Source organism: Hylobates moloch, unplaced genomic scaffold (assembly GCF_009828535.3).
Source record: "Hylobates moloch isolate HMO894 unplaced genomic scaffold, HMol_V3 SCAFFOLD_1, whole genome shotgun sequence".
Classification (NCBI taxonomy): Eukaryota; Metazoa; Chordata; class Mammalia; order Primates; family Hylobatidae; genus Hylobates; species Hylobates moloch.
The window spans coordinates 125,305,686-125,449,864 of record NW_026652276.1 but is presented as its reverse complement, the minus strand read 5'-3'; the positions used below and the strand labels follow the sequence as shown (position 1 = coordinate 125,449,864).

General features: G+C 43.1%; 2 protein-coding genes across 9 annotated transcripts in view; one reads left to right on the top strand and one right to left on the bottom strand.

The window, feature by feature from the left end:
- The window catches only part of LOC116812506 (cytochrome c oxidase assembly factor 1 homolog), a 94,896-nt gene extending 54,575 nt beyond the window's left edge, over positions 1-40,321 (bottom strand). For 2 of the 7 annotated variants that reach the window (XM_032758249.2, XM_058445426.1), the window contains exons 1-2: positions 40,065-40,141; positions 1,633-1,780 (exon numbers count right to left, since the gene is read on the bottom strand). Coding sequence is in view for 2 of the 7 variants with exons in the window: in XM_058445417.1 (XP_058301400.1) it covers positions 21,987-22,020 (34 nt within the window). In the remaining 5 variants the exon portion in view is untranslated. Of the gene's footprint in view, positions 1-1,632; positions 1,781-21,986; positions 22,040-40,064; positions 40,160-40,239 lie in introns of those variants that run through there. The other 5 variants (XM_032758247.2, XM_032758246.2, XM_058445430.1 and 2 more) reach the window with 4 other exon arrangements.
- Positions 40,322-69,409: 29,088 nt separating this feature from the next.
- On the top strand, positions 69,410-111,364 carry BLVRA (biliverdin reductase A). 2 transcript variants are annotated; one of them, XM_058445413.1, is made up of 9 exons: positions 69,617-69,672; positions 73,600-73,717; positions 81,341-81,373; positions 91,906-92,027; positions 95,241-95,360; positions 96,703-96,800; positions 104,431-104,538; positions 107,640-107,811; positions 110,978-111,364. In XM_058445413.1, the coding sequence occupies exons 3-9, from the start codon at positions 81,362-81,364 to the stop codon at positions 111,234-111,236; spliced, it is 891 nt and encodes a 296-aa protein (XP_058301396.1). In that variant the 5' UTR covers positions 69,617-69,672; positions 73,600-73,717; positions 81,341-81,361; the 3' UTR covers positions 111,237-111,364. The 2 variants fall into 2 exon arrangements, with proteins under 2 accessions (XP_032614134.1, XP_058301396.1); XM_032758243.2 differs by lacking the exon at positions 73,600-73,717 and having other exon boundaries at positions 69,410-69,672.
- The last annotated feature ends 32,815 nt before the right edge of the window (positions 111,365-144,179 follow it).

The following is a 144,179-nucleotide window of genomic DNA, read 5'->3' as shown; positions in this document are numbered from 1 at the left end:
GGGTTGAAAATTCTTTTCTTTAAGAATGTTGAATATCGGCCCCCACTCTCTTCTGGCTTGTAGAGTTTCTGCTGAGAGATCAGCTGTTAGTCTGATGGGCTTCCCTTTGTGGGTAACCCGACCTTTCTCTCTGGCTGCCCTTAACATTTTTTCCTTCATTTCACCTTTGGTGAATCTGACAATTATGTGTCTTGGAGTTGCTCTTCTCGAGGAGTATCTTTGTGGCATTCTCTGTATTTCCTGAATCTGAATGTTGGCCTGCCTTGCTAGATTGGGGAAGTTCTCCTGGATAATATCTTGCAGAGTGTTTTCCAACTTGGTTCCATTCTCCCCGTCATTTTCAGTTACACTAATCAGACGTAGGTTTGGTCGTTTCACGTAGTCCCAAATTTCTTGGAGGCTTTGTTCATTTCTTTTTATTCTTTTTTTCTCTAGACTTCCCTTCTCGCTTCATTTCATTCATTTCATCTTCCATCTGCGATACCCTTTCTTCCAGTTGATCGCATCTGCTACTGAGGCTTCTGCAATCTTCACGTAGTTCTCGAAACTTGGCTTTCAGCTCCTCCATCTCCTTTAAGCCCTTCTCTGAAGCCTTCTTCTCTCAACTCGTCAAAGTCATCCTCCATCCAGCTTTGTTCCATTGCTGGTGAGGAACTGCGTTCCTTTGGAGGAGGAGAGGTGCTCTGCTCTGTTTTTTCCCCATCTTTGCGGTTTTATCTACTTTTGGGCTTTGATGATGGTGATGTACAGATGGGTTTTTGGTGTGGATGTCCTTTCTGTTTGTTAGTTTTCCTTCTACCAGACAGGACCCTCAGCTGCAGGTCTGTTGGAGTTTACTAGAGGTCCACTCCAGACCCTGTTTGGCTGGGTGTCAGCAGCGGTGGCTGCAGAACAGCGGATTTTCGTGAGACCACCAATTCAGCTGTCTGATAGTTCCTCTGGAAGTTTTGTCTCAGAGGAGTACCTGGCCCAGTGAGGTGTCAGTCTTTCCCTTCTTGGGGGGTGCCTCCCAGTTAGGCTGCTCAGGGGTGAGGGACCCACTTTAGGAGGCAGTCTGTCCGTTCTCAGATCTCCAGCTGCGTGCTGGGAGAACCACTACTCTCTTCAAAGCTGTCAGACAGGGACGTTTAAGTCTCTGGAGATTCCTGCTTTTTGTTTGTCTGTGCCCTGCCCCCAGAGGTGGAGCCTACAGAGGCAGACAGGCCTCCTTGAGCAGTGGTGGGCTCCACCCAGTTCGAGCTTCCTGGCTGCTTTGTTTACCTAAGCAAGCCTGGGTAATGGTGGGCGCCCCTCCCCCAGCCTCGCTGCCGCCTTGCAGCTTGATCTCAGACTGCTGTGCTAGCAATCAGCGAGACTCCGTGGGCATAGGACCCTCCGAGCCAGGTGCGGGACACAATCTCCTAGTGTGCCGTTTTCCAGGCCCGTTGGGAAAGCGCAGTATGAGGGTGGGACTGACCCGATTTTCCAGGTGCCGTCTGTTACCCCTTTCTTTGACTAGGAAAGGGAACTCCCTGACCCCTTGCGCTTCCCGAGTGAGGCAGTGCCTCGCCCTGCTTCGGCTCGCGCACAGTGCGCTTCACCGACTGTCCTGCACCCACTGTTTGGCACTCCCTAGTGAGATGAAACCGGTACCTCAAGCAGAAATGCAGAAATCACCAGTCTTCTGTGTCGCTCGGGCTGGGAGCTGGAGACCGGAGCTGTTCCTATTCGGCCATCTTGGCTCCCCACCATCCTCTTCCCTATAACTGGAAAATTAATGGACAGTGCAAGAAGGAGGGCCCTACAAAAGAATCAAGAAATTCATCATCAGGCCAGGGATGGTGGCTCACACCTGTAATCTTAGTTCTTTGGGAAGCCAAGGCAGGAGAATCACTTGAGGCCAGGAGTTAAAGACCAGCCTGGGCAATATAGCAAGACCTCATCTCTACAAAAAAAAACAAAAAAAAAAAAAAAAAGAAAAGAAAATTGGCCAGGCGCGACAGTACATGCCTATATATAGTCCAGCTACTCTGGAGGCTGCAGTGGAAGGATTGCTCCCTGAGGCCAGGAGTTTGGGGCTGCAGTGAGCTATAATCGTGCCACTGCATTCCAGCCTGGGTGACAAAACAAGACCTTGACAGAAAAGAAAAGAAAAGAAAAGAAAGAAACTATCATCAATATAACATTTTCCTGTCCAGAAGTAAACAAATGCAGAAAGTCAGAATCATAAATTCTACCTTTCTAGTAGCTCTAACATATAGTCTGCTGAGGAGACAAACTTTGGGTGAATTTAAGCCTCCCAGTCACATAAAAAATTACACTAGGACCTCAGCAAGATGGCAGAATAAGAGGACACCTGCTCTATCCTCTGACAACAAGAATTCTGCACCCAACCACAGAAAAAAGTCTCTCTGTGAGAGCCTCAGGATTCAGGTAGGCAGTTATGAAACCAAGGTAGAGCCCAAGACCTAGGAAGGCTATTCTGAAACTGTAAGTCAGCACTCAGGTAGCAGACCTGCTGATTGTGCTCCCAGGTTCAAACTCAGAAACAGCCCCATTCCAAACGGTTTGACTACAGCCTTTTGGTCCAGAGCCTGCAACCAAAATCACCTGCCCAGGTGTCCAGGAGGAATCGCACCCACTTGTGCCTCAGCAAAGGCTCATCTGCGTACCAACATCAGTCTCGGCAATGGACCTGGAAGTTACCCTGTAACTTGGTTTAAGCTCCCCTCAGCTGTGGCCCCCAGCTTAGCATGGCTCACACAAAGACTCAGAGAGAGATATCACCCATATCTCACAGCCTGGGAATTATCCAACCATCTAATCCTCTGTGATGGGCCTGCCAGCCTCTGTCTCACATTCGATCCTGAGAGAAACTGATAATCACCAAGTTAATAAAAGTTTCTTTTAAAAATCAAACTTTCCTAGGCCAGACGCAGTGGCTCATGCCTATAATCCCAACACTTTAGGAGGCCGAGGCACGCAGATCACTTAAGACCAGGAGTTCAAGACCAGCCTAGGCAACATGGTGAAACCCTGTATCTACAAAAAATACAAATCTTAGCCAGGCACGATGGCAGCACCTGTGGTCTCAGCTACTTGGGAGGCTGAGCTGGGAGGATCGATTCAGCCCAGGAGGTCAAGGCTACAGCAAGCCATGATCGCGTCACTGCACTACAGCCTAGGCAACACAGCGAGACCCTGTCTTAAAAAACAAAACAATAACAACAACAACAAAAAAAACACCATCCCCAGCAGAAGGGACAGTGGACAGAAAGGGGCACAAGTGCAACTTCTGGCTATTAGAAATGTTCTCATTTCATGGTGTACAGATGTGTATTTTTCAGTATTCACGTAATACTTCAATAAAAAGCTCAAACCAAAATAAACAACAAATCAAACATTTACCAACAGAAAAAAGAGTCATGAGTATGACTAGGCAATTCACAAGATAGGAAATCCAAAGGACCAATAAACTTTGTAAAGATGCCCCACCCCTCTCAAACCCCTTTCCCTATACCCTCAGAAATGCATGTCCATCATTCCCAACTACTCAACCTCTTCTCTGAAGGTTCCTGCTTGGGATACAACCCTGACTTAAATGTAATGGCATATTATAATCACCTGGCAGTTTTTTAAAAATAAATTATCTATGTCCAAGCTCCACCTCAGACTGAGTCAGAATGTCCAGGGGCTAGGACCAGGAAATAGTATGTTTACAAGCCCTCCCCTGCAATTTTAATGTACAACCAGGGCTGAGAGCCACTTCCAACTGAAACCTGGCTCTCCACTGCAGCCTTATTTAGTCACAGCTGTCTTCTCTCTTACATCCCTCTTCCCAGCAGGCCTGGAGACAGGGCAGGTGTTCTCCTTTCTCACTGCCATTTCCAAATCACTATCTCATCTACCTCCCTAAGATCCCAGCTTCAAGTCTTATATTATCACTGCACCCATCCCTAATCCACCTTGTTGCAGGATTAGGATACCCCCAACCTTAATCCTTAAAGATTTTAGCTCCTGGCTATGACACTCTCTCCAACATTGTTCTTGTCAAATGCATAATGATTTTAGTATCTGTAGAGATCATCCTTGACCACATCCTCTCCTCCCATAATCCAGTACTCCACTTGATCTCGGCGGTTCATTCCCACAATCATACCCCAGAACTTGTCATTACCAATAGCTGACACTCTCCACAATCTCAATTTCTAGCATCCCACTCTCCTGCCATCCCTTATCTTTTCAATTTCCCTCCTCAAATATCATCACTCCAACATTTTTAAAGTCCATAATTTTTAAAGTTCCATAATCCACTGATCCTACCATCTTTTCACCGTCCTTCACCCAGCTTAGAGTCTAGATCCACCGTTAAGACTCAGTTTCCCTCCTTCGAATATACCCTCAACTATCATACCTCATCTTCCTCTATCATTATCACCAGGAACCCCAATCCTGGATAAATCCTACTCTCTACCTAATCCACACAAGTGAATTTAGCTGGAGGAAAAAAACAAACATAACTCTACTGACTGACCTTGCTAGACACTTATGACAGCTGACTCCAAGTGGACCTTGGTACAGCCTTGTAATCACACACCATTTTAGTCTCCTGGTTGACTAGGTCACAACTTTTCCTCTTCTTACCTCTACAGCTCCTCTGCTTTCCTTAGGCTCAGCAGATGATCTTGCTTCCTAATTCACTAAGATAAAATAACAGCAACAAGGATCTACCAGTTCACCTGCCAAAGTACTCTTTCCCTTTGCCTCTATGGATGCATGCTCTGTGCTCCTACTAAGACCAACCCCGCCATTGTACACTAGATCCCAGTTCCTTTCATCTCCTCAGCCACATTCCAGCAATTCTCCCATCTCATGAATCATCAATTTCCCCCTCTGCTATATTATTCACATCACCATCAAAAACACTATAACAGCTCCCATCTTTAAAAAAAAAAAAAAAGGCACTCTTAATCCCATATCTTCCTCCAACAATGGTCCCATTTCTCTACTCCTCTTTGGAAAGAAACTCTTAAAAAATGCCATCTCCAATTCCTGTTTTCCCATTTTCTCTGAGAATACACCAACTTAACTTTTAGTTCCTCACCGCTCCACCAAAACAACTCCTGTGAAAGTCTTTAATGACCTCCATATTGTTAAAACCAAAGGTCAATTCTCAGCGCTCATTTTACTCAATCTATTAAAGCATTCCATACAGCTGAGCAGTCCTTTCTTTGAAACAGCATCTATACTAGGTTTCCATGACACACCACTCACTCTTGGTTCTCCTCCTTATTGAGCAATTCTTTTCAATCTCTGTTATTGGTAAGCCTTATCCTCCCAACTCTAAACACTGGAATAGCCCAGGGCTCACTCTGGACTTTCTCTTCTCTCTCTACACTCACTCATTCATCCCATCTCATGGCTTTAAGCCACTCCTCTATACTGACATTTATTCCTCTGAGGCCTCTTTGTACTCCAGGCTCATGTTATCACCTGCGTAGTCCACATCTCAACCTGAATGCTGAGCAGGCACCTGGAACTTGCTTGTTCAAGATTAAACCCAGGCTTCTCCCTCTTCCTCAAACCTGCTTCTGCCACAGATCCCTTTCAATGAATGGCAACTCCAGACTTCTATCTGCCAGGCCAAAAACCTTGTACTTTTTCTCACACTTCCCAGCTATACATCAGCTTATTTTGTTGATTCTACTTTCAAAATATATCTAGATCTAGACTGACCACTTTTCGCCACCTTCATTGTCCACACTTAGACTAAGTTACCATCATCTCTTCCCTGGATCGTAACAGCAGCGTCCTAATAAACTTCCTGCTTCCTCCCTTAGAGTCCCCTCTCAACAGAGCAACTAGTGTGATCCTTTTAAAGCCTAAATAAGACTGTTTCCTCTGCTGAAAACCCACAAATTTCAGATGGAATCACATTCAAGGTAAAAGACAAAGTCTTCACTATGGCCTCTCTATTGTCTCCCCTCATCTCCTTCTTCTTACCTCCTTACTCCCTCTAATCCAGTCACACTGATCTCCTTGCAGTTCTATGAGCATGTCACACATGAGGGTCTTATTTGGTATTCTCTCTGCTAGGAATGTTCTTCCTCCAGTTATCCACATGGCACATGCTCTCTTCTCTCTCTATCCACAGCATTTATTACCATCTAAGATACTATGCATTTTCACATCTATTCATTTTCCATTTCCCTTCACTAGAATGTATGCAAATGGGACTTGGCCTGTCACTGGGCAGTCCTCAATTCATCTGTTGAATGAATGGTGCTTACACTCATTAATGCCAAGGCAAATACAAATTAGAGAAATATAAAAAGTCATTACATACCAATCATATGCCAAAAATTTAAGTCTGATAAAACCAAGAGTGACCAACATCTGGAACACAGTTTTATATACCACTGCTGGGAATGTAAATTAATCCAAATACTTTACAGAAAAATTTGGCAGTACTAGTAAAACTGAAAATGCATATACCCCTCAGCCTAGCAATTGCAGTTCTGCATATATATCCTAGACCCCAGGGCCTACAGCAACTCCCTTACAAATACGAAAGGAAACTTGTGCAAGAATATTGTATTAGTCCATTTTCACGCTGCTGATAAAGACATACCCGAGGACTGGGCAAATTTACAAAAGAAAGAGGTTTAATCGACATACAGTTCCACAGGACTGGGGAAGCCTCACAATCACGGCGGAAGACAAGGAAGAGCAAGTCACATCTCACATGGAAGCCTGCCTTGGCTTCCCAGAGTGCTGGGATTAAGGTATGAGCCACCGCACCCGGCCAGAAACTTACTTGATTAAAATTTCTTTCCAAACTTCATAAATAACAATCGCCAGTTTCTTCTAATTGAAATGAACGGTAAAGAGGCAAAGAGAGAATGAACCAGCAGGGGAAATGCCAGATGCTTATAAAACCATCAGATCTTGTGAGAACTCACACTATCACGAGAACAGTACGGGGGGAACCGCCCCCATGATTCAATTATCTCCACCTGGCCCTGCCATTGACATATGGGGAATATTGTAATTCAAGGTGAGATTTGGGTGGGGACACAGAACCAAACCATATCAGATAATCACTGCCATTGTCTATAAAAGCAAATTAACCAGAAACTTGACTATCATCAGGAAATGTATAAACTATAATAGAAGCATACAATGGAATACTACACAGCAGCTAAAATGAATGACCAAACTGCAAATATCAACATGACTATAGTTCAAAATCACAAGGCTAAACTAATAAAAAGCAAACTGTAGAATGATATGTAAGGTATGATGGTGTGTGTGTAGGCTACATCCATATATAATAAAATAAAAATAAAAATGTTTATATATACATATATATGTGTGTATATATATGTATATATATAGACAGTGGTTATTTCTGAGCAGGAAGGAAGACAGAAAAAGAGAATCAGGGAAGATTACACAGGGTGCTTCAACTGTATCCATTCTGTTTTCTTTCTTTACAAAAAAGAAAAGCCTGGCCGGGCACAGTGGCTCACACCTGTAATCCCAGCACTTTGTGAAGCTGAGGCGGGCAGATTACAAGGTCAAGAAATCGAGACCATCCTGGCCAAAATGGTGAAACCCCATCTCTACTAAAAATACAAAAATTAACTCGGCGTGGTGGCGCGCGCCTATAGTCCCAGCTACTCGGCAGGCTGAGGCAGGAGAATCACTTGAACCTGGGAGGTGGAGGCTGCAGTGAATGGAGATCATGCCACTGCACTCCAGCCTGGCGACAGGGTGAGACTCCATCTCAAAAAACAAAAAACAAAACAAAACAAAAAAAAGCCTGGCAAATATGGAAAAATATAAGAATCTGATATCAGTAAATGATAGGTACGTGGGTATTTGTTATGTTATTCTCTAAATTCTTCTGTATGCTTAACATATTCATAATTTTAATTAAGCATATTACATCACATGGAAACTTATTTTTGAGACAGAATCTCACTATGTGGCCCAGGCTGGAGTGCAGTGGCACGATCTCGGCTCACTGCAACCTCTGCCTCCCTGGTTCAAGTGATTCTCCTGTCTCAGCCTCCCGAGTAGCTGGGACTACAGGGGCACGTGTCACCACGCCCAGCTAATTTTTGTATTAGGGTTTCGTCATGTTGGCCAGGCTGGTCTCAAACTCCTGACCTCAAGTGATCCGCCTGCCTCGGCTTCCCAAAGTGCTGGATTAAGGTATGAGCCACCGTACCCAGCTGGAAACTTATTTGATTAAAATTTCTTTCCAAACTTCATAAATGACAATTGCCAGCTTCTTCTAATTGAAATGAATGGTAAAGCTGTCAGGGCTTTCCTGAAAATTCTGGAATTCCACAAGAAAAGATCTGGCTGCCCTCACACTCAGTATTCCATCTCAGCTTCTTTTCCTTAAAAAGTCCTTCCATGGCACATTTCTATTTAAATATTAATCATCTGTAAACATTCCCACATAAATGCACTACCCTACAAAAGGGCTGTGAAATGGAAATGCAATCTGAAGCAGACACACCACAGCAAAAGGCACCAAGACTCATGTGACCATCTAAAATCACCAGTTGCCACAGATGACTAATACAAAGGTAGATAGTGGCTCTTTCATTTAGGGAAGTGAGTTTCCAAATCACAGCAAGAGAAGGATAATCTCTTCTGCATTCTCAGACATTTTACCAAAACCAGAAAGCACCTATGTTAGCTCAAATCAGTAGAAAAACTACCAAGATCACTTATTAATTAGATTAATACAGGATGAAAGTCCAGAAATATTAAAGCATAATCTGTAGAAAAATTGACTTTGCAAAGTCAAAACACATTTATGGCATCACAGACAATACGAAAAACAAACGTTTAGCCAGTAGGTAAATCAGAAAGGTTAATTTCAGTAATAATTAATTTCAGTAATGTCAATACAACCAACTTAAACTCTTTTTTTTCCAGGAACTCACTGCTTGCTAACCAACTTGTTCTTACAGGCAAGACTACCTTTTTAAATCTCAAATGTGAAAACTGATACACAATTTACAGATGCAGAGGTATAAACCCGGCTCATTGGTATAAATGACAAACCTCTCAATGCCATGGTTTCCTTGTTGTAATTCAAGGTTTCCTTGTTATAATTCAATACAGATATTGAAAACTTGTCACCCACTAATATTTATATAATACCTTTGAGACTCATAGGACAAAAGGCAATGCAAAGCCTCCTATACATAACCATAGTAAAGGTTTGGAGTTGATGCAGTAGGCTGCCATGGGCCAACAATGACGCCAGCCAACTAGCTACGACAACTTTATTATGCTAATCATTTGTATAAATTGTTAGTGGCTGTGAGATGTGAATCATAAATAGCATACCATACTTACACATGATCTTTGGTTCCCGGTTTTAAAGGACACTAAGCTAACCTAGAGTATGTTTTAAAAGTCCATTATCAGTTCTCACTGATTAAATCATTTAGCAATTAGATATGGCTTGAAGGTTACACCATCAAGCACACATTTTTCCACCACACAAATTATCCATCTGCATAAAGGCTGATAAATCCATTCTGAAAAAACATTTGAAAATCACAAGCCCTCACTGCCACCACCTTATATTAGCATAAATATTCTTGCAATTGTCAACCAGAAAGTTTTACATTTCTCAGTACTTTATTTTAGCACTGAGTGACATCTAGGGCTTGGGAAAACTCAGAACAGTGTGGGTTAGGAAAGCTACAATTATATCTTGACTGCCTTCACCAAATTACAGGAGTGGGAGGTAAAGACATTAATTGAGACACTCACAAAAGAACACACTCTTAAAAGTGAACCCTGCACTCCAATACACTTTTTCTGGATTAAATCCAGAAAAAAAACACATATACCCTTCACTTAGTGAATTTTACAGAGAGCACAGCAACAAGAAGTACCTAGTTCATAACTCCTTGAGAGGAGAAATTCATGCATCTTTCTGGCTGTAACCAAGGTAGTTATTATGATTTAATTAGAAGTTCTTATTCACTTTATTAATTACAGTTAATTATGTCTGTTTAAAGTGAACTGTGGGATTTGCAGAGCCAACCTACTATTTTTTTTTAAAAAAGAGTGAAGATGTTTTAAGTACTAATTAGCAAGGGTATGTTTTATATTTGCTCCTAGTAGTTTCCAGTCTTGAAAGATTAGATTTCCACTTGACTCTCTAACACAGACAGCAAAACTGTCACATAGACATGAGCAGCAAATGTAAAACAATTGTGATAGAGAATGTTTTGTTTCAATATGTCCTACACAGAAGCTTATTTGATGGCTTCAAAGTGACACTAAGCATATTTAGAATGCTGTCAACATCCCAATACCTGATTAGCATATTATAAACAGTATCATTTCAGAACTAGAGCTATCTTAGAAGTTATGGCCAAAGGCACTTGAGAAATATGTGGAAAGAGAAATTAAGCAGAAGGTGCGGAATTCTTGAGGCATGATTAGAGTCAGTCTTACAAAAAAAGAGTCAGATACACAAATGCAAGGGCTTGGGATTATTTTAGGTATGATTTTGGTTTGTCCTTTGACTTTTCATCTAGTAGCTATTAAGTATATATATATATATATCTTTATCATCGCTTTGTAAGCACTCTAAGGACAAGTGAAGACTTAACTTCAACCTCTTTAGTGTCCTCATTAAAAAATAAAAACATGAAGTCCAAGTATACTTACGGCAAAAAAACAAAAATCAAGACCGTACCATCAAACCCAGGATGCTCAATGGCTTTAATGGAGCTTGTCCAAATTGGCCTCTGAATATTTAGCACCATCTAGTGGCAAATCTATTTTTTAAGTTGGAGAAAAAATATGGACCACAATCATAAGTATTGAAAAACCTTGATCAGTAATAATATTTCAACATCAGTACAAATTAACGCTTTCGATAGCTGTTGAATACAGATGATAGCTAACATGGGTATCCACTACCTAACAGGCTCTTTAAATCTGTATATACATAAAGTTTTCTATAACAAAAGAACAAAAAAAGAAAGCCTCTGAAAGTAGTCTGATTTGTCTCATAGAAAATTCTTCTAGACCCATATTATGACTCATTCTGGCCTGAGATTTCAAATATGTTACCATCACAGAAAAAAACTGACAAAGATGCCCTAATCAGCTTTTATAAAAATGTAGGCAGATATATATATATACACATATATATGTACACATATATCTAGATATGTATTAAATATGTATATATATATTACACATATATATATATATGTATTAGAGTAAGGCACCTAAATAGCTACTTTAATATTTAATGCTCACACTAACCTTTCTGCATTTTCTTACAATAGTCCTATTTTAAAGAAAAAACAAACTGGCAAATGTTATTTATAGTTTACAAGTGTAGTGAGTTAAGAAAATGAAGCCATAGCAACACTGGCCACGGCATCCAAAACAAACACCTCCCTACTAGGTTGCTCTGTAAAGAAGTAGGTACATCTCAGGCTGTTACTGGATGCACAGAAGACCTCCCTCAACTCACAGCAATGATGCCACAAACAAAGCATTTTGCCAACAGTAGTAATAAGCTTACGCTGGTAAATCCTGCCTATCTCACCTGCTTTCCCTCCTACAAAAGCAAGCAAGCTATAAACAAAACCAAAAAGTTTACACAGACTTACAACAATATATTTTGAAGATTCTTTTTCATAACAAAGTTGAAATACCTCCTTGTCACAAAATTATCTTTTTTACTTTTTAAAATCTTTTTGAACTTTTTAGGTCTGTGGTATATGTGCAGATTTTTTACATGGGTATATTGCGTGTCACTGGGGTTTGGTGAACAAATGATTTCATTTCCCAGGTAGTAAGCATAGTACCCAATAGATAGTTTTTTCAACCCTCACCCTCCTCCCACTCTCCATCCTCAAATCCTTCATCAACAGCCCCAGTGTCTGTTGTTCTCCTCTGTGTCTTCATGCATTCACTGTTTAGCTCTCACTTATAAGTGAGAACGTGTGGTATTTGGTTTTCTATTCCTGTGTTAATTTGCTTAGGATAATGGCCTCCAGCTGCATCCATGTTGCTGTAAAGGACATGATTCTGGTCCTTTTTATGGCTGCACAGTATTCCATGGTGTATATGTACCAAATTTTATTTATCCAGTCCACCACTGATGGGCACCTGGGTGCCCATATCTTTGCTATTGTGAATAATGCTGCAATAAATGTACAAATGTATGTGTCTTCCTGGTAGAACAATTTACATTCCTTTGGGGTTCAGTAATGAGATTGGTAGTTCCGTTTTTAGTTGAGGAATCGTCACAACTGCTTTCCACAATGGTTGAACAAATTTAACTCCCACCAGCAGTGTATATGCATTCCCTTTTCTCTGCAACCTTGCCAGCATCTGTTATTGTCTGACTTGTTAATAGCCACTCTGACTGGTGTGAGATAGTATCTCATTGTAGTTTTCATTTGCATTTCTCTAATAATTAGTGATACTGAGCATTTTTTCATGTTTGTTGGCCATATATATGTCTTCTTTTAAAGTGTCTGTTCATGTCCTCTGCCCACTCTTTAATGAGGTTGTTTTCTGCTTTTAAGTTTGCTTAAGTTCCTTATAGATTCTGGATATTAGATCATTGTCAGATGAACAGTTTGCAAATATATTCTCCCACTCTGTAGGGTGTCTGTTTACTCTGTTGATAGTTTCTTTCACTGTGCAGAAGCTCCTTACTCTTAGGTCTCGCTTATCTATTTTTGTTTTGTTGCAATTGCTTTGGAAGACTGTCAAGAAATCTTTGCCAAGGCCTATGTCCAGAATGTTGGACCTATGACAAAACCTATGACATAACTGTCCTAGGTATTCTTCTAAAGTTTCTATAGTTTTAGATTTTACATTTAAGTCTTTAATCCTTCTCGAGTTAATTTTTGTATATGATGGAAGGCAGGGGTCCAGTTTCATTCCTCTGTATGTGGTAAGCCAGTTATTCCAGCACTATCTATTGAATAGGGGAGTCTTTTCTCCATTGCTTACTGTTGTCAACATTGTTGAAGATCAGATGATTGTAGGTATGCAGCTTTATTTCCAGGCTCTCTATTCTGTTCCATTGGTCTATGTGTCTGTCTTTCTACCGGTAGTATGCTGTTTTGGTTACTGTAGCCTTGTAGCATAGTTTGAAGTCGGATAGTATGATGCTTCCAACTTTGTTCTTGCTGCTTAGGATTGCTTTTGCCATTTTTGGGTTCAATCTTGGGGGGTTGTATGTTTCTAGAAATTTATCCATTTATTCTAGGTTTTCTAGTTTCTGTGCATAGGGGTGTTCATAATAGTCTCTGAGGGTTTTTGTATTTCTGCGGGGTTGGTGGTTGCATCACCTTTGTCATATCTGATTGTGTTTATTGGGATTTTCTCTTTATCAAACTAGCTAGTAATCTATCAATCTTATTTATTCTTTCAAAGAACCAACTTTTGGTTTCATTGATCTTTTGTATGGATTTTCATGTCTCAATCAGTTCGCTCTGATTTTGGTTATCGCTTTTCTTCTGCTAGTTTTGAGGTTGGTTTGCTCTTGTTTTTCTAGAGTTCCTCTAGGTGTGGTGTTGGGTCATTAATTTTAGATCTTTCTAAGTTCTTGATGTAGGCATTTAGCACTATAAACTTTCCTCTTAAACTTCTTTAGTTGTGTCCGAAGAATTCTAGTATGTTGTGTCTTTGTTTTCCTTAGTTTCAAATATTTGTTTTTCTGCCTTAATTTCATTCTTTACCGAAAAGTCATTCAGGAACAGGCTGTTTAATTTCCATGTAATTGTATGGTTTGGGGATCTTCTTGGTATTGATTTCTATTTTTATTGCACTGTGGTGTGACAGTGTGGTTGGCATGATTTTGGTTTTTGTCTGTTTTAGAATTGCTTTATGGCCAAGCATGCGGTCAATATTAGCATAGGTACCATGTATAAATTAGAAGAATGTATATTATGTTTTTGTTGGGTGAAGTATTCTGTAGATGTCTGTTAGGTCCATTTGGTCAAGTGTCAAGTTTAGGTCCCAAATATCTGTATTAGTTTTCTGCATCAATGCTCTAACACTGTCACCAGGGTATTGAAGTCTCCCACTATTGTTGTGTGGTCATCTAAGTTTCTTTGCAGGTCTCTAAGAACTTGTTATATGAATCTGGGTGCTCTAGTGTTGGCTGCATATATATTTTGGATCGTTAAGTCTTCTAGTTGAATTGAATCTTTTATCATCCACTATGTAATGCCCTTCTTTGTCCTTTTTGATTATTATTGTTGGTTTAAAGTCGGTTTTGTCTGAAATAAAAATAGCAATCCCTGCTCTGTTTTGTTAGTTGGTTTTCTGTTTGCTTACTTGACAGGTCTTTCTCCATCCCTTCACTTTGAGCCTATGGATGTCACTGCATTCAAGATGAGTCTTTTGAAAACAGCATATAGTTGGGTCTTGCTTCTTTATCCAATTAGCCACTCTTTTAAATAGGTTATTTACATTCAAGGTTAATATTGCTATGTGAGAATTTCATCCTGTCATGTTATTAGCTAGTTGTTACGTAGATAATATACTTGCTTTATTGTGTCAGTGGGCTATGTACTTAAGTGTGTTTTTGTGGTGGCAGGTACCAGTATTTAATTTCCATGTTTAGCACTCCCTTAAGGACCTCTTGTAAGTCTGGTGGTAACGAATTCTCTTAGCATTTGCTTGCCTGAAAAGGATTTTATTTTTCTTTCACTTATAAAGCTTAGTTTGGCCAGATATAAAATTCTTGGTTGGAATTTCTTTTCTTTAAGGATGCTGAATATAATCTCTTCTGGCATGTGAGGTTTCTGCCAAAAGGCCTCCTATTAGCTGGATGAGGCTACCTTAGTATGTGACCTGCATCTTCTATATAGCTGCCTTGAAGATATTTTCTTTCATGATGACTTTGGGCAATCTGGTGACTATGTGTCTTGGGGAAGGTCATCTTGTATAGTATGCAGGTATGGTACAGGGCTTCTCTGAACTTCCTAAATTTGCATGTCCCTCTATAGCAAGGTTGGGGAAATTTTCATGGACGATATCCTCAATTATGTTTTCCAAGTCACTGCTCTCCCTCCATCTCTTTCAGGAATGCCAATGGGTCATAGGTTTGGTCTCTTTACATAATCCCATATTTTTTGGAGGTTTTGTTCATTTTTTAACTCTTTTTTCATTTTTGTCTACCTGCATTGATTCAAAGGAGCAGTCTTCAAGTTCTGAGATTCCTTCCTCAGCTTGATCTATTCTGTTATTAACATTTCCAATTGTGTTCTGAAATTCCTGTAGTAAATTTTCATTTCCGAAGTTCAGTTTGGTTGCTTCTTAAAATGGCTTTGTGGTCTTTCAACTCTTGCACTCTTACTGTGTTCCCTGGATTGGGTTTCAACCTTCTCCTCTATGTCGACTAGCTTCCTTGCCATCCAGATTCTGAATTCTATGTCTGTCATTTCAGTCTTTTCAGCCTGGTTAAGAACCATTGCTGGGGAGCTAGTGCAGTCATTTGGAGGTTAAAAAAACACTGGCTTTTAGAGTTGCCAGAGTTCTTGCACTGGTTCTTTCTTACCTGTGGGGGCTGATACCCTGTAATCTTTGAAGTTGTTACTTTTTGCACGGGACTTCTTGCTTTTATATTCTTTGATGCTCCTGAAAGTTTGACTAATATTTGTTCGGTTTAGTCAATTGGCTTCACTGCGGATGCTTTCAGGAGGCCAAGGCTCAACAGAGCACTCCTGGGCTACATGCTCTAATCCTTGTGGTGCTGGGACCAGGCCTGTGGCTTTGTTTTCTGGCTCCTTGAGGTTAAGTACCTGCTGCTCTGAAGGAGCTGAGATGTTCCCAGTCCACTGGCAACAACACTCCGATGGCAGCTGCCAGCAAAAGAACTCTGGTGGGGCAGCAATAGGCTCCCACGCACATACATGCCTGCAGAGTGGCACGGGGAAGCTGTGGGCAAACGCACACTGGCAGAAGAAGGCTGCAGGTGGGCACATGCCAGCAGGGGAAGGCTACCAGCAGGTGCACATTGGCAGGGGTCTAGGTCCATTTGCAAAAGCACTCCAATGGATAGACACGGTCTTATGACAAAAAGCTATAGTGATGGCTGCTGGCAAGCTGAGGCTGTGCTGCAAGCAGGTACAGCCAGGCAGGGAGGGACCCTAGGAGAGGCCAGCAACAGGCAGTTGGGGGAGGTCCTCAGATCAGACTGGTCCCATTCCACAAGCAAGCCAGCCCTGTATTGTTCAGGTATGGCAGCCAACAAAGGCTAGAGCTGCCTAAAGGAGTATGGTGGGCCTTGGGTTACGGATATCCATAGCCGTGCTCCACTGCAACTGTTCCCACAACAAACCTTCTGGGCTCCACACAGACTGGAATTCCATCTCTGCCAACTCTCCAGGAAGTTCTTCCTGCCCTCTCAGATGTTCATGAGAATCATGGGGTCTCTCACAGGTAGGCTCCCAGGGTCTGTGGCAAGAGTGGGCCACTCCACATCTATTTCACTCACCCCATCCCTAGGAGCCACTCAGGGCCAGGGACAAACCGTGATGCTTGGCAACCCTGTGCAGGGTTTCCAGCTTCTTCCCCTTTCAGCCTGGCATCTGCATCCTCCCTCTGTCCACTCTCAATGCCTTCTTTCCAAAGATCTGTTCAGATTGTGCTGGCCTACTTGATGGCCTGGTCTCAGTGGGAGAGGCTCTTCCTAGCTGCCTCTAGTTAGCCATCTTGCTATTTGTCCAAAATTATTGTTAAAGAATAAAGTATGAAAACAATTTTCAGAACTTGAATAAAAATAAAGTTTTCATCTCCTAACTGCTGGAAAAAAAAAATCTCTTTTACACAAATACTTAAGAGTATTTTGATTCAAAAGCTAAAAAAGTATGTATTAATATTAGAATCCAAGCCAGGCGCAGTGGCTCATGCCTGTAATCGCAGTACTTTGGGAGGCTGAGGCAGGCAGATCACTTGAGCTCAATTCAACACCAGCCTGAGAAACATGGCAAAACCCCATCTCTACAAAAAAAAAAAAAAATACAAAAATTAACCAGACATGGTGGCGCACACCTGTGGTCCCAGCTACTCAGGAGGCTGAGATGGGAGAATCACTTGAGCCCAGGAGGCAGAGGCTGCAGTGAGCCGAGATCATGGCACTGCACTCCAGCCTGGGTAACAAAGCAAGAACACATCTTAAAAAAAAAAAAAAAAAAACCCAGCCAGGTGTAGTGACTCACATCTATAATCCCAGAACTTTAGGAGGGCAAGGTCAGCAGGTCACTTGAGCCCAGGAATTTAAAATCAGCCTGGACAACATAGTGAAAGCCTGTCTCCACAAAAAATAGAACAATTAGCTGGGCATGGTGGTGCACACCTGAGGTCCCAGCTACTTGAGAGGCTGAGATGGGAGGATTGCTTGAGTCTGGGAGGCTGAGGCTGCAGTGAGCTGTCATGGGACCACTGCACTCGAGCCTGGGCAACAGAGCAAGACCTTGTCTCAAAAAAAACTAGAAAAAAAAAAAAGAAAAAGAAAAAGCCAGGCATGGTGGCTCACACCTGTAATCCCAGCATTTTGGAAGGCTGAGGTGGGTGGATCACTTGAGATCGGGAGTTTGAGACCAGCCTGGCCAACATGGAGATGCCCATCTTTTCTAAAAATACAAAAATTAGCCAGGCATGGTGGCAGGCGCCTGTAATCCCAGCTAGCTACTCAGGAGGCTGAGGGAGGAGAATTTCTTGAACCCAGGAGGCTGAGGTTGCAGGAGGCTGAAGTTGCAGTGAGCCAAGATCACGCCACTGCACTCCAGCCTGAGTGAATTTTCAAGGGCAAAGCCTCTTTATGGGTGCTGGCTAAAACTGTCTCTAGTAATCTTTAAAGAGTTCAGTCAAATTAATAAATACAACATCAAGACTGAAACAGATTAATGGGCAAAAAGTATATGCAAATACTTACAAATTAGATGGAGGAGGAGGAAGATCTCACACTGAATATTTACTGGGTATTAAAAACTGAGTGGTTCTTTTTTTTAAAAGTCTATCACACAAAGAAAAGTGCACAAAACATAAATGTTCAGCCCCATGAATTAAAACAAAGCAAGCACCCATGTAACCACCAGAGTCCTAGAAATTGAGGACTGCCAGTAGCCCAACGGTTCCTTCCCACTTCTTTCCAATCATTAACCCCTCCCTCCTCTCCAAAGGTAACTATCATCTTGACTTGTAACATTCTAGTTTTGTACTGTCTGATTTTAAAATCTATTTAAATGGAATCATATACAGTAGTATGGATTCTTTTGTGTGTGGGTTTTCTTCAACATCATGTTTTTAAGGTTCATCCATATGGTGTAAACTGAGTTTGTTCATTTTCATTACAGTATAGTAGTCCATGTTTGAAATGTATAATAATTTACTTACCTACTATACTGTTGATGGAAATCTCCCCACACAACAATTTGGAGCTAGTACAAATAGTGGTGCTATAAACATTCTTATACACACTACTTTGATGCACATATGCCCACCATTTCTGTGGAAGTAAAATTACAAAGTCACAGAGCATGCATACATTCTGCTTCTACACTGCCAGGTTACCAAAGTGGTTATATCCAACAGTGTAAAAAAATTTCCTTGGGCATGGTGGCTCATGCCTATAATCCTAACACTTCCAGCCTGACCAACATGGTGAAACCCCATCTCCACTAAAAATACAAAAATTAACCAGGCATGCTGGCACGCGCCTGTAATCCCAGCTACTCAGGAGCCTGAGGCAGGAGAATTGCTTGAACCCGGGAGTCGGAGGTTGCAGTGAGCCAAGATCACACCACTGCACTTCAGCCTGGGCAACAGAGCAACACTCCATCTCAAAAAAAAAAAGGTCCTAACACTTTGGGAGGCTGAGGCGGAGGGATCACTTGAATTCCAGATGAATCTGGGCAACATAGTGAGAACTCATCTCTACAAAAAATAAACAAAGTTAGCAGGGTGTGGTGGCACATGCCTGTAGTCCCAACTGCTCAGGAGGCTGAAGTGAGAGGATTGCTTGAGCCTGGGAGGTCAAGACTGCAGTGAGCCGAGATCGTACCACTGCACTCCAGTCTGGGTAACAAAGCAAGACCTTCTCTAAAAAAAAAATTCCTTGCTCCATTGCTCCATATTCCCACAATCCCTCTGCATTATTAATCCTTCTATTTAGTATTCTGGCAGGTGTGTAACAGTTGTATGCCATTATGATTTTAATTTGCATTTCTCTAATGACTTGTGGTCTTTGGCACCTTTTCTTATTTTTACTGGCCACCTGGATATTCTTTTTGGTGAAGTGCCTGTTCAAGTCTCTTACCCATTATTCTATTGGCTTGTCTTTTTCTCTCTTACCCATTATTCTACTGGCTTTTCTTTTTCTCTCTTACCTTTTATTACCATTATTCTACTGGCCTTTTTCTCACTGATTTGTAGTCCTTCCCGTATCCTGTACATAATCCCTTTGTCACAGAGTTGCAACCATCTTTTCCTACTCTTTGGCTTGCCTTTCACTCTTAAACAAGATTTTTGATAAGCAGAAATTCTTGGTTTTAATAAATTCCAGTACATCATTTTTTATGGTTAATGCTTTTTTGTGTCCATTTAAGAAAACTGTTCATACTGTAAGGTCACATAGATATTTTCCTATATTATCTCCTATAATCTTTTTTTTTTTTTTTGAGACGGAGTCTCATTCTCTCTCCCAGTCTGGAGTGCAGTGGCACGATCTCGGCTCACTGCAAGCTCCGCCTCCCAGGTTCACGCAATTCTCCTGTCTTAGCCCCCCAAGTAACTGGGACTATAGGCACCCGCCACCACACCTGGCTAATTTTTTTAATAAAGATGGGGTTTCACTGTGTTAGCCAGGATGGTCTCCATCTCCTGACCTCGTGATCCACCTGCCTCGGCCTCCCAAAGTGCTGGGATTACAGGTGTGAGCCACCGTGCCCGGCCTATCTGCTATAATCCTTACTGTTTTGCCTTTCACAGGTAGATCCACAATCCACTGAGAATTCATTTGGGGTGTAATATGAGATACAGGTCTTGATTAACTTTGTTTTATTATATGTGTGTGTGTGTGGGTGTGTGTACACATGAACATGCATATATATAAAATGCTCCAGCACTATTTACTGAAATATAGTCACTGTTCTGCATGTTATCTTTATAATAAATTAAGTATCTACATATGCACATGTCTATTTCTGTATTCCTTATTCCGTCCCACCAATCTACTACACTAACCAAGACTGTTGTGTATCCCTGCACCAATATAACACTGTCTTTGTTAATCCAGTTTTATTTTTTTAATTTCATATCTGATAAAACAAATTGTTCCACTTTATTCTTGAAGAGTATCTTCGCTCTTCTTGGCCTTCTGCACTTTCATATAAATTTATCTTTTAATGATGTGATAGCCCGTAACTAAATCTTATTAACACACTTAAAAAATATCATAAAGCCAGCCTAGAAGGGGTACCTAACTTGCCTGAGGGCCTAAGACTGCAAAACTTAGATTTGAACCTAGAAGTGTCTCTGTGCAAAGTTCACACTTTTTCACTGTAACATCCTGCAGGGCTAAACTCACACATGAAAATGTTAAGCCTAAAAATAAAAACAAATGAAAGTAAAAATAACAAGCATTATTCCAACACCAACTCAAATTATTATGAGTTGCCAGATGCAGTGGCGCACGCCTGTAATCCCAGCACTTTGGGAGGCTGAGGCAGGCAGATCACTTGAGGTCAGGAGTTTGAGAGCAGCCTGGCTAACATGGCAAAACCCTGCCTCCAGTAAAAATACAAAAATCAGCCAGGCGTGGTGGCACATGCCTACAATCCCAGCTACTTGGGAGGCTGAGGCAGGAGAATTGCTTGAACCTGGGAGGAGGAGGTTGCAGTGAGCTGAGATCACACCACTGCATTCCAGCTTGGGTGAAAGAGCAAGACTCTGTCTCAAAAAAAAAAAAAAAAAATATATATATATATATAGATATATAAGATATGTCCTAAAGAGTTGATTTATTAATAGTTACTGCCTAAAGCCCAATGTTATAAAATATGGGTCATGTCTCATTCTCTTTCTAGAGCTACTAAGAAGATGAAATGGATAGCTCTTTGGTAGGCAAAGAATAGAAAAGATTTATGGATGATTCCCAGATGTCTGGCTTGAGTAAAGGATGTTTATAGAAGGAAAATAATATTTCTTTAACAACTAGGCAGTGTAGCAGGTGCTTGACATAAACTATCTCATTTTATTCTTCCAACTCCAGTAGGTATTATTGGTGACCCAAATTACAAACAATAGGATTCAGAAAGGTTAGGTAAACCTGTCCAAAGTGAAAAATAAATTACTGGATATCAGATCTTAACTGAAACCTCAGGTGCTAAGCCCTTTCCAAAACACCACAGTGCTGATATCTGTGATATTTGTTTCACAACTGAGCTGAAAACCTAGATTTTCCATCAGGGAATATAAAAGTGACACTTAAACAATAAGCAGCTGCCAGGGTTTCATTGTGATTAAATGTAGTAAGTCACATGGGAGCCTTTTGACATAACTGCTCCAACCAGCAATCTTTAAGAACAATACTGTATTTGTTGATGGGTTTTTTTCATTTTTGTAAAAAGATGTTGGATCCTTAATACATGTTAGAGCACATGTAATATCCCATCCCAGATTTTTTACAATTTCAGTGCAGTGACAGCAGAAATCTTGTGGTTTGGTTCTTAACATATTCTGAGAGAAATTAAAATGAAGGTATTAAAGGCTCATCAACAAATAAGGGATCACTAGCATAAACCTGGGTGTAACTAATCAGAGACCAACAATTTTCATATATACATATATAAGACAGCATGGTTAACTCAATGTAGGGAAATAATGTACCCACTTTATTATGTGCTCATCATACCACATCAGTAATACTAAGTAACACAGCAAGAACAACAGATCAACTACAGTAATATTCTTACCAAACAGTAAGACATAATGCAGATTCCTGACCATTATTTAGAAAATCTCTGGCTGGAGCAAGACTCTGTCAAAAGAAAGAAAGAGAGAAAGAGAGAGAGAGAGAGAGAAAATCTCTGATCCATTGAGTCAAAAGGTGGGAATCTGCTTTTTAAAAAGTTTGTATTTTCACATGTATCAAATAGTCATGTGTCACCTAACAATCAGGATACATTCTAAGAAATGTATAGTCAGGCAATTTCATCATTGTGCGAACATCATAGCATGTACTTACACAAACCTAGATGGTACAGCCTACAACACACCTAAGTGGTATGGTATGGCCTACTGCTTCTAGGCTATAAACAGGTGCAGCATGTCACTGTACTGAATACTGTAGGCAATTATAATACAATGATAAGCATTTGTGTATCTAAACACAGAAAAGGTGCAGTACAAATATAGTACTATAATCTTATGGGACCAGTGTCTTATATGCAGTTTACTGTTGACTGAAATGTCACTAAGTGGCACATGACTGCACATATAATATATAAAATATATATGTGAATACAAAGAGAAAGTAATAACAATAAACTCCCAAGTGTCCACTACCCCTATTAAAACACAGACTTTTACCAAGACATTAAAGACACCCTGATCCCATCCCCTTCCCTCCACCAAGGTAGCTATTATCCTGATTTAATCATTCCCTTGCTTTTCTTTTCTTTTTTTGTTTTTCTTCTATCCCTCCAGAGAAAAAGAAACTTTTTTTTTTTTTTTCTGAGACAGAGTCTCACTCTGTCGCCCAGGCTGGAGTACAATGACACAATCTCGGCTCACTGCAACCTCCACCTCCCAGGTTCAAGTGATTCTCCTGCCTCAGCCTCCGGAGTACCTGGGATTACAGGTGCCCGCCACCATGCCCAGCTAATTTTTGTATTTTTGGTACAGACGGGGTTTTACCATGTTGGCCAGGCTGGTCTCAAACTCCTGACCTCAGGTAACCCACCTGCCTCAGCCCCACAAAGTGCTGGGATTACAGGTGTGAGCCACTACACTCCTATTCCTCCAGAATTTTGAAGGCAGCATTGCTTCACTGCTTTCACACTTCCAGGGTGCTACACAGAAATCCAAAGCCATTCTGATTCCTGATCCTGTATATGTGATCTGGGTTTTCTTCACTCCAGAATCATCTCTTTACCACATGGTGTCTTGAAATTTCCTATGATGGGCCCCAGTGTGGGTATATTTATTAGGCTGGACACATGGCAGGCACATTCAATCTGCAAACTTCAATCTTCTACTGCTGGTCGTTTTCTTGAATTATTTTCACCTTTTCATTTCCCCCTATTTTATCTGCAACTCAATTATATAAATATTGAACCTCAGGAATAGTCAGCTAAGTGTCCTCTGTCTTTTTGCCTACTTCTTAGGAGATTTCCTGAACATTATCTTACAACCTTCCAAAGATTTTCATCTCCACTATCATGTTTTAAACTTCTTTCGTTTTCTAGCTGGACTTTTTTTTTTATTGACGCATTGTCATTACATATATTTGAGGGGTACAATTTGAGGTTTAAATACATATATATGGTTTTTTTGTTTTGTTTTCTTTTGCTATTTGAGACAGAGCCTCGTTCTGTCATCCAAGCTGGAGTGCAGTGGCGTGATCTCAGCTCACTGCAAACTTTGCCTCCTGGCTCAAGCAATTCTCCTGCCTCAGCCTCCCAAGCAGCTGAGATGACAGGATGCACCACCATGCCTGGCTAATTTTTGTATTTTTAGTGGAAATGGGGTTTGCCATGTTGCCCAGGCTGATCTCGAACTCCTGACCTCAAGTAATCTGCCCACCTTGGCCTCCCAAAGTGCTGGAGTTACAGGCATGACCCACCGTGCCCAGCCTCAATACATATATATGTTATATAATGATCAAATCAGAGTATTTAGCATGTCCATCATCTCACGCACTCATCACTTCCTTCTGGTAGGAACACTCAAAAGCCTCTCTTCTAGCAATTTTGCTACAATACCTTACTATTAACCATAATCACCCTTCTGTGGAATAGAATACCAGAACTTATTCCTCCTAACTGTAACTTTGCACTCATTTGAACGACCTCTCCCTACCTACCTTCCCCCTCTCCCTGCCCAAGTCTCTGGTAAGTTTTATGGCTAGTCCTTTATACAGCATCCTGTTTTTATTCATCTTCATCTCATCTCTCTGAATATATCTGTGAGTGGGGTAGGAGATGTTGGTAATTGTTTTTTCTTCCTGCAAAGTCTGTATTTCTTCCAAGTTGCTTTTTTGTTTTGCTTAATTCCCACCATCCACCTTTGATGCTGGATGCTTTCCTCAAATAACTGGTAATCCTTGGGTATTTGCTTATGATTAAGACTGGGGGGCTAGGGCTAGGTGCACTGGTCAGGCCTGTAATTCTAGCACTTTGGGAGGCCAAGGCGGGCAGATCATTTGAGATCAGGAGTTCGAGACCAGCCTGACCAACATGGTGAAAGCCTGTCTCTACTAAAAATACAAAAATTAGCCAGGCATGGTGGTGCACACCTAGAATCCCAGCTACTCGGGAAGCTGAGGCAGGAGAATTCCTTGAACCAAAGAGACAAAGGTTGCAGCGAGCCGAGATCACACCACTGCACTCTGTTTAAAAAATATATTAAAACACAGACGGCAGGAAAAAAAAATTAGCCAGGCATGGTGGTATGCACCGATAGTCCCAGCTACTCAGGAGGGAGGATCACTTGAGTCCGGGACTTCCAGGTTGCAATGAGGTAGGATCATGCCACCGCACTCCAGCCTGGGTGACAGAGCAAAACCATGTCTCTAAAAAAATTAAAAACAAAAATAGTGAATCATCTTTTTGTAATAGAGTTATACTAAAACTTTGAAAGATTTTCTGCTTAAAAAAATAAATATATAATTATAAACCTATGGCTTATTACTGGTATGAACCAATAATTATAAAATTATATAAACTATATATAACTATAAAAATTATATACTGAGGCCGGGCACCGTGGCTCATGCCTCTAATCCCAGAACTCTGGGAGGCCGAGGAGGGTGGACTGCCTGAGGTCAGGAGTTCAAAGCTAGCTTGGCCCACATGGTGAAACTCCATCTCTACTAAGAAATACAAAAATTAGCCGGGCATGGTGGTGCATGCCTGTAATCCCAGCTACTCGGGAGGCTGAGGCAGGAGAATTGCTTGAACCCAGGAGGCAGAGGTTGCAGTGAGCTGAGATAGTGCCATTGCACTCCAGCCTGGGCTACAAGAACGAAACTCCGTCTCAAAAAAATAAAAATTATATATTGAGAATATGTATAAAAATGATTTGTATCTGACACAGACACGGGATACTAGAAGAAATTAAAAAAGAAACAACAGGTTGGGTGCAGTGGCTCACATCTGTAATCCCAGCACTTTGGGAGACCAATGCAGATGGACCACTTGAAGCCAGGAGTTCGAGCCCAGCCTGGCCAACATAGTGAAATCTCGTCTCTACTAAAACCACAAAAAATTTAGTTGGACATGGTGGTGCACACCTATAATCTCAGCTACTCAGGTAGCTGAGGCACAATAATCACTTGAGCCCAGGAGGTAGCAGTAGCAGTAAGCCAAGATTGCACCACTGCACTCCAGCCTGGGCAAAAGGGCGAGCCTCTTTTCTCAAAAAAAAAAGGGAATATTTAATACAAAAATAAATGCCAAATAAAAATCGTTCTAAAAACTGAAAGATAATACTGTATTTAGAAGTTATCATTCTTAATATGAAAGCTTGAAACACACCGAGTATTACTTGCCTTTTCCAATAGTCTTGAGCTTTGTTTCATAATATTCCTGATACAGGAAAAAATTCATCCATTTAACATTGACACTGATCAAATTAATCTGACTGCATCAAAAAGCATCTTCAAATTGAACATTAAGAATATGTTGCCTGGTGAAACTCTGTCTCTACTAAAAATACAAAAAATTAGCCGGGCGTGGTGGCGGGCGCCTGTAGTCCCAGCTACTCGGGAGGCTGAGGCAGGAGAATGGCGTGAACCCAGGAGGCAGAGCTTGCAGCGAGCAGAGATCATGCCACTGCACTCCAGCCTGGGCGACACAGCAAGACTCCATCTCAAAAAAAAAGAGTATGTTGTTTCATATAAGCTTGTTTACCTTCTTAATGATTAACTATTTTGTCTGCCTCCTCTTTGTTTTGCCTTTGAATATTGCTTTCACTAATTTTAGATCAAGTTCTCATTTCATGTTGAAGTATCCCACAAAAACACTCATATCTTTTTCTCTTGTAATTCCTCTCCTAAAGTACTTACAAAGGATGACAGTCTATAGTGAATATTTAAACCAAAAACACCAACAAACATTATGGGTAGTATTTAGATACACAACATAGCAAGAATAACACTACCTGATATGACTTGGCTCTGTGTCCCCACTCAAATCTCATCCTGAATTGTACTCCCATAATTCCCATGTGTTGTAGGAGGGACCCAGTGGGAGATAATTGAATCATGGGGGCAGTTTTCCCCATACTGTTCCCGTGGTAGTGAACAGTCTCAAGAGATCTGATGGTTTTTATCAGGGGTTTCTGCTTTTGCATCCTCCTCATTCTCTCTTTGCCTGCTGCCATCCATGTAAGATGGGACTTGCTCCTCCTTGCCTTCTGCCATGATTGTGAGGCTTCCCCAGCCACATGGAACTGTTAAGTCCAATTAAACCTCTTTCTTTTGTAAATTGCCCAGTCTCGGGTACGTCTTTATCAACAGCATGAAAACGGACTAATAAACTGGTACCAGGAGTGGGGTGTTATTGAAAAGATACCCAAAGATGTGGAAGTGACTTTGGAAGTGGGTAACAAGCAGAGGCTGGAAGAGTTTGGAGGGCTCAAAAGAAGACAGGAAAATGTGGGAAGGTTTGGAACTTCCTAGAGACTTGTTGAATGGATTTGACAAAAATGCTCATGGTGATATGAAGAGTAAGGTTCCAAGCTGAGGTGGTCTCAGATGGAGATGAGGAACTTGTTGGGAACTGGAGCAAAGGTGACTCTTCTTATGTTTTAGCAAGAGACTGGCAGCATTTTGCCCCACCCTAGAGATTTGTGGAACTTAGAACTTGAGAGAGATGATTTTTAGGGTATCTGGCAGAAGAAATTTCTAAGCAGCAAAGCACTCAAAAGGTAACTTGGGTGCTGTTAAAAGCATTCCATTTTAAAAGGGAAACAGGGCATAAAAGTTCAGAAAATTTGCAGCCTGACAATGTGATAGGAAAGAAAAGCCCATTTTATGAGGAGAAATTCAAGCCGGCTGCAGAAATTTGCAAAAGTAGCAAGGAGCCCAACGTTAATCGCCAACACCATGGGGAAAATGTATCCAGGCCATGTCAGAGACTTTCATGGCAGCCCCTCCCATCACAGGACCAGACGCCCAGGAGGAAAAAGTGGTTTTGTGGTCCAGGCCCAAGGTCCCCATGCTGTGTGCAGCCTAGGAACTTGGTGCCCTGTGTCCCAGCTGCTCCAGCTGTGGCTGAAAGGGGCCAATGTAGAGCTTGGGCTGTGGCTTCAGAGAGCGGAAGCCCCAACTTTGGCAGCTTCCACATGGTGGTGAGTCTACAGGCACACAAAAGCTAAGAACTGAGGTTTGGGAACCTCCGCCTAGATTTCAGAAGATGTATGGAAATGTATGGATGCCCAGGCAAAAGTCTGCTGCAGGGGCAGGGCCCTCATGGAGAACCTCTGCTAGGGCGGTGCAGAAGGAAAATGTGGGGTTGGAGCCCCCACACAGAGACCCTGCTGGGGCACCACCTAGTGAAGCTGTGAGAAGAGGGCCACCATCCTCCAGACCCCAGAATGGTAGATCCACTGACAGCTTGCACCGTGCACCTGGAAAAGTCGCAGATACTCAATGCCAGCCTGTGAAAGCAGCCTGGAGGGGGGCTGTGCCCTGCAAAGCCACAGGGGTGGAGCTACCCAAGACTGTAGGCAGCTCCATCAGCATGACCCAGATGTGAGACCTGGAGTCAAAGGAGATCATTTTGGAGCTTTAAAATCTGACTGCCCCGCTGGATTTCAGACTTGCATGGGCCCTGAAACCCCTTTGTTTTGGCCAATTTCTCCCATTTGGAACGACTGTATTTACCCAATACCTGTAACCCCATTGTATCTAGGGAGTAATTAGGTTGCGTTTGATTTTACAGGCTTATAGGCAGAAGGGACTTGCCTTGTCTCAGATGAAACTTTGGACTGTGAACTTCTGGGTTAATGCTGAAATGAGTTCAGATTGTGGGGGACTGTTGGGAAGGCATGATTGGTTTTGAAATGTGAGGACATGAGATTTGGCAGGGGCCAGGGGAGGAACAATATGGTTTGGCTCTGTGTCCCTACTCAAATCTCATCTTGAATTGTACTCCTGTAATTCCCATGTGTTGTGGGAGGGACCCAATGGGAGATAATTGAATCATGGGGGCGGTTTCCCCCATACTTTTCTTGTGGTAGTGAATAAGTCTCACAAGATCTGATGGTTTTATCAAGGGTTTCCACTTTGTATCTTTCTCATTCTCTCTTTGCCTGCTGCCATCCATGTAAGACAGGACTTGCTCTTCCTTGCCTTCCACCATGACTGTGAGGATTCCCCAGCCACATGAAACAGTAAGTCCAGTTAAACCTCTTTCTTTTGTAAATTGCCCAGTCTCAGGTATGTCTTTATCAGCAGTGTGAAAACGAACTAATATACTACCATACAGAATAATATATTGTGTTGCCAACTTTAGGACTTATTTTGCTTTCAAATTTTTGATTTCCTGAAACACCACTAATAGCATTTATATGAAGTGGACTATGCATACAAATGTATTATTATTTATTTGTAAGAATAACTGTTAGCAGCAGATAGAGTACAAAAACACATTTATTTCTAAGATGGCAACAGCTATGAGACTGGCTGTTTAGATCACAAGCTTATCTCCTAGATGCTCTTGTCTCAACTCCCAGAGATGTACACCTTAAATTAAGGTTTTAGTCGGTGTCAGCATGTCCTGCTCTTGCTTTCCACTTGACATCAGTGGAGCTCTAAGAGCTAATCATATCTAATACTATTGACTACTGATCTTTAATTCTCAGGAAAATGATTCTGTTTTCCCAATTTGGAATTACCAGTAAACTTCCTCAGGGTTTGGGATTTAAAATAACACAAACTTCCTGAGAAATTCTGGGAGTGACTTCCCATATGGAAACACAACTTTATCCAGAGATCATCTGCTCTGAACCTCCAGAATCTGTCCCAAGGTGAACAGCATGCATTGGGAGAGTTGTTTCTTAGCAACATTTATCCAATCTTCCTTATTTCATGTCTTTTGCACCCCAATTTTCAGAGACACTTGGCTTTGCTACTTCTTGAGCTTTATGAGGATTTAGAGGATAAATCTGATTGGTTCATAGTTTCTCCCTCTGCCAACTCAGGATTCATAAGTCTTGGGTGTCAGTTAATTTCTACTCATTCTTAGGCTTTTCAGTACTCTACAATGTGTTGATATTGTCTATTTTCCATGTCCATTGGGTTTTTACTGCGGTTTTAATGGGGTTTCAACAGGGAGCAAGATTAGAAGTAGATTCAGTCTACCAGGAATCTACATTTTTTTTTGTTTTTGAGATGGAGTCTCACTCTGTCGCCCAGGCTGGAGTGCAGTGGCGCGATCTCAGCTCACTGCAAGCTCCACCTCCCAGGTTCAAGCAATTCTCCTGCCTCAGCTTCCCAAGTAGCTGGGATAACATGTGCCACCACACCCAGCCAATTTTTGTATTTTTAGTAGAGACGAGGTTTCACCATGTTGGCCAGGCTGGTCTTCAACTCCTGACCTCAAGTGATCTGCCCAGCTCAGCCTCCCAAAGTGCTGGGATTACAGGCGTGAGCCACCGCACCTGGCCAAGAAGAGCTTAATAAATAAAACTCTCTCCAACAGGAATGAACTGCCTTGGGAAACAAGAAACTCAAGCACAGACTGCACAACTATCACTTATTAGGGATGCCACTAATAGCATCTAAGCCCCACATGGATGTATAGTCCAACTGGTTGGTGAGGCAAGGCTGTCACACAGAAAAAACAAAGTTAATAAATAATGAAATTCTAGAGGAATGAAATTACAAAAATAAAGTCAAACTAAGCGACAGCTACCAAATATAAAGGATAATCCACAACTAACAGTATTACAGGTAATTACAGTCAAGTTCTAAATTTCCTTTTCTATTAGAACATAACTTTCCCCACACACAGAATCTGTACTCCGATGTGCATTTATCCCTAGATTCAATCTGAGGAGTTGAAAAGGGACAAAGGGATGGATGGCTTCCTGACTACTATGAAAATGTCTCCTGACCCACATATTTCAATATACTATTAAGCCTTTTTTTCATTACCTGAAATGTATGTTTGCTTACAAACAGGTTTCCTTGAATCTATTCTCCCCACCTCCTCCAATCAAGGAGCAAAGAGAACACCAGAGAAGCACAGTGAACAAGGGGAAACTGGCATGAGATGAGACTGTAACAGAAAGAAGAGAGGCCAGATCACAGAACAGGGAGGAGGGAGGAATGTTGTGGGTCAAGTTAAATATTTGAGGTTTATTCTAAGTAAAATAAAAAGTAAAAGGCCGGGCATGGTGGCTCACACCTGTAATCCCAGCACTTTGGAAGGCCAAGGTGGGCGGGTCACTTGAGGTCAGCAGTTCAAGATCAACCTGGCCAACATGGTGAAACCCCATCTCTACTAAAAATATAAAAATTAGCCAGGCATGGTGGTAGGCACCTGTAATCCCAGCTACTAGGAAGGCTGAGGCAGGAGAATTGCTTGAAACCGGGAGGCAAGAATGCAGTGAGCCAAGATCGCACCACTGCACTCCAGTCTGGGCAACAAAGCAAAACTCTGTCAAAAAAAAAAAAAACAGGAAAAAAAGAGTTTCAGTGCTCAATATAATTTTGTGTTTTTACTGTAGGAAGCAGTAATGTTGCATCCCTGCCTTTCCTCTTTATTAAGGGTTTTATCTAAGTATGAAGGACTAGAAAGGATAAAATCAACATGGTCCCTTTTCTTTTTGTTTTGTTTTCAGAAACTTACAAACTTTCTAACAAACTTGTTTAGGAATAAAAATATGGGGAGTGACATGATCAGATTTTACATTTTTTAAAAATGGCTGTTGTGTGAAAAATAGGGGTAATAATATATCCTGGCAGATCAATTAAGAAGCAGTATATCTAGGTGAAAGATCATTCTTCTGTGCAACGAGAGAGATAGAGATGAAGTGGCCATATTTGAAAATACTTAGGAGGTAGAATTTAAAGAACACTGAGAGGTCTTAAAGTGACCCTGGATATTACTCAGGAGCATCTGGATGAATGGCAGCCCCAGTCCCTAGGGAAGTATATACTGCCAGACATTAAGCTGCTGGAAGTATAATGAAAAAGAGAATCCATTTTTTGGATGGGTTAGCTTTGAAAACCTATGAGTCACCTAAGTGCAAATGTCTCACAAGCTTCCTCTTCATCATTTCTCACTGAACATCTCCATTAAGGCTTCACAATCAGGATGCTGGCAATTAGAACCTGTATCTTTCTTCCATGGCTGCTCCATTTACCGATCAATGCCACCAACTACCAGAGATGTTATAAAGGGATTCCTACATGTCATAGAGAAGGCTGAAACATAAAACATCTGAAGTCGCACTGATAAGACTCCATAACTCACAGATTCATCCACAACACTGGACTTATCCCTGCAACAAAGGTTAACCCTGAGGAAAGAGTTAATTCATAATTCTGCAAACACATACAAATGTATTAAGGAATACTTTTATCCATAGACTGCTTTACTAGTAACATTACAAGAATAAGATGAATTTTGAAATAGACTTTAAAAAGTAATTTCATTAGTTAAATGTCAGTTCTTAATTAACCATCTTGATTTTCTGATGTATAAAATGTACAGCAATTATCATCCAGCTGACAAAAAGCCACAATCTTTATTAGTAAGTCCTATTGTATAGCACAACACTGCCACCTGTTGGAAGACATTACTAGCCAAATGTTTTTATACCTAAACACTAAATGCATGAGAAAGTTTATGAATTTCTGAAAAAAAATGAAGAGACTATGTTGACTTTATCCTTTCTAGCCCATCATGCTTAGATTAAATCCCTAATAAAGAGGAAAAGCAAGGATGCAATGTAACTGCTTCCCACAATAAAAACACAAAATGGCATTTACTTGTTGGTTTTGGTTACTTGGATAAGGGGAATATTTAACCATGAAGAGATAGCACTAGGGAGTTTTTGAGGTGAGGCAACTATTCTGCATCCTGACTACGGTGTTAGTTATACAAATCAGTACATGGGCTAAAATTTATAAAATAAAAAGTTTATTTTACTGTATGGTAATTTAAAAAAAAAACAAGGTAAGAGAATACAAATACTCAGAACCAAGGGAAAAATCATAAGTTATAATGTGAAAGTATTCACATAAATTTCAAAGTTTTGCTACTTATAGCTCCAAGGCTTGAGGCCCAAAAAACATTAGAAAGATTCTAATGTAATACCGCATGCTGACATGACATACTTAAATATGATGTAGCAGTGTTTCTAAAGACTACCATTGCACACCAGAAGTCAATCTTTGCCCCTAGCATAGAACATTCAATGAGAGGAACAATCTATAACCAAAAGTTAGGAACATTCACCTTTGATTCCAGTAACTTTTTTTTTTGAGACAGAGTCTCACTGTCACTCAGGCTTGAGTGCAGTGGCACCTCTGCAACTCACTGCAGCCTTGACCTCCCAGACTCAGGTGATCTTCCCACCTCAGCCTCCTGAGCAGCTGGGACCAAAGGTGTGCACCACCATGCCCAGCTAGTTCTTTTGTATTTTTGGTAGAGAGATGGGGTTTCGCCATTTTGCCCAAGCTGGTCTCAAACTCCTGGACTCAAGTGATCTGCCCACCTTGGCCTCCCAAAGTGCTGGGATTACAGGCATGAGCCATCACACCTGGCTAGGAAATGCTTTTCCCTACGACAAAACGAGAGTCTCGTTCTGTCGCCCAGGCTAGAGTGCAATGGCACAATCTCAGCTCCCTGCAACCTCTGCCTCCCAGTTTCAAGCGATTCTTGTGCCTCGTGCCTCAGCCCATGAGTAGCTAGGACTACAGGCACATGCCATCACGCCCAGCTAATTTTTGTATTTTTAGTAGAGACAGGGTTTCACCATGTTGGCCAGGCTGGTCTGGAACTCCTGACCTCAAGTGATCCGACTGCCTTGGCCTCCCAAAGTGCTGGGATTACAGGCATGAGCCACCACGCCCAGCTAGTACATTCTTTATGTGATCGTGTTTCATCTCCCTCAAAAAGCTGGTGCATAAACAGGGAAAGTTGGGTGCTTAGCATCTATGTAATCTTGGTATTTGCCAGATCACTTATGAACGCAAGTGACATCAAAGTTCCATGAGATCTGGAACATCTAAATCCATCTGGGGACCTTTCCAGTGCATTTGCAAATGCCAAATGTCATCAGGCACCAAGAGCCCACAAGATAACAGATCACCAGATCAGAGTCCAAATGACAGAGACCCAAACTAAGAGCAAAAGTCGCATTAAGACACCAGTTCCTCCCATCTCTCCTGATAATACACTTGCTGTTAATAAAATGATATGGGTTGTAACAGTAATAATGAAATATTAAACTGAGACCTTATGAAAGATGTTGCAATGGGAGGGAGAGGTTGGTAGAAAGGGTGTAACACATATAAATCCTCTACCCTTTATCCCTTAGGGCTGCCCTTAAGCCATCTTGTTCCCAGGATCTGGCAGCCACATGCAATCTTAGTTTTCTAAGTTTTGGTTGAGCCACACTGTTGTCTGTTTTTCTACATTTTCCCAGTGATCCCTGGGAGGTCACAGCTATTCAAATGGATTGCAGTACCCACAATAATTTGCAGTTCCAACAACAGGAGAATAGTTGAAAAAAGAATGATACAGTCGTAAAAGAAAATAATGTTGGTCATCTCCTAATCTTCAGCTAACTAATGACATGGTTGTCTTTGCACTGAGGGAGGTAAACTTGCCTGTCAGAAGCAGCAATAGTCACAGCACACCAGGGTAATTGCCAAAGCATCCAAATGGAGCAGTAGTATGATACCGGAATAATTCACAGACTTTTGGAACTATACAAGTTTGCAAACTCATCTCCATTTTAGAGTCTATCATGATGGGTAATTTCCCCAAAAAGACTAAAAATACAGAAAGCTTTAAGAAAAAAAAAAAAGGCCAGGCGAGGTGGCTCACGCCTGTAATCCTAGCACTTTGGGAGGCTGAGGCGGGCGGATTGCTTGAGTTCAGGAGTTTGAGCCCAGCCTGGGCAACATGGCAAAATCCCATCTCTACAAAAAATACAAAAATTAGACAGGCGTGGTGGCATGTGCCTGTAGTCCCAACTACTTGAGGGGCTAAAGCAGGAGGATCACTTGAGCCCATGAGGTCAAGGCTGCAGTGAGCCATGTTCATGGCACTGCACTCCAGCCTGGGTGACAAAGTGAGACCCTGTCTCAAAAAACAAAAAAAAAAAAACAAAAAATCTTGGATCATAGAGATGTTTACGATTTGGAAAACTATCCAAGATAAACCTTTTATTTAGTCTGAATTGCAATAATTTTTAAACTCAAAGATCTCCAAGTCCTAATACAAAAACACCTACACTCCTTCAAGTAGGAAATAGCCCTTTGGAAAGGTAAATGTGATACTCCATGCCTAAATTACACAATTCTTTTAAATCTCATCTTTTATGTAAATAACAAAAACACTAAAGCATACGGGCAGTTCCTCAAAAAAATCAAAAGAATTACCCTACAGTCCAGCAATTCCACTTCTGGGTACGTATATCTAAAAGAACTGAAAGCACAACCAGGTGCGGTGGTTCACACCTGTTATCCCAGCACTGAGGTGGGCGAATCCCTTGAGGTCATGAGTTCAAGACCAGCCTGGCCAACAGAGCAAAACCCTGTCTCTACTAAAAATATAAAAATTAGCCGGCGTGGTGGTGCACGCCTGTAGTCCCAGCTACTCGAGAGGCTGAGGCGGGAGAATCACTTAAACCAGGAGGCAGAGGTTGCAGCGAGCCAAGATCACACCACTGCACTCCAGCCTGGGAAACAGAACAAGACTCTATCTCAAAGAAAAAAAAAAGAATTGAAAGTAGGAACTCAGACATTTGTATACCAATGTTCACAGCAGCACTATTCACAATAGCCAAAAGATGGCAACAACCCAAATATCTATCGACTAATGAATGGATAAACAAAACGTGTTCTATGGAATACAATGTAATATTATTCAGTCTTTAAAAAGAAGAAAATTCTAACACATGCCACAATATGAATTAACCTTGAAGACATGCTAAATGAAATAAACCAGACTCAAAAGGACAAATATTTTATGATTCCACTTTTATGAGGACCCTAGAATAGCCATATTCATAGACAGAAAATATAATGGTAGTTGCCAGGGGCTGGCAAGAGGAAGGAACGGAGATTTATCATTTAATGGGTGCAGTGTGTGGAGATAAAAGTGTTCTGGATCGGGTGCAGTGGCTCATGCCTGTAATCCCAGCACTTTGGGAGGCTGAGGTGGGCAGATCACCTGAGGTCGAGAGTTCAAGACCAGCATGACCAACATGGAGAAACCCCATCTGTACTAAAAATACAAAATTAGCTAGGTGTGTTGGCGCATGCCTGTAATCCCAGCTACTCGGGAGGCTGAGGCAGGAGAATCACTTGATCCCAGGAGGTGGAGGCTGCAGTGAGCCGAGAATGTGCCACTGCACTCCAGCCAGGACAACATGAACGAAACTCTGTCTCAAAAAAAAAAAAAAGAAAAAGAAAAAAGTGTTCTGGACATAGATGGTGGTTATGGTTACACAACAATGTGAAAGTACTTAATGGCACTGAACTGTACCTTTACAAATAGTTAAAATGGCCAATTTTATGTTATGTATATTCTATCACAATTTTTAAAAAGAAAAGAAAAAACACTGAAACAAGAAACAGAGTTCTAACTGGAATCAAGCCATGGGGAAAGAATGAAATCTTGGCCATTATATGTAAACAGAGAGATGCAATTTTTTTCTAGAAGCTATTGTATATCACTTTCCTTAGATTCGCAAAATGCTCAGTTTCTAAAAATACTTTTACTACTGGCTGGGCGCAGTGGCTCATGCCTATAACCCCAGCACTTTGGGAGGCCGAGGCGGTGGATCACCTGAGGTCAGGAGTTCCAGACCAACCTAGCCAGCATGGTGAAACCCCGTCTCTACTATAAAACAAAAAAATTAGCTGGGCATGGTGGCAGCCACCTGTAATCCCAGCTACTCAGGAGGCTGGGGCAGGAGAATCACTTGAACCCGGGAGGCGGAGGTTGCAGTAAGCCGAGATCACACCATTGCACTCCAGCCTGGGTACCAAGAGCGAAACTCTGTCTCAAAAAATATATATTATATAGAATATATATTCTATATAATATAATAATAATTATAATAATATAATATATATTACTACTACCACTGCCTTTTAACCAATAAAATTTAAAAAAAATACAAAACAATGTTAATAGGATTTTATAAAACTACTTTTTCCAACATGCCCCAAACAATACAGAACACGATAGTTACACTCAACCTCTGCACACATTAAATCTTCAAATAAATGCCTGCTAGTATGAAACAAGTACCTACTATTTGGTGACCAACTGTCCAATATGGCTCTCACAAATCTAATGCAGCATATGAAACATGAACAAGAGGACAAAAGAATAACTTCTTGGAGTCTGTTTAAAATAGAGTTAAATGAATAAAGTTGAAGCAGATCACAGCACATTTTTCAAGGCAGACAGACAGGGAGGCACCAATGTCTGAAACAGTGAACACTCTTAGGCTAAGTATACCACCAGGGACTCAGATGTCACACTAACTGGGAACTACTATGTCAGTTTCTATAACTCCTGTAATTAAAGAACAATATCCTAAACTACTAGCCAGAAGGCTTTTAGAGGAAAAGTCCTGACTACACAAAAATGTAAAACAGTATAGTAAAAAATATAAAACAAAGTTAACTAGATTGAAAATATCTGCCACATATCTAACAGTCAATGGCTTAAATCCCTACACAAAGAACTCCTAAAAATCAATAAAGACAGACAAAACTCAATACGGAATGGCAAATTATAAAGTTTCCCCTTGCTTCCTTTTTCAAGTCTTAAAATGCTCCTCACAGGTTCTTTCACAGCATTTTTCCTGGGCCTGGCCTCCCACATAGTTGTTGGAAAACCATCACTCTCTGAACTACAGCCACACACCCATAAGGAGGTCTCCAGGGCTACAAAAAATTAATCTCATGTGCTTTTCATTTAAAAGAACCATAGCATAATCTAAAAGACTATCACATATCTGATAAATGACTTGTATCTAGAATATATAAAGAACTCTTGCAACTCAATTACAAAAAAGAACCTAATTTAAAAATGGGCAAAAAATCTGAGTAGACATTTCTCCAAAGAAGATATATAAATGTGCAATAAGCACTTGAAAAATGCTCAACATCATTAGCCATCAGGGAAATATGATTTGAAACCACAGTATTTTCAAAAAGTTCGATTTTTAATGGTCGCAACACAAAGATGAACGTTTGAGGTGGTGGACATACTAATTACCTGATTTGATCATTACACATTGTATAGATTTATCAAAATATCACTCTGTAGTCCCTAAATATGTACAATTATTACATGTCAACGAAAAAGAATGAAAACACAATGACACACACTTCACACCCACTGGAATGGCTAGAATCAGAAAGACAGATAATGACAAGTGTTGGCAAGGAGTGAGAAATCAAAACCCTAATACACTACTGTTAAGAATGTTAAAAAGATGCACACTGATGCTTTGGAAAACAGTCTGACCGTTTCTTAAAATGTTAAACAGAGCTACCATATGACCCAGCCATTTCACTCCTAGGCACATACGCAAGAGAAATGAAAACACGATGTCCACACAAAAACTTGTAGGTGAATGTTCACAGCAGCATTATACATAATAGCCAAAAGGTGGAAACAATCCAAACGTCCACTAACTAATGGAAAATAAATCGTGGTAATACCCATAAAATAAAAGATTAACCAGCAATAAAAAAAAAGAAGTACTGACACATGCTATTAAATACAACACAGATGAACATGAATGTTAAGTAAAAGAAGCCAGTTGAAAAAGACCACATGTTGTATGATTTCACTCACATGAATAATCCAGAACAGTCAAATATACAGTCAGTCAATTCATAGTTGCTTAGGGCTTAGAATGGGGAGTGGGGATGGGGAAGTCAGGTGAGCCTGCTGAATAAGTACAGGGTTTCTTTTTGGAGTGATGAAAATGTTCAATTGCTCCAATATGGCTCTCACAAACTGAATGCAGCATATTAAACATGAACAAAAGAATACAAGAATAACTTATTGGAGTCTGTCTGAAATAGAAAATTAAACCAACTAATGAAGGTGAAGAAGATTACAGCATATTTTATGATGATGGTTGTACAACTCTGTGAATGTATTAATTACTTTTAGGTTTTTTTTTCTTTTTTTTTTGAGATGGAGTCTAGCTCTGTCGCCCAGGCTGGAGTGCAGTGGCGCAATCTTGGCTCACTGCAAGCTCCGCCTCCCGGGTTCACACCATCCTCCTGCCTCAGCCTCCCGAGTAGCTGGGACTATAGGCTCCCGCCACCACGCCCGGCTAATCTGTTGTATTTTTAGTGGAGACGGGGTTTCACCGTGTTAGCCAGGATGGTCTCGATCTCCTGAACTCGTGATCCACCCGCCTCGGCCTCCCAAAGTGCTGGGATTACAGGCGTGAGCCACCGCTACGTTTTAAATGGTGAATTCTATGGTAGGTGAACTATGTGTCAGGAAGCTGTTTTATTTTTTTAAAGGACTGAAGACTGTTTTGTTTTCATTTTATCCCGTTTTTAAAACAGTGCCTAGCAATATTATGAATTCAATCGATTTTGGCTAAATGTTAGAACAAAAATTAAAACTTGAGTAAACCATATAAAACTTTGCTATATCTAAAGTTATTAAATTACTGTAGACTGGCATGGTGGGAGCATAATATGAGTATACCTGCAGGTGTGTTTTCCATGAAAGTAGCAAAGACTGAAAAATTCAGCAGAATCAAGACCCTGACGGCTCTCGAAGTTAGGCTAAGAAACGTGTATTATCCTGAAAGCAACGGGAAGGCCAGGAAAATTCTGAGGACAGAAATAACACAATCTGATATGCGTTTTAAACGTGCAAGTGTAAGCGAAGAGTTGCTACTTCTATCCAAAAGTGAGCCACCTTAGAAGTAAAGCAGTAACCCTCGGGGGAGAATGGGGAGGAATTAGGGGAAGACTGGAGAAACACGTTATCAAATTATCAGAATCGCCACAGATTTTTTAAAATTACACAGCATCCACCCCCAAACACACATACAGCCTGACAGGCACTGATATATACATAAATACATCCAATGTCCCCTACACAGAAAATCACTTTCGCAGTCAGCCCCTGTTGGAAGGGTTTTTCTGTTACTCAAGTGTGGCGGGGACAAAAAGTATTACAACCACTAAACCAGATAATTCTTTCCTACAATAATTTGGGCAGCGTAGTCCTCAGGGTGTTGAAATCTAGGACTACCAACAAAAGTGCCCAGTCTCAACTCTTCGAGAGGACCCCAACTCTTTACAGTGTGCTGTTGGGGATGGTCAGCAAAAACTGCAAGACAAGGAGGTCAAGGTTAGCTCGACACAGGGACAGCCTCCTAACTCCGAGCGGGCGGAGCCACTGCGGGTTACTAGGCGCCAAAGCAGCAGCGCGGGGAGGCCGCGACCCGGCGCCGGCGCGAACCTCCGCGAAGTGACCCGTGAGGGAACTCTCCAAGCAGCAGCGCATCCCGCGCGCGAAGGCGGCCGCCCGAATTGCGGGAACAAACGCTTAAGACGGAGACTCTTACCACCGCGGAAGACTAACCTGTGAGCAACACTAGCACCACGCTGCAGAGAGCATGACGAGTTCTTCCGGGCGTGGGAAAGCACAGGTAAACGCCCACCGTCCTGCGCACCAGCGGGGAGCAGTCGAGACTTCCGGCGTCTGCTGCTCCCAGGGCTAGAGCGTCGAAGCAGGACAACCGGGGGCTTCAGCTCACCTTGGATTGAAAATGCTAACACTGGTCCCCGGGCCGGCTGATCCAGGACTTAGGTCGCCGGGACGTGTGGCTTCTGCTTCTCAGACGCTCGGACTCGCGCCGGGAAGGGTTTCGCCTCCCCTGGTCTCCGCTTTTTTTTTTTTTCTGCGTCCGGTTATTGCAAATGCATTCAGTCCAGTAGCACTACCCCAGGAAATTTAAGCCACCGGCTCACGTTGCTCCTCACAGGTATGCGACGCTTCCGCTGGCCTCCACAGACACGAAGACCCGGGTCGTCTGACCCCCCACTCTAGCACTGAAATCCATGCCGTCCCGTTCAGCTGACAAATTTGGCAGCACTAAATTTTATTTTATTCGACAAATTAAGTGCCCAGTTAACACCAGGGAGTACCGGGGGTAAGAAAATTTCAGAAGTCAGGTGGGTAATAATAGCATTTACCTCATAAATTTGTTATGAGGATGTAAAGCACTTAGAATAGTGTCTGGCACTTTGTAGGCGCTCAGTAAATGTTAGCTGTTATTATTTTTATATTGATTATTCCATAGTCAACACTATTATCACCTTAATGTCAAGCTTGAAATCCAGTATCTTTCCTCTGCGAAGCCATCACTCCAAGACTAATTAACTTTACACTGAGGCATTCTTCTTTAAACTCTTGATCACACATCCCTATCAGAAAAAAATATATATATATTTACATGTATCATGTATGGCATTAATATATTATGCATGCTATAAAACTTTCACAAGACATCAAACTTTTGATGAGGTAAAAACAATTTTTAAACTTTTTTAAAAACTTCTAACAGAAGTTCTTTTCTTCCTACACAACAATTAGGTTGCCGAACATACATTCTATCACTCTGGAATCCACTAGCTAAATGAGCACATTATCAAAGCAACCTACCGTTGAATTCTGAGTTCCCAGAATGTTTCTTTTCCAAAGAACTAATAGAAACTAATCAGATTGTGAGGTGCTTGACCATAAGGACTATTTAAATGGTTATTAGAGAAAAAGAAGAAATAAAATAGGCATCCACTGAGTAATATTCATTGATGCAACATTGATTATTGACTTCTTACATTTTCAAAGAAAGAGATGGAGGTTATAATACCTTACACCAAGCTTAATATTTCAAAGAACAAATCAACTAATAAAAAGCTTATAAGGTTTGGTATATGTGCATTTCATACAACGTTCATGAAAATGAACCCCAGATCAATTAGCTCCTGTTCTGTACCAGAAAGAGAAATATGTTTACTTTGTAAGTAATAAAACATTAAATAGGCTTTTCTGACCATTTGTTTGAAAACTCAGAACTTAACATTTCTATCACTGGACTTAAATCTGCTAAAGTTTTCGTCTAAATTTTGCATTAAAAACAAAACTCTATAGTGAATAATGTTACCTATCCAATATTCATTTTCCTCTAACTCCTTTGTACCAAAATCCTTATTTTATTCAGATAGCTGCCCTATTCCCAGGATCAAAATGATACTGATTAAACCAGTCATCATACAAAATTTTTTTGGAAATAGTTGCTAATCAAGGAACGAGTATGTGACCCAAGTTGGCGCAATCTGACTGAAGGAAAGGACCTCTATTTCATACTCAGGAGAAAGTTTCTGATATACTGTCGTCTTGACGTGGAAACATCTATCCCACACTGTCATTAACAGCCGTCTTGCCCATCACAAGGAATAAAACTGATGGACCAATGCTGAGGACAACTGAACAAAGTTATAAAAAGATGTCCTTGGTGACATCATTCCAAACCTGGAGCTCACCCTGTATCTGAACGCCTTGTAGGGATGTCTAATAAAGTTTCCTTATTGTTTTTGTTTTCTGTTTTTCTGAGACTGAGTCTCACTCTGTCGCCCAGGCTGGAGTGCAGTGGCATGGTCTCAGCTCACTGCAACCTCTGCCTCCCGGGTTCAACCAATTCTCCTGCTTCAGCCTCCCAAGTAGCTGTAACTACAGGCATGCACCACCACACCTGGCTAATTTTTGTATTTTTAGTAGAGAAGGGGTTTCACCATGTTGGGCAGGCTTCTCTTGAACTCCTGACCTCAGTGATCCACCCACCTCGGCCTCCCAGAGTGCTGGGATCCTTACTGTTTTCTGATAGAGATGCCATAAAGATTAAATGGGTTAAAATAGTGCTGGTCATATTGTAAGTATTGTAAGCACTTAATAAATTTTAGTTATTATTAACTCACCTTAAGTCAGGGATTCTGTTTCTTATAGCCAAAAGTACCCATCAAAATACACATTCTACCCCTCTTTTTCTATATATTTAAAGAAAGGGTCTGTTTTGATACTTTTAAACTTCTAAGGAGCCAGGGAAGGGGTAGGAGGTGGAGAGAGGAGGGGCTTACTATAATGCTGTGTGAGGGCTACTGTTAAGTGGTTAAATGGCTGCTTTGAGAAATTCACTCAAGAGCAGCAGGATCCTATAACTATCAAATCTGAATGAGGTTACTACACATCGTAGTTGTATGTATACATGAAAGTATCATTTCCTGCATATTAATATTGTGATCCACTGCCTTACTAAGTTGCTTTATTGTTTGGAGTTCATTCTGGTAGAATTTCTAAGATTGCAATCTTATCATTGAAATAGTTTTACCTACTTCTTTCCAAGTTTTATACCTCTACTTTCTCATATCTAATTGCTTTGGCTAGTATCTCCAGTAAAATATTTAATAATAATAATGACAGTAGACTTTTATGTCTTATTCCTATCTTTAATGAAGTATCTCTAGAATTTTCCCGTTAAGCATGATGCTGGTTTTAAGGACTGAAGTAGATATCTTTTATCATGTTAAGGAACTATCCACCTATTGAGAGAAAGACGAAAATGTTTGCATAAGAGCTTTGAGAAAACAAAGCATTGAGCGTGCCATAATGTCCTTTCATAAAAATAAGGAAAAGTTAGACAGTATTTATCTCAAAGATACTGAGAAAATTAACATTAGCTAGGTTGGTATGAATGTCCTTTCTTGCTTATCTTACTACCAGCATGAAATTCAGTCCTGCCTAGTTTGTTTACAAGAAATTCACCTGTGATATCCTGATTTTTAACCCTGAAAAAGTTATTTATCTCTTACAATATGTCCTGTTTAATGTAAAGTTAATGCTTGCTGTACATGTTTTTTGTTTTTTGCTTTTGTGTTTGCTTTTACATGTACTCCAAGAACATGCTCTACGTGTTTGTTATAGGAAATAATGTGCACCTTCTATAGTTTTGTTATAGGAAATTGTAGCTGTTCAAATATGCTGATTGCAAAAAATAAGGGACATTTTATAATAATAATTGGGTTAGATCATCAAGAAGATATAACAGTCTTAAATTTGTATGAATCTGGCCAGGCGCAGTGGCTCACGCCTGTAATCCCAGCACTGTGGGAGGCTGAGGCGGGAGGATCACACGGTCAGGAGTTCGAGACCAGCGTGACCAACATGGTGAAACCCCATCTCTACTAAAAATACAAAAATTGGTCAGGCGTCGTGGTGCGCATCTGTAATCCCATCTACTCAGGAAGCTGAGGCAGTAGAATTGCTTGAACCTGGGAGGCAGAGGTTGCAGTGAGCCAAGATCGTGCCACTGCACTCCCGCCTGGGCAACAGAGCGAGACTCCGTCTCAAAATAAAAAAAATTGTTTGGAACTAATAGCAGAGTTTCAATAAATGTGAAGCAAAGACTGACAGGACAATTCAAAAAATTGGAAATTGTAGGCTGGGTGCAGTGGCTCACGCCTGTAGTCCCAGCACTTTGGGAGGCCAAGGTGGACAGATCGCGAGGTCAGGAGTTCAAGACCAGCCTGACCAACAGGGTGAAAGCCTGTCTCGACTAAAAATACAAAAATCAGCCAGGCATGATGGCATGCACCTGTAATCCCAGCTACTCAGGAGGCTGAGGCAGGAGAATTGCTTGAACCCAGGAAGTAGAGGTTGCAGTGGGCCGAGATCACAGCACTGCACTCCAGCCTGGGTGACAGAGTGAGACTCCATCTAAAAAAAAGAAAAAAAAGAAAAGAAAAATTGAAAATTGTAGTGGAGATTTTAACATTCATCTCTCAGCAATTAATAGAAAAACTAGAGAAAAAAAAGTAAGTGCATAAAAAACTGGAGCAACGCTATTAACCAACTTGACCTATTTAATATTTATAGAACACTCCATAAATAGCTAAATGCACCTTTTAAGTGTGTAGAATATTTTTATGCCAGTTCATAAAATAAACATTGATAAACTTAAATACATTGAAATTGTATAAAGTTTGTCTTACCATAATTATAAATTAGTAACAGATATCTGGAAAACCCAAATATTTTGAAATTAAGTAACACACTTCTTTTGAAATTAAGTATACACTTTGACTCATGGGTCAAAGAAGTAATGGTAAAGGAAACAAGCATATTTTGAACTGAATAAAAATAAAAATATATATCAAAAGGCATTGAATGCAGTTAAAGTAGTGCTTTAGAAAGGAAAATTATAGCATTACATGCTTAATATAAGGAATAAAAATATAAGAAAAGAAAAAGTAAAGTTAAATTATTTTAGCTTCCACTTTAAGAAATTAGGGGGAAAACTAAAAATAATAGAAAATGAAATAATAAAGATAATTTTGGAAATCAATTAAATAAAAGAGCTAGTTCTTTTTTCAGTTTATTTATTTTTGAGATGAAGTCTTGCTATGTTTCCTAGGCTGGTCACAAACTTCTGGGCTCAAGCAATCCTCCCACCTCAGCCTTTGGAGTAGCTGGGGATTACAGGCACTCAACACTGCACCCAGCTAAAAGAGCTGGTTTTTTTTAAAAGACCTGTAGGGTCTAGCCCTACGGGGCTTAGCGGATGTTCTCCCCATGTGCGGAGATGAGAGATTGTAATAAATAAAGACACAAGACAAAGAGATAAGGAGAAAGCAGCTGGGCCCGGGGGACCACTATCATCAAAATGCAGAGACCAGTAGTGGCCCTGAACGGCTGGGCTCACTGATATTTATTGCATACAAGACAAGGGGTCAGGGTAAGGAGGGTGAATCTTCTAAGTGATTGACAACGTGAAGCAAGTCACGTGATCATAGGACAAGGGGCCCTTCCCTCTTAGGTAGCCAAAGCAGAGAGAGAGAGAAGGCAGCATATGTCAGCGTTTTCTTCTATGCACTTATAAGAAAGATCAAAGACTTTAAGACTTTCACTATTTCTTCTACCACTATCTACTATGAACTTCAAAGAGGAACCAGGAGTACGGGAGGAACATCAAAGTGAACAAGGAGCATGACCGTTGAAGCACAGCACCACAGGGAGGGGTTTAGGCCTCCGGATGACTGCGGGCAGGCCTGGATAATATCCAGCCTCCCACAAGAAGCTGGTGGAGCAGAGTGTTCCCTGACTTCTCCAAGGAAAGGAGACTCCCTTTCGTGGTCTGCTAAATAACAGGTGCCTTCCCAGACACTGGCATTACCGCTTGACCAAGGAGCCCTCAAGCGACCCTTATGCGGGCGTGACAGAGGGCTCACCTCTTGTAGGTCACTTCTCACAGTGTCCCTTCAGCACCTGACCATATACCTGCCGGTTGTTCCTAGGTTATATTAGTAATGCAACAAAGAGTAATATTAAAAGCTAATGATTAATAATGTTTATAATAATGATTGATAATTGTCCATGATCATCTCTATATCTAATTTGTATTATGACGATTCTTATTCTAACTATTTTCTTCATTATACTGAAACAGTTTGTGAATTCAGTCTCTTGCCACATCACCTAAGTGATCCTCTGCCCACAAGACCAATAAAATTGGCAAACCTGTAGCTAAACTGATCAGTCAAAAGAAAGAGAAAGAGAACACAAATTACCAATATCAGGAATGAAAGAAGAGAAATCAGTAGAGTCATTAGAAGAAAAATAAGGAGTTCTGTTTCTAGTTACAGCTGAGTACCTCCTATTGGACCAATCTTCCCATAGATAAAAACTAAAAGCTCTGGACCAAGTACAAAAAATAACTACCTAAAGGTACTGGAGAACACCCTAAAAAGCTAGATACCAGAGGGAAGTTGATGCTGGGAAGAAAGGAATGGGACCCAGGGGGTTTCCCATTGTCATGGGTTTTCTGCTTGAGGACAGGCCCCAGTTGTTACTCTCAATCTTACTGGCTTCAAAAACCAGAGCTTTTGATACATAGCGCATCTGGAAAGTGGGGGGAAATCCAAGAAAGGAAGTCCCCCAAAAAGGAAAGAAGTCAGAGAGAAAGAAAACCAAACTATTTGTATGTATGAGCTGCCCACATTTCTGGCTGACACCTGAACCATACACACGTATGTCAAACCTTTTGAGCCATCTAAGACTCAAAAACTGAAGGGAGGCCAGGCACAGTGACTCACTCCTATAAACCTAGCACTTTGGTAGGCCAAGGCAGGAGGATTGCTTGGAGCCAGGAGTTCAAGATCAGCCTAGGCAAGATAGCAGGACCTCATCTCTAAAAAAAAAAAAAAATTTTTATAGCCAAGCATGGTGGCACACGCCCATGGTCCCAGCTACAGATGTAAGGCTGAGGTGAGAGGATTGCTTGAGCCCAGGACTTTGAGGTTATAATGAGCTATGATTGCATCATTGCATTCCAGCTAGAGCAACAGCATGAGAGGAAGGAAGGGAGGGAGGGAGGGAGGGAGGCAGGGCAAATTAACAGTATCAGATATGAAAGAGGAGGAGTTATTACAGATCCTGTGAACATTAAAAGTTCTGAAGATGGTACGACCTTCACAGATGTCCTGAAATGAAGCAAAAGGTTAAACTTTAACACCCCCAAATTGTATATCAGCCACTCCAGGAGGGAACCACGACCAAGAAGGAAACAGTTCTTTTCCACCAAGACAATTCCTGAAGGAAGCACCTAAGCTGGTGGTGTAATGAGCATTTCATTCCTGGGCTGTGCACCACAGCAACCACCATCCACCTATGAGAGGAAGGGAGGGAAATATTTGGAGAGAGTCTGATTAGATCTAAGATGTATCAGTAGCTCAACAAAAGAACAAGAAAAAAATTAATTAGGGAAAGCATCCTGGAAGATGTCCTAAAAAAGCAGGATTTAGGCAATGGAAAAGAAGAGCGTTTCCAGCCAAGGAAATACGGAGACAAAGTACAGAGTTACAAAAAGGAGGCTGGGCGCGGTAGCTCACGCCTGTAATCCCAGCACTTTGGGAGGCCGAGGTGGGCGGATCACGAGGTCAGGAGATCGAGACCATCCTGGCTAACACGGTGAAACCCCATCTCTACTAAAAATACAAAAAAAAAATTAGCCGGGCGCGGTAGCGGGCGCCTGTAGTCCCAGCTACTCGGGAGGCTGAGGCAGGAGAATGGCGTGAACCCAGGAGGTGGAGCTTGCGGTGAGCCAAGATAGCGCCACTGCAGTCCGGCCTGGGTGACAGAGCAAGACTGCGTCTCAAAAAAAAAAAAGAAGAAGAAGAAGAGCTAATTTCTAAAATTATTGAAACTTTATGTGGATTTCCGAGTATCTTGTTTTTTTTAAAAAACTTTATTTTGAAATAATTATAGATTCACAGGAAATTTAGGAGAAAAAATGTAAAGAGCAGTCCTGTGTACCCTTCACCCAGTATTCTGCAGTGGTAACATCTTACATGGCTATACAACAGTGTTGAAACCAGTGATGGCAGTGACTGCTGCCATCATGGCGACTGCAGCCCCATGGGGGCTGCACATGCCATGGAGCCAGTTGGAGCCCTGCCCCTTCTGAGTTGGGACAGCTCCCAAACCGCAGCTGCAGACCCAGGCCTCCTCCTCTACGGAGCAGGCAGGAACCCTGCCCTCCTGGGCAGAGCTACAGCCACCCAAACTGCAGCTGTGGATCTGAGCTTCCCTCTGCTCTTGGGGGAGCCAGGAACAGGCAGGATCTGCCCTCCCAGGTGCAGCTGCAGCTGCCCATGCCCACAGCTGCAGACGTAGGCCTCCTGGCTCCAGGAATCAAGCAGGAGCTGGGGATAAGCAGGAGCCCTGCCCTGTCCGAGATGGCAGGGTGGGAACTCCCGAGTGCAGCTGTGGCCGCCGCCTTTCCTCCTCCAACCCCCAACATTCCTGCAGGCTCGGGGGTGTCTTCTCCTGCTGCCTGGCCTCTCTCCACTCCCAGCACCTGCTCTGATCTCTGACTGGGAATTGGGGCCGAGCCCTAGGGCCATGAATGGCAGCAGGAGGCAGATTGATTCTTGGGCAGAAAAGGACAGGTCCCCAGTAAGGCCAGGGAGGGCCTGAAGACTGGGGACCAGGCTGCCAGTTCCACCACCGGAGTGGGGACTCATGGTGCCTCTTCCGGGTGCCCATGGCTGCCCATGGACCAATCAGCAGGCCCTTCCTCCCCTCTGAGGTCCATAAAGCCCTGGGCTCAGCCAGAGTAGGGCAGAGGATGGCCAGAGGAGGTAGAGGGCAGAGAGAGGACGGGAGGACCAGCTGCAGAGAGGAGTACCCTCTCCACTGAGAGCTGCAGAGACGACCTGCTAGCAGCGAGGAGCCACCCTTTCTGGAAGAGCTTCAGAGACCTGCAGAGACATCCAAATGACTTGCCTATGGAGAGGAGCCACCCTCTCCAGGGCCTTCTCTCTGCTGAGAGCTGAACACTCAATGAGAAGACCTGCCTACAGAGAGGAGCTACCCACTCCTCTGAACTATTCTAACACTAAATAAAACTCTTCTTCTTCACCCTTCACTTGCCTGCATACCTCATTCTTCCTTGATGCAGGACAAGAACTCAGGCAAAGGCGCCTCGGCCACAGAGGTTTCTGACCAGAAAAGTTGACACCCCAGAGATCCTGTAACACCAGGAAGTTGACATTGGTACAATCCACAGAATTTATTCAGATTTCACCAGTTTTATATGCACATTTCTGTGTGTGTGTGTGTGTGTGTGTGTGTAGTTCTATGCAATTTTATCACATTTCTATTCATCTAACCATCACCCCAGTTAAGGTTTCAAACAATTTCATCACAAGGATCCCTGCTACTTCCCTTTCATAGCCACAGTCAATTCCTGTCTTTCCTGCCAGACCCTCTCTGTAAGCCCTAGCAACCACTAATCTGTTCTCCATCTCTATAACTTTATGACAAGTATGCTGTCTTTTCATTTACAATATAGCTTTCATTACAGCCAATGTTACTTTGTGAGAAACTTAGTAGCGTCTTCACCTTGGATTTTTAAAGCTTCTAATAAATTCCTTCATATAGTAGTCAGATTATCCAAGACACTTTATACCAAGGTTATTGCAAACCTACTGTCATTAAATTTCTAGTCTCCAGTTCTTCCTCTTACTCTGAAAGATGATTTTTTCCAATGCTTTACAAAACAACTATGACTAGCAGATGTGAGTGATTTCACCTACTTTTTTTCTTTTTCTTTCTTTTTTTTTTTTTTTTTTTGAGACAGGGTCTCACTTTTGTCACCCAAGCTGGAGTGCAGTGGCAAGATCTTGGCTCACTGGAATCTACACCTTCCGAGTTCAAGTGATTCTCCTGCCTCAGCCTCCCGAGTAGCTGGGATTACAGGCGCCCATGACCACGACAGGCTACTTTTTGTATTTTCAGTATAGACAGCATTTTCCCATGTTGTCCAGGCTGGTCTCGAACTCCTGACCTCAGGTGATCCACCCACCTCGGCCTCCCAAAGTGCTGAGATTACAGGTGTGAGCCACTGCACAAGACTGGGTAATTTATAACAAAATGGCTCACAGTTCTGCAGGCTATACAGGAAGCACAGTGCACCTGCTTCTGGGGAGGCTTCAGGGGGCTCTCAATCATGGCAGAAGGCAAAGGAGGAAGCTAGAGTCTTACATGGCAGGAGCAGGAGCAAGAGAGCGAGTTGGAGGGAGGTGCTACACACTTTTAAACTCCCAGATCTCTTGAGAACTCACTATCACGAGGACAGCACCAAGAGAATGGTGCTAAACCATTCATAAGGAATCCACCCCCATGATCCAATCACCTCCCACCAGACCTCACATCCAATACTGAGGATTACAATTGAACATGAGATGATATGCAAACTATATCACCACTCTACTGGAAGCAAAGTGGTATTTCCTTGTGTTTTATATTTGCATTTCCTTGATGAGTACTGGTGTTGAGCATCTTTTCTAGTACTTATATATATATATATCCTTTGGAGAAATGCCTGTGTAGATCCTTTACCCCTTTTTAAATTGGTTTCTTGGTCTTTTTTTTAAAATGAGTTGCAATACTTCTTTATATATTCTAGATACAAGTCCCTTATCAGATACATAATTTGCAAAAAAAATTATCTTATTCTATGAGTCGTCTTTTCACTTTCTTGATGGTATTCTTTGAAGCACAAAAGATTACCAAAATTGATCACATTCTTTGTTATAAGAAAACTTATTTCCGTAAAAGAAGTAAAGAATGTTATTAAGAAACTACTCCCCAAAAGCACCAGGCCCACATAGTTTCATAGAGAAATTCTACTGAACTTTCGAAGACCAAATAGTCCCAATGTTTTCTACATTATTCTAGAACACTGAAAAGGAAGAAAAACTTCTTAACTCCTTTTATAAAGCAAGTATAACACTGATACCAAACCAGATAAAGTCAGTGCTAAGAAAGAAAACTACATGTCAATGTCATGAATATTGATGCAGAAACATAAATATTAGCAAATGGAATCTAACAACACATTAAGAAAACAATGCACCATGAATTAGTGGATTTATTCCAGGATGCAACATTGGTCCAATATCAGGAAAAATTCACATGGTTCTTTCCATAAATGATGAAAAAGCCTTTGATAAATTTTCATACCTTTTCATTATTTAAAAAAACCTCTTAAGAAAAAAGGAATTGAAGGAGACTTTCCTAATATGACAATGTTTACACACATACGTACATATACACACAAATTTTAGTTTTAAAGTCAATATCTTAATGGGAAACACTAGAAGTATTTCCACTAGGATCAGAAACAAAGTAACTATTTTCACCACAGAGAGAAATCCAATCAGTCAGAATGAATAACGTATAAGTAACCCTATTTCTTTTTCTTTTTCTTTTTTCTTTTTTTTTTTTTTTTTTTTTTAGGCAGGCTCTCACTCTGTCACCCAGGCTGGAGTACAATGGCGCAATCTCGGCTCACTGCAACCTCCGCCTCCCAGGTTAAAGTGATTCTCGTGCCTCAGCCTCCCAAGTAGCTGGAACTATAGGCACATGCCACCACGCCCGACTAATTTTTGTATTTTTCGGTAGAGATGGGGTTTCACCGTGTTGGCCAGGCTGGTTTCAAACTCCTGGCCCCAAGTGATCTGCCAGTCTTGGCCTCCCAAAGTGCTGGGATTACAGATGTGAGCCACTGTGTTCAATCGTAACTATTTTTGTTTGCAGATGATATGATAGTAAAACCTGAAAACCCTCAGAGAAACAATGATAAAAATAACTCAAGTAGTGACAAGATTTATTAAAAATGCAGGCCATAAAGTTAATATATGATGATCATATATATGCCTTCATAGACACAGACATTAAACTTTACAAAAAGGTAGAGAAAACCCTATTTATGATAGCAACAAAAAAGATTAAATACTTGGATTGAATTTATCAAGAAATATGCAAAACCTACATGAGAAAGATTTTAAAACACCCTTGAAAGATACAGACTAGAACACCACCATTAAAAAAAAAAAACTCAATATTATAAAGATGACAGTTCTCCCTAAGTTAATTTATAAATTCAGTGCAATCTCAAAGAAATTACCAACAAGCTATTTTAGAGCATTAGACAAGTCGATACTTAAGTTTATATGGAAAAGTTTATATGGAAAAGCAGATTCCAGAGTTGCCAGGAAAACAATGAAAAAGAAAAATTGTGAGGGTAGCCTTATTAGACATTAAAACATGCTATAAAGCTGCCATAATTAAAACAGTGATACAGCCACATGAATAGGTAAGTAGATAAGTAGAATATTATGGAAAGCCTAGAAATAGACCCAAGTACTGTCCATATGGAAATTTAGATAGAAGCCATATCTCAAATCACTGAGGTAGACATTTTAATAAATGGTGCTGAGAAAACTAGGTAGCCACTTGGAAAAATGATAAAATCATATTCATACTTCACACCATAAACGAGAAGAAACTCCAAATAGATTAAGAATCTATATGTAAAAAACAAAACTATACAAGTAAGAGGGAAAAAAAGACCATAGGTGAATTCCTATTACACTTTGGAGGAGGAAAAGGTTTTTAAAACTATGACTTCAAATCTAGAGGCATTAAAAGATTGATAAATTTGGCCGGGTGCAGTGGCTCATGCCTGTAATCCTAGCACTTTGGGAGGCTAAGGTGGGCAGATCATGAGGTCAGGAGTTGGAGACCAACCTGGCCAACGTGGTGAAACCCCATCTCTACTAAAAATACAAAAAATTAGCCAGGCATGGTGCCAGGCACCTGTAATCCCAGCTACTCAGGAGGCTGAGGCAGGAGAATCGCTTGAACCTGGGAAGCAGAGGTTGTAGTGAGCTGAGACCATGCCACTGCACTCCAGCCTAGGCAACAGAGCAAGACTCCATCTCAAAAACAAACGACAACAAAAAAAAAAAATGATAAATTTGACAGAAAATTAAATTTTAAAATTTTGCATGACAAAAGCACCATAGACAAAATCTAAAGACAACTTTCAAAATGTAAGAAAATATTCAATTTGCAATATATCTTGTGGCTGGGTGCACAATATATTATGTGGCTGGGTGCAATATATCATGTGGGTGCAGCCACATGATGTATTGTAGGGCACTTTGGGAGGTTCAGGAGGGAGGATCATTTAAGGCCAGGAGTCCAAGATCAGCCTAGGCAACATAGGGTGACCCCTTCTCTATAAAAAAAAGAATTAAAAATTATCCAGGCATGGTGACATGCACCTGTAGTCCCAAGGAGGCCAAGGCAGGAGGATCACTTGAGCTCAGGAATTCGAGGCTGCAGTAAGCTATGATCACATCACTGCACTCCAACCTGGGTGACAAAGTAAGACCCTGTCTCCAAAAATAAAAATAAAAATAAATGCATCATGTAAAAATGACTAATATCCCTAATTTATAAAGAAATCTTGTCAGTTGAGGGACAAAGAGCCAAAAATCCAATACAAACTTGGAAAAAGACATGAACTGACAATTCACAATATGAAAAATATGAAAAAAAGTGTAAACTCATTCACTATAGAAAAATACAACTGACATAATACTTTACACTTAGGCAAAAATGTTAAAGTATGACAATACATCCTGTTGGTGAGGCTGTAGGGAAATAAACCTCATTGCTGGTGGATTTTCAAATTTGTGCAACTCTTCTGAAAGGGAATTTTGGCCATGTCTAACAAAGCTAATAGGTACTTTTTGACACAGCCATCCTACTTCTGGGAATCTACTGTGAGTATACAACTTTAAGCTGCATATTATGAAATATGAAAATACACATCCATGAACATTGTTTTTAATGCACAGCATTGAAAATAACCTAAATTCCCATTTTATAGGAAATAGGGGAAGAACAGAGAAAACGAAACAGAAGTGGAAAGTAATCCTCTGAAAATAACAAGTTTTATGATTTTTATTTTGGAACCAAATACATGTTATACATAATTTAAAACAAAAATTTAAATTAAAAATACATTTAAACATCAAACTCTAAAAACAAAGGAAAAATGAAACAAATGAGACTAATTCTACATAAAGTTAGAACCAGGTGCAGTGGCTAATGCCTGTAATCCCAGCACCTGGGGAAGCCGAGGTAAGCAGATTGCTTGAGTTCAGGAGTTCAAGACCAGCCTGGGCAACATGGTAAAACCCCGTCTCTACCAAAAATACAAAAATTAGCCCAGTGTGGTGGTGCGCACCTGCAGTCCCAGCTACTCAGAAGGCTGAGGCAGGAGGATTACTGGAATCTGGGAGGCGGAGGTTGCAGTGAGCTGAGATCATGCCACTGCACTCCTGCCTGGGTTACAGAGTGAGACTCTCTCTCAAAAAAAAAAAGGTAGTGGTATAAACACTTGGAGAAAGATTATCGTGTATTTATGATTTTTTTCCTTTTCTTTTTTTTTTCTTTGAGACAGAGTCTCACTCTGTCACCCAGGCTAGAGTGCAATGTTTCGAGCTCAGCTCACTGCAACTTCTGCCTCCTGGGTTCAAGCAATTCTCCTGCCTCAGCCTCCTGAGTAGCTGGGACTACAGGCGCCCACCACCATGCCTGGCTAATTTTTTTTTTTTTTTTTTTTTTGTATTTTAGTAGAGACGGGGTTTCACCATGTTGCCCAGGCTGGTCTCGAACTCCTGAGGTCAGGCAATCCGCCCACCTTGGCCTCCCAAAGTGCTAGGATTACAGGTGTGAGCCACCACGCCTGCCATTTTTTTTTTTTTTTTTTTTTTTTGAGACACAGTCTCACTCTGTCACCCAGGCTGGGAGTGGAGTGGCTCAGTCTTGGCTCACTGCAACCTCCACCTCCTGGGTTCAAGCAATTCTCATGCCTCAGCCTCCCAAGTAGCTGGGATTACAGGCCAAGTGCCACCACGCCCAGTTAATTTTTTATTTTTAGTACAGACAGGGTTTCACCATGTTGACCAGGCTGGTCTCGAACTCCTGACCTCAAGTGATACACCTACCCCAGCCATGATTATCATGACTTTAAAGCACTGTATTTTAACTATACATCTCATGACCAAAATATCTGCAAAGAAATTATAAATTGAATTCAGTACATTTCTATTTGGAGTAATATTATCATTTTGATGTTATTATAATAGTTTATATATTTAATGTATATGTGCATATTAGGATAAAAGACAATAAATAATTATATAAGTGTTGCTGGGAACCAATATTTTCACAACAAGAAAATGGGATGCAAATACAAAATCAAAGAATAAAAACCTAGTAGTCTTCATTTTGAATTAAAAGTATTGGTAATAAGTATAGAATTAACTTATTTTTCTCTCCCAAGGAAGTAAATATTTCCAGGCCAGGCATGATGGCTCATGCCTGTAATTCCAGAATTTTGGGAGGTAGAGGTGGGAGGATTGCTTGAGCCCAGCAGTTGGAGGTTATATCGAGCTATGGCCACACCATTGCACTCTAGCTTGGACAACAGAATAAGACCCTGTCTCAAACAAACAAATAAACAAACAATATCCTAGCCCTATTTACTAAAAAGTCCTACTAATAATGATAACCCATTAGCAATGAATATCCCTAGTGCTCGGATTGTGGTTTTTTTGTTTTGTTTTGTTTTTTTGAGACAAAGTCTCACTCTGTGGCCCAGGCTGGAGTGCAGTGGCGCGATCTCGGCTCACTGCAAGCTCCGCCTCCCGGGTTAACGCGATTCTCCTGCCTTAGCCTCCTGAGTAGCTGGGACTACAGGTGCCCGCCACCACACCTGGCTAATTTGTTGTATTTTTAATAGAGACGGGGTTTCACTGTGTTAGGCAGGATGGTCTCGATCTCCTGACCTCGTGATCAGCCCGCTTCGGCCTCCCAAAGTGCTGGGATTACAGGCATGAGCCACCGAGCCCGGTCCGGATTGTGGTGTTTAATACCATTCCTCTCCAAGAGAAACCAGGGCTCTTTGAAGAAATTATCATCTCCAGATATGGAACAGGAAATATGAAAAATGAACCTGAAATATCTTGTTATATCTGAAAGCAGGAAAGCTATCAAAGGCTACTGGAATCACGTTAAAAGAATGCAGACATCAACTGGACACGGCCAAATATGAGACAAATTTGAGCATCAAAATAAATAATGACTATCTTGAATCAAAATTCATTAAATCTATATGAAAACCTATGAGTTCATAGTGATAACTACAGAAAACACATTTCCTGATTCTTTTTGGTGGTTGTTAGAACACCAACAGTGTTCTGAATATAGGTAAGTAAGGAAAAACAAGTAAGCATTCATCTGCATTTTCTGTATATATTATATCTCAGGGTAACCAAATAGCTGATGAGGGAAAATTCTTCTGAATAGAAGAATTCCAACTAATAAACAAAAGGAGAATGACAGATTTATTTTATTTTATTCTATTTTTTTGAAGCAGTCTCACTCTGTTGCCCAGGCTGGAGTACAGTGGCACCATCTTGCCTCACTCCAACCTCTACTGCCAGGGTTCAAGTGATTCTCCTGCTTTAGCCTCCTGACTAGCTGGGATTACAGGCGTGCGCCACCACACCTGGCTCATTTTGTATTTTTAGTAGAGGTGGGATTTCACCATGTTGGCCAGGCTGGTCTCCAACTCTTGACCCCAAGTGATCAGCCCACCTTGGCCTCCCAACATGCTGGGAGTACAGTGTGAGCCACTGTGCCAAGCCCAAGAATTCACCTGGAACAAAATAGGCAGTTGGGCATATAGGTTTGAGCTTCAGAGAGCAACAATCTAGCCTGAAGGTACATATTCAGAAGTCATTAGAATATCATGCATGATGAAAGCCTGAGGAATCTGTGGGAATCCAGGAGGGGACTGAATGAGAACCAAGGGTGCAACTGGCCATATTGTCAACACGAAGGGCCAGGCAGAGGAAGTGTAACTAATGAAAGTGGTTAAGCTGAATTAGGCAGAGATGTATGAGGAAGAAACATGGAAGGATAGGTTAGTGCTGCATAATGCAACGGGGGAGAGCTTCATGAAAGCAGGAAGGAAGGGGGCCATGGGGAGAAGGGGCTGCAGAAGGGGGTCACCATGGCAGATGCAATGGAGAGGCTAAGTAGAGTGACACCTGGGAAGCCCACACTGGCAGTAGGGATCTTCAGTTACGGTGGAGGACAGAGGTAGAAGCCAGACTTCAATACACTGAGAAACACTGAGGAAAGTCTGTTGGTAAAAGAAAAAAAACAGGGAGAGTGGCCTGAGAGCTACGTAGATTCCATGAGAATTTCTAGGAGTCAAGCCAGTTTATAACCTCACAGGGTCCTGTGAGGACAGAGTCAGAGAGAATGAGTGAGAAGGACTCATTTTTTTGTGGTCCAAAAAGTTAAGAAGAGGCTGGGTGTGATGGCTCATGCCTGTAATCCCAGCATTTTGGGAGGCCAAGGCAGGTGGATCACCTGAGGTCAGGAGTTTGAGACCAGCCCGGCCAACATGATGAAACTTTGTCTCTACTAAAAATACAAAAATTAGCCAGATGTGTTGGTGGACGCTTGTAATCCCAGCTACTCAGGAGGTTGAGGCAGGAGAATCACTTGAACTGGGAGGCGGAGGTTGTGGTGAGCCGGGATTGCGCCACTGCACTCCAGCCTGGGTGACAGAGTGAGACTCTGACTCAAGAAACAAAAAAAAAAAAAGAGGATTCTGGCTTGATGATATCAAAAAAATAAGCATTATTAAGATACAGCTGCTGAAACAATGATTCCCCAAAATACAGTGGCTTAAACAAAAGAGATCTCTCTATAGAAGACCAGTTAACTCTCTCCTACCCCTCATACCTTGATAGTGTTGGAGACAGAAGCTTTTTATTATCTTTTTTTCTTTTTTGAGACAGGGTCTCACTCTGTTGCCCAGGCTGGAGTGCAGTGGAACGATCTCAGCTCACTGCAACCTCAACCTCCCAGGCTCAAGTGATCCTCTGGCCTCAGTCTCCCGAGTAGCTGGGACTAGAGGCATGCACCACCACACCCGGGTAATGTTTGTATTTTTTTTTGTAGACAGGGTTTCGCTACGTTGCCCAGGCTGGTCTCCAACTCCTGGTCTCAAGTGATCGGCCCACCTCAGCCTCCCAAATCGCTGGGATTACAGGCTTGAGCCGCTGCACCTGGCCCCACTTTTTTTATATTGTTGCCTTACTGTGTTCTAGATTTGGGGTCAGTCAACTGTAGCCTGCAGAGAAAATTCAGCCACTCCCTGTTTTGGTAAATAAAGTTTTCCTGGAACACAGCCATGCCCATTGTTTACATACTGTCTGTGGTTGCTTTCCCCTACAACAACAGAGTTAGCAGCTGTGACAGAGCCTAGGTGTCCCATAAAGCTGAAAATATTTACCATCTGGCCCTTTACAGAAGAAATGTGCTATTCCCTGTTCTAGGGTGTCGCCCTCTTCCACAAAGGCATAAGAGCATGCTACCATGTCCACTGGATCTACATTCCAGCCGAAATGGAAGGAAACGTGAGCAGTTGAGGGAACACTCTTGTCTTTTAAGGGAATGCCTTGGAAATTGTACAAGTCATGTCAATTTGCATACTTCCAATTAGAACTTAATCTCATAACCATATTTTGCTGCAAAGGAGGCTATGTAACATGGTCTATTCTGGGCAGCATGTGTCCAGCCAACATTTGGGGAACCAAAAGCAGGAGAATAGATATTGAGGTTGATTCCTTGTTTTTACCGCAGTATTGTATTAAACAGCCAACTTTACTGGGTGGACAACTACTACACTACGAACACTTAAAGAAGTGGACAAAGTCGAGCTTTCCAATGCAAGTAATAGGAGATGGCTAAGTTTCCATATGTAGCTTAGACAAAAAAATAAAATTTAAGTTCAAAAAGACAAAAAACTCAAGGATAAGCATTAAATGTATAGATTCATGAAGTAGTTGATACTTTACCACATCTTGATGTCCTGAAACTGAGAGGCAACTTTGAAACTTGAAGGAGGCATTGGACTGAACTGGTGTGGTGAGTAGGAGGGATGGGCTGATAATGGTCCTAATAGCCAAGGACATTGCCAGGCAGTTGGAAGAGGACTGGATGCGGAGAAATTTGCCACATTCTGGCCTGGCAGATGAGCTGGGTTCACAGCTGAGTATTTAAAGCCAAAGGGGACTGGGTGCGGTGGCTCATGCCTGTAATCCTAGCACTTTGGGAGGCCAAGGCAGGCAGATCACCTGAGGTCAGGAGTTCGAAACCAGCCCGGCCAACATGGTGAAATCTCATCTCTACTAAAAATACAAAAATTAGCCTGGTGTGATGGCGGGTGCCTGTAACCCCAGCTATTCGGGAGCCTGAGGCAGGAGAATTGCTTGAACCTGGGAGGCAGAGGTTGCAGTGAGCCAAGATCGTGCCACTGCATTCCAGCCTTTGCAACAGAGCAAGGCTCTGTCTCAAATAAAATAAAATAAAATGAAACCAAAGGGAATAGCAGAGTTGGGGGAATGCCAGGAGCATCTGCCCTAACAAAGGCAGTGCTCTCACTAAAGCCAAAAGGGAAGCTGGAGTTAAGGGTTTGGGGTGGAAGACACTGCAGGGAGTCAGCTAATGCTGATTTCTTACTAGACATCACCCTCGGAGCTACTGTATGAACAGTCAGTGTTTTTAGCTACCCAGAATCCATTTCTCTTGCTCTCAATACTGTTCCGGTTTCTCTGGAGAGAACTCCCTTGCCCCATCCAGTGCACATGATTTGTGTGGAGCATCAGACCTACTCCCTCCAAATCAAATCATGCTTTCCTCTGGGACACTGCTTAACCCAGAGGTAGTTATGTAGCCTAATCAGAATGAAGGTGTATTATATTAGTCTGTTCTCTTGCACTGCTATAAAGAAATACCTGAGACTGGATAATTTATAAAGAACAGAGGTTTAATTGGCTCATGGTTCCACAGGCTATACAGGAAGCGTGATGCTGGTGTTACGGGATCTTTGGGGTGTCAATTTCCTGGCCAGAAACCTCTGTGGCCGGTGGCACCTTTGCCCAAGTTCTTGTCCAAGTTCTTGTCCTACATCCAGGAGGAATGAGGTATACAGGTAAGTGAAGGGTAAACAAGATGAAGACGAGCTTTATCAACTGTTAGAAGAGCTCAGAGGAGACCAGCAGGGGATAGCTCGTCTCTGTAGGGAGGTCATCCTGTGGAGTGTCCTGCTCTCAGCAGAGAGGGGGCCCTGGAGAGGGTCACTCCTCTCTGCAGCTGGTAGTCCTGACATATCTGCAGGTCCCTGAAGCTCTCAACAGAGAGAGGGTAGCTCCTCTCTGCAGCTGATCGTCCTATCCCGTCAACTCTCTCTGTACTCCCCACCCTCTGCCCTCCCCTGGCTGAGCCCAGGGCTTTTAGGGACCTCAGAGGGGAGGACGTGCATGCCAATTGGTCCATGGGTGGCCATGGGCAGCCAGAAAAGGCACCGAGTCCCCACTCCAGTCTGCAAGACTGGCAGCCTAGCCCCCAGGCTTCAGGCCCTCCCTGGCCTGAAGGAGGGGCCTTACCAGGGACCTGCCCCCCTCCACCCAGGAATCTGTCTGCCTCCCGCTGCCATTCATGGCCCTGGGCTCAGCCCCAACCCCTCTCCTAGATCAGAGCAGGCCCCCAGAGAGGAGTGAGGCCAGGCAGCAGGGGCAGACACCCCCAGACTGCAGGGAAGTTGGGGGGCTCTTCCTGGGCCACTGAGGGTGTAGGGTGCAGAGATGCCCAGGTCCTGAGCCTGGGAGGGAGGCCACAGCTGCGCCCCAGGAGCTCTTGCCCCACCAACTCGGAAGGGGTGGGGGTCCCGTTTGTCCCAGCTCCTGCCTGCTCGCTGGAGTGGGAGGCCCAGGTCTGCAACTGTGGTTGGAAGGCTGCATCTGCACCCAGGAGGGCAAACCCTACCTGCTCACAGTCCCCACCAAGAGCACAGGGAGGCTTGGATCCACAGCCAAGGTTTGAGTGGCTGCAGCCCCACCCAGAAGGGCATGGCTCCAGCCTCCTCCATAGAGCTGGAGGCCTGGGTCTGCAACTGCAGTTTGGGCAGCTGCAGCAGGACCCAGGGAGCTCCGTCTGCAACTCAGAAGGGGCGGGGCTCCCACCAGCTCCATGGAGTATGCAGCCTCTGCTGCAGCTGGCGTGATGGCAGCAGCCGCTGCCACTGACATCTACTTGGCTTCTGGGAAGGCCTTATGAAACTTACCATCCTGGCGGAAGGGTTAACAGACTCATCTTACATGACCAGAGCGGGAGCAAGAGAGGTTGGGGGGAAGTGAGGCACACTTTAAATGACCAGATCTCATTACCAGCACCAAGAGGAAAATCTGCCCCCATGATCTAATCGCCTCCTACCAGGCCCCACCTCCAGCACTGGGTATTACAATTCGACATGAGATTTGGGCAGGAACACAGATCCAAACCATATCAGAAGGGGATGCAAGAAAACATTTTACAGGGCTCCAAGAGGGGCTTTAGCAGGCACTGAATTTTAACTTAGAAAGATATGGCGGGGGAGAAATGCCTGCTGTGCACATCTCGCCAGAGAGATTGTGTCCAAGGATTAAGCCAACAAGGAGTAGTTGACAGATGTACACAGAAAAACCAGGTTCTGGGACATCACTTGCAGGACTGAGACTAGCTGTGTCTGGAGACAATGCTCCCTTAGAATTTCGTTATTGCCACGAATCAATTTATTCTCTTTTTGTTTAAGCCCTGGTAGATTGAGTTTTCTCCCACTTTAAGTGGAAAAACATCTAATACAACTAGACCGTTTTAAGTTCATTGTGTCACTTAATTTCACAACAATTGTGGGTCATAGGTATTATTCTCATTTTATACAAATGAGGAAACTGAAACTTAGAAAAATTTAGTACCTTGCACAATATGCACAGCTCCCTGAATGAACTTTCAAACTCATATCTAGTTCTGAAACCCCCAAAACAACACAACAGAGGCCCTCTTATCCATTTAGTCTGCACATAGATGATCAGCTAACCACAAAAGTCAAAATGAAGAATTACTTAAAAATTCTTACACGGGCTGGGCGCGGTGGCTCACACCTGTAATCTTAGCACTTTGGGAGGCCAAGGTGGGTGGATTGCCTGAGCTCAGGAGTTCGAGACCAGCCTGGGCAACACGTGAAACCCCATCTCTACTAAAATACAAAAAAAAAAGAAAATTAGCCAGGTGTGGTGGCGTGCACCTGTAGTCCCAGCTACTCGGGAGGCTGAGGCAAGAGAATTGCTTGAACCTGGGAGGCGGAGGTTGCAGTGAGCCGAGATCATGCCATTGCACTCCAGCCTGGGCAACAGAGTGAGAATCTGCCTCAAAAAAAAAAAAAAATTATACCCACGCCGAGCGCAGTGGCTCATGCCTGTAATCCCCGCACCCTGGGAGGCTGAGGCAAGAAGATCGCTTGAGCCCAGGAGTTCAAGACCAACCTAGGCAACATAGTGAGACCCTGTCTCTATTTTTTTTATTAAAATAAAATTTTTAAAATGACACATGCATACCTCACATAATTTAAACTAAAACACATAAATATATATTGATTGTCTATCTTTTCCATAGATTCAAAGCATTTATTTGAATATATAACTGATGATTAGAAGTTGGCGTGTGTGTGTGTGTGTGTGTGTGTGTGTGTGTGTGTGTGTGTATGAGACAGGTTCTCGCTCTGTCACCCAGGCTGGAGTGGAGTGGCTCGATCACAGCTCACTACAGCCTCAACCTCCCAGGCCCAAGCTATCCTCTCACCTCAGCCTCCCAAATAGCTGGGACTACAGACATGCACCACTACACCTGGCTAATTTTTGTATTGTTTGTAGAGACAAGGTCTTGCTATGTTGCCCAAGCTGGTCTTGAACTCCTGGACTCAAGCGATCCATCTGCCTCGGTCTCCCAAAGTGCTGGGATTACAGGCGTGAGCCATGGCACCTGGCCTAGAGTTTCATATCGTCATTTCTGCATGACCCACACCAGGCATCATCAAGGATTTCTAATATTTATTTAAAGGAGAACTTTAACATACTTTCAGAGTATTTTGAGTGCAGAACCCTACATTTTTTCCTTCCAGCATTTTACAGTTGCTTTCCCACTTCTAATCCAACAGCAATTTTTTAAATGATCCTCTTCTATCAAGTCTTTCCAAAGCATTCAACTTAATTTTTTTAGGAATAATTTCTTTTTAAATTAATTCATAAGCTTATATATTTACTTAAATTATATAATTACAATAAAAAACATAACTGGCATTGGCATACATAGGCTGCATTAGTTTGTAGGGCCACCTAACAAAGTTCCACAAACTAGGTAGCTTAGAGCAACACAAATGTATTGTCTCAGCTCTGGAGGCCAGAAGTCTGAAATCAAGGTGTCAGCAGGGTTGCACTTCATCTGCAACCTGGAGGGGAAGGCTCTTTCACTGCTTCTTCTTGTCTTTAAGTCGTTTGCTGGCAGTCTTTGGCACTCCTTGGCCTGTAGATGCATCAGTCCATTTCTCTGTCTTCATGTGGCTATTTTCTCTGTATGGGTGTCTGTGATGGTTAATATTGTCAACTTGATTAGATTGAAAGATGCAAAGTATTGTTCCTGGGTATGTCTGTGAGGGTGTTGCCAAAGGATATTAACATTTGAGTCAGTGGACTGGGAAAGGGAGACCCTCCTTCATTCTGGGTGGACACAACCTAATCACTTGCCAGTGGAGCCAGAATGAAAGCAGGCAGAGGAACATGGAAAGACTAGACTGGCTTAGCCTCCCAGAATACATCTTTCTTCTGTGCTGGATGCTTCCTGCCCTAGAACACTGGACTCCAAGTTCTTCAGCTTTGGGACTCTGACTGGCTTCCTTGCTCCTCAGCTTGCAGATAGCCTATATTGTGGGACCTTGTAATCATGTAAGTCAATATTCCTTAATAAACTCCTATATCCTATTAGGTCTGTTCCTCTAGAGAACCCTGACTAATACAGTGTCTGTGCATCCAACTTTCCTCTTTTCATAAGGACACCAGTCATACTAGATAGGACTCCCCTAATAACCTCATTTTAACTTGATTACCTCTGTAAAGACCCTATCTCCACAAACAGTCACATTCTGAGGAACTAAAAGTTAGGACTTCAATGTGTCTTTTTTGGGGGGACACAATTCCACTCAGGGTAGTCCATTCACTACCCTGACTCTTAGTGACTCTATCACCCAGGTGGTGGGAAAAAAAGTGGGTGTGCCATCCTAAAGCTGTGGGTAATTGGCATGAGTTAGCACATTTTGCAGAAGAAAAATAAAATACTGGTCAATCAAAGGAGTCGGTAAAAAAATCCCACTGCAGATTACAGAGGAAGCCAATAGGGGTGGAGAGGTAAGTGATGAAACAGATAGTTGAATCATTTTTCTGGTAAACATTTTAAATAGCATTTTAGATCACTGTTTCCTTTTTCAAAAACAAGGAAGGTTTTCCTGGGTAGTCTCTTCTGTGAAAGGAAGAGTTCCTTCAAATCTTTCTTTTTTTTGAGACAGAGTTTCACTTTTTTTGCCCAGGATGGAGTGCAACTGTGTGACCTCGGCTCACTGCAACCTCCGCCTCCCAGTTTCAAGCAATTCTGCTGCCTCAGCCTCCCAAGTCCTGGGATTACAGGCATGCGCCACCATGCCCGGCTAATTTTGTATTTTTAGTAGAGACAGGGGTTCTCCATGTTGGTCAGGCTGGTCTTGAACTCCGGACCTCAGGTGATCCATCCGCCTCAGCCTCCCAAAGTGCTGGGATTACAGGTGTGAGCCACTGCGCCAGGCCATTCCTTCAAATCTTAAAGCGGATCCAGATGCATCTCTGTCAAGGGTATATGGGTTGTTGTTGTTTTTTTCTGCTATAATGGAAAATATGGGAATCCTTCCCCCGCTGTGTATTCCTCACATTCAAAATTTTAGAAGATACATATATTTTTCTGATGTTTTCAAATCTCTCTCACCTGTACTTACAAATAAGTTCACATTTAGATTTATTCTTCTTTTTTTTTCTGGATAATTATTTCTACCTGTACTTGCAGAACCTTACTCAGTGGCCCCCTCCCCTGGTGGCATCTCAGAGGATTTCATAAATAGGCTAATGCATGCCGAATACTGCACTGTCCTGCTTCTGCCTGAGATCCTTTCAAAACTACAACATCTTGGTTGGGTGTGGTGGCTCACCCCTGTAACCTCAGCACTTTGGGAGGCCAAGGCAGAGGACCTCTTGAGTGCACGAGTTTGAGACTAGTGGGTGCAGTATAGCAAGGCCTTGTCTCTATAAAAAAATTTAAAAATTAGCTGGGTGTGGTGGTGCATGCCTATAATGCTAGCTACTCAGGAGATTCCATGGGAGGCAGAGGCTGCAGTGAGCTGAGATGAGCCACTGCACTCCAGCCTGGGTGACAGGGTGAGACACTGTCTCAGAAAAAAAAAAAAAAAGTTGAAGGGAGCTGGCTTGCCCCTTGCACCATGTAGGATGCATAAGAAGGCACCATCTTTGAAGCAGACTGAGCCCTCACCAGACACTGAATCTCCTAGCACCTTGATCTTAGACTTCCCGGCCCCTAGAACTAAGAGCCATAAATTTCTTGTGTTTATAAATTACCCAGTCCAAGGTATTTGTTATAGTAGCCTGAATGGACTATGACAATACATGATGTTATTTTTTGGACTGTAGTGTTCATCAGCTCCTTGGAGATGACCATGCCAGACCTCTCTCCAGCAGTTCTCCCTGTGGGTACATGTACTGTGACTTCTTCCTCACCTCTACATATCTGGCATTCACCGCCAGCTTCCTGCCGTTCCAGGCAGCCTTACTGGACCGGATCCAAGGGCACTGTCTCCTGCATGGCCCATATCTGATCCCTGGGAAACACAAATGCATCTTGGGACCCCTTGGCCTATGTGGGCTGACAGCCGACCACTGCATGCCTTTTTCAGGTGGGAGGTAAGTGACCAGAGAGTTTCCATGTGCACCAACATACCTGACAAGCTCCCCAAATGGCTGGAAGCCTGTAGGCATGAAATGAAGGAAATGGGCTGCAGAAGCTTCCCTCAGTGGGGAGGAGGTAAACTCACAGCACAGCAAAAGCTCTGTCAGAGATTTCTTTTTTTCATTTTTTTGAGACGGAGTCTCGCTCTGTTGCCCAGGCTGGAGTGCAGTGGCGCTATCTGGGCTCACTGCAAGCTCTGCCTCCCGGAGCTTCACGCCATTCTCCTGCCTCAGCCTCCCGAGTAGCTGGCACTACAGGCGCCTGCCACTACGCCTGACTAATTTTTTGTATTTTTAGTAGAGACAGGGTTTCTCCGTGTTAGCCAGGATGGTCTCGATCTCCTGATCTCGTGATCCGCCTGCCTCGGCCTCCCAAAGTGCTGGGATTACAAGCGTGAGCCACTGCGCCCGGCCTTTTCTTTTTCTTTGATACGGAGTCTCACTCGTCGCCCAGGCTGCAGTGCAATTGCACAATCTTGGCTCACTGTCTCCCAGGTTCAAGCAATTCTCCTGCCTCAACCTCCCGAGTAGCTGGGATTACAGGCACTCACCACCATGCCTGGCTAAATTTTTTTTTTTTTTTTTTTTTGTATTTTTAGTAGAGATGGGGTTTCACCACATTGGCCAGGCTGGTCCTGAACTCCTGACCTCAGGTGATCTGCCCACCTCGGCCTCCCAAAGTGCTGGGATTACAGGTGTGAGCCACTGCACCTGCCCCTTTTTTTCTTTTTTTGAGACGGAGTCTCGTTCTGTCGCTCAGGCTGGAGTGAGGTGGGAAGATCCCAGCTCACTGCAACCTCTGCCTCTCATGTTCAAGCGATTCTCCTGCATCAGCCTTCTGAATAGCTGGAACTACAGGTACACCCCACTGTGCCTGGCTAATTTTTGTATTTCTAATGGAGACGGGGTTTCACCACGTTGCCCAGGCTGATCTCAAATTCCTGACTTCAAGTGATCTGCCTGCCTCGGCCTCCCAAAGTGCTGGGATTACAGGCGTAAGCCACCACACTCGGCCTCTGTCAGAGATTTCTTCACCAAACCCTCCTTCCACTCTCCAATTTCTTCTTTTTATTTATTTTATTTCATTTTTTACTTTTATTATTTTTTTAATTTTTTTTTTAGATGCAGTCTCACTCTGTCGCCCAGGCTGTAGTGCAGTAGTGCTGTCTTGGCTCACTGCAACCTCTGTCTCCCGGGTTCAAGTGATTCTCATGCCTCAGCCTCCCTCCCAGAGTAGCTGGGAGTATAGGCACATGCCACCATGCCTGGCTAATTTTTGTATTTTTGGTAGAGATGGGGTCTTGCCATGTTGCCCAGGCTGGCCTCAAGCAACCTGCTGGCCTAGGCTTCCCAAAGTGTTGCGATTACAGGTGGCTCCCGCCTGATTCCTTCTTATATCCTTGGAGATCTGTTCCTAGAATTTCACATTAGTATATCTTGTTGTCCTAATCAAAATCTATACTTTCATATCTTGTTATACATAGGAGAAAAAGAGCTAAGAGAATGACACAGAAATGGAGGTGGAGCCTTAATACACCTCCTAACTGTTAATCTGTTTGGGTGGGGTTTCTGTCACTTGTGGCCTACAGCAGTCTTACTGTCCCCCCAACCTCCCACAAAGTTCTTCAGGTTGAAGAGAGTCACTACTTTGTAGAATGGGAAGCTCTTACTCAAAAAAGTAGAAAGTGAATACAAAACTAGACTTTAGAAGGATAAGATAAATAAATCAATGCATCCATAACACATCATTACAAGAAAGTGAGGGGGTTAGAGGTCTCATCTTTAAATTCTGCTCTCAAGGACAGGAAGGGCCCCTCTCACAGGCTTTCCCAAAGCTCCTCTGTGTGTACTGGTCTGACTCAGCAAGTGAACATCTGTGGTTTTGCCTAGCCAGCATCCCTTCTCCTAGCAGCAGCACTCAGCATGTCTTTTTGGGGAATCACTCTTTCGTCTTGTGGCTTATTTAAAGTGACTGCACAATCAGACCCCAGAGTTTGGCTTATGTCCTAGGCCTTGCCAGTGAAAATATGGTACCTCATCAGTGGCAGTTATTTTTCCGAGAAAGGACATATCATGGCCCAAGGGGCAGTAGCAGGGAGGGGTGGATGGAAGAGACAGATAACCAACAATAAGCTAAATAAACAAATTCAGTCAGGAGCTAAAGAAATGTCACTCACGAGTGGGGCAGGTGGCAATTTCGAACGGAGTGGTTAGGATAGTTCTCAATGAGGCAGCATTTGAGCAAAGATCAGGAAAAGTGAGAAGTAGTCGAGCATTCCAAACAGACACGAGCCTGTGCAAAGACCCTGCAGCAGAGCCCTGTCTGCCTTGCACAAGAAATAGCACGGAGGCCAGAGTGACTGGAGCAGAGTGAGCCAGTGAGGAGGCAGTAGCAGATGAGGTTGCAGGGGTAACACAGGAGCAGATCAGGCAGGGCTTTGGCTTTTACTCTGAGTTTGGGAAACCACTGAGAAGGTTTTGGGCAGAGGAGGAATTTGATCTAGCCTTCTTTTTTTAAGGTCACTCTGGCTGCTGTATGGGGACAGGCTGCAGGGAGACCAGGGAAGAGACCACTGTCATGACCCAGGTAGGAGATGATGGAGGCAGAGGTAAGAAGTGGTCAGGCTCTGGGTATGCTAGGGAGATCCAACCAACAGAATTTTTGGGCCCTGGAGGTGGGATGTGAGAGAAAGGTGAGTGCCAGATAACAGCAAGGTTTCTGGCCTTGACAACTGGAAGATGCAGTTGCCATCGAGATAGTGATGCTATGGGGAAGAGATCAGGGGCACAGATTTTGATGTGTTGAGATTGAAATGTATTTTAGAGATCCAAGAGGAGGTATTAAGTAGGCAGCTGGATAGAGGAGTATGGAGTTCAGGAGGCAGGTCCCGCCTGGAGATAAAAATTCAAAGCCAAGCCTTCTCTCTCTGCACTCAACAAAACCTCACTTAAACAGGCTCGTCAGGTCATGGAATAAAGTACTAGAACTCTTTGTTGGGGAAAATGCCAGTCAACCTTACCCGTCAGAACGCTGCCTTTAAGATCAAAGAGATCTCTTTCCTTCAGCCTAATCCACCCCTCTCTCTGGTTTCTCCCCTAGCCCCACTAGGCTAGAAGCTTCCTGGCTTCTCCTACATCAGGATCCCCAACAAACCCACTCCCAGGTGGATAAGAGCCCAGGCAGTTCCCTAGACCACGTTCACTACTTCCTAGCTACCCAAGAGCAGGACATCGCAGACACCGGCCTCTTGGAATATTCCCTCCGCTCCTCACATTTACAGGAAGGACTCAAGTAAGCCTCGACGCCAGTTCAGTCGGCCCGGGGCCACTAATACCAGTGGGATCCAGTGGGTTCTACGTGGTGAGTGGGTGGCGGATAAGAGAGATGCGACACCCCCCGCCCCCACGCCGGGACTAGGCACACCGTGAGGGGGCCAGGCACTTCCATACGCCCTCCGGTCGTCGGGCACCTACCACCCACCCCTCGCCACCAAGCTGGGTGCAGAGAACAGGGCAGGCGCACGGACGGTTCTTACGGCCCCAGGCGCCAGACCCAGGGCACAGAAGCCGGGATCTCACGCGCGACCGCACGAGGCCGGGACCCTCCCTCCCCTTCCGTCCACTCCCTTCCCCACCGCCTCCAGTCCCCTCCCGGTCTCCGCCACCCCGCTTCGGGGCCCCCGCCCCCCAGCCGGGCAGCCAATCGGAGCTGGGATCCCGCCCCGGTCCGCAAAGCCGGTGGCGCCCGGAGGCTGCACGGAGAGCTGTGCCCGCGTCAGGTGAGGCGCGCGCGGGGAACGGGGGTCGCGCGCAGGGGAGCGGGGGTCGCGCGCGGCTTCCATAGAGCTCTAGGGCCTGAGCTCGAAGCCCCAGGCCCGCAGGAGGCCCGGGCCCGCGGCCGCCAGAGCCCGGACGCAGCCTGGGCGCCGCCTGCCCGGCCCCGCCCCGCCCCGCCCGGGCCCGGAGTGAGGACGCGGTCGGAGGCCCAGCAGCGCGGGTCCCGGCAAGGGGCTTTCTCAACTACACAAAAGACAGTCTAAAAAATTAAGTCTCCATTTCGGTTAAGACTGCCCGTGGTTTCGGTTTTTATGTAGACCCAAGAGGGCAGGCTCGGCGTCCGCGTGCCGCGTAGTACGGCGGCTCCAGGAGCGCGAGCGGCTGGGCCCGGGCGTAGCCACCGCAGGGCCACTAGCTCGGCCGGGACCCGCCTGGGATGCCCTGGGGTCTGCTCCGCTGGAGCGAACCCTGAGGCGCCGCGCGAGGCACTTGGCCTCTCCTAGCCCCGCTTTCGTCTTTGGAAACTGGAAACTATCACTTATTTCATAGACGGTGTGAGGGTACATGACAGTGTTCTGTAAAGTGCACTCTACATATGAAGTGCTCAGAAATATGGCTAATAATGAGGGTATTTATAAACTACTTAAGTTATAAAAAGAATGAGACATCAGACTTACAGTTTTGGATACTAATTTTTTTCTCTTAACGTTCATTATGTGATAGGAGTTTTCCATCCTATTATACCGCTGTGCGATCTGATCTTGGGCACGTTAACCAACCTCTTGGTGCCTCGATTTTCTCACCTGTAAAAGTGGGGGTAATCATAATGCTTACTTGGTAAGATAGCCCTGAAGAATAAGTGACTTAGCGAACATAAATAGCTTACAATAGGGTTTTCAGCATGGGAAGGATTCAGTAAATGTTAGCTGTCATCATCACCACCTACAAAGCAAGCAATACTGTGCTGAAAGTTTTTCCATCATTAATGTAATTTCTATAGTACGATTTCCAAGAAGATATTAAAATTATGGAAATAAAGGTATTGGTATATTGCTAATTATTTCCTAAAAGATTGTATTGATAAATATGCTCATCCTTCCCTTAACGGGATGCATTCCAGAAAAACACGAACTTAAGTCAAATGTTAGACAAAGTATCAGAAGGGAGATTCTGTAGCCAGAGGGCTAAAAATTACAATAGGGTCTCTAATTATACTTCAACTTTTTTAGGAATAATTCTCAGTGTGTTTTCCCGCATTTCATATGTAATTTTTTTTTTTTTTTTTTTTTTGAGACAGAGTCTCGCCCTGTCGCCAGGCTGGAGTACAGTGGCGCGATCTTGGCTCACAGCAACTTCCACCTGCTGGGTCCAAGCAATTCTTCTGACCTCAGGTGATCCACCCGCCTCGGCCTCCCAAAGTGCTGGGATTATAACAGGCGTGGCATGAGTCACCGCACCCAGCCGATCTTTACTTGTTTATTCTTTGTACCCCCTGCCTATCCAGTTAGCATCTGATTAAAGTCAAAGATTTGCCACTTTGGGCCACATCTATTAATTTTCATCTTTGTTATAATTGTATTTAGTTTTTGATCTACACTGCTTATTACTCCCAGTCATTTTTTATAGAACTGAAATCTGGTAAAATACTCAAAATTGCACGGACTTCTATGTAGAGGCGACTCTCCATCAGATCCTCGGGCTGACAGGGAATCCCACTGTGCAAGAGCTGCGCGCATTTTCATTTCTGATTCTCTTTGGCGTATCCAGGACTCTGATGACAATATCATATATTTATCAGTAGTAACAGGTTGGGCCATTTGTTTTTTGTCATAAATCATATATTTAAGATTTTAGAAATAAGTTGATAGCCATGTATTTTGGAATTTGAAAAAGACATTTCATTACTCAGCTTCAAATTAAGCTTTAATCAAATAGTGAAACTTTCCATTAATGGACAGTGTATACCTTTTTGTTTATTTAAAAAGAAAAACACTGAATATAGAGCCTTCGTGACAGGGGAGCTTAGTTCCTGACAATGTTCTCTTGAGTCTTTTTTTTGAGACGGAGTCTCACTGTGTCACCCAGGCTGGAGTGCAGTGGCGCCATCTTGGCTCACTGCAACCTCCGCCCCCTGGGTTCAAGTGATTCTCATTCCTCAGCTTCCTAAGTAGCTGGGATTACAGGCATGCACCACCATGACCAGCTAATTTTTATATTTTTAGTAGAGACAGGGTTTTGCCATGTTGGCTAGGTTGGTCTCGAACTCCTGACCTCAAGTAATCCACCCACCACAGCCTCCCCAAAGTGCTGGGATTACAGGCGTGAGCCACTTCACCCGGCCTCTCTTCTGTCTTTGAGCTGTGAGCAAATAGCTACATTACATGAACTGCTAGATCTGCCTCATGGTCAGAAATGAAGGTTGAACTCTCAGGAACAGTGATACATATATACACACTGATATTTCCAAAGTACAATGCCCCAAATTGATCCACAAAGGAATTAAGGTCATTTGCAACAAAATCACAGAATAGTTACAAATAAATAGAAGATAAATATGGCCAGGAATTGAGATGAGAGAAAGTATAAGTACAAGAAACTATTCCAGGGGGAAAAAAAGAATAAAGTGTTTCAGTCCTATCCAATAGAATTTTCTGTGATTATGAAAATGTGCTATATTTAATTAATTTACATTCCAATAGCCACTCTGTGTAGCGGCTCCCTTATAGGTCAGTGCAGGCCTATATTTTTGTAATTGAGTCTCAAATTTGTTTCTAGAAAGGTAAACTTGGTCAGTTACATGGTTCTTGTCATTTGAAAGTAAAACATACATGGCGACTTCATTCATTCATTCATTCATTGATCCCCCAAATGTTAATGGCCTTGAAGGAAGCAGAACCTTTCCTGATTCTCAGCTATAGGGAAAATTTTCTGTGGACTTCATTATCAGAGCACCTTGATATGTTATTGCCCTGTGAAAGTCTGTTCAGTTTGGGGCTAGGAGGGATGCAGTCAGTGAAAGTGGCATAATTTGTAATGTTTTTTAGAGTTTTGAATAATTATGCTAACTAACCTTTATAGAAAAGTTTAAAGTATATAGATAAGCAAAAAGAAGTAGTCACTAAAAGTTTCACCACTTAGAGCCATAATTACTGGTAATATTTTGATGTATATATTTCCAGACTTGTGTCCCATGTAGCTATTATATTTTTCTCAATAGATCCCAAAGTATCCAACTCCCACCAGGGCAAGAGTTGCTTTTACCTTTACCCTGAGACCTCTGAGGCTGGCAGCTGGCCCCACCTGAGAGGGTCACCCTCTCCCTAATCCTTCCCCATACTTCTGCGAGTCGCCTGGTTTTGGGGCAATAATAGGTACTTGAGAGGGCCTTTGAGGAGGAACGAGGAAGAAGGTCACAGTTATAGTTTATTCTGCTTTATGCGTAATCCAGGCTTTTTCAACTCTGGCACTGTTGACATTTTGGGCTGGATAACTCTTTGTTGTGTGTGTGTAGTGGGGGTAGAAAGGTGTCCTGTGCATCACAGGATGTTTTGCAGCATCCCTGGCCTTTCCCTACTAGATGCCAATGGCACATACCCTTTTTCCCCCGAGTACAACAATCAGAAATGTTGGTGAGAACTACTGGGTTAATGAAAATCACTAATTTATTGCTGACAAAGCTCTAGAGTTTCAGATTCCAATTTGCATGTGGGAGAGAGACTGAAATCAAAAGGGAAACATAATGTAAGCCAAGGAAGCTGTTTAGTCCTGGCTGTGCTATTAATTTACTGTGAGATTTTGCATCTCTCCCACGTGCAAATTGGAATGTGAAACTCTAGAGCTTTGTCAGCAATAATTTAGTGATTTCCATGAACCCAGTAGTTCTTTTTTTTTTTCTTTTTTTTAAGATGGAGTCTTGCTCTGTCACCCAGGCTGCAGTGCAGTGGGACGATCTCGGCTCATTGCAACCTCTGCCTCCCAAGTTCAAGCAATTCTCCTGCCTCAGCCTCCTGAGTAGCTGGGACTACAGGTGCACGCCACCATGCCCAGGTAATTTTTGTATTTTTAGTAGAGATGGGGTTTCATCATGTTGGCCAGGATGGTCTGGATCTCTTGACTTCGTGATCAGCCCCATGCCCGCCTCGGCCTCCCAAAGTGCTGGGATTACAGGCATGAGCCACCGCACCCGGCCCTTAACCCAGTAGTTCTTACTGACATTTCTGACTGTCGTGCTGGGGAGAAAAGGGTATGTGCCACTGGCACCTAGTGGGGAAAGGCCAGGGATGCTGCAAAGTGATATACTGCCAAGTTTATCAGTTGGGAATCCCAACAGTTAAAAGCATAAAAATGAAAGGAATTTTAAGGAGACTTTTTATAGAAGAGTGGGCAGGATTGGAGAAGCCAACAAGTGATGGTGAGGCACACAGGGAAGAGCTTCAGTGGGCACCATGCCCTCTCTGGTTTAAAGGGGTAGGGAGGGGACCAGAGTTGGGAGGAGGGGGCTGGAGTACTGCTGGAGGAGCCACCCCCTTCCAGAGCTGCTGTGGCCATCACAGAATGCAGCCACTGCCAGAGCAGCAGCCTGAGGAACCAGGCAGGGGGAGTACAAGTATCCCAGCCTCTCTCTTTCTGTTCCTTGCCTGCCGATCTCCTCCACTGGCTAAACCCAGGTGGACGCTAAGAGTACAGTCAGCCTGCCTGCTGAGGAGGGACCACCGGGGATCACCATCAGCAAGGGATCCAATGTCTTTCTGCCTCTGCAGAATGAAGGCTGGGCGGGGCTCTACTTCTTAGGAATAAAAGGAAATAGGCAAAAAATGTTTTTGAAAAACAAAGCACATACTGCGCACCCGTGGGCCACTACTGCTTTTGACCCCTGGCTCTGTTTCATGCAGTAATGTCATGTCATTCTCTTTTTAGGTGCTACAGGATTTCTTTAGGTTTTTTTTCTGTCCACCATATTTCAACTCATGTGTGCTGTTTGTTGTGCTAAAACAAATATTTGCTGATGCCTGAGTGAATAGTTGAATATTTTATATAACTCACACTTATATGTAATGATTTTTCTTGTAACTTAGCTGTTTCTCTTTTACAAACTCAGAAAACCTCAGACTTTGAAAAGGCCTTGAAGCTCCTAATCTGAAATCTGAGAACTTGGAGCACCTTAAAAAATCTAAAGGAAAACAAAACAGTGAAAGAACATGATATAGTCAGTGTAGAGAATAAAATTATTTATCTAATTAATATTGATGATACAGATAACACATTGTGGAATCTTGCTTGTAAAAAATCTTGATCTGCCGAAGAAAGATGTTCTCTCTAGAGATCTTTGAAAGCATAATTAGTGAGCTTTTAAAATGTTAGAAACAAAAGTTAGACCCACACATATTTTGGCTTGTGGAACATTTGCATTCCTTCCCCTGCCCACCCCTCTCCCACCCCCGCACTTGTGAGTTGTGCCTGTGTACGCAGTTCCTGTAGCACTCGGCTGGGCAGAACTCATCTTTCAGCACTAAGGGAACATAGTTATGATCTGGACCTTCTGGGGGTGGTCAGTGCCCAAGAACATGTATGAGACTCCAGAAAGTTCTGCTCTCAACCCTATTTTGAAATAGAGTTACACATTGTTCTACAATTATTTGAGTTAATAAGCAGATCTTTTCAAATGTGATTATGCCCTTCCAAGTTTAAATACACTAGACTTTAGTGAAAGTAATTGACCTCATCTCATTTCTCTCCTGTTATATTAAGATCACTTTCAGTAAAAGGTAGAAGCTTTTGAAGTGGTGAGGAGGAGGTAGAGGAGGGACATAGAGCAGATGGGGGCTGGAAAAGTGGGATAGGGAAGAGAGTGGCTTCTCTTTGACAGAGTACCAAGGAAAAGCCCTATCTGTACAGCACCTTTGTGCCTGGGACCTTGATGGCTGCAACCTGAGCCTCAACCTAGTTTGCTCGCAGAGCCAGAAGAGAAGCTAAAAACCTTCAGTTAACCAAGCCAGAAACCAAGAAAGTTAAACCGAAAGAGAACCCCCCACGCCCTGCAAAAAAAAGAAGTAAAGTGGGTTAAAGTGATACCATGTTAGCACAGAAAGAGAACATAAGGGTCATCTAAGTTCATCTGCCCTCTCTTCTATTTCAAGGTGCAGAAACTAAGGCACAAGGGACCCCGTGTCCTGCTCTTGATCACATAGCTAGTGGGTGCCAAGCCAGTTCTAGAACTCTGTTCTCTGGGGTCACAGGCTGGCTCTTCATCCCCTAGAGAGATAGCTCATCTGTGTGCACCTGAGCCCGTTGTGTTTTGGAGTCAAAGCAAATAAAGGCTCAAACTCCAAGACTGTTTTGCAGACTGGCTGCAGTAGATATGGGGGGAGGAGAAACCTGCTTTAAATTGCTTCAAGTAAGTTGTTTCTGCAAAGGTGTTGACTTTTTTCTTTCAACTTCCTAGTGAGCCACTGCAGCCTGAGCTGTTATTTGTTATTATGCAATAATTCAGGAACTAACTCAAGATTCTTCTTTTTAAAGTGTTTGTTTATTTAGAGACAGAGTCTTGCTCTGTCGCCCAAGCTGGAGTGCAGTGGTGTGATCTCGGCTCACTGCAACCTCTGCCTCCTGGGTTCAAGCAATTCTCATGTCCCAGCCTCCCGAATAGCTGGTATTACAGGCTCGTGCCACCACCCCCTGCTAATTTTTGTAACTTTAGTAGAGACATGGTTTCACCATGTTGGCCAGGCTCGTCTTGAACTCCTGGCCTCAAGTGATCTGCCCGCCTCGGCCTCCCAAAGTACTAGGATTACGGGTGTGAGCCTCCACACCAGGCCTATTTATTTATTTTTAAAGTGGCTGCTCTTAGAAAGGCATACCATGTTTCTGGATGGGAAGGCTTATTAATTCACCCTAATTTAATGTATAAATTTGATGCAATCATAGTCACAGTCCCAATGGAATTTTTTAACGTGGTAAGATGTTCTAAAATTAATGAGATAACTTGAATTACCAGGTATTGAAACACTGTAAAGCCACGATCATGTAAACAGCATGTTATAACCATGGGAATAGAGGTCTGTGGTATAGCAGAAAAAGTGAAAAAAAGAATAACTGTATTCATAAAAATTTAAGTGGGGAGTCACTGGGGAAAGGATTAAATATTCAATAAATAATGTAGAAACAACTCAACTATTTGGAGAAATGTACATTTAGAGCCTTATCTCATGCCATATACCAAAATACTATTTAGATTTGATTAAAAAATAAAAATGTAAATAAAGAAAAGCTAAGGCCAGGTGTGGTGGCTCATGCCTGTAATCCCAGCATTTTGGGAGGCTGAGGTGGGTGGGTCACCTGAGGTCAGGAATTCCAGAACAGCCTGGCCAACATGGCGAAACCCCGTTTCTACTAAAAATAATTAGTGTGGTGGTGTGGTGGCAGGCGCCTGTAATCCCAGCTACTCAGGAGGCTGAGGCGGGAGAATGGCTTGAACCTGGGAGGCAGAGGTTGCAGTGAGCCGAGATCCCACCATTGCACTCCAGCCTGGGTGACAAGAGTGAAACTCTGTCTCAGGAAAAAAAAAAAAGTTAAAAATCTAAAAGAAAATAAAAATGTATCTATTTAATATAAGTCTTTTGGGAAAATATTTCTCAGCCTAATACTAAAAGTTAGAAAACAGAATGTTTTTGTGTTTGACCATTTAAATACTAAACCTTTGAAATTTAAATAAAAAAAGAAAAACTAAACAAACCAAAACCTTTTTGTTACAGGATTAGGTCTTAGATATTTTAAGATATATTAAAATACAGAATAAAGTTCCTCCTTGATTCTGTTCATAGTTTAACTAGTCCTGGCCAGATGATGGGGAGGAAAGGAGAGGGAGCTGTGTGATGGGCAGGCAGAGAGTTGGAAGGTGGAGCCAGATCTCGCTTGGGCTGGGATTGTTGCCTCTCCTGACAGTGCATCTTATTATAAGGGGGAGCTGAAAGCAGAAGGGGAAACAGCACAGAAAGGATCTGTCTGGCCTTTACAGTTATGTGACCATGGCAGGTCCTGCCAGTCACTCACAGCTCTGTGAGCAACTAGCTGGGGTACCCCAGCTGAATGTGCTTTAAAAACAGCAATGTGGCCAGGTGCAGTGGCTCATGCCTGCAGTCTCAGAACTTTGGGAGGCTGAGGCAGGAGGATCACTTGAACCCAGGAGTTCAAGGTTGCAGTGAGCTGTGATCACATGTGCCACTGCATTCCAGTCTGGGTTAAAGAACTAAACCCTGACCCTGAAAAATAAACAAATAAACAGCAATGCCATTTATTCTAGGTGGTACACCCCTGATGCCCAGCGTACGAGTTCCATTTAGGCATCTTTCTCGTGCATATGCATCTCTCCACATCCTTTCGTTTGTTTTATTTTGTTTTGCTTTCCCCAGATTATGTAGGAAAACAATAAAGTTCGTAAGTAATGTTTTGTAGACGACTTTTATAGGAAAACTTTCCTCTAAGATCTCATTAGAAAGGAAAAGCAAGTAGCCTGCCACCGAGCACCTGTGCCAGCACAACTACACTATGGAGCGCCCAGATAAAGTGGCGCTGAACGCACCGCAGCCTCCTAAGTTCAGAAAAGAAAGCTCATTAGCATCTACACTGAAGACGCTCCTGTTCTTCACAGCTTTAATGATCACTGTTCCTATCGGGTTATATTTCACAACTAAATCTTATATATTTGGAGGCACCCTTGGGATGTCCAATAGGGACAGCTGTTTTTATGCTGCTATTGTTGCAGTGGTCGCCGGCCATGTGGGAACCAGAGAGCAATTTAGAGCTGGAGCAGCAGACCTTAGAGATGAAGTCCAACCATTCAGCCTACAGCCTATGACCCGTTTGACCGTCGTTGTTGCTTGGGTAGTTCAGGACTGACAGGACTGGACACCAGGTCTCCTGTTTATCATTGAAGCTCTGGGTGAATGTAAGATAGGACCTGTCAAGGCCTCTGGCACAACCTGGGTTTGAGTCTAGAACCAGAAAGTCTGGAAATTGCAGGGTAGTGCCGCAGTGCCTTGGCTGTCAGGCAGGGTGCTTTACCCTTCCTGAACTCCAGGCACTTCGTCTGTAAAATGGAATTAATACTAGCTTTTTTTTTTTGCCAGGGTTCTGAGGATTAGGGTTAATGTATATGAACTAGCTGACCCAGAGAGGCTCACATCTGTTCTCATCCTCCTCACATTTGGGTGTTCTTTATCTGACTCTCACTCACGTGCAAGCTCCAAGGGAGATTTGAACGAAAGTTCTTAAAAACAGAAGTAAAGCACAGTAGGGTGTTGGGGAGGGCATCTCTGTGGGGCCTACAGGTAGCCAGGGGAGGGCAAGCAGAGTGTGCTTGCTGGGGACCCTCTGCTTCTGTGTCTTCACGCACCCTCCACTTAGTGCTGGCACTCCCACCCTACCCACCACCTGCGGGTCAGCTCTCAGTGTCTTAGTTATCCTTCTGAGTTGTTTTTTTGTTTTTTTGTTTTTAATGAGACAGGGTCTCTCATCTGGGTACAAAATAGTTTGGGGAAAAAAGAGATAGGGTCTCTGTCACCCTGTGAGTGACAGAGGTGACAACATGTGACATGTCAGTGACTCATGTCACCATCACTCTAGGCTGGAGTGCAGTGGCATGATCATAGCTCACTGCAGCCTCAAATTCCTGGGCTCAAGCAATCCTCCTGCCCCCGCCTCCCAAGTAGCTAGGACTATAGGTGTATGCCACAATGCCTGGCTAATTTTTTAATTTTTTAAGTAAAGACAGGGTCTCGTCATGTTGCCCAAGCTGGTCTTGGGCTCTTGGGCTCAAGCAGTCCTCCCACCTCGGCCTCCCACAGTGCTGGGATTACAGATGTGAGCTACCGCACCCGGCCTTTCTGAGATATTTTATGCATAAAAAGACATCACACCTATACTGCCTCCCCAGGATCTGAGAAGAAAGTCCACTTTCTTTGTCACATTCTGCTTTTTGGAGTTTTTCTTCTAGTAGGTTCCCTTTTTCAGATTTTTTTCAGATGTGAAAAGGCTCCAGACTGCAAAAGGAAAGGCATCATGTGTGCTGGCCAGGTTGGGTCATGAGACCCGCTCTCAAAGCAGGAAGGAGCAATGGGAAGAGAGAAGGGAGGGGAGTTGCTGAAAGCAGGCTATTTTCTTTTTTTTTTTTTTCCTTTGAGACAGAGTCTCACTGTGTCGCCCAGTCTGGGAGTGCAGTGGCTCAATCTTGGCTCACTGCAGCCTCCGCCTCCCGGATTCAAGCAATTCTTCTGCCTCAGCCTCCTAAGTAGGTGGGAATTACAGGCATGCGCCACCACACCCGGCTAATTGTTGTATTTTTAGTAGAGACGGGGTTTCACCATGTTAGCCAGGCTGGCCTGGAACTCCTGACCTCAGGTGATCTGCCTTCCTCATCCTCCCAAAGTACTGGGATTACAGGCGTGAGCCACTGTGCCCAGCCCCAAAAGCAGGCTATTTTCAACACAAAGCCTACATGATCACCCATGCACCCTTCCCCAGGTAGTCTTAAGGTTGCCAAGGTTTTGTTTTGTTTGTTTTGGAATGGGGGTGGTTATTTCACTGTCATTCATGGTTCTCATCCCTGTGCTTAACCAAAGAGAATAAGATCAAATGCTGTGCTGGGTCCAAGGGCAGGGGTTGCCACAGCCTTCCCTTTTCAGAGGCCCTCTGCCCTCTGCAAGCTAGGAGTGGTCATTGGCATTGGCTTCCTGGACAGCCTATGCAGGTGGAGGTGCTGGAGAGGCATCTGTAGTGCATTTTTCATCACCTCTGGTTATCCATTTGCCTGACCTTGCCTGCCCAGTTTTAGTTAAAATACAGTGGCGATTCTAGTGGCTCTAACAAGTGAGGGAAAAAATTAATCTTTACAGGCCTCTGTTCTACTGTCATTCCAGTGTTTGTCCAGGTGTGGCTCCTGACTGTCTGTGTGCATTTACCTGGATGCTTGGTGAAAATGCAGATTCATGGCCTCCCCTCCACTCTTGGTCTTCCAAATCAGAATCTGGGAGTGAAACCCAGAAATACGCATTTTCAACAAGAATCCTAGGGGTACATTAAAGTTGAGGACCCCTGTTAAGCCGTGCTGTTGCTGTCTTTCTTTTCCTTCACTCTCTGGTCTCCCCTCATCTCCTTTTGTCACCCCTCCTTCCTTGCTACCCCTGCTCACCTGTTTGCCCCCTCCTTCGTCTTAATGATGAGGGTCCGGAGTGGCTTCTTGGACTACTCTTTGAACATATTAAATTGTAGTCCTCCAGAAACTCAGCTAGGAAGAAAAAAAAAAGTGTATATTTCTTATTGCCTTGCTTGTCCCCATTTAAAAAGCCAGATAAAAAGCTGTCCTCTTCAAGCACCAGTTTTGGGAAGTGCATCCTTCCCATGGAGGCATCCCGTCTCGGACCTGCGCTTGGACATGCCCTTCTCTAAGGAAGCATTGCTGGTGTGACATCCCAGGGAAGTCAGCTACCACCAGCCCCAAAGTAGACACTGGCTTGGGTATCCTTGCTGGAAGGCACAGGTGGTGAAGGCATTTGGGAAAGATGAGACCGATGGGACAGGAAGCACTGGGGGAGCGTGGGGTGGCAAAGGGGAATGTTTGCGTGGAGTTTGGGCGGGTGCCACCACAGACCTGAACCTCTGCTTTTGTCTTTACAGTGACCGAAGGAAGAGACCAAGATGAATACAGAGGTGAGTTCTTTACAAAGACCAGTTTAAGGGATGCTTTTCTTATTGTGTCCTTCATTTCTCCTTTGCAGAGTCTCCATTCGCTTTCAGAAACATCAGCACAAACTTGAGAACACCTCCCCTCTAGCCTACTGATGTGCACGTGGTTCTGGGTGATGCCGGAAGAACTAGGCCCCTCTGAGTTCTTATCTGTGTCTGTCTGGCTTCATTCGAACTTACCCACTGTAGCTAATCCTGAAACAACACTCCCTAGCTCTGGCTAGTAGTGGGGCATGGAGGTTGCTGGGCCCAGATCCCTGCTTTGTGTTATTCTGGAAACACTTTCTCTGCATTGTCTCCTTGGTGCTCTCACTTCCAGTTCTTTGATGCATGGAGATGTCTAGCTCCTTTCCTTTTGTTTTTTCCTTTTGTTTTACGTATCAGCCCCTTCTTGTGTTCACTCCCTTCCAAGTGGAGCCTAGACCTTGGGGTTCATCACTTCAACCACTGCTGTGCTGATGCCCACTATGCTTTTCCCACTTGTCCTGTCCATCCACACGGCAAACACAGAGGCCATCCCCACAAGAGGGGGGTCTTGGGTGAGTGGCACAGCCTTGTGCTGTTTGCAACTGGCAGATATCTCAACACCCTTATCTGGTGCTCAGCACCACCCGCCAGGCCCCCTGTCACTCTAGGCAGCTCCTTGCCAGTGCTCTGAACCCCCAGCTCCAGGCTTCATCCCTCTCCCTAAGCTCTGTCCTCCTCGAAGGTCCCCCTCACTTTTAGCATCAGGATCCCTTTTCATTTTACAGAGGAAAATGTAAACATTCCATCTGACATCATCTCCCTCAATTCCTGCGTCTCCATTTGTCCTGTTCCTCCTGTCACAGTGCAAGGGATGTTTGTCAGTGAGAGAGTTCCAGGTTGTGAACACCAGAAAGCCTGACTTAATGTGGCTTTTTCCTGGAAGTCCAGGTGAAGGGCAGGCTTCAGGGCTGGTCGATCCTGCGGCTCAGTGACTGCCTCAAGGATCCAGGAGCTTTTCATCTCTCTGCTCTCCATCCAGCTGTTGGTTGCATCCTAGGGCAGGTGCCCATGTGGCAGCAGGATGGCTGCAGTGGCAGTTGGGGCCACACATGTTCGCATTCCCTTTCATCAGCAGGAAGAAGTGGCTTCCTGCAACTCCTTCAGGGGAGTGGGAGCCTTTATTTGAAGCCCCATCAAATGTCTCCTTCGGTCTTATTGGCCAGAATCAGGTCCTGGACCATAGTGTGTCTGAGGAGCAGGGATTTTGTGATTGGCTTCAACTACTCAGGCCCATCCTGGAGCAGCTTCCCCCCTGCCCCAGGGCTGGGTGTGGAAAGAAGAAAGGCGGATGTATCCCTGTCTGGTATGAGACATTCCTGGTCCATTTTCATGCTGCTATAAAGAACTGCCCAAGACTGGGTAATTTAAAAAGGAAAGAGGTTTAATTGACTCACAGTTTAGCATGGCTGGGGAGGCCTCAGGAAACTTAACAATTATGGTGGAAGGCAAAGGGAAAGCAAGGCACCTTCTTCACAAGGTGGCAGGAAGGCGAAGTGCTGAGCGAAGGGGGAAGACCCCCTTATAAAACCATCAGATCTCGTGAGAACTCACTATCATGAGAACAGCATTGGGGAAACCACCCCTGTGATTCAGTTACCTCCACCTGGCTCCTCCCTTGACACACAGGGATTATGGGGATTACAATTCAAGATGAGATTTGGATGGGGACACAAAATATAACCATATCACTTAGTGACGGTATACCCTTCTCCTGCTCTGAAACTGCACACTCCTGCCTGCTCAGACCTTGCACCGCCTCCTTAGTTATCTCCTTTGCCATCTGCATCATTAACCTAATTCCCTACCTCTTTCTCATCAATATTTCAAAATGCTTTCTTCAGAACAAAATGACACCTCACATCTTGTCAAGCAACTGTTATCCTATCTTTCTCATCCCCTGCAAGGCAGGCTTCTCGAAAAAGATACCTGCAGTTAATTTCTCCATTTTCTCTTCCCTGGGTCATTCTCAGCCTGTTGTAGTCTGGTTTCTTTTCCCATATTATATACTAAAATCAGTCTTGTCAGGGTCAATGATGATCTCTGTAAATTTTATAAAAATTTATTTTGTAATAATATAGACACATGTTCATAGTGTAAAACTCAGGCTACAGAATGGAAAACAGCCAAAAGTAAGTCTCCCTATTAGGTTATCTTGGCCAGCCCTGCCCCACTTGGGGCTGACTTCTGGTAACCACTTTCTTGTGCCTCTGACCTCCTTATCTGAAGGCCCCTGTGGCTCACCCTGTGGCTTGCTCTAATTCTTAGGGTCTTTTAAGTTCTAAAGAAACAATAGAAGCTTTGCATTAATATTAAGCTTATACACCCTGGTCCAGGAGCAGTTCCATCAGTCATCAGTGATCTCTTCTGTCCTCTTTGATGGCTTTTCCTCTTAACATAAGAACATTCCTAGACTTGGGTCCTCCTCTGCTGTTCCTTACATATATATTTTTTATATTTATATATATATGGTTTTTTTTTTCAAGATAGAGCCTCACTCTGTCACCCAGTTGGAGTACAGCAGCGTGATCTTAGCTCACTGCAACCTCTGCCTCCTGGGTTCATGCGATTCTCCCACCTCAGCCTACCGAGTAGCTGGGATTACAGGAGCACCACCACACCTGGGTAATTTTTGTGTTTTTAGTAGAGATGGGGTTTTGCTATGTTGGCCAGGCTGGGCTTGAACCCCTGACCTCGAGTGATCCTCCCACCTCGGCCTCCCAAAGTGCTGGGTTTACAGGCATGAGCCACCATGCCTGTCACTCATCTCAGTCAGAGCTGCCACAGGGACCCCAAGCCCATTATAACCCAGGCTGGACTTGCTGCTTTCACTTGCCCCAAATCTGCTCCTCCTCAAAGGGCCATCCGTGGGCTAGGCGCTCCAGTCCCCTCACTCTGTTCCCACAAGCCAGCAGCCAGTGACCAAGGCTGTAAATCCTGTCATTGCCTTGATGAGGTCACCAATATTTATGTGACACCACACTGTACCAGAGTCTAGACCTGGCTTGATGGCTCTAATGGTAAAAATGTAAGTGTGGTACTCATGCTCATGGAACTTATCGCTAAGTGGGACCACCATATCTTTCCAGTCTGTCCCTTCCTTATTCTACTTCCTGCCTCCTCATCACTTCCTCACCTAATTCTTTTCTTCTTCTCCTTTGCTTTCCTCACCCTCCTCTAGGCCATTCCCTCTCCCTTTTGGAAGGCAGGGGGAAGAGACCTCAGGCACAGGGACGGTCCACACACCCAGTTCCTGACTCATTGCCTCTGCTGCGCTGTGCAAGGCTCCGCTCTCAGACTTATTTATATTTTATTCATTTTCTCTCCATCCCCATTCTCACCCTGCCAAAGCCAACTATTCTAATGAATTAAGTGGTTTTCCTTTTTTATTTGTGTATGTTCATGAAAAATTTTGTTTTTGTGCAAATACCTTCTAAATTTATATACAGTAGACTGGGCACCGTGGCTCACGCCTGTAATCCCAACACTTTGGGAGGCCGAGGCGGGCGGATCACCTGAGGTCAGGAGTTTGAGACCAGCCTGGCCAACGTGGCGAAACCCCATCTCTACTAAAAATACAAAAATTTGTCAGGCGTAGTGGCACATGCCTGTAATCCCAGCTACTCAGGAGGCTGAGGCAGGAGAATCACTTGAACCCAAGAGGCAGAGGTTGCAGTGAGCCAAGATTGTGCCATTGCACTCCAGCCTGGGCTACAGAGCGAGACTCTGCCTCAAAATAAAATAAAATAAAATAAAATTATATGCAGTAAAACTGCCTCTCTTTTTTGGTGTAGAAGTTTACCCATTAAAACGCATATGCGTAACCATCACCCCAGGATGTCAGGACGCAGAACCTCACCCCAAAACATTCTTTTCTGTTGCTCCTTTATAGTCACAACCTCCCTTTGCTACTGACCCCTGGCAACATATATCACTTCCTGTGTGATATACGTTTTTTGTTTTCCTGAAACAGTCTCGCCCTTGTCACCCAGGCTGGAGTGCAGTGGTGTGATCTCAGCTCACTGCAGCCTCTGCCTCCTGTTTCAAGCAATTCTTCAGCCGCAGCCTCCCATGTAGCTGGGATTATAGAAGTGGGCCACCACACCCAGCTAATTTTAGTAGAGACAGAGTTTTGCCATGTTGGCCAGGCTGGTCTTGAACTCCTGATCTCAAGTGACCCAAATGCCTCTCGACCTCCCAAAGTGCTGGGATTACAGGCATGAGCCACGGTGCCCAGCCTGATATACTTTTAATGTACATAATTGTATTTTATATCATTTATATCTCATTCTCCATTTTTCTGCATGTTCAAGATATATAGTTAATCTGCTACACAGCAGCCCAGAATGTGCATCCATTTAGTCCTAACAAAAAGCCTAGAAGCAAGATGCTATTATTACCCATTTTGTAGATGAGGAAAATGAGCAATAAGTCAATTGCTGTAAGTCACAGGGGTTTAAGGAGCATAACGGAGATCTAAGCCCTGATGTTTTTGACCCGTGAATGCCTTTGTTCTTGTCTATATCCAGCTAATCTTGTCCATCCAGTTCAAATGTCCTTTGTACTGCACAAACAGTTTTCTCAGAGTCCTCTCTCGGGAAGTCATACCTCCCTCTTATGAATTTCCATTGCGCTTTATGTATCTTTTCTTTTGTTACCTTCCCCTCCCACTTTGACTGTAGCTGTCAGGGTGCCTCACTCATCTTAGCATCCCCATGGCATCTGGCTTGATGCCTCATGCATAGCTTATCTTCACTAAATATCAGTTGACTAAATGATAGGATGATTCAGAGACTGTTAAGTAATCTTCTAATGCAATCCAGAGCTTGGGAGGGTCAATGAAAATGTAGAGGAAGGAAATCATACGACAGAAATTTTCAAGCAAAACTAGTTGTGGCCCAGAGGCTGGCTGGAGGGAGAGACAGAAGAAGGACCATCGGCCACAGTCAGCCTTTGATCCCAGGCTATTTGTTGAATGCAGGAATGACTCCAAGCATTTAAAGCTGGGGGCTGCCAGGATTCCTAGAGCTACTGGCTTTTGCCCAGAAGTTCAGAGGACAGCCCGTCAGGAAGGGTGGATAATTGGAGTTTAGCACACAGCGTGAAGATCCAGGGCGCGGTGGGAAAGCCAGGTTGAAATGCCTTGGGAATGCAGCTTGGAAGAGAGGATGGCCCACAGCTCAGAATGCTAGGGTCTTTGGCATAGAGGTGGTCATGGAAACCCTGAGAATGAGGGACCCCATACTCTGGGGCTATGGGGGAGAGAGAAAAATAGAGGGATGAAGATTGAGCTTTGGGAAATATGCACATCTTGGGCAAAATGAAGAAAGAAAGTGAAATGTGAAAAGAAAACCTCGGTAGCATGAGGTGAGAGAAGAAAGGAAGGAGTGAGTTTGAAGAAGGTCCAGGTAAGGGTCGCCCACGTCTGAAGTCCAGGAGCATGTGGCTGAGAAGCCCTTGAATGTGATGAGAAGGTCTTGGATGACCCATGGTGAAGCAGTGAGGTGTGGGAGTGAAAACCAATTGCAGCAGGGCCAGGAGGGGTGAGAGGAGTCTGGGGCACTTGGGGTCATTGGATGGGGCAGGGGCAGCAGAGGACTCTGAGCACTGTAGAGGGAGCTCTAGGAAGGAAAGTGGGAGTGAGCCAAGGCGCTATACACTGCAGAGTTCTCAGCCCTCTGATATTTATGTCTGTTTTCAGTGGTGGTTTATATTTTAGATAATGAATACATTTGTGTGATTCTAAACTTTAAAGAAGAAAAAAAGAAAAAAAAATATTTTCTATGAGAAGCCTTCTTCCCTCCTATCCCTGTTTCCCAGCCACTCTGTTTTTCTTGCTCCCAGCAAGAGCATGTCACCAGTTTCAGTGTTACAGGTTTCTGGGCTGTCCTTTCAAAGAGATTCTAAACATAGACAGTATCTTTTTCCTTTGGCTACCACCCCTCCTGTTACTACACAGACTGTAGCACACAGTGCACACTAGCCTGTCCTTTGCTTCTTTCACCCGATAATCTATCTTGGAGACCAGTCCCTTTCAATACATAAAGGGCTTCCTTGTTCTTTTATTTTTATATAGCTGTGTAATACTCCATTTCACAAGTCTATCATAACTTTCATAGCCAGCCTGTTATTAATGACATATAGATTATTTCCATCTTTTGCTTGTTATAAGCAAGGCTGCAGTAAGCCTAAGTCACTTGACTTGTGTAGCTCTATAGGACACATTATCTTACAGTTGGATTTACCAGCACAAAGGGCATTTGCATTTTAATTGGTAATAAATATTTCCAAGTTGCTCTCCATAAATTAGGTTCTTCTCTCCCTCCTGCAACATATGAACATACCTGTTTTCCCAGGCCAACCAATGTGTTATCAAACTTTTTTTTAATTCTTGCAAATAGTGGATGAAAACGACTAGCTTGTTCTGTCTGACTGCCTGGACTCTCCTTCCACCTTTTCAGCACCTGCCCTCATGCCTCATCTTGAAGTTTTTCTACAGTGATTTTACATTTTCTTCTACCCTCTTTATCTCAAAAAAAATTTTTTTTCTAAGTTGGCAGAGCACATTCCTAACTCTATAAACTCCATTTTTGCATCTGGAGTGCCAAACACCAGCTTCTCTGAGTCCAAGGGTGAGGGTGCAAGCTCACTCTGTGACTGTGATTTGGACCTGAGTGAGTTTTTTAGTCACTTTGCTGTGCTTATGTGTCCTTTTCTGCTGTCTCAAAACTGCTCCTGTTCTTTGTTCCTTAAATACCACCTCTATAGGGCTATTTGTAGTGGCATTTTCCCAAAGGTTCAGGATAGCAAAGCACAGCAGACAACTGAAAATGGAAGTGTAGATGTCCTGGTTTCTGGAAGTCCATTGCTCCCTCTTCCACTGGGCATTTCTCACTGGCTTCCTTCTCTGCAGATTTCAGCCTTTTGCTAACCTGCGTGCACTTTCCCCTTTCCTCTGCCTCCTACTGGTTTCTAGCCCCAAAGTTTTAGCTGCTACTACAGAGTGGTCTAGCCATCTCTGATTTGCAGTTTCCCTTCAGAACGCACCTTCAAGATCCCTCACGTAAAATGAAGAGGCTCACATTAAAAGGCCTAACAAGTAATTTTTCTCAAAAATAAAGTTCTTCCCCTAAGAGGAGCTTGACTATTAAGATACCAGTGTTTTCACTCATCTTTTTTTTTTTTTTTTTTTGAGAGGGAGTGTTGCTCTGTCGCCCAGGCTAAAGTGCAGTGGTGCAATCTTGGCTCACCGCAACCCCTGCCTCCCTGGTTCAAGTGATTCTCCTGCCTCAGGCTACCAAGTAGCTGGGGTTACAGGCACCCGCTACCACCATACCTGACTAATTTTTTTGTATTTTTAGTAGAGGCAGGGTTTCACTATGTTGGTCGGGCAAGTCTGGAAACTCCTGACCTCAAGTGATCCGCCCACCTCAGCCTCCCAGAGTGCTGGGTTTACAGACATGAGCCACTGCACTGGGCCTTTCACCCATATCTTGTCCCTGTGTGTCAGTTTTGCAAGGCAATAATATCGAAACCAAATCCTAAAGCAGTTTATAATTTAGCCTGACGCACTGTGCAAGCCAGGTTTTGTATGCAAGTTTGTGTGTATCATTAACTAATGAAACCTTAAAAAGCAATTTGGCTTATTTATAGATAATAGAGCTGTTTCTTAACCTTGTGGCTTTTTTTTAAGCTGGTAGAAGCATATCCTGGTTGTTATCTGGAATGTAGTAATTCAGTAACCTTAAGAATGCCATAAATATTTAACCTAATAAGGGAATTGCTAGTCTTCTTTTCTTGATTGAAAGGGAAACAAATATTAATATTTGATCATTAATATGTGTTTTGGCTGTACAGATTTCTCCAGAGGCTGTCTTATTGCTTTTTGGTAATTAGAAATTACAAAAAAAAAAAAAAAATTAGACTTGTAACCCAAAAAGGACTTACTTGGTGAAATTGTCAATTGTCAGCTGGGCACTGTGGCCACTCCTTCCTCTACTCTTCCCTGACTTCCAGAAGAGAAGCCAGGAACTAGGTCTCCCAGAGTCCCCTTTTATATGTGAAGTCCACTCCCAGGACTCCCAGGAAACTTGCAAGGCTGAAGAAAGAGAGGCAGTTAGTCATAGGAGACAGTTCAGTCAGATGTGTGAGCCAAGGCCAGTGTACGGTTTAGCAGCAGTGGGCAGTCAGGCTCTGTGAATCACTCTTCCCAAGCTGCAGGCTGAGAGAGGCTGAGATCCTTTCCAGACGTCTTGGCTTCTGGGCAAGTTCTGGAGAATCTCTTGCTTCAATATTGAATTGTATAACAACAGTACAAGGTCTAGGAGAAAAGAAATGGAAGTGTACTGTTGTCAGGTTCTTTACAGTATATGTGGAATAGTGCATAACATTACTTTAAAGTAGACTGTGGTAGGTAAAATATATATTATAAAACCCTTAAATTCTGAAAAAGAGTTACAGCTAATAGCCAACAAATGGGATAAAATGGAATCATAATAAATATTCTAATTAATCCAAAATAAGGCAGGAAAAGAGGGGAAAAAGAACAGATTGAACAAATAACAGGATTTCTATAGAATTTGGATGGAATCCCAACCATATCAATAATCACAATGTAAATTGTCTAAACGTTTCAACTAAAAGGCAGAGATTGTTAGATTGAGTTAAAAAAAAGCAAGACCTAACTATATGCTGCCTATAAGAAACTAACTATAGCTATGAAAACACATATAAATTAAATGTGAAAGGTTGGGAAAAAATGTATTATGCAACACTGATCAACAGAAATTGGGAATGGATTGTTAACATCAGACAAAATAAATTATAGGGCAAAAAATATTACCAGGAATAAAAATGGTCATTTTAGAAAGATAAAGGGGTCAATTAAAAAAAAGGACATAACCATCCTAAACATGTATGTATCTAATAACAGAGTTTTGAAATATGTGGGTCAAAACTGATAGAACTGAAAGGAGAAATACACAGTTATGTACAATTATATTCAGAGATTTCACTACCCTCAATAATTGCTAGAGCAAGGAGACAGGAAATCAGGAAGGATACAGAAGACCTGAACAACACAATCAACCAACTTGATCTAACAGACTTATAGAACACTCCACCCAACAATAGCAGAATACACATTCTTTTCAAGTGTGCCCAGAACATTAACCAAGATAGAGCACATCCCAGATCATAAAATATCTCAATAAATCTAAAAGGATTCAAATCATTTAAAGAATGTTCTCTGACCACAGTGGGATTAAATGAGAAATCAATAATAGAAAAACATTTGGCAAATCCCCAAACATTTGGAAGAAATCCTGGAAGAAGAAGACAAGAGCAGTGGGCACAGGAAGAGGAGCAGAGTCAGTGAGAAGTGATGACAACTGGGTACAGAGGTGAAGAAAAGGGGCAAATCTGAGATGACATTCATGTTTCTATGCTCAGAGGCATCCACGAAGTGAGTTTAAGGGATGCATGGAGATTAATTTTTTTTTTTTTTTTTTGAGATAGAGTCTCACTCTGTCACCCAGGCTGGAGTGCAGTGGCGTGATCTTGGGTCACTGCAATCTCCACCTCCCAGGTTCAGGCAATTCTCGTGCCTCAGCCTCCTAAGTAGCTGGCATTACAGGCACCTGCCAACACGCCCAGCTAATTTTTGTATTTTTAGTAGAGACGAGGTTTCTCCATGTTGTCCAGGCTGGTCTGGAACTCCTGACCTCAAGTGATCCACCTGCCTCGGCCTCCCAAAGTGCTGGGATTACAGGCATGAGCCACCATGCCCAGTGCATGGAGATAAATTTTATCAGTTTTTATTATACTGAGTTGCTGTATAACTTAAAAGTCAGTTTGATTTTTCACTGTAATACTGTTCACATACAGCCTCCAGCAGTGCACTTAAATAACATTTAAGATACTGCAGTATCTTAAATGTGGAACTCAGAAGGCTGTAGTGAAGAGTCAAAGCCTGTGGATCCCAAGCTGAGTAAGGTGACCAATCATGGTTTGCCCATTTGCCTCCTCTGCCAGCATCTGATGAAGAAGCTGTGACCTCTGAATGACTCCCAGCAGTATCAGATTCACGTGTCCACTGGAGGAGGGACCCAGGGAGGGCAGAAGTACCAGCCCATGGGCTGGGTCTGGCTTAATGAGGAAAGCTCCCTCATTATTGGAGATGGAGCAGTAGAAGTAGAGAGCCAAATTGGGGGAACACTTTCTGTGGGTGCTCGGAAGGTTTTCAACCTATAGACATGGTGGAGCACCTTCAGGAACAGGTTTTGGCGGGACTGACTTCTCTCCAAGCCCCCATTTCGGGGACTGTCTCATCCCATCCTGATGCCGTGGCTTCCTGTGTGTTTTGGGCTGGCTTCCATCTTGCTCGTCGGGACCCTGCCAGCTCCTTTGTTTTGCAGTTTTCTGCTCGATGCCTACAGTGTTTTCAAACTCCACCTTGTTCCCTTGTGTTTCAGCCCAAGAGGAAGTTTGGCGTCGTGGTGGTTGGTGTTGGCCGAGCCGGCTCCGTGCGGATGAGGGACTTGCGGAATCCACACCCTTCCTCAGCGTTCCTGAACCTGATTGGCTTCGTGTCCAGGTGGCTCACACTGTCTTTGTGCTTCATAATTTGTGGAAAGCCCAGTGAGGCGGATTAGCTGCAGGACATGGAGATTTTCCAGACCCAGGGCAGGGAGAGCCATCTCCCGACTGAGAACTGTGCTTAGGGTCAGCCCCACAAGATCTCAGGTTGGGATGGGTCTGGGAACTGAAGCTTGCTGGGCCGGCAGCTGGGATGCACAGTAGGTTGGCCTGGGAGACTGGAAGACAGAGGCAGGAGGGTGAGCTCAAGGCTGACAGTTAGAGAAGGGGCACAGAAAACACATGTATGGGGCTTTGGCCTGAAAGGCTTTCAGTGTGCACCAGGGAATCCTGACATAGTCATCATGACAGCCGTCCTAGGTGGTCCTGGGCTCTACATGTGATATTTCCTTTTAGGTAGTGTTATTAACTCCCAGTTTACAGATAAGGAGGCTGAACCACAGAAAGTTTAAGTAATCTGCCTGAGGTCACACAGCTGGAAAGTCTAAGAACTGAAGTTGAGCAGAAGTCTGTTTCCAAAGCCCATCTTTTAAACACCATGTGTTCTTTTGCCATTGGTAATTTTGAGCCTCACTTTTTTTTTTTTTTTTTTTTGAGACAGGGTCTCACTCTGTCACCCAAGCTGCAGTGCAATGGTGCAATCACAATGCACTGCAGCCTTGACCGTCTGGGCTCAAGTGATCCTCCCGCCTCACGGCTCAAGTGATCCTCCTGCCTCAGCCTCCTGAGTAGGTGGGACTACAGACACACACACACCACCACGCCTGGATAATTTTTTTTTTTTTTTTTTGTAGAGACAGGGTCTCCCTATGTTGCCTAGACTGGTCTCAAACTCCTGGAGTCAAGTGATCCTCCTTCCTTGGCCTCCCAAAGTGCTGAGATTATAGGTGTGAGCCAGCACATCCAGCCTCCCCCTTTTCTTTAAGGATTCATTTATCTCCAGTCAAAATCAAACTTATCACCTTGTTTCTTCTTCCTCATGCTCAAATTTTCCACTCACTCCTGTAAACACACACACACACACACACACACGCACCACTCACCAGACTAATCCTGTATAACATCATTTGTCAATATTAATTGTGAACTAGATACAGGCACCAGACTAATCCTGTGTGACATCATTTATCCATATTAATTGTGGACTAGGTGCAGGCACTGGGCTGGGCCTGGAGACGTGGTAGTGAGCAAGTTAGGCAACTCTTTTTCTAGTGCTTTAGAGACATCAGATAAATATTTACACAAAGCATACGTAACAATTGTGATGGTCCATGCAGAAATTTTTTCATGTTTTCATTCATGGGGCCATCCTCTTCCTGCCTGTCTCAAAACGTGGCCCCACTTTTAAGGATTTAAAATGGGCTTGGAGGCACCAGGGAGACCCAGAAGTGCTAGAATCTGCCCTTGGCCAGCCTTCTCCTCCCCATAAGATTCCAAGGGAGCTGCACACAAATGGGAGAGCAAAGTTAAGATCAGGCAGCACCGTAACCCCCATCGCACCCCCATCCGGAGCTGGGACCACACACAGCACTTGGGTGCAAGGCTGAAGTGGGACCTCTCCTTTTCCCTTAAGCCCCAGTCCTCTGCCAGTTGGCTTCCAGGATTAGCTCAGTGGGAACACCTACACTACCCAGATTGTATGGGAGGATGTCCAGGTCACACCCCTGCATGACAGCCCTGCCAGTACTCACACTGTTTCCCTCTTCACATACCCTTCCCCTCCTGACCTACCTGCTAAGTTCTACCTCCTCCCCAGGAAGCTTTTCTGGTGTATTCCTTTCCCACCCTGAGTCTCCATCTCCTACTTCCAAGCACCACATTTCTCCTGGTAGTCTTGTGGTGGTGGTATGTACACGTGTGTGTGTGTGTGTGTGTGTGTGTGTGTCTTCCTCTAGCTGACTGAGCTCATTAAAAGGCGAGGATTTTAATTTGTTCTCCATGATTTCTCCTACAGCGCCTAGTACATAATAGGCAAACAATAAGTATTGCTGAAATTGAGCAATTTAGTTTGGGTGGCCCCCTTAGAACAAACCTAGCATAATACTCTTTGGGAGCTAAATTTCCCGGAATGCTTTCTGCCTGCTGCAGCTCAGCTGGAGCTCTGAGCGGGCTGAGGGCCTTCTGCTTGCTGCCTGTCCCACATTCCCTCATGACTGCCACCCTTAGAGGGCTACTCTCCTGCCCCAGCCACTGCACTGGGCGGTGTACGGACTGCTGGGGCTTTGGCTCTTCGAAGACTGCAGCTCCCCCATGCTCTAAAAGAGTCAGAAGGCCTTGGGTTCCCCTCCTGCTTCTGCTCCTGGTTAGTCAAGGCTATCACTGCCTATTATGTGCTAGGCACTGTAGGAGGAATCATGGAGAACGAATTCCTCACCTTCCAATGAGCTCAGTCAGCCAGAGGGAGGAAGACACACACACAGACACACACACACACAAACATGTGCGTACATACTACTGGGCTTCGTTAGCTTAGCTATAAAGTAGCTTGAAGTCGCATGCCAGTTTGCACCCTAAATGTGTTAATGTATTGGATTTGGATTAGGCTTGGTAGTCCCAGTGTTTGGCCAAGTGCTTGGAACTGGAAGTGACCGTAGAGCTCACTTTTCATGAGATAAAAGTAGATTGTTCCTTTTATTTTTATGTTATTTTATTTTTGAGGAGTCTCACTCTGTCACTCAGGCTGGAGTGCTGTGGTGCAATCTTGGCTCACTGCAACTTCCATCTCCCGGATTCAAGTGATTCTCCTGCCTCAGCCTCCCAGGTAGCTGGGATTACAGGCACCCACCACCACGTTTGGCTAACTTTTGTATTTTTTGTAGATACAGGGTTTCACCATGTTGGCCAGGCTGGTCTTGAACTCCTGACCTCAAGTGATCCACCCGCCTCAGCCTCCCAAAGTGCTAGGATTACAGGCTTGAGCCACCGCACCCAGCTGTTTCTTTTGTTTTGGAGATGAAGTAATTCAAGACTCTCCCAGGTCATACACGCTGTGAATGGTACTGTTGGCACTCAATGCCAGATCCCCTGACTTGAACCGTGAGGCTATTTTTCTCACTCCACAATGGAAAATAGCCTGGAAGTGGGAGAGAAGAAACTCATTTCTTCATTTCTGGCAGTAGATCACCAGGACCTTGTTGGGAGGAGGGGAGAAGGATGGTGCTCCTTTCTTCTGTCTACCATTGAGTTCCATTTCTCTGTTACTCTGAAATAGAAGGGAGCTCGGGAGCATTGATGGAGTCCAGCAGATTTCTTTGGAGGATGCTCTTTCCAGCCAAGAGGTGGAGGTCGCCTATATCTGCAGTGAGAGCTCCAGCCATGAGGACTACATCAGGTGGGTTTTCCACACAGGCAGTCCTTGCCTTACACAGCAGTGCAGTACTGGAAAAATAAGCAAGCAAGCTAAAACACCCTGCAAAGGAGTCAGAAGAGCCAATGAGAAAATTACAGTCGCTCTGTGACCAATCACAGAAATGTCAAAACATTAAGAAATTCTTATTGTTGGTTATAAATATATAAGGAAATGAAAAAATAGTAAAATTAATATTTAGTATGTGTAATTTGAAACATTAGAAACATTCAGAATTAAAGTGTTTTATTTCTCTGTAAAAACCCATCGAGAGTAGTTTTCAACAGTAGTGGCCTCCTTCTTCTCACCAGACAGTTTAGGATGTGGAGCCGGCATCCTTGGCGAATTATCATACTCCTTTCTCAGTTTGGATCAGCTTCCAACGTTTTCTCCTTTGTGCTTTCAATGTCATAAAATAACGGTTGAGTTCCTTTAACCCTCAGGACCTGGCAGCTAACAGGGAAGTGCTAGCTGCCTTCCTCAGTCTGGCTTCCTTCTAGGTTCTTACAGCTGCTCCCACCATGCTGTTTCCCATGGGTAAGATGCTTCCTCTTTATCAGTCTAGCTCTAGACTAGACAAAAACACCTTTCCTTGGCTTTCCTTAACCTTTTCTGGCACTAGAGTGTATTTCCTTAAGAAAAGTGATTCTGACATAAGTCCCATGCTTATAAATATTTGTACTCTGGTATCCACAGAATGAAATCTGAACTGCTGAGCACAGAATTGTAGGTCCTTCACAGTCAGGCCCCCAGCTACTTTTCCAATATTATTATCCTCCACGGCCTGTAGTCCACTCCCCTGCCACACTGAAATTTGCCAATTGAACAAAGCCCCACAAATGCCCAAGCCCCTGCATACGCGGCTCACAATGAAATATACTCATCATGTTGCACCTGGAAAATGTCTGCTCATACTTTGAGACCCAGTTCATAGGTCCTTAGTGAAATCTCTTCAGACTGCCTCAGGCGAAGCTAGCTGCTGTGGGTTTTGTAGCCTTTATAGCTACCATGTGGTGATAGGAAATTTATTTGTTAATGTGTCTTTATTTCTCCTCCACAGTAATTGGTAAATAGTACTTAGTTGAATAAATGAATGGTTGAATGTTCAAATTAACACATAACCAGAAAGTCGTTCTGTCACAGGATAGTAGAAGACAATGTGGGATACAGTTCTTCCTCCATATCCTGTGACTCCTACCCCCAGTCATGACACATTCACACACAGAAACTCTCATGCCTTTATAACATTCTGTTCTCTATTATGCAGAGCATTTTAGTGAAGCTTATTTGAAGTGTTCTTTCTCTGTATTTGTCTCGTTTACCAAAGGCAGTTCCTTAATGCTGGCAAGCACGTCCTTGTGGAATACCCCATGACACTGTCATTGGCGGCCGCTCAGGAACTGTGGGAGCTGGCTGAGCAGAAAGGTAATGTTTCTTACCAAGCGTTTCTGCCTCCAGGATTTCTGTGATATCATCTTTATGCCTTTAAAACTTAACCCCATTTCAGATATCTCCTCCTGGCTACACTGGCACTGTGGGCTCCCAACTGCCTCCTCACCCCCACACTGTAAACACACATAGTGGAGGGCAGAAGGATGGGTGGGAATTTGCAAACTTTTGGTCAAAGCTTATCAGCTTATTTTACTCACTTCAAGGAAAAAATATGAATTAGTTTTCACCTATGCTTATGTCATGATATTATTTTGGCTTTATTCATGTGATACTTATATTGCTAAATGCTGGGATATCCTAAAAATGCTCAAATCAGAGAAACTGATTGTCTTATTTGCATAGTTGGTAGTTTTTGTTGTTTCTAAACAGTAATAACCATTTATTAAATATTTAGTATATGCTAGGAACTTGGAAACTCTGCTAAGCACTTCATATGTTGTTTTGCTTAATTCTAGAATCCCTTGGAGGTATATTATTTTCTCTAGATGCTGTATAGAAAAACATGGCTCAAATAAATTAATTTGTGCTAGGTCACAAAGCTAATAACATGACTACTAAGTGGGAGGTAGAGATTTTAATCAAATCCTACTGGGCTCTTAAGTTCACATTTGTTCCCCTAAGCCATACCACCCTCCAGAAAGGAGAAATTAAGACTTTCCCAGGCCAGACACAGTGGTTCATGCCTGTCATCCCAGCACTCTGGGAGGCCAAGGAGCTCAGGACAATCCTGGGCAACATATTGAGACCCTGTTTCTACAAAAATCTTTTACAACTTTTTTTTTTTTTTTTTTGGTGGGGTACAGAGTCTCGCTGTGTCACCCAGGCTGGAGTCAATGGTACCATCTCAGCTCACTGCAACCTCCGCCTCCTGGGTTCAAGGGATTCTCCTTCCTCAGCGTCCTGAGTAGCTGGGATTACAGGCGCCCACCACCATGCTCAGCTAATTTTTGTATTTTTAGTAGAGATGGGGTTTCACGATGTTGGATGGGATGGTCTCAAACTCCTGACCTCGAGATCCACCCACCTTGGCCTCCCAAAGTGCTGGGATTACAGGCATGAGTGACTGCGCCCGGCATACAAAATTTTTAATTACAAGAAAAAGAAAAGACTCAGCTGGGCACAGTGGCTCACACCTGTAATCCCAGCACTTTGGGAGGCTCTGATGGGTAGATTATTTGAGCCCAGGAGTTTGAGACCAGACTGGGCAACATGGTGAACCCCCATCTCTACTGAAAATATGAAAATTAGCTGGGTGTGGTGGTGCACGCCGATAGTCCCAGCTACCTGGAAGTTCACCTGAACTTTAGGAGGTTGAGGCTGCAGTGAACCATGTTCGGGCCACTGCACTCTAGTCTGGGCAACAGAGTGAGACCCTGTCTCAAAAACAAAAATAAAAATTCTTTAAAAGACCTACCTAGACAAACAAAAACCAAGTGAGTTGATCACTACTAGACCTGCCCTACAGGAAATGCTAAAGGAAGTCTTTCAAATTAAAGTGAAAACACTAGACAGCAACACAAAAATATTACTCTCTGGTAAAGACAAATACAGACTTCCGTAGTATTGTAATGTTGACATATAAATCACTTTAGGCCAGGCACGGTAGCTCAAGCCTGTAATCCCAGGACTTGGGGAGGCCGAGGCAAGCAGATCATTTGAGGTCAGGAGTTCAAGACCATCCTGGCCAACATGGTGAAACCCCATCTCTACTAAAAATAAAAAAATTAGCTGGGTGTGGTGGCACTTGCCTGTAGTCCCAGCTACTCAGGAGGCTGAGGCAGGAGAATCGCTTGAACCTGGGAGGCGGAGGTTGCGGTGAGCTGAGATGGTGCCACTGCACTCCAGCCTGGGTAACACCATGAAACTCTATCTCTAAATAAATAAATAAATAAATATCAGTTTAAATGCTGGTATAGAATTTAAAAGACAAAAAAATACAAACTATGTTAATGGATATATAGTATAAAAAGATGTAATTGGTAACATTAATAACAAAATGGGGGGTCAGAGACATAAAGGAGTAGAATTTTGTATGTGATTGAGTTAAGTTGTTAGCAGTTTAAAATAGATTGTGCAGTCGGGTGTGGTGGCTCATGCCTGTCATCCCGGCACTTTGGGAAGCCAAGGCCGGTGGATCACCTGAGGTCAGGATTTCAAGATGAGCCTGGGCAACATGGTGAAACTCCATCTCTACTAATAATACAAAAATTAGCTGGGCCTGGTGGCGTGCGCCTGTAATCCCAGCTACTCCAGAGGCTAAGGCACGAGAATCGCTTGAACCCAGGAGGTGGAGGTTGCAGTGAGCCAAGATTGTGCCATTGTACCTTAGCCTGGGCAACAGAGTGAGACTCCATCTCAAAAATTAAATACATACATAAATAAATAATAAAATAGATTGTGCCTGTAATCCCAGCACTTTAGGAGGCTGAGGCGGGCGAATCACCTGAGGTCAGGATTTCAAGACCAGCCTAGCCAACATGGTGAAACCCTATCTCTACTAAAAATACAAAAATTAGCCGGGTGTGGTGGCGCACACATATAGTCCCAGCTACTGGGGAGGCTGAGGTAGGAGAATTACTTGAACCCAGGAGGTGAAGGTTGCAGTGACGGAGATCACACCACTGCACTCCAGCCTGGGCAATAGGGAGAGACTCTGCTCAAACAAAACAAAACAGTACAAAACTGACAAGATGTAATGAAAGCAGTACTAAGAGAGAAGTGGATAGTTGTAAATGCTTACATTAAACAAGAAGAAAGATCTCAAATCAACATCCTAACTTTACATTTCAAGGGACTAGGAAAAGAAGAGCAAACTCAATCGAAAATTAGCAGAAAAAAGCAAGTAAAGATTAGAACATAAATAAAATAGAGAGTAGAAAAGCAATAGAAAAAAAATCAACAAAACCAAGTTTTTTTGAAAAAAATCCATAAAATTGACAGAATTTTAACAGATTAAGAAAAAAAAGGCTCAGCCAGGTGCGGTGGCTCACGCCTGTAATCCCAGCACTTTGGGAGGCCAAGGAGGACAGATCACGAGGTCAAGAGTCCAGACCCGCCTGGCCAAAATAGTGAAACCCCGTCTCTACTAAAAATACAAAAATTAGCCAGGCATGGTGGCACGTGCCTATAGTCCCAGCTACTCGGGAGGCTGAGGCAGGAGAATCACTTGAACCCAGGAGGTGGAGGTTATGATGAGGGGAGGTTGTGGTGAGCCGAGATTGCGCCACTGTACTCCAGCCTGGGCAACAGAGCGAGACTCTGTCTCACAAAAAAAAAAAAAAAAAAAAAAAAGGAAAAGAAAAAAGAAAAAGAGTAAAGACTCAAACTAAAGTCAGAAGTGAAAGAGGAGACATTACAACTGATGCTGCTGAAATAAAAAGGATTATAAGAGACTACAATGAACACTTATACAATTGTTATACTCCAACAATCGGATAATCTAGAAAGGGACAAATACCTAGTAGCATATAACCTACTAAGACTGAATCATGAAGAAACAAAAATCTGAACAGATTTATAACTAGTAAGGAGATTGAACCAGTAATTAAACACCTCCCAATAAAGAAAAGCCTAAAACCAGATAGCTTCACTGGAGAATTCTACCAAGTGTTTTCAGTCTCTTCAAAAAGTGGTCCCAGGAAAACAGGATATCCACATGCAAAAGAATGAAGTTGGACACTTAACCTTACACCATATAAAAAATTCACTCAAATGGATTAAAGAACTAAATTTAAGACCCAAAACTGTAATATTGTTAGAAGAAAACATGGGAAAGCATCATGACATTGGATTTGGCAATAATGTCTTACATACGACATCAAAAACACAGGCAAAAAAAGCAAAACAGACAAATGGACTAATCAAACTTAAAACCTTCTGTGCCTCAAAGGAAGCAATCAACCGAGTGAAAAAGCAGTCTATGTAATGGGTGAAGATATCTGCAAATCTTATCTTTGATCAGAGATCAATATCCAGAATGTCTAAAGAACTCTACAACTCAACAACAACAAACAAACCAAATAAACTGATTTTAAAATGGGCAAAGGACTTGGATAGACATTTTTCTGAAGAAGTTATACAGACGGCAAACAATCATATGAAAAGATGCTCGATACCACTAATCCTTATAGAAATGCAAATCAAATCCACAGCCACCGTCAGTAACCACCAGCATCAGTCAGCAGCCATCAACATGGAAGCAAGACCTTCCTCCAGCAAAAAGATGGAGGATCAGATGGTAGCATTTTTTGTTTGTTTGTTTTTGGTTTTTGGTTTTTTAAGATAGTCTTGCCCTGTTACCTAGGCTTGAACGCAGTGGTGCAATCTCGGTTCACTGCAACCTCCACCTCCTGGGTTCAAGTGATTCTTGTGCCTCAGCCACCTGAGTAACTGGGATTATAGGTGCACACCACCACACACAGCTAATTTTTGTATTTTTAGCAGAGATGGGGTTTCGCCATGTTGGCCAGGCTGGTCTCGAACTCCTGTTCTCAAGTGATCCGCCCGCCTGAGCCTCCCAAAGTGCTGGAATTACAGGCATGGGCCACCGTGCTCAGCTCAATAACGTATTTTTAAATTAAGGTACGTACGTTGTTTTCCTAAACATAGTGTTATCACATACTTAACAAACTACAATATAGTATAAACATAACTTGTATATGCACCGGGAAACTAAAATATTCATGTGACTCCCTTTATTGCAATATTCACTTTATTGTGGTGGTCTGGAATGAAACGTGCAGGATCTCTGAGGTATGCATGTAACCACATACAACCATCAAAATCTGGAAATTGGCATTGGTACATTACAACAATCTAATCCTCAAACCTCATTCAAATTTCACCAGTTGTCCCAATAACATTCTTTATGGCAAAATGACTGAGTTCAAAATCATGTATTATCTTTTATTGACATGTCACTTTTAGTGTCCTTCATTCTGGACAGTTCCTCCATCTTTTCTTGACAATTATGAATATTACAGTTAGTTATTGTGTAAAATGTCCCTAAATTTGAATATATCTGATGTTTCTTCATGATTAGATTTGAGGTATGCATCTTTCACAGAAATATTATGGAAGTGGCCACGCATGGTGGCTCACGCCTGTAATCCTAGCACTTTGGGAGGCCAAGGCAGGCAGATTACTTGAGGTCAGAAGTTCAAAACCAGCCTGGCCTACACTGTGAAACCCCGTCTCTACTAAAAATATCAAAAAAATTAGCCAGGCATGATGTGGGCACCTGTAATTCCAGCTACTCGGGAGGCTGAGGCAGGAGAATTTCTTGAACCCGGGAGGCACAGGTTGCAGTGAGCCGAGATCGCACCACTGTACTCTAGCCTGGGTGACAGAGTGAGACTCCATCTCACAAAAAAAAAGGAAACGATGCTGTTTTTCACATTGTGTTCTGTCAGGTAACATCCAATATCAGTTCATCTAATTACTAATGATATCACTTCATTAGGTGGTGTCTGACGGGCTTTTCCATTGAAAGTTACTTTTTTTCCCTTTGTAATCAGTGATTATTTTGTGAGAAGGTAGTTTATAACTAGTTAAATACCCATTCTCATCACACTTTCTGATATTCATTATTATTTTATATCAGTAGGAACTCATGGCTTTGTTTTTCTATTCAGTGCTGTTGTTACTTTTTATTATTCATATTGATGTCCACATTGTTCCAAATTTGCTCAGTGGGGAACCTTTTCCTGCCAGCTCCCTTGTCATTTTGTTATGTTTCCATTATTCTTTGAATTCTTGCTTTCTGGCACAAAGTGGTTAAGGCTCATCTTGTACTTTCTCTGCCTCAGCCTTGGAATTAGTCAATTCTCCAATGGCTAATAACGTTTTGATGGCAAGATTTGGACACTGGGTCTGCTTATGGCTTTGGGCTATCTCTGCAAGCCCTTTCAGTGAACAGACCTGGGAATATATGGATACGGATGTGTGTGTGTACTGTGGTTACCATGTGTGTTTATCACAATCAGGCATCGAGTGAACGACAGGAAAACAACCAAAGACACAGTTGGAAAATACATAGTTTCTTTAATAACCATGGATGTGGAAACACAGAGACTGTTTCCATAGTGCTGGGGAAAATACAACATGTTCCCCAGAGTTTCATGGTGGGGTGGGGGGCAGTGGGCGAAACTACCTATGAGGAGAAAAGCTTCTACTTATTGCAAAGCGTTTTGTGCCATTTAGTTGTTGCAAAGCCATTTTGTGCCAGAAAGCTTCTATTTATCACAAGAAGTTCCTTTTGCCACATTCACATCTTAGGGAGTGGGTGGGAAGGACCCCATCCTCCCACACACCTGACATTTCTGGAGACTCCTGCGACAGACATCCTCCTTGCTCCTGAGGTGCAGGTCAAGCCCAGAGCATTTGGCAGTGTTTGCTGTGAAGCTGGGTTAGACAAAGGCAACTGTCCCAGGAGCATCTCCCACTGACCCAGATTTCTGTCTGTTTCAGTGAAACTGTAGATCATAACCACACTTTGTACTTAATCACAAAATAGTTCTGGTGTTTTAGGAAGCTTCTGGCCTAGAAATGAAAAAATTTTTATAGAGCAAAAAAATTTTTATATAGCAAAAAAATTGTTAACAGCTTTCTTTTATAATCCAAAATTTATTTTATTTTATTTTATTTTTATTTTTTGAGACAGGCTGGAGTGCAGTGGTACCATCTTGGCTCACTGCAACCTCCACCTCCCAGGTTCAAGTGATCTTCCCAGCTCAGCCTCCCAAGTAGCTGGGACCACAGGTGCACGCCACCACACCTAGCTAATTTTTTGTATTTTTTGTAGAGGCCAGGTTTTGCCATGTTGCCCAGGCTGGTCTCAAACTCCTGAGCTTAGGTGATCTACTTGCCTTGGCCTCCCAAAGTGCTGGGATTATAGGCATGAGCCACCATGCCTGGCCACGTTCTTACTCTGTTAGATTTTTATGCTGCACTGCCTCCTCCTGTCTAGAACAGTAGCTAACTGTCTCCTGGCCCACAGATGCATCCCTGATCTCATCTTGCCTTTGGACACAGGTAGATACCATCTTGTTCTCTTAGATTTTCATTTCATTTCTCAGGTTTTCATTTCATTCATTTCTCTTTTTTTCTTTTTCTTTTTAAACGGAGTCTCACTCTCGCCCAGGCTGGAGTGCAGTGATGCAATCTTGGCCCACTGCAATTTCTGCCTCCCAGGTTCTAGTGATTCTCCTGCCTCAGCCTCCCAAGAAGCTGGGCTTACAGGTGCCCACCACCACACCTGGGTAATTTTTGTATTTTTAGTAGAGGCGGGGTTTCACCATGTTGGCCAGGCTGGTGGAACTCCTGACCTCAGGTGATCTGCCCACCTTGGCCTCCCAAAGTGCTGAGATTACAGGCATGAGCCACCGTGCCTGGCCTTCATTTCATTCATATCTGTTGTAGGCTTAGAAGTAGCAGCCTCTTCAGCTGGGGTGGGTGACAGTGGTAGGGAGGCCATCCTGGCCGTGTGCCCAGAGCAGTTATGAGTGCTTCATGTCCTGTGTTAGGGGATGACAGAGTACACTCCGGGATGCATACCTAGGCACAACTGACAACTACCCTTTTTATTCCATTTTTTTCATTACAGGAAAAGTCTTGCACGAGGAGCATGTTGAACTCTTGATGGAGGAATTTGCATTCCTGAAAAAAGAAGTGGTGGGGAAAGACCTGCTGAAAGGGTCACTCCTCTTCACAGGTCAGTGCTACATGGGATCACAGGTCACATATGAGGTCCAAAGACCAGCCAGATTCTTTCCTGGCTCTCTAGGACGGGAGCTTGTATTCATTTCTGCTCAAGACTCTCTGACTCAGGGCCAATTTAATTTTCCCAGATGGGAATTCCTTTCCCAGATTTAATTCCTTGGTGGCCCTTGGGTAAAGAGTATATTAGAAATCTCAAGCATATTTATGCTCTGTCCCAATCTATTAACTAGTTGGAGATTATTTTTCAACAGGAAGTTGTACATTAAAACTCTTTTAAAAGGACTGAGAGATAGGTGCTTGGAGAGGAGAACATTTTTATACTTCCTTGCAAAACAAATATAATATGAAGAGCTCCCTTCCTCCTCTAGCAAGTTACAAGGACATTGGCAACAACCACAGTATTTATTTATTTATTTATTTATTTATTTATTTAGGAGCCAAGGTCTTACTCTGTTGCCCAGGCTGGAGTGCAGTGGTGCAATCATAGCTCACTGTAGCCTCAACCTCCCAGGCTCAAGCAATCCTCCCACCTCAGCCTTCCAAGTAGCTGGAAACACAGGTGTGCAACACAACACCCAGCTAATTTTAAAATTTTTGTAAACGGTGTCTCCCTATGTTGCCCAGCCTCGTCTCAAACTCCTGGGCTCAAGTGATCCACCTGTCTTGGCCTCCAAAGTGCTGGGATTACAGGCATGAGCCACCACGCCCAGCTGACCACAATATCTGATCTGCTGTATATGTAGCTGTTTACTTGATGTTGGTCACTCTTTGAGCAGCTCCATTAGCAATAGGAAATGGGCATGCAGGAAGCTCCTGCTCTTGTGGCCACTTTTGGATGGGCTCCTTCTCTGGCTATATTGTTGGGCACCTGGGCCACCATTCCTGAGGGCTTTCATTACAGAAGGGAGACCCTGACATGGCCTGGCATTTTTGCATGGTAAAGCCACTGATACATAGTAGAACCTCATTTCAAAATCTGTCTTCATCCTTGAAAATGGTAATATAATGAGAGTACAAACCATTAATTTGTACAAGAAACTGTGTTAAGTATGTGATGTGCATTAATCCATATGACAATCCTATAAAGTGGTATTCACTACCCCCATTATACAGATAAACTGAAGCTCACAGACATGAGTGGCTTCACAGAGGTAATGTAGCGGTCATGAGACAGAGCTGGATTGGAGCTCAGCTCTCTAAGTGGTTGGAACTATCATGGGTGGCTGCTTAGTATTCTGTCCAAAGAACTAGGCTGGGCATAGTGGCTCACGCCTGTAATTCCAGCACTTGGGGAAGGTGAGGTGGGTGGATCACCTGAGGTCAGGAGTTCGAGACCCGTCTGGCCAACATGGTGAAACACCGTCTCTACCAAAAAAAAAAAATACAAAAATTAGTCAGGCATGGTGGCACACACTTGTAATCTCAGCTACTTGAAAGGCTGAGGCAAGAAAATTGCTTTAACCCAGGAGGCTGAGGTTGTAGTGAGCCGAGATCGCGCCACTGCACAGCCTAGGTGACAATGAGACTCTGTCTCAAAAACAAACAAACAAAAAAAAAGAACTAGAGCAGACAGTAACCAGCCCTGGGGAAGTCTTTTTGTTTTGTAAGTTTGATACTTAGGCCCCAGTGATTTCAAACCATATTGTCTATGAAAATTCTAATTTTTGTTTGGTTTTATATATTACTTACTACTTTTTAAGAATATACTCATTGTTATTAGTCATTGTTTTAAGTGAATATCAAGGTCATAAGAAATGTTTTGATTATAATGTAATGTAACAGATATGAAGTCTTTTAAACAGGTTATGTTTAAGATTTTGGCTGGAGGCAGATGGGAGCAGTATCTTGACCAAATGGAATTCTCACACCAATACTCTTTTTTATATTTATATATATATATATATATTTTTGAGATAGGATGTCACTCCGTCACCCAGGCTGGAATGCAGTGGTACAATTATGGCTCACTGTGGCCTCGAACTCCTCAGGCCCAGAGGATCCTCCCACCTTAGCCTCCTGAGTAGCTGGGGCTGCAGGTGTGCACCACCACACCCGCCTAATTTTGTGTGTGTTTTTTTTTGTAGAGACAGAGTCTTGCTATGTTGCCTAGGCTGGTCTTGAACTCCTTGGCACAAGCAATCTGCCAGCCTTAGCCTCCCGAAGTGCTGGTATTATAGGCATGAACTACTGTACGCGGCCTTTTTAGGCTTACTGCAACCTCCGCCTCCAGGGCTCAAGCGATTCTCCTGCCTCAGCCTCCCAAGTATGGGATTACAGACGCCCACCAGTATGCCTGGGTAATTTTTGTATTTTTTTTTAGTAGAGACGGGGTTTTGCCATGTTGGCCAGGCTAGTCTCGAACTCAAGTGATCCACCCACCTTGGCCTCCCAAAGTGCTGGGACTACAGGCGTGAGCCACTGCGCCTGGCCCCAATACTCTTTTGAGTGTACTTTTTTGTTCACAAGATTAGGAAGACTAAGAAAACATTTAACATTGTATCAATTTTCTTGATATTGAAATAGCTCAAAAGTATTACCATTTTCTCCATAGCTATTATAATACCTTCACACCTTATTGCTACTTACACATTGGGTAGTTATAAGAATACAGGCTTGCAGGGCTAAAATACCTTGATTCTTCTACTTTTACCAGACTACTTTAAATCACTAAAGAGGATATATATATATGTATATGTAGGTATGTGTTGTGTGTGTGTGTGTGTATGTATGTGTATCTACATATGTGTACATAGATGTATATATTAGAAGCCTGAAACTTTTTTATTATCCTGTTTGGCTGGATTGACTGCTGTTTCCAGTAGAATGTTTTACTAAAACTGAATTTAATAAAGAGGAAAAGACAGAGATGCTTTTATGATAGAGTTGAAATTGAGCCACCTGAGTTTTCATCAGTATCATTAATCATCTTGCCCGCCTACCACATAAGGCAAGGTCCCATTGTACTGATCACTCGGCCACATCTTTTCACACCCCCGCCACCCCCGCCCCCGGGTCCTGCTCTCCACCTGGCATTCCTGCTTCCCAGTTCCCACAGCATTTGTGATTTCCCACAGCATTTGTGATTTCCCACAGCTGGCCCGTTGGAAGAAGAGCGGTTTGGCTTCCCTGCATTCAGCGGCATCTCTCGCCTGACCTGGCTGGTCTCCCTCTTTGGGGAGCTTTCTCTTGTGTCTGCCACTTTGGAAGAGCGAAAGGAAGATCAGTATATGAAAATGACAGTGTGTCTGGAGACAGAGAAGAAAAGGTAAGTCATGAGAAGCCATGAGGAGGAGGAAATTTAAGGACATCCTAGTACATTCGCAGGTATGATCCAAAGAGAGCCCCGAGGGGCTAGACCCTCACTCCCAGCTCCAGAAGGGCTGTCTGCTTCTGCAGATGGAGTGCTGAGATTGCGCTTGTGTTGCCTCATCTCATCCTCTCAGCAGCCCTGTGAGGTAAAGAAGACAAACATAATCCCATCTGCCAGTCAGCAGACAGAGGCTTACGGAATGCCAGCAGGTTGCCTAAGTCTTGCAAGTCATTCATAGCAGATTAGTAGTGAAAATTATGTTACCTTGGCTGGGCGTGGTGGCTCAGGCCTGTAATCCCAGCACTTGGGGAGGCCAAGGTGGTGGATCACCTGAGGTCAGGAGTTTGAGACCAGCCTGGCCAACATGGTGAAACCCTGTCTCTACTAAAAATGCAAAAATTAGCCTGTGTGGTGGTGCATACCTGTAGTCCCAGCTACTTGGCAGGCTGAGGCAGAAGAATTGCTTGAACCTGGGAGGCAGAGGTTGCAGTGAGCTGAGATCAGGCCACTGCATTTCAGCCTGGGCAACAGAGCAAGACTCCTTGAAAAAAAAAAGAAAGAAAGAAAAGAAAAAGAAATTATGTTAACTCTGTGACCTGATTTTTTTCCAGTGTTTTCTTATGGAAGTTTTCAGGCATACTGTGAAGTTGAAATAATTTTTCAGTAAACACCCATCCACCTACTCCATAGACTCTGCCATTAACACTGTACATGTTCCCCTCAGGGCCACACATTCACCCCTCAGTGCAGCCAGAGTGTGAGGGTCTGTGTTTCAGCTTCAGCATCCTGTCACCCTGTCACACTGTTCCCAAAGCATTCTGACTTATTTCTCATACCAAGTCTTTTTTAACAAAAGCACATTCATAATTTTCCTCCCAAAGCACCTGGGCTCTGTAAATTATTTAGAACAGTAAGGGTTTTAGAGTGTTTCTAGATGCCTTTGCAGAGAGTTGGGTCTCCTGGTAGTAAAAGAAGCAGACATTGGGTATTTTAAAAAGAAAAAAGAATTTGAGTTCCTGAATGAAGCCTGATCTAGTCCATTTTGAGGAGTTTCTTCTTCGCTAGGAAAAGGCAGAGAGGCCTGGCAGATGAAGACAAAGCACATGGAACTTGGCAGTGCTGCCTATGGAGTGACCAACAGTGGTGGCCCGGGCTCTGGTGTGGCCATGTGAGTGTTAGGATTGCAGCCGTGGTCAGGCCTATACACAGACAGTTGTAGTACCCTGTAATTAGAGGTAAAGATACTGTAGGGAGCTGTAGGAGCACAGGGAAGGGGAACCTGGACTAGGTCAGCTCATGGTTCTGATGGGAGGCGGTGCCTTGCTTGCTCTTGAAGTTGAGTAGAAGTCAATGAGGAAGCAAGATGTTGGGGAGGCAGAGGCTGACTCTTTCTCTCTCTCTTTTTGTTTTGTTTTTTTTTAATGAGACAAAGTCTCGCTCTGTCACCCAGGCTGGAGTGCGGTGGCGTGATCTCAGCTCATTGCAACCTCCATCTCCCGGATTCAAGCGATTCTCCTGCCTCAGCCTCCCGAGTAGCTGGGATTATAGGCGCCTGCCACCACGCCCAGCTCATTTTTGTATTGTTAGTAGAGAGATGAGATTTCACCATGTTGGCCAGGATGGTCTCAAACTCCTGACCTCAAGTGATCTGCTCGCCTTGGCCTCTCAAAATGCTGGGATTACACGCATGAGCCACTGCACCAGCCCTGACTCTCATTTTTGCACAGGAGAGGCAAGCATCAAATGAGGGGTTGGGACAGAGAGCAGTTAATATAATATAATAATAACTTTTTTAAATCGTAGTACTTTCCGTGTCCCAAACTGCATTTTTAAAAATTTTTTTATCTATTTATTTATTTAGTTATTTATTTTGAGACCAGGTTATGAGACTGGCTGATTTTCGTATTTTTGGGTAAGATGGGTTTTTGCCATATTGTCTAGGCTGGTCTCAAACTCCTGGGCTCAAGTGATCCACCCACATCAGCCTCCACACCTGGCCACAAACTGCATTTTTATCTCACAATGTCACAGCAAGATAGGTAAAGCTGTATACTTATTACCATTACTTATTTTTACTAGTGAGGAAATTGAGGTACCAGAAAGATCTTGACATTCTGCATTCCCTCAAATCCCAAGATTCCATATTATTTAAAAGTACATGAGAGGCCGGGCACAGTGGCTCACGCCTGTAATCCCAGCACTTTGGGAGGCTAAGGCAGTTGGATCACCTGAAGTCAAGAGTTCAAGACCAGCTTGGCCAACATGGTGAAACCTCATCTCTACTAAAAATACAAAAATTAGCCAGGCGTGGTGGCAGGTGCCTGTAATCCCAGGTACAGGGGAGCCTGAGGCAGGAGAATTGTTTGAACCTGGAGGCAGAGGTTGCAGTGAGCTGAGATTGCACCACTGCACTCCAGCCTGGGCAACAAGAGCAAACATCTCAAAAAAAAAAAAAAAGGACGAAAAATTTTCTTAGGTAGGCTATGTAGAATACCTCAAGTTTATTTTTATTCAGTGTCAAAATAAAAGTTAATCTTTGTTGCCATCTCCCAGAACATTTGCTAGACTGTACTATGAGCTTTTAAAACTAGTCATGAGAGGCCAGGTGCGGTGGCTCAAGCCTGTAATCCCAGCAGTTTGGGAGGCCAAGGCAGGTGGGTCTCCTGAGGTCAGGAATTCAAGACTAGCCTGGCTGACATGGCAAAACCCCATTTCTACTAAAAATATTTTTTTAAAAAGTAGCCAGGCATGGTGGCAGACGCCTGTAATCCCAGGTACTTGGGAGGCTGAGGCAGGAAAATTGCTTGAACCCAGAAGGTGGAGGTTGCAGTGGGTCGAGATTGCACCACTGCACTCCAGCCTGGGTGACAGAGCAAGGCTCCATCCCAGGAAAAAAAAAAAAAAGTCACTGAATGAATTCCCCTGCCTGATGGCAAAATTAAATTAAAGACTGTTTGGCTGTGAGGTTGACACAGTCACCCGCAGCCTCTGGGAGGCTGGTGGCTGCAAGGAGGATGGGTGCCTGACAAGGACCTGTTACCAGGTGGTCTGGTGCCAGCAAGCACCCACTTGTGCTCTTGTGTAATCTCTAACATGATTCTTTTGTCTTTTGTCTTTGCAGTCCGCTGTCATGGATTGAAGAAAAAGGACCTGGTCTAAAACGAAACAGATATTTAAGCTTCCATTTCAAGTCTGGGTCCCTGGAGAATGTGCCAAATGTTGGAGTAAATAAGAACATATTTCTGAAAGATCAAAATATATTTGTCCAGAAACTCTTGGGCCAGTTCTCTGAGAAGGAACTGGCTGCTGAAAAGAAACGCATCCTGCACTGCCTGGGGCTTGCAGAAGAAATCCAGAAATATTGCTGTTCAAGAAAGTAAGAGGAGGAGGTGATGTAGCACTTCCAAGATGGCACCAGCGTTTGGTTCTTCTCAAGAGTTGACCATTATCTCTATTCTTACAATTAAACATGTTGGGGAAACAAGAATCTTATTGTTATGAGCTATGTTGGGATATTTGGGGTTAGGGGCTATGCAGTGGGGACAAGGCGAGAATGAGCGTTGGTTGAGCTGAACTAAATGCTTTGTATGTCTGATTTCACTTACTCCTCCTAACAGCCCTATGAGATGAGTACTAGCAGGCCTTTTTTTTTTTTTTTTTTTTTTGAGACGGAGTCTCACTCTGTCACCCAGGATGGAGTATAGTGGCACCCTCTTGGTTCACTGTAGCTTCCACCTCCTGGGTTCAATCAATTCTCCTGCCTCAGTCTCCCAAGGAGCTGAGGATTACAGGCGCTTGCCTAATCCTGGCTAATTTTTGTAGTTTTAGTAGAGATGAGGTTTCGCCACATTGGCCAGGCTGGTCTCGCTCAAACTCCCAACCTCAGGTAATCCACCTGCCTTGGCCTCCCAGAGTGCTGGGATTACAGGCATGAGCCACCATGCCTGGCACCAGGTCTCTTTTCATTGTATACTAGAAAATGTTGTTTGAACAGAACCCTCTGAGATGATGGAGTCACCGCCCTTCTGCTCTTGTGTTCTCAGCTGCCCTCTCTACCCTGTGGGTTGCTGCTGCTGCTGGAGCCCACGCAGGTCATAGTGCCACTGTGGCATTTCCTAAACACTCCTGCCTCTGAAGGTGGCACCCCACGCCCCAGTCACAATTCTTTCAGAGTGTCACAGAAGGAAAGAATCCACATGTATTCCTCAGCAGTCTGTCCCTCTGTCCAATTTGAAGAAAAAAAAGCCCTTAATCCCACTATATTAATGCTCCTAAGTGTTGGGGGGTCCTCCAGGAGGGCCTTGTGTCTCCAGGCAAGAGTGACCACAGCGGTGCCCTTTTCCCCTCAGCCCCTCTCCCTGTGGCAGCAGTGACCTGCCTGTCTGGTGAAACTGGAAAAGGGACTAAACACATGACACCCAGCCACCTTCTCCCTCTGAACCAACATCCTTAGGATGCACCCGAGCTTGTCCACGTGGCAGGTGACTAAGGCAGACTCTTCCTTTGCAAGTAGGTGACCTGCAGCTGTGATGAAGAATTGAGTTACCCTAAGACAGGGCAGTTACCCTAAGACAGAGCCTAAGACAGAGTTACCCTAAGACAGAGCCTAAGAGTTATCTTAAGAGTTTAAGAGCCTAAGACAGAGTTACCCTAAGGTGGAGCCTAAGAGTTACCCTAAGACAGAGTTACCCTAAGACAGAGTTACCCTACAGGGAGCCAAAGGCCCGTGGGATGTGACCAACTCAGCATTCCGCTGGAGGCTGTATGATCAAACAGCAAACTGTTTATCATGAAGGCAGGATGTGGGCAAACTCACACTGCCTTGCCACCAAAAGGTTTGCTGAGGGACATCACGCCCTGGTGCCGGGCTCCTGGAAGTTATCTATTGAGAAATCCAGCGCCTATTGTTCAAAGGATGCAGTCTCACAAGCCTGCTGTGAACCAAACAGCTGACCGACAATTACCTGACAACCATCCTCCCACTTTCTTGCTGTCTCTTTTACCTAATAAATACAGAGGGCTGTGTAAAGCTCACGGCCCTTGTCCACTAGAGGCAAGATGCCCCTTGACCCCTTCTTCCAAATATACTCTTTTGTCCCTTGTCTTTTATTCTCGCATTCGCCCCCCTGTGTTCAGTCCCCCGAGGTCCATGCAGGTTACAAGTGGCACCCCAAACAGCAACAGGATCGGGTGCTCCGCATAGTGGCGTCCGAACACAGGACTTCGAGGACATGAATGAAGAAAGTCTGCTGGAGCAGAGGAACTGAAATTGACAAGGCGAATGGGGACCCCGAAACGAGTCTGCCAGCAGCCGATATAAGGTCAGTGCCCTAAAGAGGTACTGATCAGTGCCATAAAGAGGTACTGGGAGCAGTGCTTTAAAGAAGTACTAGGAACAGGAAGTTTTCTGAACTTCCTGTAACAAGGGGAAGAATTTGTCTATTGAAGAAAAACGTTATGTGTGGTTGCTTAAAGTTCTGTTGAGACAGTCTGGAGCTCAAGTTAATTCGCAGACACTGACCTCCTGCAGAAGCCACAAAAGGTTATTACGCATAACCCATGGTTCCCACAGGCAGGCACTCTTGATGTGGAAAATTGAGACAAAGCAGGAGAAGGATTAAAACAGGCTCATCACAAAGGTCTTAGCTGATTCTTAGTTGATTCTTCTGTTTTCTCCACTTGGAGTTTAGCTTGTACTGTACATCTACCATTATCTCCTTATTATTCTGTGGGACAGCAGGCTGAATCTAAAAATCTGAAAGAATCTGTTGTTCCACCCACAGCTCCAATTGAAAATAAAAAACAGGGAGGATAAAAATTGGCCTATACCACCTCCTCCAATTGCAGAAACATCTGTACCGCCTCCTTCGGTAGCACAAACAGAAACCCCAATACAAAGAATTTTACGCTCTGCTGTCATAGCTGGAGAGCCCTTAGGACCTTGCGCTGTTCCTGTTTCCGTAAGGCCTGATCCCAATAATCCACAGCAGTTTATTCATGAACACACCCCACTAGAATTTCAGTTGTTGAAGGAATTAAAAACTAGTGTGGTCAATAACGGAGTACAAAGCCCATAGTTCCCAGAGGAAAGAACACTAGATGTAGAACTCTGGGAACAAGTGGGGAGAAACCTTAAACAACATCAGGTGCAAAGGTATCAGGTCCCAGTAAAATCTTTAATGCTATGGGCTTTAATTAGAGCAGCCCTGGCTCAGTTACACACAGAAGAGCCTAAAAAGAGGAAAGAGGAGAAAATGTCACCTGCCTTATCACCTCCTCTTCCCTCAGCCCCAATAACACCAGGTCAAAATAACAGGAAACGGAGGTCTTGGCTAAGTCTCCTCCTCCAATAGATAGGAAAAAGGACAGAGAATATGCTACAGCCATCAGTGTTAGATATGAGTTCTAAATTTCTCTTCAAAAAATCAATATGTCAGTATGTTCAATTCTTTGCCTTCTACTTGTAAACTTAACTTCCTCATAAAGCAACCTTTTTCGATTACCTGCTCCACCCTGACTCATTCCGATTTCCTGCTCTGCCATAACCATTTTTCCTGCCAAACCACTCACCCTGTCACTCTCTTTAAATTAGCCAATCGGAGTTAGTTTGGCCTGTGCGGTCTAACCCTAGCCAATAGGAGAATGGCACAGCAGCAGGGGCCATGTGCATCAGGGATAAGAACCCTTTCCCCTCCCTTATCCAGGTTTGCACTCACCATTGCTCCATCTGTAAGGGTGCACGCATCTATAGAAGTACATTGACTTGCTGAGAATTAAAAAGAAAATTTTATATTCAAGTGCTATTTCTTTTTCGGCACCGAAACTTTACTTACAACAACTTGGGGGCTCGCCTGTGATTACATTCCCCTCCAGGGACAGTCTCAAGTCCTCTCTCATGAGGAGATGCGCCCCGCCCCCTTGTGGCAGCCTCAGGGGTGAGAAATTAGGACCCACCCAGTGCAAGGAATAACCCGAGCTCTCAGCAAAGCAGAAAGAAACTGGCCAGCAACCTAGCTTAAAGGATCCTCCATAACCGCCATGCAAGTCTGTGCACGGATGGAGGAGAAGACACCACGAGAGCCGGTAAAGTATTTCCTTGGTGGTCGGGACCAAGGTAAGAAAGCCGCGGGGGGGCAATGAAGTACTCCTTGGTCGGGGTAGCGTAGAGGTTAAAAAGAGGCAAGACATCACACAAACCTCCAGTAGTAGAAAAGGCAAGAAATTTCCAGTGGGGAAATTGAGCCTCACCCCAAAAGGCAAGAAATTTCCAGTGGGGAAATTGAGCCTCACCCCAAAAGGCAAGAAATTTCCAGTGGGGAAATTGAGCCTCACCCCAAAAGGCAAGAAATTTCCAGTGGGGGAAATTGAGCCTCAGCCCAAAAGGCAAGAAATTTCCAGTGGGGGAAATTGAACCTCACCCAAAAAGGCAAGAAATTTCCAGTAAGGGAAATTGAACGTTGAACCTTAACCCAAAACCATCAAGATGGGAAATACCCCAAGCAAGACAGGGAGCAAGAGAAATAAAGACAGTAACAAAGATATCCCCCTGGATAGCCCCCTAGGTCTCATGTTAAAATAATGGAAGGATAATGAAAGGACTAAACATAGAAAAAAGCAACAAATGATAAAATGTTGCTGTTTTATTTGGACTCAGGGAGCCATCCTCAAATCCTTGATCTGGCCAAAGTTTATGTCGAATGAGGATATAATGTGTCAGCTTCTAATCCGATATGTTAATGATAAAGGTCCAGTGTCTCAAGAAGAATTAGGCTATGCCCTTTGCTACAGGCAAGGACCTGCTCTCCATTTTCCCTTAAAAACAGATAGGGAAGAACCCAATCTGGCACTTCAAACTGAAAAGTCAGAGGAGCCAGTTCTCCAGCACATGGGATCCCCTAGACTATCTTTCCCGGTTCAGTGTCCCCAATCTTTCCCCTCAGACAGCCACTGCTGCCTCAGATCCTGTTCCAAATCCCGCCCCCCCTACTCTCATTATCCCTCATCCTTACAACCCTGACTCTTGGGAGTTAGCGTCCCACCCGCCTGTTCCCTCCCAACCTAAATACCCCTCTCTAAAAGGACTCCAGCGTGAGGTAGGACAGTGTAAAAAAGGATATTAGGAATTTCCCATTTCCCTCCGTATCTAAGGGTTCATCCCCGACCCTCTTCCCTTTGAAAGAGGTACCACAAGGAGGGGTGTGTTGGGGGGGCGGCACATTGGCTTTGTAAATGCTCCCTTAACCAGTTCAGAAGTCCAGAATTTTTAAAAGAAGCTTAAACCGCTACTAGATGACCCTTACAGAGTGGCAGACCATATTGACCAATTCTTAGAACCTCAGTTGTACACTTGGGTCGAGTTAACGTCCAACTTGGGCATCCACTTTTCAGGGGAAGAAAGAGTAGCTCTGCTCCTGCTGGTCCCTCCCCTAGGGGAAGGGGAAGGAGAGGAGAAAACAGCAGTGTAAGTGGCTGGCAGAGGCAGGGAAAGAACAGCAGAGAGGAAAGGGGGTGGGTGGAGCGAGAGGGGAAGGAGAGGCAGAGAGGGGAAAGAGAGGCAGAGAGAGAGGAAGAGACAGACAAAGAGGGAGTCAGAGAGAGAAAGAAAGGCAGAGAAAGACAGGAAGAGACACAGACAAAGAGGGAGTCAAAGAGAAAGAGAAGACAAAGTCAGAGAAACAGAAAGAGAGAGATAGAAGTAGTAAAGAGAAAACAGTGTACCCTATTCCTTTAAAAGCCAGGGTAAATTTAAAACCTATAATTGATAATTGAAGGTCTTCTCCATGACCCTATAACACTCCAATACCACCTTGTCAGTGTAAACAAGGGCGTAGCTCAAAAGCACTGAGGACACTGACAACCCATAGCTTTCCTATAAAAAATCCTTAACCCAGTAGCGGGTGGCTCAAATGCATTTAATCTGTAGTGGCAATTGCTTTCCTAACAGAAGAAAGTAGAAAAATAGCTTTTAGAGGAAACCTCGTTGTGAGCACACCTCACCAGTTCAGAACTATCCTAAGTAAAAAAGGAAAAAAAAGATAGCTTACTAACTCAAAAATCTTAAAGTATGGGGCTATTCTGTTAGAAAAAGATGATTTAACATTAACCACTGATAATTCCCTTAACCCAGCAAGTTTCCTAACAGGGCATCTAAACCTTAATTACCATGCAAAGGCTTGACCAGACCTAGGAGGCACTCCCTTCAGGACAGGATGATAGGTGGTTCCTCCTGGGTGATTGAGGGAAAAAGACACAATATAGGTATTCAGTAATTGATAGGGAAACTCTTGTAAAAGCAGAGTTAGGGAAATTGCCTAATAATTGGTCTGCTCAAACATGTGAGCTGTTTGCACTCAGCCAAGCCTTAAAGTACTTACAGAATCAGGAAGGAGCCATCTATACCAATTCTAAGTTAATTTGGACTAAACAAGGTCTTATTAACAGCAAAGAATAATTGAAATCCCAAACTTACAAGGTTTTTAACAAAAGTAAAATGTGCTAAAAGTTAACAGTGTAACATGTATTATCCTAACTTATAATCTTGTGACCTTAGGCAGTCTAGTACACAGACATGAAAGAAGTTTGCTTTGGAAAAGAATGGTTATCATCTTTGAAAAAAAAAATAAGGGGCAGGGGGAGGAGAATTTATGTTCAAAGAATGTTATATGATAAATTCTTGTCCTAAAATAAATTAACTGGTTGTTTAAAGAAAGGGATGTTTGCAACAAGTCAGAAAGTTGAGGCATGTTGAAGAATTGTCTGTGAAAGTCGTGGAAAAAAACTGTTATAAAAGGGAATTTGTGCAAGAAATGTTGTATAATTTAAAAGTAATTAGGCCTCCTGAATGTAAAACTATTGAAGAAACAGTTTATGTGCAAGGTGTATAAGGAAAGTAAAATATACCTTTGGTAAAAGGATTATAAGGAAGCATAAGAATGTGGATTTTTACCTACATCAAAAGGTTAAATAAATTAATAAATAAATATTTTGTTTTAAAGGTTTAAGCAACGTTTGAAATATTAATTGTAAAAGAAATTCTGTGTGTAAACATATTGGCTAAAGTTAAAGGGGTATCATCCAGTTTTTCTGTGAACTGGACCTTAAAAGCACAACAGGTTTTTCTTAAAGCACTAACCTGCTCTTTAACAAAAATTATAAAAGGTTAAAAAGTTTATAAAAGTCTTATGTTCAGACACTAAAAATTGAATAAATATGTCTACAAAGTTTTATTAAAACTAAGTTTAACATTAATAACACACTAATATAAAGGTGAAATTTAGCTTATCTGGTATAAAATCATACAGGAAGCATTGTCAAATATAAAATGGTGTTTGGCTTTCTTTGGTCTAACAACTAATAAAATTAGGTGCTAAAGGAAATTTCTCAGTAAGAAGGCACCAAGGACTACAAAGTCCACTGCTGATGTCCCCACATTTAAAACAAAAGGTCAATTTCTTAGAAATTATATACTTGGTTTATCTTCCACTTTCCTTTCCCTCAAAACTAAAAGACTTTTAGCGCAGGTACCACCCCTAGAATTTCCTGTAAACCAGCAACAGCCTGAAGATCACGGTCTCATCAAAGGGTGGAAAGAAGGAAAACTCCAGCCAGCCTGGGAAGGATCCCACCTTGTGCTGCTAACCACCGAGACTGCTGTTCGTACAGCGGAAAGGGGATGGACTCATCACACCCGAGTCAAGAAAGCACCGCTCCCTGCAGAGTCATGGGCCATAGTCCTAAGGGAAAACCCTACCAAACTAAAGCGAAGAAAAATTTAACTCTTTTCATCTATTCTATTACTCTTTCATCTTTCCTCGCTTTATTGCTGACCATCTAGTTATTAACATAACCAAGTCAATTTTGCCTCAAATTGTTGCATTTAATGCTTGCCTTGTTACACCCTGTGAGGACTTGCCAAGTCAAAGACAGCTCTCTACTTCAGAAAAGTACCTCTGTCCCTCCTGACTCTCCTCAGACTGGGCATTAGTGAATTGGGACCATTTAATCCAGGGAGACTTCGATAAAGACCCCATTGTCAACCAGGATTCTTGCCCCCGATGTAGAGCTTTTATGCCGTAGTTGATCCAATGTTCTGTGGACCACAAAAGAGCAAGGATGGACTGCCCCAACCAGTTTTTGTAATTTCCTAAAACCATACATTCATTTTACTAAAGGAGCATAGAAGCTAAAGACTTAAAACAAACTTTGGCAATTAAGACAGGATACCAAGATGCAGATGCCTGGTTGGAATGGATCAAATATTCCATCCACATGTTAAACAAAAGCAATTGTTATGCTTGTGCACATGGCAAGCCAGAGGCCCAGATTGTCCCCTTTCCACTAAGGTGGTCCTCCAGTCAACCAGGTGTGGGCTGCATGGTAGCTCTTTTCCAGGATTCTACAGCCTGGAGTAGTAAGTCGTGCCAAGTTCTCTGCTATATCCCTTAGTCCGGCACCTTGCAGGTCAGCCCCCAAGGGCCATCCAGCTTCCATCTCCCAACACTAAGTTTACTTCGTGTCTCTCACGACAGGGAGGAAACTTAGTGTTCCTTGGAGACCCGAAGGGATGCAGTGAGCTTAAGAATTTTCACGAGTTTATCAATCAGTCAGCCTTTGTTCATCCCCCAGCAGATGTGTGGTGGTATTGTGGTGTATCTTTACTGGACACTCTGCCGAATAACTGGAGTGGCCCTTGTGCTTTAGTCCAGTTGGCTATCCCTTTCACCCTGGCATTTCATCAACCAGAGGGAGGAAAAATAAGACATCGTAAAGCGACAGAAACCCTTTATGGGTCTTTCTACTCTCATGTCTATTTAGACACAATTAGAGTCCCACGGGAAATATCAGATCAATTTAAAGCCCAAAATCAAATAGCTGCAGGATTTGAGTCAATATTTTTGGTGGGTGTCAATTAATAAAAATGTAGATTGGATAAACTACATCTATTACAACCAACAGCAATTTATTAACTACACTAGAGATGCTGTTAAATGAATAGCTGAACAATTACAGGCTACCAGCCAGATTGCTTGGGAAAATAGGATACCCTTAGACATGATATTAGCAGAAAGAGGAGGAGTTTGTGTAATCATTAAAACTCAATGTTGTACCTTCATCCCAAACAACACCGCCCCTGATGGAAGTATAACAAAGGCATTGCAAGGTCCGATTGCTCTGCCCAATGAGTTAGCCAGCAACTCAGGGGTAAATGACCGCTTTACAGGATGGCTAGAAAAGTAGTTCAGTAAATGGAAAGGAATATAGCCTCAATTCTTACTTCCCACACAGCCCTAATAGGTGTACTTATTCTTGTTGGGTGCCGTGTCATACCATGCATCCTGGGTTAGTGCAGAGGCTCATAAAAATGTCACTTACTAAAACCTCCCTTAACTATCCTCCACCTTATCCAGAGAAGCTGCTTCTTTTGGAAAATCAAGCAAAACAACTAAGCCAAGGCATGTTAAAAAAATTTTTGAAAAGAAAGCTGTAAGGAAATATAAGGGGAGGGGTTGTTAGATATGAGTTCGAAATTACTTTTGAAAGAATATGTCAGTATGTTCAATTCTTTGCCTTCTACTTTTAAACTTAACTTCCTTGTAAAGCAACATTTTTGATTACCTTCTCGATCCTGACTCATGCCAATTACCTGCTACCTGCTCTGCCCTGACTCCCGCCAAAGCACTCACCCCGCCATTCTCTTTAAATTAGCCAGTTGGAATTAATTTAGCCTGTGTGGTCTAACCCTAGCCAATAGGGCAATGACACAGCAGCAGGGGCCACGTGCATCAGGGATAAGAACCCCTTCCCCTCCCTTGTCCAGGTGTGCGCTCACCATTGCTCCATCTGTAAGGGCGCACCCTGCTATAGAAGTAATTTGCCTTGCTGAGAATTAAAAAGAAAATTTTATATTTGATTGCTATTCCTTTTGCGGCACCGAAACTTTATATATAACAATAGGGAAACTCTTGTAGAAGCAGAGTTAGGGAAATTGCCTAACAATTGGTCTACTCAAACGTGTGAGCTCTTTGCACTCAGCTAAGCCTTAAAGTACTTAGAGAACCAGGAAGGAACCATCTATACCAATTCTAAGTTAATTTGGACTAAACAAGGTCTTATTAATAGCAAAGGATAATGGAAATCCCAAACTTACAAGGTTTTCAACAAAAGTAAAGTTTGCTAAAAGTTAACAGTGTAACATGTATTATCCTAACTTCTGATCTTGTGGCCTTAGGCAGTCTAGTCCACAGACATGAAGGAAGTTTGCTTTGGAGAAGAATGGAAAAAAAAGGGGGTGGGGGGGAATAATTTCTATAAAATGAATGCTATATGGTACATTCTTGTCCTAAAATAAGTTAACTGGTTGTTTAAAGAAAGGAATGTTTGCAACAAGTCAGAAAGTTGAGGCGTGTTGAAGACTGTGAAAGTCGTGAAAGAAAAAGTTATAAAAGGGAATTTATGCAAGAGATATTGTATAATTTAAAAGTAATTAGGCCTCCTGGATGTAAAACTATTGAAGAAACAGTTTATGTGCAAGGTGTGCAAGGAAAGTAAAATATACTTTTGGTAAAAGGATTATAAGGAGGCATAAGAATGTGGATTTTTACCTACATTAAAAGGTTTAAAAAATTTGTTTTAAAGGTTTAAGCAAGTTTTAAAATGTTAATTGTAAAGGAAATTCTGTGTGTAAACATTGGCTAAAGTAAAAGGGGTATCATCCAATCTTTCTGTGAACTGGACATTAAAATAAAAGCACAACAGGTTTTTCTTAAAGCACTAACCTGCTCTTTAACAAAAATTATAAAATGTTAAAAAGAGTCTATAAAAACCTTACCTTATTGTGAGACATTAAAATTGGATAAATATGTCTACAAGGTTTTATTAAAATTTAGTTTAACATTAATAACACACTAATATAAAGATGAAATTTAGCTTTTCTGGTATAAAATCATACAGGAAGCATTGTCAAATATAAAATGGTGTTTGGCTTTCTTTGGTCTAAAAACTAATAAAAATAGGTGCTAAAGGAAATTTCTCAGTAAGAAGGCACCAAGGACTATAAAGTCCACTGCTGATGTCCCCACATTTAAGACAAAAGATCAATTTCTTAGAAATTATATACTTGGTTTATCTTCCACTTTCCTTTCCCTCAAAACTAAGTCTTTTAGCACAGGTACCACCCCTAGAATTTCCAGTAAACTAGCACCAGCCTGAGGATCACATTCTCATCAAAGGGTGGAAAGAAGGAAAACTCCAGCCAGCCTGGGAAGGACCCTACCTTGTGCTGCTAACCACCGAGACTGCTGTTCATACAACAAAAAGGGGAAGGACTCATCACACCTGAGTTAAGAAAGTGCCGCCCCCTCCAGAGTTGTGGGCCATAGTCCTAGGGGAAAACCCTACCAAACTAAAGTGAAGAAAAATTTAACTCTCTTTCATCTATTCTATTACTCTTTCTTCTTTCCTCACTCTATTGCTGAACATCTAGTTATTAACATAACCAGTCAATTTTGCCTCAAACTATTGCATTTGATGCTTGCCTTGTTACACCCTGTGGGGACTTGCCAAGTCAAAGACAGCTCTCTACTTCAGAAAAGTACCTTTGTTCCTCCTGACTCTCCTCAGACTGGGCATTAGTGAATTGGGACCATTTAATCTGGGAAGATTTTGATAAAGACCCCAGTGTCAACGAGGAGTCTTGCCCCCTCCGAGGTAGAGCTTTTATCCCGTAGTTGGTCCTACATTCTGTGGACCACTAAAGAGCAAGAATGGACTGCCCCAACCAGTTTTTGTAATTTCCTAAAACCATACATTCATTTTACCAGAGGGACAGCCCCTCACTAACTGTCAGCTAAACCAGTGCAATCCTACACAGGTTATTATCTCAAACCCTCGAAGTTCTTCCCCTTTTCTAAGCTGGTTCCCTTTTTTAAGCCGGTTTTATGGTATGGGGGCTGAGGTTTCAGGGACAGACTCTATTGGATTCCTTGAAGTGCATTTCTTTGATCCACTGCCACCTGCACCTTCCTCTAAGCCTTTTTCCAAAACATCTCACAATGGAACAATTGTTCCTCCTCCATCTAATGACAAGACCAAGATAGCTATTGTAGAAGTTAAAGACTTAAACTTTGGCAATTAAGACAGAATACCAAGATGCAAATGCCTGATTGGAATGGATCAAATATTCCATCCACACATTAAACAAAAGCAACTGTTATGCTTGTGCACATGGCAGCCCAGAGGTCCAGATTGTCCCCTTTCCACTAGGGTGGTCCTCCAGTCGACTGGGCATGGGCTGCATGGTAGGTCTTTTCCAGGATTCTACAGCCTGGAGTAGTAAGTCGTGCCAAGCTCTCTCTCTGCTATATCCCGAAGTCCGGCACACTGTAGGTCAGCCCCCAAGTGCCAACCAGCTTCCATCTCCCAACACTAAGTTTACTTCGTGTCTCTCAGGACAGGGAGGAAACAGCATTCCTTGGAGACCTGAAGGGATGCTACGAGCTTAAGAATTTTCAAGAGCTTATCAGTCAGCCCTTGTTCATCCCTGAGTGGATATGTGGTGGTATTGTGGTGGATCTTTACTGGACAATCTGCCAAAAAACTGGAGTGGCACTTGTGCTTTAGTCCAATTGGCTATCCCTTTCACCCTGGCATTTCATCAACCAGAGGGAGGAAAAATAAGACATCGTAAAGTGAGAGAAAACTCTTATGGGTCTTTCAACTCTCACATCTATTTAAATGCAATTGGAGTCCCATGGGGAATATCAGATCAATTTAAAGCCAAAAATCAAATAGCTACAGGATTTGCGTCAATATTTTGGTGGGTGACAATAAAAATGTAGATTGGATAACCTACATCTACTACAACCAACAATGATTTATTAACTACGGTAGAGATGCTGTTAAAGGAATAGCTGAGCATTTAGGGGCTACTAGCCAGATGGCTTGGGAATACAGAATAGCCTTAGACATGATATTAACAGAAAGAGGAGGAGTTTGTGTCATGATTAAAACTCAGTGTTGTACCTTCATCTCAAAACAACACCACCTCTGATGGAACTATAACAAAGCCATTGCAGGGTCTGACTGCTCTGTCCAATGAGTTAGCCAACAACTTAGGGGTAAATACAGGATGGCTAGAAAAGTGGTTCGGTAAATGGAAAAATATAATAGCCTCAATTCTTACTTCCCTCGCAGCCATAATAGGTGTACTTATTCTTGTTGGGTGCTGTGTCACACCATGCATCAGTGGGTTGGTGCAGAGGCTCATAAAAATGGCACTTACTAAAGCCTCCCTTAACTATCCTCTGCCTTATCCAGAGAAGGTTCTTCTTTTGGAAAATCAAGCAGAACAACTAAGCCAAGATATGTTAAAGAAGCTTGAAGAGAAAGATCTGTAAGGAAATGCAAGAGGAGGGAATGTTAGATATGAGTTCTAAGTTTCTCTTCAAAGAATCAATATGCCAGTATGTTTAATTCTTTGCCTTCTACTTTTAAACTTAACTTCCTCATAAAACAACGCTTTTTGATTACCTGCTCCACCCTGACTCATTCCGATTTCCTGCTCTGCCATAACCATTTTTCCCACTAAACCACTCTCCCTGTCACTCTCTTTAAATTAGCCAATCGGAATTAGTTTACCCTGTGCAGTCTAACCCTAGCCAATAGGGGAATGACACAGCAGCAGGGGCCACATGTGTCAGGGATAAGAACCCCTTCCTCTCTCTTGTCCAGGTGTGCATTCACCATTGCTCCATCTGTAAGGATGCACCCTTCTATAGAAGTACATTGACTTGCTGAGAATTAAAAAGAAAATTTTATATTCGAATGCTATTTCTTTTGCGGCACCAAAACTTTACTTATAACAAGTCCCTGTCCTAAGCAGGCAGCATTGGAAAGAAAGCTCTTAACCTGCTCAGTAATGCAAAATGGGCAAGGCAATCAGGTGTATGTTTCTAAAAAGATAAGAAAAAAGGCATTAGAAGCTGAAACCGCACGGCCAAGCAGGCAGTGGGCGGAAGAAAATGCTCAGCAGCAGAAAAGCTCTCAGTGATCAAGCCGACAAGGTCCATCCAGGCTGGCAGCATACCCCCCAGCAAAGGAAGGAGGGAGCGGGGCAGACACAGGCAAAGCCTAAGCAAGTACAACATGGCTGCCACCCAGGACCTGCACCGCTGCCCTCTGGCTCTGTGGGCAGCCCATAGCAAAATTTCATGTGTTATGTCCCGGGCTATGATTCTCTGCTAAGATTTAAGTAAAATGTAAGAATTTGAAAAGCCTCTTTTCTAATAATGGCCACTATTGTTATCTCTCTCCTACCCCAATGTAGCTTTCCAAATTCAAATTAAATATAACGGTAACCTCTGAAGAGAGAGAGATTACAGAGGGCCCATGAATTAAAGAGTAATTAAAAGCTAGGCATGTAAAACCACACATTACCCTTTAAAGGAGAACTGTAAACCTAATTAAATGATATTTGTTATAAGGGAGGAGACCACCCCTCATATTGTCTTATGCCCAATTTCTGCCTCCAAAGAAAGAAGAAGTAAAAACTAAAAGGCAGAAATGAAATCCACAGGCAGACAGCCCGGCACCACACCCTGGGCCTGGTAGTTAAAGATCGACCCCTGACCTAATTGGTTATGTTATCTATAGATTACAGACATTGTATAGAAAAGCACTGTGAAAATCCCTGTCCTGTTCTGCTCCATTCTAATTACTGGTGCATGCACCCCCAAGTCACATACCCCCTGCTTGCTCAATCGATCAAGACCCTCTCACACAGACCCCCTTAGAGTTGTAAGCCCTTAAGAGGGACAGGAATTGCTCACTCGGGGAGCTCGGTTTTTGAGACATGAGTCTTGCCAATGCTTCCGGCTGAATAAAGCCCTTCCTTCTTTAACTCGGCATCTGAGGGATTTTGTCTGCAGCTCGTCCTGCTACAGTTAAATTAGAAGGTAAAAATGTTGTGTCCTTCTCAGAAAGTGAAGAAAAGTTCTAAGTGTAGTGAAAACTTATGCACGAATGACTATATTAACCCACTGATTACAGATAGTCTTTGATTTGTACTTGCTATAAGAGTCCTAAATTGAGTTCCCCAGCTAGTGAGTCACTGTTTTCAAGACTGTTTGCCAGATTAAAGTCCATAAACTTGGCCAGCCTGAAAACTCAATTACAAGATTTAAGCTACTCTGCCTATGGCTTTAAGCACATGGTTAAAGTTTATTATTTAAGTCTCTGCTTCTAGAGATGCTTTCAGGTTTTCTTTTTAAACTTCTTGTTACTTATTTCAGCTTGCCATCGTAATGATTAATGAAGTCAATTGCTAAGTTATGACCCTGATATCACCAGGATTCCTTTAAGTAAAAGGCAATTTGGAGCAGCATTGCACTCCCCAATACTTAATGCTTTAACACTGTTTACTGATAGGTCTGGTAAAGATGGAAAAGCAGCTGTCTAGGAGAGACCACATAATTCAATCACTCGATCTGAGTTTACTAGCCCCAGAGAGCTAAGGTTACTCTATTTATTAAAGAACTTTTACAACCTTAAACTCGCTCTGGACTTTCCAGCCTTATGTTGTGGGTTACAAGTGGCGCCCTGAACAGCAACAGGATTGGGTGCTCTGCATTACCCTACGACAGAGTTACCCTAAGACAGAGCCAAACCTATTTGGTTGCAGATCCCCACATTCCCCAACCAACTTTACCATAAAACTATTTTTTAAAACTTCATCTCTCTCTCTCTCTCTCTCTCTCTCACACACACACATCTATAGCTTAATTGGTCCCCAAAATTGGGAGGAGAGAAAAAAATGTTCCTTATTGGACCTTGAAATCCCAAAAATATACCTCATGATCCTCCACCTCAAGGAATCAAGTCAAAATTTTTTAAGTATTACATTTTAGTCAATGACACCTGAGTTCCTCCAGAAAAGGGTTGCTTTTGAAAAATCATGTGATAACCCAGCCAATTAGTTGTGACATTGGAGATGGAGGTGTAAAGGGAGTAAGAGGCCCAAGAGAGCTAAACTTCTGCCCAGGCTGGAGTGCAGTGGAGTGATCTCAGCTCACTGTAACCTCAAATTTGTGGGCTCAGGCAATCCTCCTGCCTCAGCCTCCCAAGTAGCTAGGACTATAGGCCACCCTAGCTAATTGTTTTTTATAGAGACGGTCTCAAACTCCTGGGCTCAAGTGATTGTCCAACCTTGGTATCCCAAAATGCTGAGATTACAGGCATGAGCCACCATGCCTGGCCTACAAAGAGATTTTTAAAGGCTTAAGCTAGGGAGAGTTTTTTTAGGCAAGTCAGGGGAGACTTCCCTAAAGAATGTGCTAAAACCTGAAGGTTGACGAGTTTCAGCAGATGCCAGTGGGCAAGGGATGGGGAGAGCAGTCCAGGTAGAGGGACTAGCATGTGCAGAAGCCCTGAGCACAGCCACATCTGAGGCCAGCACTTGCCCTGAATGTAACAGGTACCTTAAATTCTCTAAACCCAGCTTTTCTTTTCTTTTTTTTTTTTTTTTTAAGTTGTGGAATAAGAATGAGCTACTAAGAAACAGGAAAGTCTTGAAACCACCCAGTCCCAGAATTGCCTGTGCGGCTACCTGCCCATGGTTCAGTGGCCCCCCTCCAGCGATGGATCCAGAAGCAAGCCCAAGCAGCCACCTAGTTCTCTTGGACTGGGGGTTGTCTCTGGTACTCTCTCTACTGGCAGGATGCTGCCAACCCAATGTGCATGGGTTTAATTGCAATGGAGTAATAGTCCTGGGGAGATGTCCCTTAACTGTAGCCCTATCACAAGGTGTCTGCCTGTAGCCCCATGATGGACGTTTGTCTGCAGCCCCATTGCAGGGTGTCTGGACTGATGAGTATCCTAGGCACTGCCAACGCTGCCTTCCTTCTCCTGACTGGTTCTGTAGCCCTATGGTGGGGTGTCTGTAGCCCCATGGCGGGGCATCTGTTTGTGGCTCCACCATGGGGTCTCTGTGTCTGTAGCCCCATTGAGGGGTGTCTGTTCGGCTCCTGTGAGGGTCTCAGTTGGCTCTTTCTAACTAGTAGGAAGAGTCCTGGTTTGGGAGACTTCTCCTCAATCAGGAAGATTTCAAGGAGGTTTCTCAGATGGAGAATAGAAGGACAGTTTGGAAGGGATACTCTTGGACTTCTTGGTTAGGAATCTGATTTGGAAGGCCTTCTGTCCATCTCGTCTTTGTGTGTGTTTGTACATGTGAAAGGGATCTCAGAAGGGGTTGCTGATGGAAGTCCAGCAGGCCCAACTCAGAGAACTCTCCTTATTTGTCTGGTCACATTCGATGAGCCTAAAGGAGGCTCAACAGGTGACTATCTGTTCTTTGCCTTGCCCAGATACCCCAACTGTGAATTACCATTCAGAGGTCGTCCCTCCCCACCTAGAGTGGATCAAAGACAACAGGGACCAACGGGAAGAAGTTTGAGCTTTGCTAGGTTGATTGTGGGTGCTGAATGAGGTAACTAATGTCTGCTTTGTTATGTGTATTTTGCTGGGTTGGAAAATGTTAATTCAGCTCCCCATGCAGCCCATTGGGCAGCATCTTGCAAATTAAGAATCTTGTCTATGGTTCCATAAAACAGTAAGGGTGATTTCTCTTGTGCTATAGCTTGAACCCCACAGCTATAACACAAGCAAGCAGTGGCATCAGAAGCCACTCCGTTCTTCTGGAAGCTGCAGAGAAAGGGAACCCAGAAACCTGATATGCCAGCAAAAAGAGTAAGAAATTCTTATTAGCCAAGTTTCTGGTCTCTCTCTTTCTCTGTCTTGGTAAATAGTAAACTATTTGTCTCCTCTGCGAGGGTTTGATTAGTAGAAAAAAAGATTTGTGAGACTAGCCTTAGGCTGTAGCAAATCTGGTGTAGATTGTGCTAAGAATTTGTCCTTCTGTGTTCTGTAATGGAGAAAAGGGTATCACAGGATAGAACGTGGGTTTAGGACCCCTATAAGCCTGCTTTTCAAGCCAGCTCAGCAGGCTGGTCAGTTACAAACTTTGCTATGGGTTCCTGAAGCCAATACTGTATGAAATTTCTCTGTCTTGTTTTGTGTCCTTAAGAGCTTAACCTTGTGACAATGTGGAGATACTTTCTTTTGGTTTCCATCATCCAGAAGACAGGAATTTTGGGGTTCATATCATAGTCCTAAAAATTTTTCTTGAACAGTTAAAAGTCTTGCAAGTTTGAAATTGGCTTCTTTAGGCTCCTTCTGGGGAAAGCTAGAAACTGCTCAATGCTAGAAACTGCTCAATGCTGGATAGCTCAGTAGCTAAGGCATTATCTTTTGACAGTGGTGGCCTGGGTTCAATTGTTGGCGTCTGGAATGATTCCTTTCTGGTTTGTTATTTCTGTAACTTTGCCATTTATTGAGGTTTTTTTCCCCCCCCCGATTGATAGCTTCTAATTTCCTCTCTTGAATTTTCCTTTCTCTGAGCTACTTTGTGGAGATTCTAAATCTTGTAAAAAAGAAACTGCCTACCATGTCTTTGAAGCGTCTAGGAGTTTACCTCTGGTAAAGTTCAGAAACTAGAAATATTGGCTGCTTGGCATGGCTAAAGTTAGGTAATAAGAGATCTGAAAGATTTCTTTTTTAAAGAGCACTATGGTTAAAATTCAGCTTAATTAAAAGTGGATAAACAAGCTATAGATATATTTTAAAGTCCTTTATGTTTTTCTCTTCTTGGACCTTGTTTTTCTGGAAAAAGGTTTCTTTCTTCTCAGTTGACTGAATTATTTTCCTCCAATTTTTTTTTTTGCCTTGACACGCTTCATGCACATATGAGACGCTCTGAGATAACTTCTGGTAGCCTGGGACTCATTGGAAAAAACAGAGGAGGTACCACAGACCCCGTTTTGGGGAAAAACCTCTGTTTTCCTTATGAAATCCCAGGAATTAAAAGTGGATAGCTCCCTCTCAAAAATCAAAGGCTCTGTTCTGTTTTACATTGTGTTGTCTGACGGTTTTCAGTTTTGGGGGTATCAGAAATTACTTTGCATTATGAGAGAGCTTTGGTGTGTAACCACTAGGTAGGAAATACACTTTAAGGGATGGCTAATAGTACTTATGGAGGGATACTTGACTCTTTGCACACTTGGATCAGAGAAGCATGCTTTTGGCCACCTGGAAGATAAGGGAATATCCCCACCCCACACTGGGAGATGAGACTCCCATGACGGATGGGCTAATTACAAAATGGGCTGATTAGCTTTGGGTTACCTGCAGTGAAACGCAGAGTAGAAGCACTGCACTGTCTTATCCTTTTGGGGATCCAGTATAAAATGGCACCCTTAATTTTGGGGCTCTGTCTTTGCCTTCAGCTGCTTATTTGCTGCTTATTTGGCCCTAGAAATGGATGCTTTCCTGGTCCTGTTCCTCCAAGGGCTCCAGCCTGAAGCCGGTAATCCAATTAAGAAACTGGCAAATGAAAAATCTTACAAGTGCTGAATCTTCTGTCTGTCTGTATTTATATGTGGTGGGTGTGTGTGTGTGTGTGTGTGTGTGTGTATGTGTGTTTATATATAAAAGAGCTCTGATTACTTGGTTTAGAAAAATAAGTGCCTGGCCGAGCGCAGTGGCTCACATCTGTAATCTCAGGACTTTGGGAGGCTGAGGTGGGCAGATCATGAGGTCAGGAGTTCAAGAATCTATTTTGTGACATTCAGTGTTTTAAACCTTTGATATTTGACAAACTTTCCAAAATCAAATTATCAATTATGTCTCTTTCTAACCTAATATTTTAGATATTGGGTCCTCTAAAGTCCAAAAATGACTGTGTGCCACAGAGGTAAATTTCCTTGTCAATTGTGCCTTTAACTGTGGCTGCCCTAAAATGTTTTTGTCATCCACATACAATTGTTGCCTCACTTTGCTCCTCTTTAAAAGGTAATTTTATAATCAGATATAAAATTTAACAGGTGCTCTTTTTTTTGTTTTTTTGGAGATGATGTCTCGCTCGCTCTTGTCCCCCAGGCTGGAGTGCGGTGGCACAATCTTGGCTCACTGCAACCTCAGCCTCCTAGGTTCAAGCAATTCTCCTGCCTCAGCCTCCCGAGTAGCTGGGATTACAGGTACCTGCCACCACGCCTGGCTAATTTTTGTATTTTTAGTAGAGACAGGGTTTCACCATGTTGGCCAGGCTGGTCTCGAACTCCTGACCTCAGGTGATCACCTCAAGGTGATCTTGGCCTCCCAAAGTGCTGGGATTACAGGCGTGAGCCATAGCACCTGGCCTAACAGGTGCTTTTAAATCCAGGTTTCTGATTAATAACTGGGAGACTGTGACATTAGAATAGAAAACAAAAACTTTCAAATAGAAGAGTGAATAGTGTTTGGTTTTCTTTGGACTGTATTTGTATAAATATGTTATTGGTATGTGTTCCAAAATTACGAGAAACTTCTATAATGTTGATATAATTTAGTGTACTTTATCAATAATCATAATTGTTATGTAAAATTGTTGTATGCCACAGAAATAACCAAAATTCCTAGTCAATTGTAGCTATAGACTTTTGTCATCCACAGACATTTTGTCTTGCTTTAGTCCTTTTCAAAAGATGGTTTATAATCAGATACAGGACTCTGAGTTCAGGTCTCAGATAACTTTAAAAACTGTGCTATTGGTCAGGTGTGGTGGCTTATGCCTGTCATCCCAACACTTTGGGAGGCCAAGACGGGCAGATCACTTGAGGTCAGGAGTTCAAGACCAGCCTGGCCAACATGGTGAAACCCCATCTCTACTAAAAATATGAAAATGAGTTGGGCGTGGTGGCATGCACCTGTAATCCCAGCTACTCAGAAGGCTGAAGCAGGGGAATTGCTTGAACCTGGGAGGTGGAGGTTGCAGTGAGCCAAGATCATGTCATTGTACTTCCAGCCTGGGTGACAGAGCAAGACTCCATCTCAAAAAAAAAAAAAAAATGTGCTATTGGAATAGAGGGGAAAAAACAAACTTCTAGGACTCTCATGGAGAGCTAATGTGTTAAACATTGCTAAACCTTTTGTGTTCAGAGTCAAGATAACTTATTTCTTTAGAGCTATTTGCAACTTTTAACAAGTGAGTAAAATATACTCCTGTGAACAAAACTTGGAGCATATTTGTTCCTCTTTACCTGATTTCTCCAGAATTTGGAAACTATTGGTGAGTATTCTCAACTTACGGCAGTATAGTTAATTGCATAAGTGCAATGAAATTCTGTTTTATTTTGTAACAGGACACAATTGGAGAAATTTGTTATTTTACCAAGGCTTTGACTTGAATGGCATGCTTTCTTTAAAGAATCAAAGTGGACTTTTAGAGCCAATTAAAGCCCACTGGGGCATCTGGCCTTATACCTTGTCCACACAGAGTCCCTGTACAAGGTTTCTGGTCTGTGGTAAGTAAAGAATGTCATTTTCTAACAGGCCCAGGAACACCAAGTTATCTTGGGACCTCAAGAGGAGAGGAATTCACCTAATTCATAGGTATTTGAGGGTACAAATCCATGGCTGGGGGTGGCTTTTAAAAAGTCTTATCTGAGATTCTTCATGGAAGAGAGTTCTATCAAAGCCAATTGAAAAAGCCTAATTGAAAAATAATTATTCTTGCTGCACTTTATGCAAATAATCAAGCCAAGTACAGTTAAGACTGAAGTTTATTTTGTAAGCAAATCAGTTCTACTATGATTTGTTTTTAATAAAAACGGGGACTGGAGGGAGAAAAATTGTGCTTCAAAAGAAAAACTGTAGTACACTGTTATTAGCTGTTGCTGAGGTTTTTTCTGCAGTTTAGACTAAATTCTAAATTCTTTGTGGGTTAGAAGTCTCCAAACTAATGCTTTCAAATCTTTGCTTTTAAACTTGGGAATTGTACTCCTCATCCTAGGACTCATTATTTACCTTATAGTATGCTGTTCACATAAATACTGTACTAAAACTATAGATGAGAATACTAATGTTTTTGCCTTGCAAGCCTTGGAAGCTCAACCATGCCTGCATGAGTATGCTCAGACAATTGCAAAGCAGTTCCACTCTTCCCACCTTGGGGTTCACTCTCATTCCCACTACGTCCCCTTTCAGCAGGAAGAAGCCAAAGTGATCGACAGCCTTTTCCCATCTTCATAGCCTACACCTTAAGATTAGGTGTTATACAACCCAAAGGGAGGGATTGAAACCACCTTTGCAAAAGTATGGCTGAGACAGTGAAAGGGATCCAACTTAACTGACTCCATCTTGCTTCTAACCTCCAAGTTGTCCTTGTTCATTCCTGGGCATAGGCTGAACTAACTTTGGGAGAAACTTGGTTTATAGTTTAAACAAAAACGGTAACAGCCCTTTCCCAAAGCAGACCTCCTTCTTGCCTGGGGACTAGATTGTCTTTGTAGGACTAACATTTGCCACAAGATTAGAAATTATGGTTTAGGAGTCATGAAGCTGGAGGCTACAAAATTCTGACCCTCTCTAAACTGCTCCTAAGATCAGGGCTTGAGATATTTTTCAGACCCTGTACTTGATGGATCAGCTGGCACCACCCAGATCAATAAACTGGCTCACCTGATCTTGTGGCCCCCACCCAGGAACTGACTCATCACAAGCAGACAGCTTTGACTCCCTATGATTTCATCCCTGACCAATCAGCACTCCTGGCTCACTGGCTTCTCCCCACCCACCAAGTTATCCTTAAAAACTCTGCTCCCCAGGCCAGGCGCAGTGGCTCACGCCTGTAATCCCAGCACTTTGGAGGCCAAGGTGGGCGAATGCTGGGGGAGACTGATTTGAGTAATAATAAAACTCCAGTCTCCCCCACGGCCGGCCCTGTGTGAATTACTCTTTCTCTATTGAAATTCCCATGTCTTGATGAATTGGCTCTTGTCTAGGCAGTGGGTAAGATGAACCCCTTGGGCAGTTACAGTCTCTTTTGCTAACTTCTAGAAATTATATTAACTACGATTTATTAAGCAAGCTTTATGTTCCAGGCAAGGTGCTAAGAGTTTTACAGACCATATTTCTTTCTTTTCTTTTCTTTTCTTTTTTTTTTCTGAGACAGTTGAGACAGTCTCACTTCTTTTGCCCAGGCTGGAGGGTAGTGGCATGTGGCTCACTGCGGCCTCAACCATCCAGGCACAAGCAGTCCTCCCATCTCAGACTACAGGCATATGCCACCACACCATTTTCTTTTTTTGGTAGAGACAGGGTCTCACTATGTTGCCCAGGCTGGTCTTTAACTCCTGGGTTCAAGTGATCCTCCTGTCTTGGTTTACCAAAGTGCTGGGATCACAGGTGTGAGGCATTGTGCCCAGCCTACCTTCTCATTTTGAAAGCAATACAATACCAACTTTAATGGTAATACACTCTTATGTAATAAAGAAAGACATTTACAAATATCAGAAACCCAGTCTTGAAACATTTGCATTAATTGTGAACTGAATCAACTTTTTTTTTTTTTTTTTTTTTGAGATACAGTCTCACTCTATCGCCCAGGCTGGAGTGCAATGGCCCGATCTTGGCTCACTGCAACCTCCATCACCTGGGTTCAAGCAATTCTCCTGCCTCAGCCTCCCGTGTAGCTGGGATTACAGGTGCATGCCACTATGCTAATTTTTGTTCCAGACCAGCCTGGACAACATAATGAGACTCTACAAAATTAATTAATTAACTAATTAATTAAAAATAAAAGATGTTTCTAAAGAATGTAACTTACACACTATGTTGTTAACAATGTTAACTCAGCGGATGAAAGGGGTTTACCACACTCATGCATATAATACATAACAAACATACTTGTTTGAAAGATCCTTCTTTGAAAGCTACTTAGTGGTCAAGCATGGTGGCTCATGCCTGTAATCCCAGCACTTTGGGAGGCCGAGGCAGGAGAATTGCTTGAGTCCAAGAGTTCAAGACCAGCCTAGGCAACATAACGATACCCTGTCTCTACAAAAAATTTAAAATTAGCAGAGTGTGGTGGCATAGTCCCAGAACTCTGAGAGGCTGAAGTGGAAGGATCACTTGGGTCCAGGAGTTCTAGGCTGCAGTGAGCTGTGATCATGCCACTACACTCCAGCCTGGGTGACAGAGCTACTTAAACAATATGTTATGAACAGTGTTATTTTAGTGAATGGAAGTAATGTATGTAGTGAAGCGTCTGAAGACACATGTTTAAATAATGTTTCAGATCTTATGGACAGCTACAAACCATATCATTCAGAATACACAATCTTCTCAAGTGTACATGGAACATTCTCCAAGATAAGAGTATATATCAGGTCACAAAATAAGTCATAACAAATTAAGAAAACTGAAATCATAACAAGTATCTTTTCTGATCACAATGGTATGAAACTAGAAATCAATAATAGGAGTAATTTCAGAAAATTCACAAATATGTAGAATTTAAACAACATGCTCCTATACAACCAACAGGTCAAAGAATTTTTTTTTTTTTTTTTTTTGAGATGGGGTCTCACTCTGTCACTCATACTGGAGTGCAGTGACATGATAGTGAGATGAGAAGTCTTCTTCTGATCAAAGGTTTTTCTCTATCGAAGGGTTTGTGGTCTTATGGGCTTCAAGGAATGAAGCCGTGGACCACAGTGGTGAGTGTTACAGCTCAATTAGAGAAACGCGTGGACCCAAAGAGTGTGTGGCAGCAAGATTTATTAAAGCGAAAGCGAAAGTAACGCTTCCACATGGTGGAAGGGGACCTGGAAGAGTTGCCCTTTCTGGCTTGAGTGTCTTATGCTTATATGCCCTTATGACTCCTCCCCTTTTCCTTTTCCTGTCCTATAGGATTAGCTTATTTTCTATCTGCTTGTGGGTTGGCGGGCCCGATTGATTAAAAACATTACGCTGCAGCTAGAGCTTAAACTCTCTGTATGATTAGTTGAAGTTTCAATCCCTTAGCTTGCAGCTATGACTCATTTTGGCTTAGGGGAAAGTCCCCTTAGGGAAGTCCCTATTGACCCAGGAAGTCCAGTCAACTTAGCCACTTAGTCCCTCAATAGCTCACCACAACCTCAACCTCCTGGGTCCAAGTGATCCTCCCACCTCAGCCTCCCCAGTAGCTTGGGACTACAGGCACATACCACCACGTCTGGCTAACTTTTTGTATTTTTTGTAGAGACGAGGTTTCACCATGTTGCCCAGGCTGGTCTCAAACTTCTGGGCTTAAGCAATCTCCCTGCCTTGGCCTCCCAAAGTGCTGGGATTACCGGTGTGTGCCACTGTGCCCAGCCTCAAAGAAGAAATTTAAAAATCTATTGAGGCTGGGCACAGCGGCTCATGCCTGTAATCCCAGCAGTTTGGGAGGCCCAGGTGGGCGGATCACCTGAGGTCAGGAGTTCAAGATGGCCAATATGGTAAAACATGGCCAACATGGTGAAACCCCATCTCTACTAAAAATACAAAAATTAGCCAGGTGTGGTGGCGCATGCCTGTAGTCCCAGCTACTTGGGAGGCTGAAGCAGGAGAATTGCTTGAACCTGGGAGGCAGCGGTTGCAGTGAGCCAAGATCATGCCATTGCACTCCATCCTGGGCGACAGAGACTCCGTCTCAAAAAAATAAAATAAAATAAAAATCTATTGAGACAAACGAAAATGGGAAAATTCCATACCAAACATATGGAATGCAGCTTCTCTAAGAGAAAATTTTATAGTAATAAATGCCTACCTCACAAAAGAAGAAAGATTCCAAATAGATAAACTAACAGCACACTTCAAGGATCTAGAAAAGAACAAATTAAGCTCAAAATTAGCAGAAAGAAGGAAATAATAAGGTTCAGAGCAAAATAAATAAAATAGCAACAAGAAAACAATAGAAAAATCAACAAAATTAAATTAGATTATGAAAAGATAAAATTAATAAACCTTTAGCTAGCTAGACTAAGAAAAAATGCAGATTCAAATAAAATCAGATGAAAGAGGAGATATGACTGCTATGCCACAGAAAGACAAAGGCTTATAAGAGACTACTATGAACAATATATGCCAACAAATTGGATAACTCAGAAGTTTCTGAGCAGACAAATTCCTGGACACATACAACCTACTAAGCTTGAATCATGAAGAAATATAAAACCCGAAAGGACCAGTAATGAATAAGCAGATTTAATCGGTAATGAAAATTCTCCCATTAGGCCAGGCGTGGTGCTTACACCTGTAATCCCAGCACTTTGGGAAGCTGAAGCGGGCGGGTTGTCTAAGGTCAGGAGTTCCAGACCAGCCATGGGCAACATGGTGAAACCCCATCTCTACTAAAAATACAAAAATTAGCCGGGTGCGGTGGCACACACTTGTAATCCCAGCTACTCGGGAGGCTGAGGCAGGAGAATCACTTGAACTGAGGAGGCAGAGGTTGCAGTGAGCCAAAATGGCACCACTGCACTCCAGCCTGGGTGACAGAGCAAGACCCTGTCTCCAAAACAAAAGAGGAATGTTGAAAAAAGAGTAATGTTTCTCAGCACAACAAAGACTATCTCTGACAAGCCCACAGCTAACATTATATTTAACTGTGAAAATGTTTTTTCCTCTAAGATCAGGAACAAGACAAGGATGCCAACTCTCACCACGTCTATTCAATATAGTACTGGAAGTCCTAGCCACAGCAATCAAGCAAGAAAAAGCATGACAGACATCCAGATAGGAAAGAAGTAGAAGAAAATTTTTAAATGCTACTTACAAAGTTTGTTGTGAACAGTGTAACTTCCATGTAAGGAAGTAATGAATGTAGTGAAGTGTTTGTAGTCATGTTAAACAGGCTTCTGAAATGTTATTTATATACTATTTTAAAAAGACATTTCCACAAATGTTACTTATGCAGTGTGTTGTGAAAAGTATTACTTTGGTGAAGGAATGTGGCTACCATACTGAAATTGATGTAAAATATTGTTCCAAACTCCTGACATTCCCTGAAAAGATTTATGGGAATTTCTTTACTCTCAAGAGATTAATAAGAAATGGAATGAAGCCGGGCACAGTGGCTCACGCCTGTAATCCCAGCACTTTGGGAGGCTGAGGTGGGCAGATCACTTGAGGTCAGGGGTTCGAGACCAGCCTGGCCAACATGGTGAAATCCCATCTCTACTAAAGATACAAAAATTAGCTAGGCGTGGTGGCAGGCGCCTGTAATCCCAGCTACTTGGGAGGCTGAGAAAGGAGAATCGCCTGAACCCAGCAGGCAGATGTTGCAGTGAGCCGAGGTCACGCCACTGCACTCCAGCCTGGGCAACAGAGAGAGACTGTGTCTCAAAACAACAAAAACAAAAACAAAAAAAAAGAAAGAAAAGGAAATGGAATGAGATCCTAAACTCTAAAGCCATGCCAAAACAGCCATCCTTTGAGGATTCCAGCTGACTATATTACGGCTCATTCTCATGCACATTTTGAAACAGATGGGCAAATTCTATCAAAGAAAGTTCAGAGCTCAGATGGTCACTAAGAAAACTACAACCAACTATGCGGTTAACACGCAAAATCTTCAAAGTTCTCTATCTCTCTATTTTATTTTTTTCCTGCCTACTTTCAATCTGCTGACTTTTCTGCTGGTGTTGAGATAAAAGTCACTGCTTATGACATTTGAGCCAAGATTTTTAAAAGAAAGACTTAAAGCCATTTCAAATTAATGTCTTTACAAATAACAATAGTTCCAAGATAAACAACCTAGACACCTGAACTGTCCCTTTCGGAAATGTAAATTTAGGTTTGCCTGCCTAACAATTGTGTATGGTGACAAAACAGGTAATTGAAAGATTAATAGTCTAGAATAATTATATAAATGTTTAGAAAAGTTAGGCTCTCAGATCAGACAGGTTAAAATATTGAGCTCAGAGCCATAATGTAAGTATCAGTGTCTGGCATAAAAATTGCTTTATCTGCCATGCAAGGAGTTAGAAAGAAAAAATTTAAATGCAGATAATCTTTTTCCCACCCACACTGGAGCAGGTGGTGAAGCAAAGTAGGTCTGAGGACTGGATTGTCATGTGGACACTGTGTTAATTTCTGTTTCTTTTTTTTTTTTTTTTTTCTGAGACTGAGTCTCACTCTGTCCCCCAGGCTAAAGTGCAGTGGGTCCATCTCTGCTCACTGCAACCTCCACCTCCCAGGTTCAAGTGATTCTCCTGCCTCAGCCTTCTGAGTAGCTGGGATCACAGGCGTGTGCCACTACGCCCAGGTAATTTTGGTAATTCTTGTCGATTTCCTTATAAGGGGGTGAGTGATTGTTACCTGGGAGAGTGTCCCTGCTTTGGGTAAAAAAACAAGTGTTTTGTGTGAAATTGCAAATCTGGTACAGCAATAACCACTGGAGGCTTTGATAGAAAAGGACGGGGATTTGTATTGCTATTGCAAGTTTTCCATAAGAATGAAATTATCAAAAAGTAATTACTTTCATTTATTTATTTATTTAAGACAGTCTCCCTTTGTCGCCCAGGCTGCAGTGCAAATGTGCAATCTCACTGCAACCTCCACCTCTCGAGTTCATGAGATTCTCTTGCTTCCGCCTCCCGAGTAGCTGGGATTATAGGTACACATCACCATGCCCTGCTATTTTTGTATTTTTTGGTAGAGATGGCGTTTCACCATGTTGGCTAGGCTGATCTCGAACTCCTGGGTTCAAGTGATCCTCCTGCCTGGGCCTCCCAAAGTGCTGGGATTACAGGCGTGAGCCACCATGCCCAGCCTCAAAAAGTAATTACGTTTTTTTTTTTTTTTTTTTTTTTCTGTCACCCAGGCTGGAGTGCAGTGGCTCAATCTCAGCTCAGTGCAACTTCTGCCTCCTGGGTTTAAGCGATTCTCCTGCCTCAGCCTCCGGAGTAGCTGGGATTACAGGCGCCCACCCCCACACTCAGCTAATTTTTGTATTTTTAGTAGAGACGGGGTTTTACCACGTTGGCCAGGCTGGTCTTGAACTCCTGACCTCAGTAATTACTTTTTTAAACAACCAAGTGGGCTGGGTTCGCTTGCGTGAGGAACGCTTGCATCCAGGAGCTGAAGACCAGCCTGGGCAACGTAGTGAGACATCTTCTCTACAATAAAATTAAAAATTAGCCAGGCTTGGTGGTGCATGCCTGTAGTCCCAGCTACTCAGGAGGATGAAACGGGAGGATCCTTCAGCCCAGACGTTCAAGGCTGCAGTGAGCTATGATCGTGCCACTTCACTCCAGTCTGAGTGACAGAGTGAGACTCTGTCTCAAAAATGAAAAATAAGGCTAAGGCATGGTGGTTCAGGCCTGTAATCCCAGCACTTTGGAAGGCTGAGGCGGGCGGATCACTTGAGGTCACGATTTGGAGCCTGGGCAACATAGGGAGACTCTGTCTCTAGAAAAAAAAAAAAAATCAATCAATCAATCAATCAACCACGTCAATACCGCGTCAGTAAAGCAGAGGTGACATCAAACTTCATTCCAGAGGCTAAGCCTGACCCAAATCCAGTTCGGCCAAAGCTAGGAAACCAGTCTCCCTGGTGAGCCGCTGAATGTGATGTTAGTATTAAAGGGCCGCTGCGTGGTATCATACTAGCAGCCACTGTGTCTTAGCTGTTGAGAAGGACCTCCTGTGTGGTGGAAACGGGGTTTTTTATTTCCAAAATTCCACATGAAGCCCTTTCGCTACTGGGGGCTCTTGAAGACCGACTACTCCTCAGTAGTCAGGACTGTGACAGGAAGGATTTTACTCACCATTTACGCAGCCTCAAGTTGTCTCAAAGTAAGGCGGTGTCCCCTTAGATCTGTGCTGAGGAAAATGGGGTTCTCGTCCTCACTGCGGGCCCGGCGCTGGCTGCCACAGTAGGAGCATGGAGGCGCTGGGGGCTTCTCAGGGGTCCGACAAGGCGGCTCGCACGCCCCCTGCTGGTCATCTGGGGCAGCACGGGGCCCTAGGCGCTCGCTCACTGTTTAGCGGTGGCCGCGTGCCCCCTCCTGGCTGTCCGGTTGAATTAATTAAATTCAGATTGTTCAATGCCATGATTATGGACTTTCAAAATAAAATGGGGCCCACTATCCTGTGTCTTTCTCAAAAATGTTAAAGGAATAATTAATCGGAACGAAATAAATGTAGATCTAAACTTTACAAGTTTCACAAAAATTCATTCAAAATAGTCCATTGACTAAAATTTAAAATACAAAGCTGGCCGGGCACAGTGGCTCATGCCTGTAATCCCAGCACTTTGAGAGGCCGAAGCGAGCGGATCACCTGAGGTCATGAGTTCAAGACCAGCCTGACCAAAATGGTGAAACCCGTCTCTACTAAAAATACAAAATTAGCCAGGCGTGTTGACGCATGCCTGTAATCCCAGCTACTCGGGAGGCTGAGGCAGGAGAATCGCTTGAACCTGGGTGGTGGCGGTTGCTGTGAGCCGAGATCGTGCCATTGCACTCCAGCCTGAGCAACAAGAGCGAAATTCCGTCTCAAAAAAATAATAATACAAGCTATAAAAATTCTAAAGTTACATTAAATCACATGGAAAGCAATGTCAAATGAGAACTACTTAGCCAGGCACGGTGGTTCACACCTTAATCCCAGCACCTTGGGCGGCTGAGATGGGAGAACTGCTTGAGCCCAGGAGTTCGAGACCAGCCTGGACACCCCTGCACCCTGCAACCAACCCATCTCTACAAAAAATACAAAAATTATGTTGTTCTGCCTATGGAGTAGCCATTCTTTTGTTTCTTTACTTCTCTAATAAACTTGCTTTCACACACACACACACACACACATGCACACACCATAGCCAGGTGTGATGGCACACACTTATAGTCCCAGCTACTAGGGAGGCTGAAGTGGGAGGATCACCTGAACCCAGGAGGTCGAGGCTGCAGTAAGCCATGATTAGGCCACTGCATGCCCACCTTGGTGGAAGAGACATTGTCTCAAAAGAGAGAGAGAGAGAGAGAGAGAAAGAGATACTAACCTTCTCTAGGTTATATTTGTATGGGTGAAATGTTATTGTTTCAGAAATTGTGTCAAGTCCCTGGAAATTTGTCAATGTCCTCCCTATCCAAGATATGTCCCAGTGTAATGTTATCAGTTATAATTTCAGTTAGTATTTTAAATGTTGTATGCCACAGAAACAAGCAAATTTCTTTGCATTATAATGAACTTTCATTAGATCTTAACCATAGCCAATTTATATCTTTTTATTTTTTTTTTTTTTTTGAGACGGAGGCTCACTCTGTCACCCAGGCTGCTGGAGTGCCATGGCGCAATCTGGGCTCACTGCAACCTCCACCTCTCGGGTTCAAGCAATTCTCCTGCCTCAGCCTCCCCAGTAGCTGGGACTACAGGAGCCTGCCATCACGCCTGGCTAATTTTTGTATTTTTAGTAGAGACGGAGTTTCACCATGTTGGCCAGGCTGGTCTCAAATTCCTGATCTCAAGCAAGCCACACACCTGGGCCTCCCAAAGTGCTGGGATTACAAGTGTGAGCCACTGCACCTGGTCTATTATTATTATTTTTAGAGACAGCATCTTGCTCTGTGTCCCAGGCTGGAGTGCAGTGGCGCCATTATAGCACACTGCAGCCTGGAATTTTGGGGCTCAGGCAATCCTCCCGCCTCAGCCTCCCAAGTAGCTGGAAATACAGGCACATGCCACCATGCCAGGCTTTTTTTTTCTTTCTTTCTTTTTTGATGGATTAGAGATGGAGCCTCACTATGTTGTCCACACTGGTTTCAAAGTCCTGGGTTGAAGCATCCTTCCACCTCAGCTGCCTGAGTATTTGGGATTATACACCAGCACACCCGACTATTGCTGGTTCTTTGATGTTCTATTTTCTGGATTTAAAGGAACTTTTTCTCTTATGCTAACTATATCTTATAACGATTTAGGAGACTATACTTTTATAAACAGAAATGAAATATTTATCTTTTTCTCCCTGCCTGATCCCTCCAGAATTTAGAAACTCTTATTGAATATTTTTAGTTTCATGGCAATATAGTTACTTGCATAAATTCAATAAGAATCTCTTTACCTTATAACAGGACATAATTGAGAAAATTGGTAATATCACTAATGCATTGACTGTAATGTCCCATTTGAGAATGATGTACATAGGATCAGATATGACCAGACAATGTTAAGGAACTAAGGTTGACTTTACAGAACAATGTTCACCAAAACCTCTAGGTTACAAAACCCTCTGTGTGACAGGGAGCCTGATACCTGAATTACAGGGTTCCAAACCTAACAAGTGAGTAGAGATTGTCACTTCCTGAAAAGACCAGAAAACAGGATATTTTGGGGTCTTCAAGAAGAGAAGAATTCACCCAAATCTATAGTTACTGCAGGTGAAGTCTGGTGGTAGATTCTTGGCTTGGCTTCCTAGCCTCAAGAGGGCTTTTAAAAGTCCAACCTGGCATTCCTTTTTTTTTTTTTTTTTTTTAAATTGAGGCAGGTTTTGCTATGTGGCCAGGCTGGTCGAACTCCCGGGCTCAAGTGATCCCCTGACCTTGGCCTCCCAAAGTGCTGGGATTACAGGTGTGAGACACCATGCCCAGCCTCAACCTAACATTGCTTATGAAAAGTTCCAGGAAAGCCAACTTAAAAAGACCTATATGGTTACCATTCTTACTGCACTTACGTAAATAATCAGGCAAACTCTAAGTCTAATCTAGACTTATTTTGCAAACAAGAATAATTTTACTTTGATTATATTTCATCAGAAATAAGGGTGACTGTACAAAAAATTTTATGTTTCAATGGAAAACGATAACTCATTCTTGAGATTTTAGAATCTCACAGGATCAGATCCTAATCCTGTTCATTTTCTTTGAGCTATTTTCACCTCTTTGAAAACTGGATCGTGCCATTTGGTACATTATGTCCTACAAAGATTCTTGCAGGAAAAGAAGCCAAGTATTGTCCCCCTGCTAATGTGTCTATTGTCATTTAACTTACAGATCTTCAACCACTGGAACAAAGTTAGAAAAGGCAAGTTTTGCTCTCAAAAATGCATGGGCAAATTGGGATATATTCGTGCAATAGAATACTAATCAGCAATATAAAGAAACAAATTAGGCTAGGCATGGTAGCTCACACCTGTAATCCCAACACTTTGGGAGGCTGAGGCAGGGTTGCTTGAGTCCAAGAGTTTGAGACCAGCCTGGGCAACATAGTGAGACCCCATCTCTATCTAATTAATTTTTTAAAAAAGAAAAGAAAAAGAAAATCTGGAAAGCCAGATTTGTTATTATTATTATTATTATTGAGACAGGGTATCACTCTGTTGCCCAGACTGAAGTGCAATGGTGTGATCATGACTCACTGCAACCTCAAACTCCTGGGCTTAAGAGATCTTCCTGCTTTCTAAGCAGCTGGTACTACAGGTGTTCACAACCACATTC

Excerpts from the sequence above, each read along its gene's own strand:
- BLVRA (XM_032758243.2), top strand. Across the intron at positions 92,028-95,240 it reads CTGATTGGCTTCGTGTCCAG|AAGGGAGCTCGGGAGCATTG; the intron begins GTGGCTCACACT and ends ACTCTGAAATAG. Across the intron at positions 107,812-110,977 it reads CTGGAGACAGAGAAGAAAAG|TCCGCTGTCATGGATTGAAG; the intron begins GTAAGTCATGAG and ends TTGTCTTTGCAG.